This window comes from Podarcis tiliguerta, assembly GCF_965153285.1.
Source record: "Podarcis tiliguerta genome assembly, chromosome: 13".
In the NCBI taxonomy this organism is placed as follows: domain Eukaryota; kingdom Metazoa; phylum Chordata; class Lepidosauria; order Squamata; family Lacertidae; genus Podarcis; species Podarcis tiliguerta.
Genome location: NC_139546.1, coordinates 18,037,395 through 18,180,654, shown reverse-complemented (window position 1 = coordinate 18,180,654; position 143,260 = coordinate 18,037,395). Strand labels below are relative to the sequence as shown.

The window sequence follows — 143,260 nt, the reverse complement described above, 5'->3', positions numbered from 1 at the left end:
ATACCAGCAACAAAACCTTGAATTTGACTCAACAGCTAATAGGTACGCTGTTGTAAATATAGATTTGTGAATTGGGAGCCAGGGAGCACTGTCAAGGCCCTGCAGAGCTCTTTACCTCTTCCTATAGCAGTGCAGAAATTTGATCATAACAAGATGTGAAATCCTGGGTCAGAACACTGATCCACCTAGCAGGGTATTGTCTACACCAGGTATCTTCAAATGCCTTTTGACCCAGGATCCACTTTTATCCCAAACTGCATTCGGGACACATTTCTTAATCTTTTACCTTGGTGGCCATCTTCCTGTTGTGATCCACTAGTGGATGCTGACCCACCAGCTGAAGACCAATGGTTTACACTGAAGGAGAGAAGCTCTCCAGAGTCCCAAGTAAGTATCTTTTCCATCACTTGTGGTTCCTTTAATCGGAGCTTGTCAGGGACTAAACAGGAATCTCCTTTATGCAGAGCATGTTGCTCCAACACTATGGCTCTTCCACAAGGCTTTGGATTCCGATGGTGATATTTTGTTTGTGTAAATACAGAGTGACTAACATCCCCAGCTATAAAGGTTAGAAACTTTGGCATCTATGCAGAAAAGTGTACGAGGTTTAGGTGCATTTTTACCTCCAGAAACTCACACCCCCTGAGTTTGGGGATAGGCCTGCTGGGGAAGAACCGTGGCAGAAAAGCAGTGGGTGGAGAAAGGGTTAGGCACCATCTCCTCTGTTCTATTTCTTTACTACAAATTGGTCCCTCCTCCAAGCTGTTTTGCTCTAAGGCAGGAATAGGGAACCAATGGCCCTCCAGATGTTGTTGGACTCCCAACTCTGATCAGACATGGCTTATGGTCAGGGATGGCATGGGTTAGGAGCCCAACAACATCTATAAAGATGGAATCACTTAGCCACCCAAGTGCAGAAGCAACATTAATCAGGAGCAATAGATTGAGAGAAGGCCACAGGATCATTAGCTCTATATGCTGACTCAAGTGAATTCATTCTGCCCTTCTTGCTCTGGTTTGATCATTACATCTGACTGCTGTTGACTCTTAGTTAAAAAATGAACCAAGGGATTCTCCTAAACCAGAGTTAACACAGGCCACTTATCAATAACTCCAGTGCAAAAAAAAAAGACCCAAGGAAATTTGCATGCCAATCTGTCTCCCACTCTGAAATCTAACTATCATTCTATCTGCATCAGACACATTTAGAAATGTACTTAATTCTTAATTATTGCTAATATTATTTACCTGTTTCATAGAACCAAGAGTGCGTGTGGTGCTCTACAGAGCTTTGCAAACAAAATAAGAGGCTGGGCTATGGCTCAGTTGTGGAACATGCAGAAGGTCAGAGAATTTGAAGGGGCCTTGTACATCATCTGGTTCAATCCCTTGCCTGATGCTGGAAACACAAAGCCAGAGTATTCCCAGAAAATGACTGTCCGGTCAGTTAAGGGACAGAGTTGGAAGACACCCTGAAGGTCCTCTAGTCCAAACCCCTGCAATGCAGGAATCTCCGCTAAAGCATCCATGACAAATGGCCATTTAGGTAAAGGTAAAGGTACCCCTGCCCGTACGGGCCAGTCTTGCCAGACTCTAGGGTTGTGCGCTCATCTCACTCTAGAGGCCGGGGGCCAGCGCTGTCCGCAGACACTTCCGGGTCATGTGGCCAGCGTGACAAGCTGCATCTGGCGAGCCAGTGCAGCACACGGAACGCCGTTTACCTTCCCGCTGGTAAGCGGTCCCTATTTATCTACTTGCACCCGGAGGTGCTTTCGAACTGCTAGGTTGGCAGGCGCTGGGACCGAGCGACAGGAGCGCACCCCGCTGCGGGGATTTGAACCGCCGACCATGCGATTGGCAAGTCCTAGGCACTGAGGCTTTAACCCACAGCACCACCCGCGTCCCTAAATGGCCATTTAACCTATGTTAAAAAACCTCCAAGGAAGGATAGCACACTACCTCTGATAGGAGTCCGTTCCACTGTCAAACAGCTCTTACAAGTTCTTCCTGATGTTTAGCTGGAATCATATTTCTTGTAACTTGAAGCCATTGGTTCTGGTGCTAGCCTCCAGAGCAGGAGAAAACAAGGTAGCTCCATCCTCCATGTGACAGCCCTTTAGTGACTTGAAGATGGCTATCATATCTCCTTTTTTCCAGGCTAAATATACCCAATTCCCTCAACCGTTCTTCATAAGGCTTGGTTTCCAGACTCTTGGTCATCTACATCACCCTCCTCTGAGCATGTTCCAGCTTATCAATTTCCTTCTTAAATTGTGGTGCCCAGAACTAGACACAGGCCACTGATCCCTTTTTGTTATTGATCCAGAGTGGAGAGTACATGGGCAAATACCTCGAGTTACAAACGCCTCAGGTTACAAACGCTTCAGGTTACAAAGTCCGCTCACCTGAAGAGTTACCTCGAGTTGAGAACTTTGCCCCAGGATCAGAACGGAAATCGTGTGCCGGCGGCACAGTGGCAGCAAGAGGCCCCATTAGCGAAAGCATGCCTCTAGTTAAAAACAGTTTCAGGTTAAGAACAGACCTCTGGAATGAATTAAGCTCGTAACTAGAGGTACCACTGTAGCTTAACCTGGCATTATTCATTTATAAAATGCATATTCTGCCCTTCCGGACCAGCTGCAGGAGCTGGCATCACTGTGCACCTGCCAGGGCCAACACTCCAACTGGGGACCCACTATCAGTCTCGGGACTCCCCTTGCTCAGCTGCTTCTCCTGTTGCCCATTAATGCCTATTCACCTGCCCTCTCCAGGCCCCCTCACTGACAGTTTCTTACCCAACTTGCATGACCACCCTTCAATGGCCAATGGGCATTCCCAGGACAGTCTACAAGAAGAGCAAAAAAGACCCAACTGCAATATTTATAGAGTAATAAAGCAAAAGAATGGCACAGCTTTAAATAATAAAAAAACACCCTCTAATCAATAAAAGCTCACGGCAGCCTGAGATAATTAAAAGGTTTAAAAGTTAACGACGTTTTAAAAACAGAAAGGTTGAAATAATAGCCCAGTAGGCACCAGTGTAAGGCAGCTTTTTCCGCAGCCAGGGATGAATGAGATCAAATACAGATACACATGCTTAAGCTTGGTTACAGTTGGAATTAAGTCAAAGGACTTGTAGAGTCTTTTAAGGAGGGATCTGAAAGGGGAGAGGTGGCATCATGAACTCTGGCTGCTGACAGCAGCTGTCCGGAGGTTTCAGACAGGAATCTTCCCCAGTCCTACCTGGATATGCCAGGAACTGAACCTGTGACTTTGTGCACACAGTGTATGTACTGTTGTTGTACATTTATTTATACCCCACCTTTATCCCTGACAGGGACTCAAAGTGACTTACAGATAAAAATAAGGGCAGCTAAAAACATGGGGCGGGCGGAGAGAGAAACAATCATTTAAAACTATTGAACACTGATAGAAATAAAAACTCTCCTCCCGCCCCCCTCTGATTTTAAATGATCACTTGATCACTGAAAATTCAGGTGTAGAATATTCCGGGAGGACAAACCCTCACAGGTTCCCCTATATAGGTTAACCTGCTATAGAAGCAGTGTTCGAAATTAGCCAGGCGCATTTTGCTCCCGACTTTCAACCACTTGCGAGCAAGTGAAGATGCCTGTGTCAGGTGTGCGTGCAGGAGCCAGGCCCTGTGACCAATAGGACTTTGCAGGACTGGGGCCTTCCTAAATTTGTTCTGAAGAGGCAAGGCACGGCCTCACAGGTAAGGCCAATTGGTAACTCACAGCACCTGGTGGCAAGAGCTGGCAAGGGATATAAGGTCAGCATTTCCCTCCGGCTCTTTGCCACAGCAACACGCTTCCTGCCTTGCTGCGTTTGGCTTCTTGCTTCCTGATCCTTGAACCTCGGCTTCATGACTCCCTGCTCTCTGACCCTCAGACTCTTGGCTTCCTGACTCCTGGCTTCTGGACCCCCATTCCTGCTCCCACCCTGCCATCTTGCTCCCGGTCCTGACGACCCCTGCCAGGACTTCAATCACCCATGAACCAGGCCATGACACACTGGCTGGTAAACAGAGGAGGCGAGAGCAATATTGGATTCAGAGGTCCTGCTTCTGGGCCTCCCATAAGCATCTGGTTGGCCACTGTAAGGATACCTGATGAGATGGGCCATTGGCCTGATCCAGCAAGCTCTTCTTATGTTTTTACCTTCCATACCCAGCTTCTGAGATTTCAACAAGAACCTCGTGTTTCCATCCCTATCTATGTTGTCGTAAGATGGGGAGTCTTTTTCCGCTGCCCCAATAGCTTCTTGAAAATGCAGAACTGCACGGATCCAAACATCTTTTCAAAGTTTTGCTAGTGACTGAATAAATGACTACGCCAGCTGATTCTCGCTTTCCTGGTCCTACCCAAGCCATGCATAAAAAGTTGGCATCGCAGCAAGATGGAAGAATCACCAACGCAGCACACACAAGAGTTAGAATTCGGGCTGACAACAGTAAGCAGCTTAAACCTTTATTCTAAAAATACCCGCCCTGGTATTCTTAGACCGGCATGCTTTTTTACACAGATTCCACACACACATCCCCACCCGCCCATCATAAACTATTCACATTTGTTCAGAGTGCCAATGGATGACCACAATGGTCAGGAGCAGAGATGGGGAACCTGCAGGCTTTTAGTTGTTGCTAGACTACAACTCCCATGAACACTGACCAATACGGTTGATGGAGGTTGGAGTCCAAAGATGTCTGGAGGACCATGGGGTCTCCATCCCTGGTGTGGAGGAACCAGCATGGGCATGAGGCATGTGTAGAGATAGGAATGGGGTTGGGGGGGGGGTTAAAGGCATTTCACCTCTCCTAGAACACAGGTTTCAATTAATAAGCAACAGCAGGATACATAAATAGTGTGAAAACGGTTTCAACAGCTAATCAAAAGCAATTGCCAGCTAGCCGCCGAGAATCAATCTGTACAAGAATTAATTTATTTAATCACTAGCTAAACTTTCGCCTCTGCTGTTTAGATTTCTAACCAGAGGCTGAATATATTCTGTGTTTCCATGATGGCATTGCAAACACGTTCCGAGATACCGATCTGAGACTCCAGCGTCTAAGCATTCAGAAACAGGCCTCCTAAGAGTCTTCATGGCTTTAGAATGTTTCTTAGCTGGTATAAAAAAAGCAAGTTTCTGTACGTCATAACTGAAGGGGAAAAACACTGTGTCTCGGCAAAAGCTGAGAAAGCACAAGGGAGCAGAGTGAAAATGTCAGTGCTGTTTTGGCAATTGTGTGTACGTGTGAGTGTTGTGGGCACGCACAGACACACATGCGTTTCGGTGTCTGTTCGGCCCCTTTTCCTTCTTCCATTTGCCATTGTTCCCTGAAACCACCCTTCAAAACATGTAGTCTCAACCTTCAATCACGTCCCTCTTTCCAACAGTCGCTGGCAAATGAAATGTACTTTGAAAATTAGCCAGGATCTTGGAAGCAGAACAAATTAATGGAAATCAAGCAAACACAAAAAGTTACATAATTTGCCTAATTTATTCTGACCATGATTCTGGTTTTCCTTGGGTCAGAATCTCTACTGGGGAGGGGAGCAGAAGAATACCTAGCCTCCTAGCTGAATCACAGATCCAACGTAAAGCCTGAAGGTTAAGAGCAAACAGCTGTTCCTGCAGCACATTACACAGAACGTGAAAGTGACTCAGAGTGCAATCCTATACCGGCAAGTCCACTGGCCATACGATTTGCTAGAAGCCCTGCTACACAAGCAGAACCCCCTATATAACCGCTGCGAAATGTACGCCAGCAGAAGATGCCCAGGTGCATTGGCAGAACAATCAAAGCAGGGCAAGGGTAGGGGACAGCAGAAGAAAAGAGTGCACAACTTGTGTTGCATATCCTATCCTTTGATCCATAGCTAGGTTTCCAACAAAGGAGAAACTCTACACCAGCCCGAAAACTGGCACAATGATTTCCCTCCCTTTGACTTCAAAATGAGGGGGGTGGGATCAGAAAAAAAAAGCTGCCTCCATTAAGCACCCAAAATCAACACACTGCCACCAGGACCATAAACCACAAACAAGGAGACCATAAATCTTGATGGTAGGATGTGTGGCACGGGGCTATATATCTCTGGCAAATGTTGTCGAAGGATTCTATAGAGCAGGCATGTGCAACCTGTTGGTGGCGACCCAGAGGTGGATCATGATTGAAGCTCAACTGTGAGTAGATCTCAGTGTCTTGGAAGTTGGATGTGCCTGCTATAGAGGAACTCAATTCAGCAGTTCTGGGCACCACAATTTAAGAAGGAAATTATTCTTTATGTGCCCATGTCAGCTTTGCTCTCTCACTTGTTGCTGCTGCCTTGTTTTGTGCCCCTCTTGCACTGAGATAAAATGTTTTGTTCATAGAGGGATTCAAACCAGAGACCTCCTGAGGGTGCTTGTGACTGGTGTGAGAGACAGGGCCACAGGCCTCCCTTGGCTGTGCCTCTGTCTGCTGCTTAGTTCTTGCACACCTTGCGCATTGAAGGCATGGGAAGGGGACGGTGCAAGCCCTCATAATGGCATGTATTGCTTGGTTGCCTCCATGCCCATGTAGCGTGTTGGCATTGTCACCAGTGCAATCCCTGACTGAAGGCCTGTGGCTGTGTTTCCAGAGGCACCGCCTCTGTCGTTTTCACACCGCCTCTATCCTTTCTGGTGTTGTGCTTTCCTCTTTCCTTCCCAGGCTGAGCACAAACTGGAAACGGCATCTGTTCTGTTGGCGTGGCAGCAACGTACCCTGGCATAATGTGCGCACAGGATTGCTCTGCCCGGATAGTTGGACAGGCGTAATGACCTAGTTCAGACATCACAGCCAAATCCTCAGTGTTTCGCACTTGGTATTGAACAGAGGTAGAGAGGGATATTATTTAATTAAATAGCAAGGAGGCAGCTGGGGCAGTTTCAACAAGAGGAGGAGCAAGACTTGCAGATGGACAAAGGAGAAGCACACTGTAGATTTTGGTGGCAGCCAGTTTTCGCTAGTTACTTTACACATCCTGAAGACTGATTTCCGTGTGCTTGGTTTAGACCCCAATCTACATTAAAGACTCATCAGATGGCCTCTTTAGCTTTGTTATAATGGAAGAAGGATGAATGGAAATTCCTATTTGCAGACATCACCGCCCCTGACACACACACACACACACACACACACTCTCTCTCTCTCTCTCTCTCTTTCTCTTTCTCTCTCTCTCTCTTTATACAGTTAAATTCAGCCCAGCATTTTACAAAGCAAGGCAGGAAATTCTAGTTGTTCCTTACACTCTGTTGCATCATCATAATTGCTCTTTGCCACTAACAGGAGTTAAACACGACAGTTCCTTAGACTAAGGGGCCATCAAGTTTTTCTGACGTGAGATTGAGGGTAATGTGTAGTTCCATTCCCCCAAATAAGTTCCCCTCCCCCCCAAGAACATTTCATGTGCCTCCCTCCAGTTTAAAAGTCTCATGTAGTTTCTTCTCCTATCCTCATTTAATTACATGGCCTATCATTCTCTCAGGTCTTTCCATTATCCTTTTGAATGAAAACTATCAATATTTCTTATTTAGCCTTCCTTTGTCTAAGCCAGAGATTCCATAACTTTTCCTCCCACAGACCACTGGAAAATTGCAGAGGGTCTTGGTGGCTCACTTAATGATTTTTCTGCTTCTTGTAGCAACTGCAGTGCACTGGGCTAGATGCTGTATGATTTTTAATTGTATTTTTATTGCTTCTTTTATTGCTTATATGTTGTATTTCGTTGTATTACAATCTGAATCCATTTTAATTCAAACGGCAACACAGTACATACAATAAAAATATAATACATTCCAAGAAATAAAAGCAGCAGTAAAAATACAATTAAAGATCAATATGAGTATTTAATGCAAAGGGTGTATTGTCCCCCTTCCTCAACCACAAATCCACAGACACATTGTGGACTACCTAAATGAAGCTGGGGACCACCGTTGGAGAACATTTAGCATAGGTGCAGGGGTCCCCAATCTAGATTTCCTTTCTACATTTTTTATCTGGGAACATCCCCCTTGTTCCCAGATCAGCACAACCCAATGTTACAGAAATGGACACTTGGGTCTCCATAGCACTGCACAGAATAGATGCCTTAGCAATATCACACTCTCTGCAGATACACAGAGATGAAAGAGATCCCGTGGCAGAACATTATGTACTTAAAGCAGGAGTAGCCAAAACAGTGCCCTGCAGATGCAGCTGGACTGCAACTCCCATCAGCCCCAGCCAGCACGGCCAATAGTCAGGGATGATGGGAGTTACAGTGGTACCTTGGTTCCACTGGGAGTCTGTGGAACCAGACTCCCATCCTGGAGTCTGTTTGACTCCTGAAACGTTTCAAAAACCAAGGCACAGCTTCCTGAAAATCTCCATCCACAAAAGCTAAAGAAACATAAAAACAGATATTAGTGTGCAAGGTTTGGTTAAGGTTACACACACAAACTCCAAACATATGGTCAGCTGTGAGATTCGACAACTTTCTTCCAACCTTTGAAATAGCAAATTGTCCCAACAAAGTTGCTACCTCTGACTCAAACCTGGCTTATGTTTTACAAAACAACAAGGAAAGCAGACAAGTTCCCTTCTGTTCCAGCTTTTCCTATTTCTGTTATAGATTCCAAGACTTCAGCCTGGTCTACGCATGCAGCAGTATGAGGTGATATAATACTTAAGGGATAGAGAATGCTCTAACTGCAGGTAGGAGTTGCATTTTTTCATGCTCCCCTATGTGAAAAATAAACGAATTCCTGCAAATTAATTAAAAACATAACACCCTAATACACCGAGGGAAGTAGTGTAGTCTGGTATGCTTCCTGTTGCGCAGGGAGTAATTGAAGACTGTTGTTGTTTGTGCAGGGGTACACGACAAAAATGTGCTCTCCCACCTGTAGTCTAAAGTGGTACAGTCCATTCTACTACCTCATTCCCACCTCATTTTGCTGCATGTGTAGACCACAGCTAGAAATCTCCCAAGGCAGGAGATTACATAACTTCCCTAGGCAACTCATTTCTTTGCTGAGCTACTCAGCAGGCTACGATTACGGCACAGGTACCAGTGTTACCCTGATGTGTTCCAGAACAAGCACGTAAATTGCACAAGTCAACCAGGCACATATCTTTGAATACCTATTTCCCTAGATGCACGCGCACAGATGTTTAAATCTGTTTACACACTTCTTTGTGGTGAGCACACTGGAGTTTCTCAATATGCAGAACCAATAAATTGTTTTAACTCCAACAATATGCTAGGCATAGAAGGATTGTTAGCAGATGTCCATCCAGCTTTTTAAAAATAAAAGCTGCAAGAAATAATTTAGCTGCAACAGCCTCATTCAGACACAAGGCTCTCCACACCGTGACAACTTTCTGGGTTTGCAAATAAAGGCACAAAAAACCTCCATTCCTTCAGAAAGACTCTGTTTTTGCCTTTTTCCTTCAGGAACCCCTGTGCACAGTAACGTAAGGGTCATTATCCAAACCCCCATCCCAACGCCCAAAGGAGCATTTGAGCCTACCTGAAACCGAGACACCAATCCATCACTACTAGAAAGCATTTGTGCCATACTTGCAGAATAAATAGATCTGGATGCTTCAAATGACTGAGCCACGTATTACACAGAAAGGAGGAAGGAGGTATCTCGAAACCACAAACACACACAAATGAGGACCACTCCTTCCCACTGGCTAGGGACAAGCACTTGGCAATGCACATGTTATCATTGGAAGGCTCAGGAGCACATCCCACATGGAAACCTAGACATTTCTCCCCACACCATAGATGTGTATGCAAGTTACTTGTGCTCCAAGCAGGAGAAGCTTGAGCGTGTGGCCCTGGTTGCATCTATATATGGGAGAGGTCATCACCAGCCTCCCACGGCAGGTACTGCATTTTACAGTCAAGAGCTGGCAGGGAAGAGAAGGGAGAAGAAAGACTCCAAGAGCACACAGGGAAATGAATTATGCCCCATATTTTTATTGTATCAACCTGTTCTCACACTGGACTTTTACTGGGTAATCAACAATGAGATAAGGATCAAGGCCTATGAGTGTATGTCCTTTTACAACTCTGGGGAAATAGCTCGAATTCCTATGAGACCAGCTTCACATTTTGAGAAGTCTGAGGCACCTGGATGAAATGCCACATCACCCTCTAAGTTGTGCCAGTTCCTGAGGCCCAAGATTGGAGAACAATCCTGAATCTAATGGGCTGCAACTGAAACTCCAGATGTGGTATTGCAATATAGCCTTTTTGCACTGAAGTTGCGATGGGGAGATCCACCCCACCCCAGAATCCATTCACTTAGGAGACTAGCCCAGTTAATGTCCCAGCAAGCAGAAACACCCTTCATAACATTTGCAGACCAAAGACTATGGAAAAGAAGAAAGCAGTTCCTGGAATTAATATTCAGGTGTTGCTCTAATGGTGCTGAGCAATTTCAGAGGTCAGGACTTCCTTTTACATTCATGCGAGCCGCACAACATATAAAATAGGAACAAGCCAGGATTAACGGTGATGCTAAGTACTGCACAGAACAGGGCTCAGCTCAACTGTGATTTAATAACCCCAGATTTCCTAGTGTGAAATGCATTTCCATCTTTCCCACTTCAGCTGGATTTATTTACAAATGCACTTCAGCTCAGAAATGGGGCTGTTCCCTTGCTCTGAGACAGCTGGAACGTTTTTTGGAGTAAGACAGGCTCTCACTCCATTCCAGCAAATACAATCCATGTGCAGAAACATGCATGTTGGCTAACCCTAGTATGCCAGCAGATGACAGAATATGACTTATGGGCAAGAGATAAGTGAGAGAAAAGGTTCAGCGCAGGACCCCAATGTGTTCACTATGCATCAAGGTGCACTGCTGCTGCTAAAAGATGACAGGCTGGAAGCCCCATGTTGCTTCTTTTGCTATTTCTATTTTATGGGAATACAGAAGGAAAACAGACTAGACTCTCCCCAGCCTACAAATCAATTCCAACCAGAGGAACATACTGCAAACTTTAGCTACAAAGAGATGGCCAAATAACTTTCACTTTTAGTCAGAACCAACAAAAGAATCTATTTTACCACTTAATATCAAAATGGGCCCCTCCAATCCCAAACTGTTGATCAGGTTCTCAAATTCAAGCCTTCGCTATTTTGCATTCTGCAAAGGCTGATCCAGATTATTTAACAGAATAACAAAGCTGAGCCTGAACAAATGGAGATGCCCTCTGCACATGCTATGGAGCACTCTTATTGTTTAATGTGCTCCGGGATGAGCAGTAACTTTGAAAAACAATTCTGGGTCTTGTCAAGCTGCAGTTCAAGGGGTTAACTGCTTTAAAAATAAGTGCTGGACCTCAAGTGCTGGAAACCTGGCATCCTGATTTTCTCGTGTAGGGGAGAAACTGACTGTGGTTCTTCCGTGATGAGAGGAACACTCTTCCCATGATCAGAGGCACTCTACTTTGCCATGGTTGGACCCTAGTGTTTACAAACCAATTTAGAACTGAACCCTGGTTCAAATTAAGTACTCGCCACAAACCTAAAATTAATTTCACCTGGAAAATCCATAGCCAGGGGGTACAAACATATTGAGAAGTCCTAAGTGATAGCATCACATTTTTAAGAATGAACGTTCCTTATTTTAGGCTCAAGTGCTGGACAAATGTTACATTATCTCTCGATGGGGGCAATTCTAGGACTCTGTGATTTGTCCAGCTCTTTTCTCAGCCACACGTGGACCAGATTCTATACAAAACCAAGCCCCATTGCTCAGGCTCAGAGGGACACTCCCCCCCCCCCCCCCAATGCACTAAACATATCAGCCACTTCATTATGTCCCATTGTCCCAAGTTCCAGACCAAACCTCAAACACACTTGACTAACTGTACTTTAAAAATCGCCACCCTTAAAGCCCATCTCACAGACACTACATGGTACTCACCTGCCACAGGTATGGCGTGGATCTGTGCCCGTGACAGGAGTTCCAGCGATGGCTCGTGTCCAGAAACTCCATCTGAAGAAAAACACGATTCAGTTTCGTAAATTGTCTGCAACATCTCTGGCAGTCCCCACACCGAGGATACAAGAAGCATGCCAAGGAGTGATTGCAAACACTGCCGTTATTCCACTGCAGCTTCCCTTTACGACAATCCGCCGTTGCACAACCAAAGGCTTCAGGGAGGTGTCTCTTTTTAGGCTATATTGCCATCTCAAACCATCCAACATCCCCTCCCCTCTCAAGCCAGCCGCTAAGAACACACACACATCTGTCCTCCTTGTGGAAGCGTCGTCTTCTTCTTGGGGGAAAAAGTTAAATTGTTTTGCAGCAACAGCGGCAGTGGCGAGGAAAAACCCCCAAGAATAAATCAAAGCCACCAGGGAAGGAAAACAAAATAGTTGCAGATGAAAATCTCCTTGCAGGGGAAAGAAGTGGAAGGGACAGAACTATTTTCTCAACTCCAGAAGGAAAGGGGAGAAGAGTCGGAAGATGCAGAAGGAGGCAGAGACGAAAAAGATGCAAAGGGGGGGGGGGGGTAAAAAGGTTTACATCTCAGGTGTGGCTCAATTCACCAGGGAAGGAAAGGTTGAAGCAACGTCTCCTCAGGCATGAAAAAGAAAAACCCAGAACACCAGGACAATGAATCTAGTCTCTAGCAGAGGAGAGATCTAACAAAAAAAGGAGAGCCCACGGCTCTTTGGCACTCTCACAAAAGGCCCCTTTTCGTGAGACGCAAGGCTCCCTTCTTGCGATTGTTTCTCATCCCTGCCACCAAGCGAGATGGCTTCTGCCGGGGGTGACCTGAAATAGAACGTAGGGGAGGAGCCAGCTATAAATAAACCCAGCCAAGCTCTCTGGGAGCTGGGATGGTTCAGGCAAGAGGAGCTGCCTGCCTATCAGAAGCTGCATTTCAACCACAGGGGTCAGTGGAAGAGATTCCCCGGGGAGGAAAGGCTGTGCCAGCTGCCAAGACAAGAGAAGGGGAAGCAAGGCAAGAACAAAAGGGGGTGGGATGGCCGCTTCTGTGTTGTGGATGCCACAGTCTACCTACAGATGGAGCCTGGCCGGTTCATTAAAGCCCAGGGATTTCAAACGTGTATTCCTTGGGAGGGGGGCGTGATTGAAAAAGGAAAGCTAAGGGCCGCAATCCTACATCAACTGTTAAGAGGTATTAACGATATGTGTACGCTTCAAAACAAAACAAAACAAAGAAAAACATCAGAGTGACTAAAGCATTATGTCCAAATTAGTCATGTGTACAGTTATGGACAACTTATGTACAGTGGTACCTTGGGTTACAGACGCTTCAGGTTACAGACTCCGCTAACCCAGAAATAGTACCTTGGGTTAAGAACTTTGCTTCAGGATGAGAACAGAAATCATGCGGCGGCAGCGGGAGGCCCCATTAGCTAAAGTGGTACCTCAGGTTAAGAACAGTTTCAGGTTAAGAACAGCCCTCCAGAACGAATTAAATTCTTAACCTGAGGTACCACTGTATATCGGCATTTGCACTGAAGCTGCAACTTCCTGGCCACTGGAAACTCGCAAACTCCAAAATCTCTGGTTCCTGAGATTTCACAAAGCATTGCACTGCTTATATTCAACAGTTAGGAGCCTGATTATAAAAGCAAACAAAAAACCACAGAGAAAGAGACAGACAGGCAGAAGGTAAGACTATCAAGTGAGGTATAAATTGTTGTCAATGGAATTAATAAAGCATGCCTTTTTATTACATGGAGTATCTTGAATGAGTTAACTGATGCGGTACTGGCCCATCCTAGCCCCTCCCAGTAAATAACAAACAGTAGACTGGTGTGCTGCATCATAACCAGTGTGGTGTCCAAAGGGCATTCTGATTTTCAAAAGGTTTTTGAAACCCTTGGTATCCCTTCCACCAGCTCTTATTAACACAAGCCCTGTGCATGTACATCCCTTATGGCAGCAGTTCTCAACCTGTGGGTCCCCAGATGTTGTTGGACTACATCTCCCATCATCCCTGAGCTCTGGCCTTGCTAGCTACGGGTGATGGGAGTTGTAGTTCAACAACATCTGGGGACCCACAGGTTGAAAAAGGCTGCCTTACAGCATGGGTAGGCAAACTAAGGCCCGGGGACCAGATCCAGCCCAATTGCCTTCTAAATCTGGCCCACGGATGGTCCAGGAATCAGCATGAGTAGAATGTGTCCTTTTATTTAAAATGCATCTCTGGGTTATTTGTGGGGCCTGCCTGGTGTTTTTACATTAGAAGAATGTGTGCTTTTATTTAAAATGCATTTGTGGGGCATTTTCTTTTTTTCCCCTTCAAAATATAGTCCGCCACACACCCCCCCTACAAGGTCTGAGGGACAGTGGACCGGCCCCCTGCTGAAAAAGTTTGCTGAAACCTGCCTTATAGTGCAATCCTACACATTTAACTCAGAACATAAGTCCCCATTACGTTCAGTGGCGCTTATTCCCAGGCATGCATGAACTCCATACCATACATGGTAAGCTCGGGGGTGGGAGTGGGGGAATAGCTTAGTTGCAGGGCATATACTTTGCGTGAAGAAGTTTTCAGGTTCAAGCCTGGCATATCCAGGCAGGGTTTGAAAACCCCAGCAACCCTGGAGAGCCATGGCCAGTCAACGGATGTGGACAACACGAGCTGTGTTCGCATGTCACAGCTTACTGCACTCCTCTGATATCAGCAAGCCAAGATCCCTGACTTAGCATTATACCCATACTGTGGCTTGTTTTGCTCGAGACAAAAACACAGAAACCCCAAAACAACAGAAATGGTATCGAAAATTATTTAGAAGCAGACAAAACAAGACTGCAAGCAAAACAAACATATATTGTTTCTTATGCTCTTGCGGAGTATTCTCCTTTGTTTTGGTTGCTTTTACTCCAAACACATTATGATGTGAAGATTAAGGTTTGTTCTTGGCTCACCCATCATGGTTTGTTTGGAGAAAAACAAACCATGATCGCGGGTGAGTGGCAAACTAGGTGAGTGGCAAACTAGGTGCTCCTTGCTCATGGTAAACCATGGTTCACTGCAATTTGTTGACTAGGTTATGGAGTCAAACTTCTGACAAAGTACCTTAGTATGTGACAGGCACCATCTTCGAGGAGGCAGTCCTTATTGTATGAGAATCACAGAACTGCAGGGGTGGAAGGGAAGGATTCTAGAACCAACAGTTTTCCTGTGTACATGTAAAGGTAAAGGTAAAGGTACCCCTGCCCGTACAGGCCAGTCTTGCCAGACTCTAGGGTTGTGCGCTCATCTCACTCTATAGGCCGGGAGCCAACGCTGTCCGCAGACACTTCCGGGTCACGTGGCCAGCGTGACAAGCTGCATCTGGCGAGCCAGTGCAGCACACGGAACGCCGTTTACCTTCCCGCTAGTAAGCGGGCCCTATTTATCTACTTGCACCCGGGGGTGCTTTCAAACTGCTAGGTTGGCAGGCGCTGGGACCGAACGACGGGAGCGCACCCCGCTGCAGGGATTCGAACCGCCGACCATGCAATCAGCAAGTCCTAGGCGCTGAGGTTTTACCCACAGCGCCACCCGCGTCCCTGTGTACATGTACTGTACTTCTATTTTTTAAACAAAACAAAGCAGTGACCTCCTAGTCAACACGTTTTTTTTTTGCTTGCCATGATCAGTTTCCTTCTCCATCCTGGTGAGCTTGCAGATCATTAACCTGCCAATCACATTGCATTTCTGAGGTGCTTGGAGCATCCCAGCCTCCAAGTGTAGGACAACTGCAGAAATGATCTTCTGAGTCCTTCCCCACGCCACACCCCTTTTTAAAGAAACACCAACATATCTGACTTCTGACCCATAAGAGATTCAGCAATGCCCACTCAGTTTCTTCCAAACCATTATATCCCTCAAGCCTCAACAGTTGCGCTCAGTGGCTATTCACTATTAACATTTACTGTGGCAGCACCCTGCTTGCAGGAGGCATACCCCCTTAATGTTAACTGTGAGGGATAAGGAAACACAAATATAATCGAAGCTGTTCATGCATGTTTACCTTTAATTTTTAAAGCGTTTTCAAGTCTTTAGCCCTCTTAGTTGTGAAGATATAATTAAAAGCAGGCAGGCAGTGTCACAAACTAATACAAATTAATAACTTCAGATACCGTGCATAGCTACACAGTTATCCTCCTCCTCTTTAGGACCCTTCATCACAAAACCTCAGGCTGCAGGCCTACCGAAATCCTTTGCTATCAACAGCAAGATCTTAGATGACTCTGTGCTGAAGTCAGAGCAGGAGGATTGTCCAGAGGGAGGAGGTTAGCAATCTTACTTGCGCAATATCCTTATTGCATAAGATAGGGGGTTGTTAAATCATGCTCGCAACCCTGAGAGATAGATCACTGCTAATCCTGTTTTCACAGACAGGAAACAAAAGATGGAGAAAGGCCTCGCAATTAATTCGGGGCAGTGGAGGAGTCAAAATCCAACGCTCTTTCAGTTCCCAGGTGTATATATATATATATCTCTCTCTGCATCCAACTCAGCCAAGATAACAAGATGCACATGGAAAAACAGAATGTCAGTCCATGGCATCGCCAGGTGGAGTTGAGAAAGGCTTGTGGCTGAATCACTGAAAAGCCACAGCCCACTCAGATATAAGGGGACTGGTCCTATAAACTCAAGCTGGCTCTTCATATTCCCCACATGCTATAGCAATGGGTCACAGACTGCGTATCACTGCAGCCGTTTGGATATTTCGAGGCAGGTCAAGAGCAAGGCCTGTATTTACCAGCACGTTAATTTAAAACCTAGGCTTTTAAAATAGCCCTGTGTTATTTATAGCTCTCTGAGACCACTCTACCCCCTCCCTCTACCCCCTCCCTCATGTGCTTTTGGACTTTATTTTGGACTTGACGTCAAATAAGCTATTTATATAGGCATGATGGGACGAGAGAAGACAGGAGCCCTTTCGTCCCCACCCGCCTCTTTGCATGCTTGGCCTTTGGTTCACGTCAAGGGAGAGGGTCACTATACAAGGAAAGGCGATATTCCACATGGCTGCCCTCCTCACCTTGAGGCCTTGATTTTTACCTCAGGAGGGGCAGTCAACACACCACGGGGCTTCCTGTCTTAAACCACCCCTGCCTAGCCAAAAGCAGATGGACAAACATACAATTTTTTGCTTTACTGCCATGTAATCGTGCAAAAGGAAAATGATTTTTGAAAAGGCAGCTACCAAGGCTGCAAACAGCGATATCACCGCCCCCAAGCCCTGAAAAACTTTGAAATGACCTTTCAGGAGAATATATTTTCATGGGGCAAATGTTCTGTTGTTGCTGGATCCAGATATCTTCCCCCACAGAGGAAGGCTTTTGTTATGTGGGAATAACACCTCCTCAACAGTACGCCCGCAATATTTTGTCTATGTAACTCAAGGTTGAGGCATTTTTCCTTCAAGCTAATCCATCTGTTACATTTGCAAGTAACATGCAGTGTGCTGTTTCAGGAGTGCAGATAAAATATATTGCTATCAAACAGCAAGACATGTTTTTGTAAAGTTTTATGTTTAAAGAAGTTTTTAGAAGCGTAAGCATTTCTTCTGTCTCTTTTTTCCAAAGGAGAGACACACAAAAATATGTCTACCACAGGCAAAACTCCTCTCCATCACATGGGGACATGATAACGGTGATTCTAACATAGGATTTACTCAATAACAACTCCCCGCCCCCCCCCAAAAAGAAACCTCAAAAGATTTACAAGGAAAAATGATTGCAGCGGATGGAAAAGTAAATGCAACAGACATTTCAGATCCAGAGGTTTGTGGTTAGGAGCTCCTTTTCCGCTGTAAACTATAGAACAGTGTGGCTTTTACGTTCTTTGGAGAACAAGGAAAGGGAGATGAAATCTAGAACTGATTAATACCCAAAGATGAACCCTGCCTAAATAATCTAACCCTTAATCATCTTTATGCAGGGGTCGGCAACCTTTTTCAGCAGGGGGCCGGTCCATCGTCTCTCAGACCATGTGGTGGGCCGGACTATATTTTTTTGGGGGGGGAAGAATGAATTCCTATGTCCCACAAATAACCCAGAGATGCATTTTAAGTAAAAGCATACATTCTACTCATGTAAAAACAACAGGCAGGCCCCACAAATAACCCAGAGATGCAGTTTAAATAAAAGGACACATTCTACACATGTAAAAACACGCTGATTCCCGAACTGTCCGCGGGCCGGATTGAGAAGGCATTTGGGCCACATCCGGCCCACGGGCTTAGGTTGCCTACCCTTGCCTTAATGTGTCACCAGTTCCACAGAATTTTACAGCCTGATCCCAGGATCCAGCAAGTAAGGTAAAAGGTAAAGGACCCCTGGATGGTTAAGTCCAGTCAAAGGTGACTATGGGGTTGCATCGCTCATCTCACTTTCAGGCTGAGGGAGCTGGCGTTTGTCCACAGACAGCTTTCCGGGTCATGTGGCCAGCATGACTAAACTGCTTCTGGTGCAATGGAACACCGTGACAGAAACCAGAGCGCATGGAAATGCCGTTTACCTTCCCGCCACAGCAGTACCTATTTATCTACTTGCACTGGTGTGCTTTTGAAGTGCTAGGTTGGCAGGAGCTGGGACAGAGCAATGGGAGTTCACCTCATCGTGGGGATTCATACCGCCGACCCTCCAATCAGCAAGCCCAAGAGGCTCAGTGTTTTAGACCACAGCGCCACCCACGTCCCGATCCAGCAAGACAGTCACATGGATGGCAGTGAGGTCAGCATCCTACACTATGTAAGAATGCACGAAGAGGTGAATTGGATCGGGGCCAAGGCCTACCTTGTCCAGCATCCTGCTTCCCCCCAAGGGCCCACAAGACACCTCTGGGAAGCTGACAAACAATGTATGGCGACCCTTTTATGATGCTACTCCCCAACAGCTGATATTTAGTGGTATACTCCCGGGACCACACAAGTACCATTTAACTATCATGACAAATAGCTACTGACTGGATGATCTATCACCTGTGAATTTGTCTAATCCTCTTTTTAAGCTACATTAGCTAGTAGCCATAATCAGTGCTGGTGAGACCCCAGCCACCCACTTCTTAACTTTGCCCAGAGGCATTCTATGCATTTATGCAAATCTAAGTCCTGTGCCTATACCCAGATTTCTCAAAAGCACCTAGCAACACCCCTGATGCACTACATAAAAATAGATTTTCTCCTGAATCTACTACCCATCGGTTTCGCTAACTACACATAAGATTGCAACCTACAAGCATTTAACTTGTGCACATTCAGCTTTATGAGCATGGCAAAATAAATAAAATAAAAAGGGGGCAGAAAGGGGACGGGCATCCAGGGAAAGAGTCTTTTGCAATCCCACCCGCCATTGCACCCAACATGTTTTGACTATACGCAGTTTTGGCTTTAGGCACGATCCCTGGAATGTACTGCCTGCGTAAGATGTGGGCTTACTGTAACCACGAATTCTAGCACTATGAGAAAGGGAGAAATGTTTAATCTACGCCAAGTGTAATTTTATACAATGACCTAGTTTGCACATCACATTAAACCATAATTATTAGTGGCAATAATTATGGTTTAATGGACTATGCTGAATCAGAAAAGTTAACAGTTAAAATAAGAGAACTTCACAATGATTGCTTTATGGAAGAATGGAATCCTTTTTGGACTATTTAAAGATATATTATGATGAATTCGCGATTTGAACTATGAGCGACAGAAGATATTAGAGATTATTGTACCATTGTTATGATATAGGAGAGGGAAGATAGCAAGGGGGAGGGGAAAAAACACCATGGAAAATGGGATGGGAAGTCAACAAAACCAAACAAAAATCAATTATGTGTTGGAATGTTGGTGTGAAATTTCTGGAAATTTAATAAAACATATCTAAAACATAAACCATAATTATTAGTGGACACCACAATTGAAGTTGCAGATGCTTTGCCCCTCCCGGACTCCTGCTGCCCCAGACAAACAATTAATGGTCTAGCTTGTCATGTCTTCCAGGCCCACAAATCATGAACTTAAGATCAGAAAACATGGCAAGCCAGATCATGGTTTGCTTCCTAGCAGGAGCAGGGAAGGAGCAGAACACACACAATTTCAACGGTATTTTTAACTATGGTTTAATGTGATGTGCGAAGCAGGCCAGTGACTCAACTATACCTCGGTGCAAAGCAACAACTTGCATAGCCCATAGCAACATCACACAACAACACTAATCACAAGATTGTAAGTGAAGAACTCTCTTAGCAAATGCAAACACAAAGCACCTGTCAACTGGCAGCAACATTACTCAGCCTATTTTTCTCCCCAGAAATTTGACCAAAAGAGTTTGGAAACAGAGGGAACAGTAGTCCCTAGCCCTGATGCCCTAAACCAGTGGTTAGGAAGGCTATATGGGAAGAAACAGAGACAAGGTTCCAGCTCTGCTTTTATTAAACAGATCGAAAGCCCCACTTCAGCTATTCTTAATATTTTCATAATGCTGCTATATGCTGTAAGCTCCAAGTCCAAAGGCAATATATGTATTTGAATGCTAACTGCTGTAAAGCAAAACAACAATAGGAGGGGGCTACTTCCTTCAGAGGAATCACCTTGCCAACAAATGTCCGTATAGTGAAAGCTATGGTTTTCCCAGTAGTGATGTACAGAAGTGAGAGCTGGACCATAAAGAAGGCTGATCGCCGAAGAATGGATGCTTTTGAATCATGGTGCTGGAGGAGACTCTTGAGAGTCCCATGGACTGCAAGAAGAGCAAACCTCTCCATTCTGAAGGAAATCAGCCCTGAGTGCTCACTGGAAGAATAGATCCTGAAGCTGAGGCTCCAATACTTTGGCCACCTCATGAGAAGAGAAGACTCCCTGGAAAAGACCCTGATGTTGGGAAAGATGGAGGGCACAAGGAGAAGGGGACGACAGAGGACGAGATGGTTGGATAGTGTTCTCAAAGCTACCAGCATGAGCTTGACCAAACTGTGGGAGGCAATGGAAGACAGGAGTGCCTGGCGTGCTCTGATCCATGGGGTCACAAAGAGTCGGACACGACTAAACAACAACTTCCTTCATGTCCTGGTTGGACATTGTAGGAAACAGAATGCTAGGCTAGGTCATAGCTGTCAACGTTTCCCTTTTTTTAAGGGAAATTCCCTTATTCCGAATAGGATTCCTTGCAAGAAGAAGGGAAAGTTGACAGCTATGGGCTAGGTGGACCTTTGGTCTGATCCTGCATAGCTCTTCTTATGTTCTTAAGTTACATACAAGCATTTGCATCATGCAGATAACTATTTTGCAAGCAAAAGACCTTGTGCTTGTGTGGGGATAGCATATAGACTATACAATACTAAGGCCAAAGGAGTCTGCCATGGTGGATAGCATATAGACTATACAATACTAAGGCCAAAGGAGTCTGCCATGGTGCAGTAGCCCAGTAGGTTAAGAGGCTTACAATAAAAACCAGCAATATCAAGTTCCAGTTCCTGAGAGAGATTATCGTTACTTTTCCTCTGTTCTTACCCATATACAGGGGCTGAAGTGCTGCACAACGCCATCTTTTTCCTTTGCCTCAGGCCGCAAAATATATTGGGCCAGTCCGGACCACCAACTCACTTGCTAGAGGCAGCGAGTGGGCAACCAACCAGTTGCTGCTCCTCACAGCCACCATTGTTCAACTGCTCACCTCCTTTAGGCCAGAGGGAGAGGGAAAGCAGTGAGCAGGAAGAGATGCTGCAGGCCTATGGGACTCACAGAGGTCCCCTGCTAGGGTGTGGGGCTTAGCAGGTGACAGACTGCGCTCACCCTGGCTCCTGAGATGTTTGCACCCCCTGATCTTCTCTTTTCTGCCCTACCCAAGTCATCTCAGCCACCTTGATCTAGTGTCTCAGTTACCTTCTGCGGATGCTTTGCCACATTCCTATCCTCCTTCCATTGTCTTTGGGTGTCTTGCTAAAATATGCTGGTGACTGCTGTGAAGATGAATGAGGGGGGTGGGATAGCTAACAAACTACAGTTCCCATGATTCTTTGGGGGAAGCCAGGACTGCTTAAAGCGGTATCATACTACAGTCGTACGTTGGATCCTGAACGCCTTGCGAGTCAAATGTTTTGGCTCCCGAACGCCGCAAACCTGGAAGTGAGCGTTCCGGCTTGCAAACGTTCTTTGGAAACCGAACGTCCGACGTGACTTCCATGGCTTCCGATTGGCTACAGGAGCTTCCTGCAGCCAATCAGAAGCCACATTTGGGTTTCCGAACGTTTTGGAAGTCGAACGGACTTCCGGAACAGAATCTGTTCCACTTCCGAGGTACCGCTGTACTTTAAAGGTATAGTGCATATGTTTCCAAACTTGGGTCCCTCCTCTCCGCGCAACCCCTGCTGCTATAGCTATAAATTGCTTAAGTGTGGGGCTGACAAGGAAACACTGGCTCCAATAAAATAGATAGCATTAGTGGACAGACCGGTTTTACAGTTGCAATGGATTATTTGTGTCACAAGAAGTTCACCCAATTGATTTTGGATGCAGTCAGAGCACATTTCCCGTATGGGCATAATTAATTTCATTCAAACTGGGCCTTGAGGCTGCACATAAGCTTTTCAGGGTAGGAACAAGTACATCCTCTTTGTACGGAGGGCCAGCCAACATTGTGGTCAGCAAGACACATTTAATTTGGACGTCCACATTGCTCATCCTTTGAGGAGATCTCAAAGGACAGATGGGAAAAGTGATTACTAAAGACTTCTCTCATCCCAGAAGGAAAAATGGAGGAATTGTTTCCAAAATGAGTGGTGCCAGTACTTGAAGCCTGCCTAGAATTCAGATCCTCTGCCAGGATAGCCTGTACTGCCCCCTAGTTCCAGATCTGGGGGTGCTAGTTGTGGAAGAAAAGCACTTTGCACGGTTGCAGAGGCACATTTTAACATTATAGCAATTGTTGCTTTATGTGTTCTAGGGGTTGGTCCTGGCCCTTAAAAGCCAGTTTCAGCTCGGGATCACATATAATCCCGCAACTGGGGAGAAAGTTTGGTGACTCTCCATAAAAAGGGAACAGCCAACGTTCCAAGACTGTCTGAAAGATATATCCTTTGATCTAGAAACTCAGACTTCTATCCCTGACTTTGTAAGGGACGCTAATTGTTCTAATGAAACAGCTGCACTCTGAACATGCACAAAGGTATACTTCAGTAAAACCTCACGTAGAGAGACTTGAGCCCTGAGTATTAAAAACAAGTTCCAAAAATTATCCCGCGATTTCATTTAATCCCTACATCTGGGTTATAGAAGTATACAGAGTTTGAGAAACAGCCTGGCTTACCTAACACACTTTTTTTTCCTTAGCTGAATTTCTGTAGACAAAGCATGCAACTCTGCTACTGTGTTATGGCTTCCCCTCAGCAGAGAGGAATGTGCTCTGCGCATGCTCAGAGGCACTCTGCCAAAAACACAACATATACCTTAACATTTAAGAGCAAAAACTATTGAGCTGGAAATCCTCAGCTCAAACCACAGCTCAGCTAAGCACCTTCTCTTATCTTTCAGCACTCGCCTCCTTTCCCCCAGTCTGTAATACACGATAATAACACTGGTCTTCCTTATAGGAGCATTGCAAGGGTTATTAAGATGAATATATGCAAAATATTCTGAGCACTGAGACATGGGGGAAGCACTACAGAAATATTAGGCGCATTACTATCACTTGTTGTTGGAGAGCCTCCCTTAGTGTTAATTACCGTATTTTTCGCTCTATAAGACGCACCAGACCATAAGACACACCTAGCTTTTGGAGGAGGAAAACAAGAAAAAAATATTCTGAATCTCAGAAGCCAGAACAGCAAGAGGGATCGCTGCACAGCGAAAGCAGCAATCCCTCTTGCTGTTCTGGCTTCTGTGATAGCTGCGCAGCCTGCATTCGCTCCATAGGACGCACACACATTTCCCCTTACTTTTTAGGAGGGAAAAAGTGAGTTATAGAGCAAAAAATACGGTAGGTTGAGAGCCTGCATGCACCACCAGCAGAAAACTGTTCTATAACTATGAAAACAGGCAACTTCCAATTTCAGGCTGCTCCTAGTAGCCACTTTTCAACAGCAGAAACATACAGGCCTGGACAACCCGTTTTAACACCGGTGCTGAGCAACCCCCCTTGTTTGTTACATAAGAGAGCAAGCGAGTGTCAGGGGGACATGGTAGAGAAAGAAAGAAAGAAAGAAAGAAAGAAAGAAAGAAAGAAAATAATAGGGCTCCGTAGCAGCGACAAAAAAAGTGGCATTCCCGTTGATGCAGCTTTCACAAGGCAGGAAAGGGGCTTACTCTCAGCTAGGCCAGAAGCAGACATAAATGTGGCGTTGCTATGGAGACCGTCAAGACTGCCATCTTGCACCTCCCGGCATTTGTTGATAGCTTTTTAATATGGCCTTTACAAAGCTGATTCAAAGAGAAAGTCGGCGTGCAGCGCCTCTGCTACACGTCATGCCAAAGGAGTTGTACTTCGTTCATTTTTGTAACGTTCTTAAGCAGCACAGCGGACATAACTTATCCTTCCCCTCTCCCCCGTTTTGTTCTCCCGGGTTAGGATGAGAGAGGCAGGGACCGGCCCAACGTTTGCCCAGTGATGTTTGCCTCTCCTTGCTTCTAGTCCAACGTCTTAACCGCTACCCCACACTGGTCGAGCCACAACCCACCTCCTCACATTTGTGAGAAGACTGGCAGGAAGTATTTTGAGCTGCGCCTCCCTCTCTGGATATTAAGCTCATAACAGGGCCACTAAAGCGATTTGTTTAATAAAGGTAAAGGTAAAGGGACCCCTGACCATTAGGTCCAGTCATGACCGACTCTGGGGTTGCGGCGCTCATCTCGCTTTATTGGCCGAGGGAGCCGGCATTTGTCCGCAGACAGCTTCCGGGTCATGTGGCCAGCATGACTAAGCCACTTCTGGCAAACCAGAGCAGCACACAGAAACACCATTTACCTTCCCGCTGGAGCAGTACCTATTTATCTACTTGCACTGCTAGGTTGGCAGGAGCAGGGACCGAACAACGGGAGCTCACCCAGTCACGGGGATTCGAACTGCCGACCTTTTGATTGGCAAGTCCTAGGCTCTGTGGTTTAACCCACAGCGCCACCCGCATCCCTGATTTGTTTAATGGAAGACCCTTAATATGAAAAGGATGCATGGATTCTTCCACAAAATGCTTTTTTTATATATATAGGCATTTTTGCATAATATGGATCACACGTGTTGGAATTGTCTTGCGGTGTTAATGTAGAAATCAAAAGCAAGATAAGCAGGGAATATGCAAATCTGAGCTGAAAGCAGTCTTGACACATCAGCAGAATATGTGTGACCGGGGCTGAAATGACCCAGAAAGCATTATATAATGCTCCAGCCAATCAGACCAAGACAGGGAAGTTCTATCATTTCGGGGATTTTTCTCTGCTAGCTGAGCAGCCGAGACCTGGTCCCATAGGGCTCAGTAACGCATCTTTATATCTCTGAGGATGTCAAAGTTCCCCAACTATAAAATGGAATGTTGTTAACAAATCCAGACCGTTATCCCCACACTCACTAGCACCAAAGAAGCCAGTTTTTATATTGCAATTTTTAGCAGCAATTTCGTCATATTTTTTTTCAAATGTTTCCTCCACGTGAGTTTGGAACTTGCTTTGAAAAATATTTTTTCAGCAGGTTATTGTTATTAGGTATATATTATGTTTTATAATTGTACCCAGTATGAGCAGGTAATAACTTAGGTTATGAGGTTCTGTATTTTACAGGTGTCATCAAGTTCATTCCTGGGATGATACTGCATCTAATTTGACACTGCTGCTTAGTATATATATTAGGTACTATTACTTATTTATTGTATTTTGTAAGATTTATACATCACATGATTGTAGAAAAAAACCTGACTATTATTATGAAATACCCCTAGTGCAACCAAGGGGGCTGGAGGAGGTAGTTTAGATTCAAATGGCTTTTTTCAGCACTTTGAATCCAAATTGCTTCCTCTAAAGGGGAAAAATGCTCCGTTTAAAAACGTTCTTAAACACAGTGTTTCTTCGTCTCCAGAGCAAGCATCTTCGAAGGCACAATCAGCTGATTGGCGCTGAAAGCATGTATTCAAAGGAGGCTGATTTAACTGCCAATCAGCTGATCAGCCATTAGAGCAACCCCCTCTAAACTTTGGCAGGTATCATTCACCCGACGTCATTATTACATCATATGACCGACAGGTCCTGCCCACCTGTCCAAGCTGGCATGCAGGGGTGGTAGATTTCGGGATTCTGCCCACAATCTATATCAGGGTTTCCCAAACTTGCGTCTCAAGCTGGTTTGGCACTACAATTCCCATCATCCCTGACACTGGTCCTGCTAGTTAGGGACGATGGAAGTTATAGTCCAAAAACAGCTAGAGACCCAAGTTTGGAAAACCCTGATCTAGATCCAGTTCTCCATCCTTGATTTACAAGATCAGCTGGGATTAGACTATTGTAAAAGTAACTGCAAAGGCAATTCTGAGTCAGACTTCCTGGCTTTTCATGGTTTATCAGGAGCAAGCAAGTGTAGTAGTGTGTGCCAGCTGAGCACTCTTCCCCAGTGGCGTAGCGTGGGGGGTGCAGGGGGGCCGGCCGCACCGGGCGCAACATCTGGGGGGGGGTGCGCTCGCACTCGCAGCTCTCTGCCCCTACCTGGCTCACTCACTCTCTCACTGCAGTGCTGGTTGTGCGAATCCGATCCGAGCCACCAGGTCGCTGCCCACTGTGGAGGGGAGGGTGCCAGGTGTGCGGTGCGGTGCGGAGAGAGAGCGAGGGACTATCTGGGGGAGGGACAGTGCAGTGGGGGGGGCGCAAATTACTTGCCTTGCCCTGGGTGCTGACAACCCACGCTACGCCACTGCTCTTCCCATGGTGCACGTGAGATAAACTTGGAAGCCTTGGCTTCCCATTATGTCCAAACCAAGAATTATGGTTTGTTGCTCTCTAGCATGCTAACAACAAACCATGCCTTCAGTTTACTTTGAAGACTGCAGCTTATTGGGAAGCAACAGAACAACAAAATCCCTGGTTCAGAAGTTAACGGGAAGCCAAGGCTCCCTGGTTTGCTCATCTCATTTGTGTCAGGGGAGGGGAGAAGCGAGAACAGTTGCTCAGTGGCACAAGCATGTTGCTTGTTGCTCAAAACAGCATGATGAACCAGAAAATCTAGCTTATGAACATGTCCAATGATGCTGCGAATTTGACCAATGTATTGCCTTTTACTAAGAGTTCTCCTAACTTCCTACCATATTCACAATTGCTTTGATTGTTGAAATTGCTTCTGCATTTGGGTCTGGCAGCCTGTCTACATGGGTCCCTGAAGCTGGGCAGACCAGACAGACAGTTAGGCTCTATTCTCTGCTGGCTATAAATGCCTCTGCTCCATGATGGCTATAAATGCATTTGCTCCATGATGGGTGGACTCGTTGTTCAAGAGCTTAAGATCTGCCTTGTTGGATAAGACCATTTTGTTCCCAGTAAATGACTGGTCAGCTGTCTGTAGGAAGCTGAACAAAGCAGGCATGAGGAGGGAAAGAGCAGTCCCCCCCCCCCCAAGAGAAACTTTGTCAGAGGCAAGCACATCCCTCTGAATATGAAGGATCCGTTTAGCTATTATGACTACAGGACCTTGATGAATGAGCCAATCATGAATGTGCCACTCTAATCCTTTTCAAAATTAATTAGACCGGAACTGTATACAGTATTCTAAATACGGCTGCATTTTGATGCTTGCCGTTTCATTTTCAAACTCTTCTCTATTCATCCTCAGCACAGGGAAGTTCAACGGCACTGTCACAGCGCACAGATATTTCCAGCAAGTTTTCCGGCACAATCTTAAATGCTCCTTCATGACTAGTTGCAAGCAGTTCAGAGTCAACCAGCTAATGTGCGATCAGGAAATTTTATTTAATTTTTGTTGTTGTTGTTCAGACACCAAAACGCAAAACAGATGAACCTAAACGGGCTGACTCTGTATGGCTGGCTGGTGATTTAATTTAGCTGCTGCACTGTCTCTTACAATTTTGTTGTGGTGTTCGACTTGTTTTTAAGATGCTGTAAGTCACCTTGAGCGCTATGTTTTTAGCAGAAAGGCAAAATATCAGTGGTTCTAATAACAGAAGCTCCCAGGGAAAGGGACGCTTTTGCTCATCTCTGCAAGGAGCTGAGAGGCGAGGACAACTATGTGCATGATGTGTACAGTGGTACCTCGGGTTAAGAACTTAATTCATTCTGGAGGTCCGTTCTTAAGCTGAAACTGTTCTTAACCTGAGGTACCACTTTAGCTAATGGGGCCTCCTGCTGCCCCTGCCGCCGCATGATTTCTGTTCTCATTCTGAAGCAAAGTTCTTAACCCGAGGTACTATTTCTGGGTTAGCAGAGTCTGTAACCTAAAGCGTCTGTAACCTGAAGCATCTGTAACCCGAGGTACCACTGTACTGCATTATATTATGATGTGCATTGCATCACAGGTATAAAATTTGTTACTATAACATTATGCAAGTGTCCACTGTCAGGGGCTGCTCCAGATACATAGATAATGCATGCATTATACGTCGTACAGTTGTACCTTGGTTCTCAAATGCCTTGGTTCCCAAACACCGAAAACCCGGAAGCAAGTGTTCTGGTTTTCAAACGTTTTTCGGAAGCCGAATATCCGATGTGGCTGTCAGCTATTGTTTCTGGGGCGCCTCCACCAATCAGAAGCTGCTACTTGGTTTTTGAATATTTCGGAAGTCAAACAGACTTCTGGAACGGATTAAGTTTGGCACTTTTGTTTTTGCTATTTATTTTGCGTTTTTGTTTTTGACGCTTTTTCGGTTCATTTGTGTTTATGACCGTGTGGAACCCAGTTCAGATACTGATTGACTGGGTGACTGGGAAAATGGATAAAATGGATAAAAGCCCCCCATCCAAACAATGTGCAGGTAAGAAAAAATAATAATTTCAATTTTTATCATCTACAATACTGTCCTATTTATTTTATAGTACAGTACATTTATTATTGCTTTCAGTTTATGGATCAATGGTCTCGTTAGATAGTAAAACTCATGTTAAATTGCTGTTTTAGGGGTTGCTTTTAAAAGTCTGGAACGGATTAATCCGTTTTGCATTACTTTCTATGGGAAAGCGTGCCTTGGTTTTGGAACGCTTTGGTTTTGGAACAGACTTCCGGAACGGATTAAGTTTGAGAACCAAGGTACCACTGCAATAGTGTTTCCTCTGGGACAAGACAAGATTTTAGTCGGTTCATAGCATTCTTTCTCCAACATTCTCTCTTCCCAACATTCTAGAATCACTGAAGGAGCATTCACACAAGCAGCTTCCCAGTAGTTTATGGCCAGTTATGCCCCTACTGCTGTTTGATACACACTTGACCAGAAATTACTCCTAGAAGAGACGCACAAGCTAGTCACCAAGTAGAATATCGGTTGCACAACTTATTTTGCAGGAACAGGACATCCACCAGATTTGGCTGTTGCCTTATGCTAAGAATGAAGTTCGCAGTGGCAGAATGGCAGTTGCACCAGTGGGCTGCCACAACCAGATAGAACTCTGCAAGCGTAACTTTCTGTCCTCCGGATCAGAAATAGTTGAACAGAGTAGCCTTTCTGCCTTCCAAATCATTGCACCACCCCTGCTTATTGTGCAGGATTATTGGACAACCACTATTCAGAGCCTGGGGACAAAGCAGAGAGGAACTGCAGTAGCTACTCCTCACTGCAGTGGAAAGGCAGACAGCACAATGTCAGCGAAGCATGCTGCTGCTGAATACCACTGCATAAAAAGACGGGTGCAGAAGCCCTTCTTAAGAAACAGAACCAAGATTGAGGATATGCAGGTAGGGAGTTTGTAAAGTTCTCAGGAGTTAAAGTAGCACATACGGCTGAGGTTTTCTCCCATTTCCAGGAATGTTGGGTCACCAGATGATTTCTCAGCGGCCTGGGTCAACATCCATGTCTGAATTGTGGGAAGTCTGTTTCCACCTCATTTCAAACCTTGCAACATCAGGAATTTGGTGCCTGAGTTTGCTTTCTCTCCTCTTCTTGTAAGCTGCTGCAGGAGCATTTTTGGCAGAAGAGCAGGGTAAAAAAGGTAAAGGTAAAGGTACCCCTGCCCGTACGGGCCAGTCTTGACAGACTCTAGGGTTGTGCGCCCATCTCACTCAAGAGGCCGGGGGCCAGCGCTGTCCAGAGACACTTCCGGGTCACGTGGCCAGCGTGACATCGCTGCTCTGGCGAGCCGGAGCCGCACACGGAAACACCGTTTACCTTCCCGCTAGTAAGCGGTCCCTATTTATCTACTTGCACCCGGGAGTGCTTTCGAACTGCTAGGTTGGCAGGCGCTGGGACCGAACAACGGGAGCGCACCCCGCCGCAGGGATTCGAACCGCCGACCTTTCGATCGGCAAGCCCTAGGAGCTGAGGCTTTTACCCACAGCGCCACCCGCGTCCCACTAGAAGAGCAGTGTACAGTAGGCCAAAGTGTTCCATTTATTTCAAACGTGAGGGTGACATACAGCAAAGAAGCCCTAAATACTGGCACTGGAGGCACCCCATGTCTTTAACATTCACTCTAAGCACAGCTGCAAAATCCCACCAGGCAAATTCCATATTCCCCCCAAAAAGCTATGAAGGCAAGAGCAGCACCACCACTGCCCCACTCCTCCCATAACCCCTTGCCTTGCCTACCTGACTCATTCTTGGAGTTCATGTTGTCTGCGTTGGTAAGTGGCTCCTCGACGAAAGGTCAGGAAAGAGGAGGAAACAGCTGTTTTAGAGAGCTGAGCTAGGCCTACAGGAGAGCGCTCACGTAGGGGGTGGGGGCTGACGGCGGAGCTGGTCAGATGCCGTCCTGCCAACACTGCTGGGACATCTCTTGTGGCAAATGGGCAAATCCGTCTAGGGAACCCTGGGGCAAAAAGCAAAGCAAAGAACACCACACGTCAGTAAGAAGAGAAGGTGGCCAAGTAACAAGAGATGGCTGGCCAAGACCAAGCCGTTTTGCATTATGAGCAGCCTATAGAATCGGCCTACTATGACATAGCCAATTTCTGTTCCAATCAGCATTGTGTTTAGGCAGAGAAGCGATGGGAGAAGAAAGCTGGCGCTACCCCACTCCAAGCTGTTCTGCTGTGGACCCCCAATGCCACAGTCAGTGTCCCTCTTTTTACACCTGCCATGGGAACCACCATACAGTATGAGGAAACATCATACCTGAATTGTCCAAGAGACCATGAGTTCATTAACACTTTGATCACATGCTGCACTTGTGAACTTTGTAATCTCCAGGCTATCTGCTCCGCATACGCCTAAGCTCTATGTCATGAACTCACTAATCAGCTGAGACCACTCCCTAGGGCAATCGATGAATCCATCTGCAGCTTACAGCTCTACCATCAACCATTTTCCAGAACGTGGATAATTATTGTCGCCTTGCCTTGCCCAACAGGTCTGAAGCTTGGCAAGATTAAAGCTAGAGGGTGAGGATGCAGAAGTCAAGGTACAAGGGGAGGATTCTGCAATGCTGCATAGGGTTAGTCAGTGAAATGGCAACAGACTGAATATGGGGGCAGCAACCCCCCGCCCCAAAAAAGGAGAGAATTTAAAGACCAAACAAACTCCGAAAACTTTGCACCTTGACAAATGTACAGTAACTGAGGATGTACAGTAACTGAGAAGAGGGAGGGAAGATTAATAGTTCGTCAACACAGTAGTCAGTATGTAAAGACTATTTGTTGCCATAAATAAAACACATGGACATGTAAAGCCCAAGATCATGAGGAAGAAGAAATATCAGGAAGGCGGAGGTGCAGGACTGGGTGAAGGACAAAAAGTCAGGGATATGTGGCTTGCTATCATCAACATCTGTGTCAAGGATGGAGAACCTGTGGCCCTCTAGACCAGTGGTTCTCAACCTGTGGGCCCCCAGATGTTGTTGGACTACAACTCCCATCACCCCTGAGCTCTGGCCTTGCTAGCTAGGGGTGATGGGAGTTGTAGTCCAACAACATCTGGGGAACCACACGTTGAGAAAGGCTGCTCTAGGCAAGGGGTAGGCAAACTAAGGCCCGGGGGCCAGATCCAACCTAATCGCCTTCTAAATCCGGTCCAGGAATCAGCATGTTTTTACGTGAGTAGAATGTGTCCTTTTATTTAAAATGCATCTCTGGGTTATTTGTGGGGCATAGAAATTCGTTCTTTTTTTCCCCCTTCAAAATATAGTCCGGCCCGCCACAAGGTCTGAGGGGCAGTGGACCGGCCCCCTGCTGAAAAAGTTTGCTGACCCCTGCTCTAGACATTAAGGTAAAGGTAAAGGTACCCCTGCCCGTACGGGCCAGTCTTGACAGACTCTAGGGTTGTGCGCCCATCTCACTCAAAGAGGCCAGGGGCCAGCGCTGTCCGCAGACACTTCCGGGTCACGTGGCCAGCGTGACAAAGCTGCTCTGGCGAGCCAGCGCAGCACACGGAAACGCCGTTTACATTCCCGCCAGTAAGCGGTCCCTATTTATCTACTTGCACTTAGGGGTGCTTTCGAACTGCTAGGTTGGCAGGCGCTGGGACCAAGCAACAGGAGAGCACCCCGCCGCGGGGATTCGAACCACCGACCTTTCGATCGGCAAGCCCTAGGCGCTGAGGCTTTTACCCACAGCGCCATCCGCGTCCCTGCTCTAGACATTACTGAACTGCAATTCCTATCATCCCCATCCAGCCTGGCCAATTGTCAGGGATGATGGCGGGAGTTCTCCTGCATCATCTGGAGGGTCAGAGTTTCCTTATCCATGATGACGGAGGTACTGAAAGCCATATGATTGGATTTCACCTGCTCTCATTTCGTCTCATCGCTTATATCCTGCTTTTCCTTCCAAGGGAAACCCAAGGTAGTTAACAGAAGGCACAAAATATCAGAATGAAAACTAATGTAACAAAACATAGCATGTATATCAAAATATAAAACAAGCCAGAGCCAAATTCATGTCAAAGGCATGTCAACAAATACAATAAATGTACTAAATCTCCTTGGAAAAATAATTCAGTAAGAGTCTTCTTTCTAGCTTTAATGTCCTCACCCCCATATTCCCATACTTGGCGTCCTTGCGCAATAATAACTTCATCTCTGTGGTGTGATCCCATGTCACTGAAGAGTGCATTTGAATAGTCTACCAGTCATATGAGGGATTCCAATTATATGTGTCTTTCCCACCCAACCGTCATCCTACTCCTTGCTCTGCCAGCTGCCACACCTCCTTCAGGTAACGGAGAGTTGTCCTCCTAATGATTCCTCAAAGCTTCATTTCCAAGGATGTTGGTTAAAATTTACTTGAGAGGAGACTGATTTCTGGTGCCTTCACAACCCATGTAGAGAAAATAAATAGGGGCTAATAATTAAACCCTGAGCGACCCTGAAGGAGAGGAGGAAGACCCAAGTCCAGTTCTCCCTTGAAGATGACAAGTCCAACTCTGGGCTTCACTAATTCAGAACGCAGAAAGTCTCTTGCCTGATTAAATACTCCTCAGCACAGAAAACTAGCATGTCAAGGAGTGCTATTCTAGCTATCTTCCTCTCCAACATGCTACTAGTTGTTTTCCAGGTCCACAGAAAGTTTTTTAAACAGAGAAGCCTTCCAGCATATGAGCCCACAACTGCACTCCAAAGCTGAGCAGCCCTGGCATCGATCACCTTAGCATGGAGACCTTCAGCAAAAAAATGCTAAACAAAAATGGACAGGAGGCTCAACGGCGGGCTTTGGCTTCTTGTTAAGAATGAGGGAGATGGCAGCGTGTATGAATATGGGAATGGAAACAGAACAGGGAGGGACAAACTGTTGATCTGGTAGGTCAATACCCTGCCTGAGGGAAGCCTGCAAGCCCGACATGAGCAATAGCCCTCAGCCCACCTGCAATTCCCAGCAACTGGAGGTAGATCAGTGAAAGTAGAATGTAGTCACTGTGGCTAGTAATCATTGGTGGCCTTGTCCTCTATGACAGCATTTCCCAACCTTGGGCCTCCAGCTGTTTTTGGACTACAACTCCCATAATCCTCAGCTAGCAAGACCAGTGGTCAGGGATGATGGGAATTGTAGTTCAAAAACAGCTGGAGGCCCAAGGTTGGGAAACACTGCTCTATGAATATGTCTAAAGCTCTTTTAAAGCCATCTAAGTTGTTGACCAGGGACGCGGGTAGCGCTGTGGTTTAAACCACAGAACCTAGGACTTGCTGATCAGAAGGTCGGCGGTTTGAATCCCCATGACGGGGTGAGCTCCTGTTGCTCAGTCCCTGCTCCTGCCAACCTAGCAGTTCGAAAGCACGTCAAAGTGCAAGTAGATAAATAGGTACCACTCGGGCGGGAAGGTAAACAGTGTTTCCGTGCACTGCTCTGGTTCGCCAGAAGCAGCTTAGTCATGCTGGCCACATGAACCGGAAGCTGTACGCCGGCTCCCTCGGCCAATAAAGCGAGATGAGCGCCGCAACCCCAGAGTCGGCCACAACTGGACCTAATGTTTAGGGGTCCTTTTACTTTTAAGTTGTTAACCAGTTCTGCCTCTGAGATTCAGCTTTACTGGATTTCCACAAGTTTTAGTGATGTAAGAGAACAAGAAAAACTTTTCTCATAAACTGATGTCACCGCTTCCTTGCCTTCTCACTAAACTATAAAGTCCCAAACACTGCAATCTTTCCTCTTAAAGAGAGTCACCCCATCCCATGATAATTTGGTTTCCCTTTTCTGAACTTCTCCAGCTCTACAATGTCCTTTTTGAGAGGTGGCCAAGGCCTGCAAAAGGCAACATTGGTTTCTCACAGTGATGGGAGTCTAGTGGATTCCCTCTTGGACATAGAAGCTGGGGAAATTCCACATCATGCCAAGACCAAATTATACTGAAAATCCAAAGTGACCCGGAGTTCCATTGATCCTTGCATGTGTGAAAATGCAACCCAGGGCATTTTGTAAACAAAAAGGCTTTAAGAAATATTGCAGTATGGGGAAGCAGCTCTTTACATCCCTGAAACCTCTACACCCAAGCAAACCTCATACATTTCCAACAGAATATATGTTAAGCCATTACTACAAATTTGGCACGATACGCACCTTCTGGGCTAAACAGTGGCGAAGTAAAGGGGTGAGAGATGGATAACTCTCCCCACTCTTGAATGCCGTTTCCCTCTCTACAACACAAATGCATGCAGCAGAAGACAGATGGTCGTTCTGTTTTCCTTTAATGAAAAACCACTTTAGGAGAGAGTGATTGAGGGCCAAATCAGATGTGACATGAGAGATCTTCCATGTGCTGAATGGTTTGGCCCTGAGAGCAGAGAAGCAGGAGGGTCTATTCAGTGGGGGAAAGGATAGGCGAGGAAGAAGGCGAGTCTCTTCCTCCCTCAAATGTTTCATGGTCTTCTCAATCAGCCCTTTCCAAATCAGGGAGGGCCAACTACTCAGAGAGCACCTGGCTTGAATGCAGAAGGTCCACAGGTTCAATCCCTGGCATCTCCAAGTAGCAAGTGCCCAAGATCCTGGAGAGCAAGCGCGAGAAGACCAGTGTTTTCCAAACTTGGGTCTCCAACTGTTTTTGGACTACAGTTCCCATCATCCCTGACCACAGGTCCTGCTAGCTAGGAATGGTGAGAGTTGTAGTCCCAAAACAGCTGGCGACCCAAGTTTGGGAAACCCTGTACTAGACAATACTGAGCTACATGGGAAAACAGCCTGACTTGATATAAGTCAGCTTCCTCTGCTCCACAAAACTTTTCATTGGGAAAAAAAGAACTGCCAGGCCACCATTATGTAGGGAACATGTAGCTCATCCCTGAGGTCCTCTTTAGCAGCAGCCTAATGACATTAATTTAGCCGAAGAGAATACAGCAGTTGCTTCTTCTGCCATAGGGAATTAAGAGTTTCACAATTCAGCTCTGACCCATGCTCGCCCAGGTGAGAGAAGTGGAGATTTATGCCTCAGTTGTCTCTTGACTTATCTGAATGAAGTTGGGACCAAGGGCTCGGAATCTGATCTGAGCTTTCTCTCTGCTGGGAGTAGCAGAAATTGCATCCTATGATCCCTATTCAATCAGGGCTGGCAGGTTGTTGGGAACTGTTTAAACTATAAGGAAAAAGCATTGAGATGGTGCCAGGTTTCCTTGGTGAGGGTATTCCTGGTTACTATTGCTCTGTATTTGTGTTGCAGTAACCGGCTTCAGAAGCAATGCTATTGGTCCGATCTGCCAATACGTGCTTGGCAGAACACACACCAAGCAACATGGGCCACAAATGCTTGCCAGTGACCACAACACTGATTGAGCAGGCAAAGGCAGGGCAGGGAAAAGGCAGGAGACCACTCCCATGGTGGCACTTGGCTTTGGTGGTCCTAAGAAAGCAACAACATTCTTGCCACTGTCAAGCGTCTCTGGAAGTTCAGCCCAATGTCAAAGACACAAACCTAATCCTTTCATGACTCCATTTATCTGTATATTTAAAAATATTTCTACACCACTTATTACAGCAGTGTTATATATAAGCTAGGTGCCAAATAGCTCCTTAAACCAGGGTTATAGTCGCCAAAACAGAATGTCTAGTTGCCATTTTGGCACTAGACGGCTCAAATGTCATATTTTTTCAATATGACTTTCTTGGTTCCTGAAATTCATTCTGATTGTGCAGATAAAATATAACTGATATAATTCTAAAGGATGTGTTGTTAAGTGTGCGAAAACAGATCCAATGATCCCCAGGCATGCACACCTCCAGAGATGATGGAGACGTCAGGCACTATCCTGGCACTCTGGCATCTTCACTTGGTCACAAGTGGCCAATAGCCAGGTGCAAAATTAATTCTATTTCGATTTTCTGTCTTTTCAAGCTTGTTATATATATCTATATATCTATATTTGTAATTGTTTGATCTTTTTGTCATGGATTGTGTTTAATTCTTTCATTACTGCGGTTTTTTCTGTTAAAGAGTCAAACCTCATTTTACGTTCCATCAGTTTAGTTTCCATTGGAAGCATTGGTTCTTTCCAATTATTTTTAATCAGCTCCTTTATGGCTTCTTGCTCTGCTGCCAACACTTCTCTTAAGATATTGTTACCATTTTCTTTCTCCGAGGAAGGTGCCCCTTTTGAGGGTGGTCCATCTTGAATGCAGCCCGCATTACTGTCCTTGTTGAAGTGAGCCTTCAGTCTTGGGGCAGGAAGAATTGAGTGAGGCCTTTTATTTTCAGCTTTTCTGAATCCTTGTGCATTCCCCTCACCTTTCTTCAAACGGCTTTTGCTCCAAGCAGTTTCTCTGGGCCTTGGAGTACAGGGGTTCTTGAACAATGCACTGAGTGAACTAAGAACAGGAAGTTTGAGTCTAGGCAGCAAGTAGATCGAAAAAGCCTCACCAGCTTGGATGGCAAAACTGGATGGATTTAACATTTATTTACAGTTAGTAGTGTGGTACGAGTTATACAAAAGTATTTACCTCACTCTTCACCCAAGTATGAGAATAAAAGAAATGGAGGAGGGAGACCCTGGCAAAGCAGATAATTTGGGAAATGCTCATAGCTCAGAGATGGACCATGCAGGAGCAGTGTTAGAAACTCACGATATATAAGCTAGGTGCCAAACGGCTCCTTACGCCGAGGTGACAGCTGCAAAAACAGAATGTTTTAACCTTTAAAGCCTATACAGCCTAGGACCCTCGTACCTATGGGACCGCCTCTCCTGGTATGTCCCACAGAGGACCTTACGGTCTTCAAACAAAAACATCTTGGAGGTCCCGGGCAACAGAGAGGTTAGGCTTGCCTCGACCAGAGCCAGGGCTTTTTCAGCTGTGGCTCCGATCTGGTGGAACGCTCTGTCACAAGAGACTAGGGCCCTGCGGGACTTGACATCTTTCCGCAGGGCCTGCAAGACAGAGCTGTTCCACCAGGCCTTTGGCCAGGGCACAGCCTGACCCCCTCCTCTGGCAATCCTCACAGAACTCTAGCCCAGTGGTTGCCATTAATCTGATTTGAATTGATTTTATAATGAAATGATTTTAGAATGTTGTATCATTTTAATGTTGTTAGCCACTCTGAGCCTGGCTTCGGCTGGGGAGGGCAGGATATAAATAAAAATTTATTATTATTATTATTAATGTCTAGTTGCCGTTTTGGGGCAAGACAGCTCCAATGTCTTATTTTCCAAATGTTGGACTGACTGTGATTGATTCTCAGTTTAACATCCAGCTAGTTCAGATGACAACCTTGAGCTAGGTTAAGAGCTCTGAGAACTTCAAAGAAGAAAAGTCACTTGATCCAGGAACAGCCCACATATATATTGGCCTGTTCCAAATTCTTCTTCTTAATGGCGACTGCTCCTGCTCAGGCTGCACAGAAAAAGCATTTTGGTTCCAGATATTCATCCCGATTATGCAGATAAAATACAATTGACAGAATTCTAGAGGATGTGGGTTCCAGATATTCATCCCGATTATGCAGATAAAATACAACTGACAGAATTCTAGAGGATGTGGTATTAGTGTGTGAAAACAGTGCAGATCCAATGATCTCCAGGCATGCACCTCCAGATGGTGGAGATGTTTCTGCGGTTAGGTGCCAAGATTGTGGGAATCACCCTTCACTAGGGTATAGGAAGGGCAGCAGGAACATCTCCTGCCTACCAACTGAGCCTGTCAAGTCATATACCAAATCCAGATTGTGGAAGGCAGGTAAGGAAATATCTTGGTCAGAGCTCACATCTCTCTCTGAGAAATGTACACAGCTCTGGAGGCAAAAAGGTATTTCACCCAGAGTTTTAGTTTGGGGCAATTTTCATCCTAATCTCTGCAAGTAAAAGAGTTGAGCATTTGTTCTTCTGGAGTGTTGAGAAGGCAATTAAAAGCAAGATTTTGATATTTGAACAGGCAGCTAGAACCAAAGGGCTACTGGATCACAGGCATGGAAAATAACAAGTACACATCTTGTTGAAGGCTCAAAGCACTTCACACATTATCTTAGTAATCCTGTTCAACAGCTTTGTAACAGTCAGTATTGTTTTCCACCATATTACAGATGGTCAGGCTGGGGGGGGGGGGAGAGCCACTGAGATTGAAAAATATTGATTTGCCTAAGGTTACCCAGAGAGTTCAGGGTGAACCAGGTATTTCCTGCCCAACTGCTTACTCTCTTCACAACTGCACAACACACAGAATGCAGGGCAAACTAGACACACCAATTCGCAGCAGAGGCACTCATATAGCCAAAACCACTGAATGCCACAGAGAGAACAAGGTGCCTGCAAAACAAGGAACTCCAGATGGCTCATACGAGAAGGCCCAAAGGACCCAAGAGGATCTCTCATCAGTTTGAACGGGGTGAAAATTTTGACGAGGCACATTTTGCAAGGCAGGGTCTATAACTCAACCACTAAAACCAGATTCCAGGCAAGTGTTCCAGACGCAAAGAGCTACGCGGAGCTGAGGCGAGTCACATGCATCCCTCTATTACATTCTGCAGGCAACTCATGTCTGTCAGCTCCAGTCCAAACAAAACAGCCCTATACCTGAAAGAATAACATGGCAAAAGGCTAAGCAGGAGTTTGGCCTCAGGGATCAAGTTCCTGCTTGTTCCTTCTCAGCATAAATTCTCCCATGCTCCGCTCCCCCCCCCCCCCCAAGAATCTTAAGTTAAGTGTTAGAAAGCAGCTGAACAGGCACAGTGGGAAACTATAACTGGAGCAAGGCATGGCATTAAATAGAGTTCAGAAAGCAGTGTGCAAAGTGGTTTGTAGAACTTTTTCGTCACATGGACGCAAAGACCATGTGATTGAAAGCTAGCAAATGTCACTTTTTAAAGGTTAAGGGAAGTCCAGTTGCACAGTGGACTAAGGACAAGTCATGCATGCAGCTTGTCCATTACAGTAATCTAATATCCAGCCTGCAAATACCTCTTTTTACCCTTATTATGCTAGAAAGGCATAATAACATTTTTTGGAAAAGAAACTAATTGCAGAGCCCTACACTCTTTTAGCTCCCCCAGATCTACGGATGCTGCTTCAGGCTGAGGTACTCCTCTGCCACCCCACAATTCTGCTTGCACCCCCAGTACCAGAGTCTCCCTGTCAGATATATTATTTCCATTTCACTTAGGAGGCAGGCAGAACTTCTGGAAACTAGCTTCACTATCTGCACTCTGAATCCGTTATCACCAATTATTGCTGCTAAAAACACTTATCTTAAGCTGTGCATGGCATTTTCACAGACCAAACTTTTTGCGTTTCACTGCCATTTGGGCCCATTCGTCCTCTCCCTTCTCATGCACTGCACACATAAATGTACACACGCCTGCTAAGTGAGTTTAACACTTCCCACTTCTGATCAAATGCACTCTAGTCCATCAAATTCTAATAGGTCTGTTTGGCGCCACAAGACACTACTGCTTTTTGCTGCAACCAACAAAACACAGCACCCCTTCTGGAAGTTATCTGCTCCCCATTCATCAAGTCTCGCTGACTGACAATGTACAAGCACGCTGCAGCTGCAACCAGAGCCCGTATCCCATGCTCTATAGAAGCTTTGGCAAGATGATGTCAAGTAAGGATCCATTGTTAAAACAGCAAATACTACGATGGAGGAGTTTTTTATTTGTTCTTTAACAAAATCTCACACATGTTCTCTCTCTCTCTCTCTCTCTCACACACACACACACAAAACCAAGTTTAATAATTCTAGGTTATTCACAAGCAGAACCGCATCAATAAAAAAAAATTCTTTGCACACTCGATCTCCACATCACCAAGTCCTTGCTACTGCCACAAATGTCAGAGACCTGGCCCCGCCAGAGAACCCACCCCATCCTCAAACAGAGCAAGGGATGGTTATCTAACTAAATTTGTATATCAAGCCAAAATATGGGTCGGTGGGTTGATTTTATTTAATTTTAAAATCTTGATTGCTGTTGCTTTGGCAACCAAACTTAAGCTTCATAAGGCAGTTTAGGGCACAGAATAACACACACACTTCTACAGGAGGAAAAGGGCTCTGAATACAGGAAAAGAAACCCACCAAGAAGAATAGGAGCCAACTCCTAGGGGCCAATAAAAATATTTGAGGGGACCCCCCCCCTGAAAAAAAAGTTGGTGGGCATTGTCATTCAAATGATGTGTGTAATCAATTAGGTAGGATGGGGCTTACCTGAGCCCCCCAATATATTATTCAACTCAGCACTCCTGGCACCAAGACACTGGGAAAATGCACCATTTGATTTATTTTTGGCACATGTGTGTATGTGTGTTTGTGTGTGAATACTGACACACACGATTAATCTGCACCCTGCATCCTCAGACTTCACCCTCTTGTCTCCCAGATCCTCCATCTGAAAGGCCACCCTCCAACATTAAAAACAAAAAAGGAGATTGCTGAAAGATCTCACACAGGGTTGAAAAGTCTGCGATCGTTGCAGGCTTATAACTGTACTCCCCACGTAGATACAAAGACACACACACACACATTCATACTTTTCAATGACAGAGCAAGAGGGAACGGGAGTGGCTTGCCGAGAAAACACCCCAACTCCACCCTGGACCGGGTGCCACACACATTTCTCATGGCTCCCTTGCCCAAGATCCGCTAGCCACCCGCAACTCCCCCCCCCCCACGCACACACATCAGCCCCCGTCTGGCTGAGGCACTTTCCTCTCAGTCCCAACTTCAGCGGGGCGGGAAGAAGACCCTCAGCCGCAGCCCCACACAGTCCCCTCGCTCAGCCAGGCTTGCAGCGCCCCACAGCTTCTCCCGCCTGGCTCCCCACTGCAGCTCCCCAGACCTTGCAAAACCTGCAGGGCGCCCCCCCCCCGAGCGGGAGGAGGGAGGAAAGGCGCCGGGAGGAGCCCCTCCAAGCTCATACCGCTTGCTGGTCCTTCCCTTTTACCTGCAAGAAGATCGGGAAAATGGCGCGCTGCTGCTGCTGCTACTGCTGCTGCTTTTCCTTGCAGATGTTCCTGCAGGATGGAAAGCTGCAATTACCGGGCCCAGCCTGCCCTGGGATGGATGTCTCTTTTCTCTTTCCCACCCCGCCACCCCTCCAAGGGAAACTAGAACCGGCTGTCCCGGCCACTGCAGCCCTTCATAACCACAGCCACCTCCTCCTTTTCCTCTTCTCCTCCATCTTTGCAGCTGGCTTCGCTCGCCCTGTGCGCCGCCGCCGCCGCCGCCGCCAAACACTAACAACAACATTCGGTGACGTCATTCGCCGTCACGTGACGGGCCCACCGCTCTATAAATAGCCTTTGCTCTCCCTCGCTTGCTTAAGTCCGCGAGGGGCAAGGCCCAGCGGAGGGAGGGGAGGGAGGGCGGAGCGGCTCAGTCCTGCTTGGTGTTAAAGGGCCCGCAGGAACAAGGCAGGGAAAAGAAGAGCTGCTTTTCCCTCCCTCAGCAGCCTCCTGCTGCTGCTGCGTGGGGACCATAATAAGCGTGCCTTCCGGCAGTTTCAACACATGAAACGAAGGACATGCTGCAGGACCGGCCCAAGACATTTTGCCGCCTGAGGCGCCGCAGCTGGTGGAGCCGCTCTGCAGTATTTGAGAGCAGGCGGATTATATTGGGCACCTGAGGCAGTGCCGGATTTAGGGCGCCAAGCCAAGAGGGCACAAAATATAATTAATAATAATAGTACCACCATATATTTTCCGTATACAGAGGAACCTCAGTTAATAATAATAATAATAATAATAATAATAATTTATTTATACCCCGCCCATCTGGCTGGGCTTCCCCAACCACTCTGGGCGCCTTCCAAAAAAAAATTAAAATACTGTAATACATCAAGCATTAAAAGCTTCCCTAAACAGGGCTGTCTTCAGATGTCTTCTAAAAGTGTGGTAGTTGTTGTTCTCTTTGATGTCTGGTGGGAGGGCGTTCCACAGGGTGGGCGCCACTACCAAGAAGGCCCTCTGCCTGGTTCCCTGTAACTTGGCTTCTCGCAGTGAGGGAAAGGCCAGAAGACCCTCGGCGCTGGACCCCAGTGTCCAGGTAGAACGGTGGGGGTGGAGATGCTCCTTCAGATATACTGGACCAAGGCCGTTTTTGAATTTAATCCATTCCAGAAGACCATTTGGCTTCTGAAAGGTTAGAAAACCGAGGATCAATGGGCTGGCTGCAAAGTCAGTGGGGGGGGGAATGAAAAATGCAGTTTGGAAGCTGTTCAGCTTCTGAAAATCGTTTGAAAACCGGGGCAGTTAGTTCCAGGTTTTCAGTGTTTGGGAGCTGAAACGTTCCAAAATGGAGGTGTTTGGGAACCAAGGTTTGACTGTATAAGACACCCCCTATTTTTTTGAACCCAAAATTAATAAATCAATATTTTAAACATCAAACAGAACAACTTTGAGATTCTGTTGTGGGTGTCAGTTTGGGTTGCCATATTTCAAGAGCCAGAGCCCAAACCAGAGCCTAGGCCACCCACAACAGAGCCTGAACCCCTGTCTGTGTATAAGACAACCCCAAATTTTTGACTAAATTTTAAAAGCAAAAAACATCGTCCTATACACAGAAAAATAAGGTAATAATGATGACAGTGGTGCTTTTCTTCCAGTAAAAAAAAGGCACCAGTACTTGGTACCCTTGAGTATCCCCTGGAAAAAAAGCACTGATAATACTAATGTATGAGGTACTATGGGAGAGGTAGTACCTCTGGTGGGGACACATTGTGCTATTTCCGGAGTAGTTAGGCTCTCCCCTGTGACTCCTAGAAGCTGTCAACATGCGACAGCCGCTATACCCCAAGAACGGCTTCAACCCTCGGTTGAAGCGAAGGACTTCCCCTGCATGTGAAGGCAGGTTCTGGCAGATTTAGCCATCAAGACCAATAGTGGGTCCAACAATCAAGAAGGTGGTTTCTGCACATAGTGTAAAGGGGAGTGAGGGGCAAGTGGGACTCATCAACCTGGGAAGGGAGCCCATATAGGAGAAGGAAAACTCTGGTTCTAAACCTTTGCTGCCTTGCGGGATTAACATGCTAAGGAGTTGTTGGCATCCGTCTGTCTCAAGAGACAATGGAGTGCACCTCTGTGTTAGTAGCACCAAAGTGACTTCCATGGGGTGCAAGCCTAGGTGGTGTGTATGGAGGTCCTGGGCTGCCCAGAAAACAATACCCCCCTCCCTTTTGGCTTGCTGATGCGGTCCAAAGGAAAGCAGAGCAAGACGTTTGCCGGAAGGAGGCATACAAGACTCCTCCAACCATATTAGGGTCTCCACACTGAATTTGTGTAGGGTCTACTCCTTAGTCTTATCTTCTTCCGAAGACGTCCCACAAGGCAGCAGAGGTCTGGGTTAGAGATGAGCCACCTTCTCAGGTCGACAAGCCCTATCTGCCCCTCACTTCCCTCTACTACACTTATTTTACTGTTCTTAGAACATGTGTTCTGTTTTTACTGTGTATACCGCTTCAATGCACCTTATGCCATGAAACAGTCTATAAATTTGAAGGAGGAAGAATACCAGTATGTCAACACTATAGCATTTCTGGAATTTTAAAATGCCAGGCAGTTCCCAGGCCCATGGCTGGTATAATTTTATTTTTTTTTATAGCCTTTGCACAAGGATGGCAAATGCCAACACCAGCCTGCCATTATCACACATAGCTTGACTTCCACCGCAAAGAGTGTGTTTGTTCTTTAAAGTTAAAAATACAATAGGGGAAAAAACAGTGGTTGTTTAATGTTGGACCACCCATTCAAAATACACCCACCAACTAGTTCGCGAGATGAAAGGTGCTACAGGGCCTTAGTCACAATGCACAAATTTAAGACCAGAAGTCCTAAGGAGGGAGACAAGTTATGAAGAATGGCAACTTGACCACCGACAGCTTAACGTAATTTTACCAAGACGTTCTCAAAAGGCAAAATGGAGAGACAGTGATTTATCAGGAACAGGTACCAGAAAGTAGGAACAATGGAAGCTGCCGTATACTGAATCAGATAATTGGACCATCTACCTCAGCATTGTCTAGCAGCAATCTAGGGTTTGAGGCAGGGGACATTCATAACCTTACTTGGACGCTCAAGAGCAGGGGTAGGCAACCTAAGGTCCATGTGCCAGATGCGGCCCAATCACCACCTCAATCTGGCCCGTGGACGGTCCGGGAATCAACGTGTTTTCACATGAGTAGAATGTGTCCTTTTATTGAAAATGCATCTCTGGGTTATTTGTGAGGCCTGCCTGGTGATTTTACATGAGTAGAATGTGTGCTTTTATTTAAAATGCATCTCTGGGTTATTTGTGGGGCATAGGAATTCGTTCATTTCCCCCCAAAAAATATAGTCCGGCCCACCACATGGTCTGAGGGATGGTGGACCGGCCCACGGCTGAAAAAGGTTGCTGACCCCTGCTCAAGAGCATAAAATATACCTGCAGTTATACTGTATTGTGTATTAATGCAACACTGGAGTCATAGGCTGGAACAGCCAAGGGAAAGAGAGTTGTGGAATCAATTGTTGCTGGATTGTGTGTGTGTATGGCTGTGATCACACACACGTAATTTATGCTCAGTCAGAAGAACATGAGACTCTTAATCTCAGGGTCATGGATTTGAGTCCCACATTGGGCAAGAGATTCCTGCAATGCAGGGGGTTGGACTAGATGACCCTTGTGGTCCTTTCCAACTCTACAATTCTGTGATTCTGTTAGCGGGAAGCACATTGCACTGCCTGAGAAGTCCATGAAACCCTCCCACCGCCCACCCCCCAAAAATGTGGTTTTAAAATTGATACTCCAATTTTTTGAATTTGGGGGCTTCACATCCCTACCCAAGGCTCCCACTTGACCTGACCCCAAAGCAGTTGAGGGAGTGGGGAGCAAATCTATCAGTGGTATGCCAGTTTCTCACATATAACTTTTCATAGCTCTCAGAGGCTTTAAAAGATTACCTTACAAGAAACTGGCAGGGGTGTGTTAAAACTTGAAGGCTACTGCCCTATACTGTTCAACAGGACTTTACCAAAGTGGGGCACTTTTGAGTTAACTAACGTAGGAACAAGTTGTAAAGCAGCCTGGGCCAGAAGATTATCTAAATTTTCAAAAACAGCTACTGAGCCAAGGCACCCCCCTGCAAATCATAATCTTTAGAACATACTGTGCTTCAGATAAACCAGTAAAGGTATTTCCTTGTCAAATGAATGATTGGAAACACATTCAAAAATCACTGAATACATACAGTGACCAAATGTTAGGCCCCCATCTGCACTGTACCTTTAAAGCAGAATAATTCCACTTTAAAAAGCCATGGCTTACCCCCAAAGAATCCTGGGAACTGTAGTTGTTTGCTGAGAACTGTTTGGAGACCACCCCTAATTCCCCTCAGAGAGCTACAATTCCCCATTTTCTGGGAAGAGGGGTTGATTATTAAACAACCCTGGAAATTTTAGCTGTGCAAAGGGGATAGAGGGTCTTATAATAACCTAACAACAAACGACAGAAAGCCATGGCTGTTTACAGCGGTGTGATACCGCTTTAAATGCACAGTGCCTAAGACTTCTATTTTCAGGCACAAATTTTGAATTACATAGGCACACCCCTGTGTTAATGCTATCCCAAAGCAAGCAGTCATCATCATAGGGGCTTGCCTATGGGTGTGTTTTACAGGTAGCAAATTTCCATGTAGTTAAGACTTACTGTGAAGTGTGGGAATTAAACACCTAGTTACTCATCAGACAGAGTTCAGAACTAGGGAGACGAATTGCAGATTATAAAGCCCTCTGCAGGCACTTACATAATAGCTGAATTATGTTGCCCTCCTCCTCCTCCTCTACCCCAATCCAACGCAGAGGTCAACACACCCAAGGCCCATGAAAACCAGTGGACTAGCACTCTTCAACTCTGCATCAGACCAGGCCATTTAAAAAGTCATCTATTACTTTCATGCTCGTGAGCGTGCTCTGCGTCAACCAAGTTTGGTATAAGAATGGCAAAATGGATTGTGTTAAAGAAGAAATACAGAGGTCAGCCACTTAAAAGAAAAAAAGAGTGTACAGCATAGCAGAAGCAGTGCAAGATGAACTAAGAATTGTACCAAAGGTGACGGAAGGAAAATACGAGCTCATAATTTTAAAGGTGTGTAGAAAAGATGCCTGCCTTTGCATATATGTCTTGTTCTGCATGGAGAAACAGTTAAAATGTACAAGGAGAAAACCATAAATGGTGCACATACACATTTTAAAGGGCCAGGTCTTCTGTTTCAGGCTATACAGATGTAGGCCTAATTCTGTCCCAATGTTTCTCCCATACACATTGCAGAGAAAGCCGGCAATTCAAGCGCACAGGAACCATTCACATTATATTGACATTTGAAGTGCTCTTTTTGCCTCCAAATTCGATATGAATTGGTCTGGAGTAGAGATTCAAAACTTGCAATTCCCACAACTGCTCTAAGTCAAGACCTGTTTCTTATTCTTTTACAGTAGAATTGGGTTTGGGTAGATCCTGTCTTCAATGCCTGAATGTATTAAGGAAAGGAATATATGGATAAACAGTTCAAAAAAGAATATGCTGATATGCTTAGACTGAAGGAGTAAAGTGGAAATGAAAGCATTAATAAGTGATGTTATAAAGAGATTAAAATTTAAAACCTAAAAGATTGCAATGTTTTTACCAAATTTAAAATATATGGAAGTCGAGGTGTGGTGGAGGGAAGCCGTGGGGTATGGTGAGGGGAAGTCATGAGCGTGGGAAGGATTTTTGTTTGTGTAAATAGCAGTTTATTTTTGTGTGTCTATATATTTTCTTTTTTCTTTCTGTACCATCAAAACTTTAATTAAAATAATTTAAAAAGAAGAAAAAAGAAGGCAGAACGAAGATAAAATGGACGACAACAAAACACTAATAATAAAATGTTAGGACACATTGTTGTTTCTGTTCATCTCCTTTGTGGAAGCCCCTTCAAATTTCTGATCACATTCCTGTCAAATACAAAATCCTTTTCAATTCCTGTATTTTTATTTCAGAAAACAAGAGAGAGAAAGCGCAGAATGTACAATTATGTACAGAGAGCATCCTTTCACCACTGAGTGACAGCAGTTGGACACACCACTATCATCTTTTGTATTTGGTTTTGCAGGGCATTTTACATCCCAACCTTTCATTAATCACTTTCCAATAATTATATTCTGCACCTGCACCTGCTGCAGACTGTGTGAGTGTGTCTCACATTTTTTAATGTTTCCCATGGTGAATAATTCCTTGCAAATAAAAGTAACGTTCCAGTAGTGATGTATGGAAGTGAGAGCTGGACCATAAAGAAGGCTGATCGCCAAAGAATTTATGCTTTTGAATTACGGTGGTGGAGGAGACTCTGGAGAGTCCCATGGACTGCAAGAAGATCAAACCTATCCATTCTGAAGGAAATCAGCCCTGAGTGCTCACTAGAAGGACAGATCCTGAAGCTGAGGCTCCAATACTTTGGCCACCTCATGAGAAGAGAAGACTCCCTGGAAAAGACCCTGATGTTGGGAAAGATGGAGGGCACAAGGAGAAGGGGACAGCAGAGGACGAGATAGTTGGACAGTATTATCGAAGCTACACATATGAGTTTGACCAAGTTGTGGGAGGCAGTGGAAGACAGGAGTGCCTTGTGTGCTCTGGTCCATGGGGTCACGAAGAGTCGGACACGACTAAACGAATAAACAACAGCAATCAGGAAAAGGGCTGGCCACAATCCTCCTTACATTTTCTTATAAAGGGACCACTGCATAGAAAAGGTGATACCCACCCCAACCTGCAGATCATTCTGCACACACCATTCTGCTGCATGTGTAGATCAGGCATAAGAGTTGGAAGAGAGGTACAACCTGGCTTCTTCCTCTTACCCGAAGGTGTTTGCCATTTCCTTAGGACCACTGGAAGAGGAGCAGCAAGAATACTCATCGCGCAATACTGGAAGACGCAAGATCTACCCACGCTGGAAGAATGGCAAATGAAGCTCATCGACTATATGGAACTTGCAGAAATGACTGGCAGAATCAGAGACCAGGGAGAAGAGATGGTGAAGGAAGATTGGAGGAAATTTAAAGACTATTTACAGAAGCATTATAAAATTACGAACGTTTGAGGTTATCAGATTGAATGTAAAAGAATGTTATTATAAAAATGACAATGTTAAAGAAAGTATATTTAATAAGACATAGGGAAATGTAAGGATAAATAAGACAATAATATTAATCTGAACCAAAGATACGCCAGAGGGAAAGAGTTTACTACCAGAATATAAGACCTAGAATACAGAGTGGGAAGGCATGGGGAAGTCGCAGACCTAAGTTAATGCTGAAGAATGCAATGATACAATATTTGTTTTTAATTCTCTTATTCTTACCGTTTTCATTTTTCTTTTTGTCTTTGTACAATGTATGTATTGTTTTTCTTTTGCTTTTTTCCTTTTGATGTGTTTGTCGATTTGTTCTTTTTTTGTTTATTGAATGTGGAAAATAAAATATTATTTAAAAAAAAAAAAGGACCACTGGAAGAGGGGAAGATAACAGAGCTGGTTGCAATAAGCATGGGAAGACTGTTCAATACAGATTAAAAGTGCTGTTGACCAGGATCACCTTGCTTCAGATAAGCAGCTACTACATGGCAGCTCTTCCTGATGGCAGGAAAAAATATTGGAGGGAGGACTGTTAAGGGCTCAGAGGTACATTCCAGAGGAATCTTACCTTAGATTCAGGGGCAGCTGGGGACCATTGGAACTGGTAGGGCAGCAAGCAGAGAGGTCAACAACTTGTGAAGCTAGAATCAATGATAGGCAAAGCTAAATAATTCTGGTTTTGTCCCCATGCTCCTCTCTTGCTGAGATCTTCAAGGGCAACACAGAGACTGGCAGGCAGTGGCAGCCCCTGGTTGTAAGGAAGAGGGCAGGCAGGTTGGGAGCCGCTGGATGAGAGCAGTGAGGTTGGTAGGGCAGTGCCCCATTTGCCCTTATGAACCAGTCTCCACTGTCTAAAAGGGGGTGAAAATGATGTGAGGAGCTACTTACCTTGTGGCTGGGTGTGTTTCTCTGGTGCCACGTATGGCTCTTTAAGCTTACTATCATCCTCGACTCATCATTGTGCTCAGTACAGTGTGGGACTCTCAATCTCAGGGTTGTAGGTTTGAGCCCCAGGTTGGGCAAAGGAGATTCTTGCATTCCAGAGAGTTGGACTAGATGACCCTCGTGGTCCCTTCCAACTCTATGATTCTCTGACTCCAAAAATGACTAAAGAAACCTACCCAGAAACCAAGCCTCCCCAGTTCTACTCCCAACACCCTTAACCACAAAGCCACATCGTTATTTCCCAAATGTTTCTAAATTCCTAGGTTTGGTGGGCCACAATTCATTTTCACAAAAGCCCCAACCTCCCTTTACTCCATTTGAAATACTTAACATGAATGCGTATATGAAAGTTGGATGGTTTTCTTCTTCTCGGTTTGACTTGTATTATTGGCCGTGTTTTACTTTTTTTTTTGCAGATTTTTAATTTCTGCGTATTCTGCCCCAAACTCCATAGTTGAATGAGGCTGAGGCAGTTTATAAAAAAATGTATGTACACATACACCCAGTTAGAGGAGGGACCTTCTAAGGAAGCTGTACAAGTTCCATTCTCCCAAAAGGTAGGTAGAATATGTGTACAATACATGATGCCCTGAATAATCCCCACCTCATCCCATTTTGGCACAGTAAGAAAGTACATATACCTGCCAACTTCACTCCTGCTCTCCCAAATTTGCTGGCCACCTCACCGCAATACAAGTACCCTTCTTCAAAGAGGAAAAGGCAATCCAGGAACAAACTCTGGAAGGAAACAACCAAAAAACTCAATACAGTGGTGCCCCGCAAGACGAATGCCTCGCAAGACGGAAAACCCGCAAGACGAAAGAGTTTTCCGTTTTCAGAGGCGCTTCGCAAGACAAATTTCCCTATGGGCTTGCTTCGCAAGACGAAAAATGACGAAAATTTTTGAGTTTTTTCCCCGCTCCAAAACCCCTTTTTCTGAAGCGCTAAGCTGCTAAAAGCCTTTTAGCAGCAAAACCGCTAATCCCTTAAGCTTTTAATAGCCGTTAATAGCCCTTAAACTGTCAATAGCGCTAATAGTGCTAATCCGCTAATAGGCTTGCTTCGCAAGACGAAAAAACCGCAAGACGAAAAGACTCGCGGAACGGATTCTTTTCGTCTTGCGAGGCACCACTGTAATACAGCCTCTCCACTCAAAAAACGAGTTGGAACTGTGTTTAAATTTTTGCCTTTTCTTTTTTCTTATGTACTACACACACACACACACACACACACACACACTGCATCCACTGCCCCATTTTATGTGAGTTCAATAATACACCCCCTTTATTCCAGAACACAAAGCAAGCCGCTTAAAAATTTCCTTTAAAAGAGGACCTCTGTGAAACAATACTTTATTCAATTTTACTTTCTACATCTAGTGACAAAATACTTTGAATCCCACATAGGATTGCTATTTCTGCTGTAAAGTACTATAAGTGGTAGTTATAAAAATTACTAAATTCAAATGCCTTTTTTTCCAGGTTGCAGGGGTTTTTTTTGTTTTTTGCATTCAGAAAGAACCTGTGCATTTCCATGCTCTGACAAATGTATTTTTAGCACATGCCTGTTTAAAGGAGCAGCTCAATGTTATTGCATCAAAGATATTTGCAGGTAAAAGCATCGTCAAGAAAATACATTAAGAAACAAGTTCCTTCCCATTCAACCCACCACAGAAAGTGTATCCGTTACGTACAAATGATTAAATGCCAGCTAGTCAAGCATTTATAAAATGCAGCAATTCCACAAGACTGCAAAGTGTTGAGAAACTCCAGTTTCCCCAGCATACACCAACTCCTCAGTAAATAACCTTTAACAGAAACAAAAGGTACACTCCTCTAAAAATAAAATAAAATTATTCTACCTTGCTGGGGAATAATTGCACAGTTATTTTAGTCCCTAGCTCCTTGCCAAACTGTTATATAGCCAGCGGCCACAGAAACATAAAAAGAAGAAATTTCCAGGGAAGGTGAGACACAATTAGAACACACTGAAATCCAGAAAAAGCTGCTAAACAAACACACATAGGCATCTGTCTAGAGAAGGAAAGGAACCCAACATGTGAACTCAGCCAGAACCAGCAAGCACCATCCACATGGGGAAATGGGCACAGCAAATCCATGTGCAGATACACACTAGTTTGCTGTGTTGGGATGGCTTTCAGTAACGGGCCGATGCATGAGGAACCATGTTTGATTCCATGGATAACTTTATGCAGCAGCAGGGAGCTCACCAACTGTTATACCCCCCCCCCCAATTTCTGTGCAATTTAACAGATAGGGTGCACATTGTTTTAAACCAGATACATATCTATATATATGTTTAGAAAAATCAAATATCACTGGGCAAATTCTTTTGCACCTGTCGTTTCCAAATTGCCGACTTACACACCAACAATAGCACGCACGAATCTTCAGGCCCAGATCCTATGAAGCTTGAACAGCAATGCTTATCCGCACACAGGCTTTTCAATATGTAGTCCACAGATTGATTTCCAATATGCTTGCCCCAAACTACGCTCAGCAGCTCCCCGCCCCCTGGAATAATTCCAGATTAATGATTTGAAAAACTGGAAGTATTTAAATAATACCCATTTAGCACCTTCCTATTATGAGAGCTGTGAAAGAAGGAAATCTCCCCTTCTCTCATGCGCTACAATTGGTTTTAAAACCTGAATTATTGAAAGCATTTGTGTTTTGTGCTTAATGGCTTGATATCTAACTGTGCTGGCTGTGCCAATTACAGGAGTGGTGTTCCACCCCATCGTGAAGGTTGGTTGGTTGTTTTTTAATTTTGGCCATTTTAAGTCTTTATTTTGCCCCATTCCCAAAAATAGTATCAAAGTGCATATGCATTGCTGGCACATTCTAGGAAACTTCCCATATATATATATATACTTTTAAAGAAACAAGGAGTCAAAGAATTCCAAGGAATATTGCAATTTTCTCCAATACCAAAGCAAGTAGGGTAAAATGAACAATCCAACAACATGGAAGACAATTGCAAAGCTCTCTATATACACATCTGCATGTACATAAAACCAGAGCAGTGGCTGCAACCCTGAAAATATTTATTAGCAGTCCAGTCCCACACACCAAGGAGGACTGAAGTGGGCTTCAGGGTTGTATCCTACCTGCTGGGAGTGCCAATGCAAAGAACACCTCACTTGCTGCCGACTGAAATGTAACTTTGGTGTTTATGGGATCACTTTTTGAAGCAACCCAGTGCACGCAGGCACACGTAGAAGTTAAATCAGAACTGATGACCCATGCAACGTTTCCAGGAAAAATCCTGCGATTCACCCAGGAAAAGCTCCTGGGCGTTCTAACAAACCTCACCACATGTACACATTCACAGAAACGCTTTGAACATAATCCCATGAGCAACAAAGGCTAGTGTCAGAAGTGGTTCTTAATGGGCAATGATTAAGGTCAGGAATATAATTAGTTCATTGTAGGAAGCAAATTGCAATTCTAGGGTTGGCACCAAGAAAGAGGTTTCTCGCAGCTTTGTTCTTCACATGGCTTTCACTTTGATCTGCTTCATTTTCATTTGCTTCTTCTCAAGTTTCTTCTGCTCACGCCGCAAAGCAGCCTCCTGTTGGAAAGGTGACAAACTGCGTGAGTCCATGTGTGTTTTGCTTGTAAAAACAAAAGCACGAAATCAAAGTCATCAAGGAAATAAAGTTGGGAGGATAGGCTAACGGTTTTTCCAGGTGATCAACTTTGTTGTGCCACAAATGCAACTGCACATGACTCGGTTGTTGCGGGTGATCCAAACATCTCTCCCACATCTTGCTGTGGGGTGGGGAAATAGACTGTTGCCTGGTGAATTTCTGCAGGAGAGCAGAATGATATGAGTTCTGGGCACCACAGTTCAAGAAGGACACTGACAAACTGGAACATGTCCAGAGGAGGGCAACCAAAATGGTCAAAGGCCTGGAAACGATGCCTTATGAGGAACGGCTAAGGGAGCTGGGCATGTTTAGCCTGGAGAAGAGGAGGTTAAGGGGTGATATGATAGCCATGTTCAAATATATAAAAGGATGTCACATAGAGGAGGGAGAAAGGTTGTTTTCTGCTGCTCCAGAGAAGCGGACACGGAGCAATGGATCCAAACTACTAGAAAGAAGATTCCACCTAAACATTAGGAAGAACTTCCTGACAGTAAGAGCTGTTCGACAGTGGAATTTGCTGCCAAGGAGTGTGGTGGAGTCTCCTTCTTTGGAGGTCTTTAAGCAGAGGCTTGACAACCATATGTCAGGAGTGCTCTGATGGTGTTTCCTGCTTGACAGGGGGTTGGACTCGATGGCCCTTGTGGTCTCTTCCAACTCTATGATTCTATGATTCTATTCTATGATTCTATGATTCTATGACTTTCTAAGGAGGTGGAACTTCCCATCAAATACCCAGGCTGGCTGGAAGCCAAAACACTGCAGTAATCAATCACTAAGAAAATGTGGCCAGGTAATCCACTCTACAGGTGGACATGCAAGAGTCCCAAGTAGCCCAACTTCCCACAAAACCCGAACAGAGAACCGACTGTTTTGACATTGGCAGGAACCCAATGCTCTCCTGTCTACAAGAACAGAAATGTGCCTGGTAAGATTTTCCTTCCCTCTCTTCACAGGCAAGAGGACATCCAACGGAGGAAATTGCTACCTCCTAAGCCAATCCTGGTAGTTACCAATTTCTACTGCTGGAGGTCTCTGCAGAATAATTCACCCAAAAGGCCGCCTTGGCCAAGGCAAAGATTTCTATCTTTATAATGTCTTGTGACTGTGCAAAACTCTACTAAGGGGGTTCTCTCTCAAAGGACTACTAAGGCTGCTGCACCCCTAAATAAAATTGACTAAAATTACCATTTGGCATTGCTGGGGCATAAGCCAGAGCAAAGGACTCAAACCATCTAGGTAAGACTTGCCAAGAAAGGACTAAAAGGAACAACAGTATAAAGTATATTTAAATAAAACTGAGAGAAGATGGAATACAGTGGTACCTCAGGTTAAGTACTTAATTCGTTCCAGAGGTCTGTTCTTAACCTGAAACTGTTCTTAACCTGAAGCACCACTTTAGCTAATGGGGCCTCCCGCTGCCGCCATGCCGCCAGAGCACGATTTCTGTTCTCATCCTGAAGCAAAGTTCTTAACCCGAGGTACTATTTCTGGGTTAGCGGAGTCTGTAACCTGAAGCATATGTAACCTGAAGCGTATGTAACCCAAGGTACCACCGTAATTAGAATATGCAGCGGTAAAGGGTTAATAAAATGAACCATGGAAGGGGGGGAGGAAGTCGATGATGAATGTATGGTTTGTATTTTGGTAAAATGTCAATGTGGAAATTTTGTAAAAATGAAAATGAGAATTCTTCTCTTTCTTTTTTAGGCGCAAACAAGTCTCTGCTAACATATTGTTGGATATTGATGTTTCCTCCATGGGGTTGGAAAGTCACAGGGGGGAAAGGCACTAGTACTTGTTGAGCTACTTGGAAGGCCAAACCTCTATTGGGGGATCGTACAACCACATTGTTCTGAAAAATACAAAGCTCCGTCTGGAGAGATCTTAAGGATACAGCGCCTAGAGCCTTAAAGCATGTAGCACTAAGGGGCTAGAATGAGGAAGCATAGGTGAAATGCTAAGACCCCACATAGGAACCTAATGGGCCAACAGAGGAGAAAACAGCAAAACAATTTTGAAAAAAATCTAGATCAGATTGCCTGAAAAAGCGGACATCTTTCATTCTGGGATATTGGGACAGACACCCAAGCTCAGCTCAATCTGGAGGAAAAGCAGGATGCCTACAAACTTAATGTAAAAAGCAGGATGTACAGATGGCTATAGCAGGAGCTATGGAATCTTTCCAAACAGCTTCATGGGGAGCACAACTTATTACTTTGAGAATGACTCACTTAAAAAGCTTATCTCTACAGATTGCTTTCCATGGATTAATCTCCATTGTATATCCACCGTACCTGCTATTTCTGCGTGCAAACAGAAGCAGAAAGTGATGCATTCTTCCCATTACCAGGTATAAACTAGACAAGCAGAAGTGGGGGGACGATGACACATGGGTCACCACTGAATTTTACAAGTAAGTGAGCACTCCAAACTTATAATGCTCATTTTAAACACACCAGAGATCTCAGAAAGGGTGTGCTCTTAACCTCACGAGCTCCAGCAAGCCCAGCATCTGTGGCAAGAGCTTGATTTTCCACTATGCTCAAGTGCAGGGTTTCCCAAACTTGGGATCGCCAGCTGGTTTTTTTGGACTACAATTCCCATCATCCCTGACTACTGGTCTTGCTAGCTAGGGATGATGGGATTTGTAGTCCAACAACAGCTGGAGACCCAAGTTTGGGAAACCCTGCCCTAGTACAATGAGGCTTGCACCTAAAGCTCATTTTACCTCCAAGCGGCGCTGCTTCTCTGGATCTTCCTCGTTCATGATTCTCTCTTTCTCGGCCCGTTTCTTCTCCTCCCGGCGGGACTGAGCGGCCTCTTGTCTTTGCACATGAGTCAGTTTCAGAAAGTTCTCTTCTACACGTGCCCTATTCTTATCCGCTTTTTGTTTGCCCTTTGCCCCGAAGCAAGGGAGAGACACAAACAAGTCACAGTATGAGCAAACCTTTGGTGCATCAGGCAGTGTTGCAATGAGCTCAGCACGGCAGATAAAAATCTCTCGATACTCATATCTGACAAAGCTTAAGTCCCGAACTGGTCAAAACTGGCTGGATTACAACATTACAACACACTACTCTGACACGTTTACGCGAGCTGCCCTTGATGACTCTCTGAGAGTGTCGGCAGGTATGGTGCACAGTTGCTCTCCCCTTTCTAAAAAGAGTACCGTACAACAATTATCCAGCACGGAAACTGGTTTTCTGTGTTCTTCCAAGCACATGTCAATGTGCTGGTTTAACATTTACAGCTTTGCGTTACCTGAACCCTGAACATCTAAAGCTAGCCCGCAGGCCAAATCAGATCCAACAGGGCCTAATTTGGCTGTGAGGTTGTTTTCCACAACCAACACTCACCTGCTATTCTGTATAAAAGGTAAAGGGACCCCTGACTATTAGGTCCAGTCGTGACCAACTCTGGGGTTGCGGCGCTCATCTCGCTTTATTGGCCGAGGGAGCCGGCGTACAGCTTCCGGGTCATGTGGCCAGCATGACTAAGCCGCTTCTGGCGAACCAGAGCAGCGCACAGAAACGCTGTTTACCTTCCTGCTGGAGTGGTACCTATTTATCTATTTGCACTTTGCTGTGCTTTCAAACTGCTAGGTTGGCAGGAGCAGGGACTGAGCAACGGGAGCTCACCCCGTCGCGGGGATTTGAACCGCCGACCTTTTGATCGGCAAGTCCTAGGCTCTGTGATTTAACCCACAGCGTCACCCGCGTCCCTTGCTAGTACGTATATTTGGCTGCAAAAAAATAAATCAATCAGTAACGTTTTAGCTGATCATCACAAACTATCAGCTGATTGGTGCTGATAATAAGCCCTGCTGAAATTGGTAAGACTATTGAGCTCCCAACTGGGAACTCTGTAGTACAGCTGATCCCTGACCAAAGCAGCGCCTGCTATGAGCTGATTGCCACTTACAACAAGCCATGCAGAGAAACACCATCTTTGCCTTCCTGGTTTGACCAGCTGCTGCTGCTGCAAATCCCACTTTCTTTGCCTGAAAGGCTTGAAATATAACTGTGTGGGCCAAGGGAAATGCTTGCCATAGTCGTGGCAGTTGCACCCACTGGTCAAAGTGGGCCACAATGTTTCGAGGAGGTCAGGATCCAGTCCACTGACTGAACCCATTCCCCACTCCCCAATCTAAATGACCTCTATATACCTTCTCAGCTATATCATGTCCCACTGCAACTAATGCTAGTCAGCCGAGAGAACTCTCTCAGGTATGTATTTGTGAGAAAGAGCGACAGTTATGGAATTATCAATTAGCACATGACTTACCTCTCTGTTCAGACGGAATTTTTTTGCTTTGTCAATGGAATAAATAACCATGTTCATCAGAGGCAGCAGAGCTTCCATATCTTTTGGGGAGGTGTTGCCTGATCCAGGCACTAGAAAAAGCAAAAGAAAACTTTCCTAAGCTTAAAGGCATTGAAGAAAAGGGAAAGTATTCAGAAACAACAGTTGGAACAGAAGTGTTTCTGCATTACTCCACTTTTGGGACAGAAGTTTTAATGATCGCTTCATTGATTAGCTGATTAAATTAGTTTCTTACGCAACCGTTTATCAAATTTCTATACAAGGGAAAAGGTACTTCTAAAGCAAAAAGCATATGGTTTTTAAATCAGGGGTGGCTAATCTGTGACCCTCTAAGCTGTCATGTCTTCCCTGACCTTTGGGCTGATGGGAGTGTAATCCAACAACGCAGAGATTACAATCCCTCTTTTAAACACTGTCTCTTAAACAGAATTACTGCATCATTCCAAATTCAGGTAGATAGCCATGTTGGTCTGACGCAGGCAAACTAAAAAATTTAAAAAATTGCCCATTGTGTTCCATTGTGCAAGAAAATCTGAAGTAGTATCTGAAGAAGTGTGCATGCACATGAAAGCTTTATACCCAGAACAAACTTAGTTGGTCTCTAAGGTGCTACTGGACAATTTTTTAGTTTGACTGCATCATTCCAACTCACCCAAACTTTTAGAATTGTTGATTGTCATAACCTTTGCACACAGCTGATTTTCCTGCACAATTCATTGACAGAGGACAACTATAGACTTTCCAGTATTTAGAAATGCTCCTGCCAAAAGATTTTCTAGGACTCCCATTATCTTTCCTACTTCACCTGCATTGGTATGCAAAAACTGGTATGCAACTGTGGTTCTGGGACACTGCCCTATTGTGACCTCCCTCTTATAACAAGGGGGGGGGGGAAACTACTACTGAAAATAAATAAACTCTTACCCACAATACATTACAAGTTATATTTTTACTGTGAAATGTGCTCCCAATTGTAACGTTTTACATCCTCAAGAAAAGTAGTTTGAAAACAGGCATGGCTGCTTACCATTAAAAGTAAACAATAGTGTCTTTTTAGTTTCAGGCAGTTTCAAAGGCTGACCTTCCCTAGTAGAGAACAACAACAAAAAAGCATTTGTGGAAGGATACAAACAAAGGAAACATGGCAGTAACTAAAATCACCATAAGCGAACACATGATGGGCTCCTGTTTTGGGTGTGTTTACATGCATTCTTCATTATGGGCCAAGTCTGGAAGATTTTAAGCTACCGCAGCAATTTCCTGCAAAGAATTTTTTGAGTGCTCTGGGAGTCGTTTTGTGGTGGAAAAAAAGCAACAAATAAATTAAACAACCACCACTTTCTTGCAGGGCGTTTGTGAATACATTTCCCACAATAAACCCCGCTGGAAACACTGGTGAGAAAAAAATCTGATTAAACAATAGTCTCCCTTGGCTCCGGGACGCGGGTGGCACTGTGGGTTAAACCAGAGCCCACAGAGCCTAGGGCTTGCCGATCAAAAGGTCGGCGGTTCGAATCCCCATGATGGGGTGAGCTCCTGTTGCTCGGTCCCTGCTCCTGCCAAAGTAGCAGTTCAAAAGCACATCAAAGTGCAAGTAGATAAATAGGTACCACTCCAGCGGGAAGGTAAACGGCGTTTCCATGCGCTGCTCTGGTTCACCAGAAGCGGCTTAGTCATGCTGGCCACATGACCCGGAAGTTATACGCCTGCTCCCTCGGCTAGTAAAGCGAGATGAGCGCCGCAACCCCAGAGTCGGCCACGACTGGACCTAATGGTCAGGGGTCCCTTTACCTTTACCTCCCTTGCTTCCACTGCAAAGTGTTAAGACACTCAAGAAAAAGCATCCTACAAGGAGAAGCCTAATTGCATCCAGGTGTCCTTTACTAGCAGTGGAGAATCTGTCTTGGGAATCTGCTCCTTCCACAGAGGAGGCTGACCTATGACAGATCCTTACCCTCTAACTTGCTGCAAACAGACCACTTAGCAGACTGCTGTGAGAGCCAGTGTGGTGTAGTGGTTAAGAGCGGTAGTCATGTAATCTGGGTAACCGGGTTCGCGTCTCCGTTCCTCCACATGCAGCTGCTGGGTGACCTTGGGCCAGTCACAGTCTCTCAGCCCCACTCACCTCACAGAGTGTTTGTTGTGGGGGAGGAAGGGCAAGGAGAATGTTAGCCGCTTTGAGACTCCTTAAAGGGAGTGAAAGGCGGGATATCAAATCCAAACTCTTCTTCTTCTTCTAATGCGCAGTGACTGCGACACAACCTATAATTCCTTCTGCATATCCTTCTTCAAGCAGCTGTGGATTAGCCAACAGCTGGATCAGGTATCCCCAAACTCGGCCCTCCAGATCTTTTGGGACTACAACTCCCACCATCCCTAGCTAATAGGACCAGTGGTCAGGGATGATGGGAGTTGTAGTCCCAAAACACCTGGAGAGCCGAGTTTGGGGATGCCTGAGCTGGATCATATAGCTGCTCTAAAGAAACAGTGCTTTGTTACTGACTGCCCATTTTTAAAGCACTCCCACTTCGCATACTGTAGAACTGACCTCTGGTGCTGAAGAAAAGCCAAAGCCTACTGTAAACTAAATAAATTACGTGACCAGGCCAGTTTGGAATCCCCAACTCATGGTCATCATGACCAGAGGAACAGCACTATATAGGCACCCTTCTCTGCTCTCTGGATAATAAAGGAGATTGCCTACGGTGGTGGTTGTTTTACAAAGTTCCGTGCAACATTAATTTGAAGGCATGCTATTTATTGTGTCATACTTACTCTTGCATAAGTTTTGGACCGGAAAACTGGTCCGAAAAATGGACGGACTCAATCTTGTCAGCATAATGTGTGAGGTAATGGATCATCTAGAAGAAGAAGAAAAAAAGAAGATCTGGAATGCAGTCGTAGCTTGGAAGTCAAAGAGCTTAGTTCCCGAACATTTTGGCTCCCGAATGCCGCAGACCCGGAAGTGACTGTTCTGGTTTGCGAACTATTTTTGAAAGCTGAATGTCCGACGGGGCTTCCGCGGCTTCCGATTGGCTGAAAGAGCTTCCTGCAGCCAATCTTGCAGCCAATCAGAAGCTGTGCTCTGGCTTTCGAACGTTTTGGAAGTCGAACGGACTTCTGGAATGGATTCCGTTCGACTTCCAAGGTACGACTGTACTGTAACGTAGGTAGCTGCCTTAGGCCATTGGTTCATCTGGCCCTGTATTGTCTGCAGTGACTGTCGGTGGTCCTCCAGGGTTCAGGTAGCGGGCTCTCTCTCTCTGCCCTACCTGGAGACGCCGGGGATTAAACCTGGGCCCTTCTGCAGATAAAACAGATGCGTTTACCACTGAGCTATGGCCCTCCCCTGCTTTGTCCTAAACGAAATGTTCCTAGAAAGCACACACAGGAGTTCTTCATTGCTTATGAAATAGTATACACTACCTGAATAAACTACATTTCCCCCCCCCCCCCCGTTGCATCCATTACGATGCAATCAGCACCACAAGATGAGCCACGCTGGGTCCGATCAATGGTCCAGGATTTTATTACCAAGAATGGCCCGTCAGATGTCTCTGGGCTGACAGTGAATAGAAAGCCAGGAAAACATTTTAGGGTACTGATAAAAATCTCAAAAGATCCTAGCAAAGTACCCGGGTACAAAATCAACTTGAGTAAATCAGAATGGTTTGGTTTTATCCTACTGAAAAGGAATTAAGATGAAATGGTAAACAAATGTAATGCGCCCTGAAGATCTCTTCGGATCTGCCTAATCAAAATGGAGACCAGCTGACTGAATTCAAACACAGTCAGCTGCTGCAAGAAACAGAAAACATTTAAAAGAATGTGGGAAATGAAAAAAAAAAATCTGGGCTGAGTAGATTTTCAATGATTAAAATGAAAATGTATTGCCCCAAATCCTATTTTTCTTCATGAATATGCCACTAAAGAGAAATAACACATGACTCACAAGATGACAGAAGGTACAGCTAAATTTTCTTTGGTCAGAAAAGAAGCCCAGAGTCAATGTAATACCATATCAGCTAACATCACAAGGAGGGCTTTCTTTCCCCGTATAAACCACTATTACCATGTGGCTATGCTGCTGTATTAGGAAGAATAGTTGCAGAATCCAGGAACAATAATAAAACAATGAGATGTATTAGTTGCTGCTATGGCATTGTAACCCCAGAGAGCTATCAATCAGGAAAAACCCTGAGCCCTGCATGAAAATATCTTCACTATATAAAGGGGGGAAATAATAAAGGAGAAGGCATCTGTTGGCAGCCCTTAAGTTGTGGAATGCCCACCCCACAGCTTTTGGCAAATACTGAAAATGTTTTCATTTTGCACCCAATTCCTGTTGACTGTCATTTGTTCTAACCTTTTTTTAAAATACTGGGTTTCAAATTGTTGCAATCTGCCCTGTGACTTGCTGGTGAAAGACGGGAAGTAAATGTAAAAATCATCATCATCATCATCCTGGTCTTGCATGAACTAATGGTTGTATGTTATAACAAAGAATTGGAAAATAAGGAACAATTAGGGAATATGCAAATATGGGAGAAGTGTGGTCAAACTTGGAAAAAATAGTGGGAGATGGTACAATAATCTAAGACTCTTTCCCATGACACCGGAGCAACCCTCAAATTATCAACAACAGCAAGGTATCTTTCTTACTGCAATTTGGGAGCCCTGAGTGCTCACTGGAAGGACAGATCGTGAAGCTGAGTCTCCAATACTTTGGCCACCTCATGAGAAGAGAAGACTCCCTGGAAAAGACCCTGATGTTGGGAAAGATGGAGGGCACAAGGAGAAGGGGACGACAGAGGACGAGATGGTTGGATAGTGTTCTCGAAGCTACCAGCATGAGTTTGACCAAAATGCGGGAAGCAGTGGAAGACAGGAGTGCCTGGCGTGTTCTGGTCCATGGGGTCACGAAGAGTCGGACACGACTAAACGACTAAACAACAACAACAACCCCACAAAGCTGAATGTTCCATTTTTCATAGCTGTCCAAGACAGAAGGATTCTTGGGGGGGGATGAGTAAGGTGATTCCAAAGTGCAGTTTTGTAGATGGCGACCTCAGAAGACAAAGTTCAAGCATTTGAGTGCCCTGTTATAGCTCTCATGAGAGTTCACACCAACCACAGCCTGAAAGATTTTATCTTTTTTAAAAAAAACCAAACCACATTACCTTGGTATCCATCATTCCTTCTGTGACCTCACCCATCTCAGACAGGATAGCCAATGACTCTGGCAGCCCATACTTCACTGCGGTCTTGGGTTTGTCACTGCAGAACTCACTCTGCCAAGAAGAAATTGCCACGTTATGACTAGCATGGTCTGGACTGCGTCTACCTCCCCTTAAGTAAACAGGTGTTCGCACAATTTACTTAAACCTTAGGAACTGGTTTAAGTTCCCAAGAGCTAGAACTGAAGCCCTGGTCAATTCATAGACTGCCGCGTGCCTCTGAAGACTCAAGAGACCCAAAAGAAAAAGCATGCATATGCATACACAACAATTTGTTTTTTATTACATTTGTGGGGTGTGTTTTTTAATGGCCTCCGTGAAGCCTCAGGGCACGTTAGGGCATTTTAATGGCATGTCTAGGTAAACTATAAAGACAAAAATGCTCCAAATCAACAAACTTTATCTCTTTTTTATAACTGGCATAGAGGCTGAATCTTGAAATTCTATAGGCACTAAAGGAAGTTTTTGAATTAGTTCTTATGAATGATAGACTAAGGTGAGCACGTATGCTCATCACTCAGGTGTATCACCTGCACTTTAATAAACAGTGAGTATAAAAAACTCATTTCCATCATAAAGGAAATTGGGTGTACCACCAATGCTTTTCCTCTATCCTCTCTTCACATGCTGAAATTCCTTCCCTTCCTGGCTTAAGGCAGAAAATAGAACCATGCTGTGGTTTTTTATTTTGGTTTGCTGAGCAACCACAAACCACTGTCTGTTAGTTCAAATGGCACAAAAGAAACTATGGATTGTGACAAACCAGGGAGGGAATTGCAGAGAATGAAGGGACGACAAAACATGAGGCAGAGGGTCCTGCCAGACTTTCTTCACATAGCACTAAACCATTGCTTAGCAGTACATTTGTACCACTCCACTGTACTGAATTATGTTCAGCAAATGCAACGACTGCACCCAAGTCAGGGTTCTTAGCAGCAGACTACATCAGGTGGTTTAAAGAAGCATACCATTAAGGCAATTTGGGGCCAAATGCAGTTTTTATGCATTTTCAAGTACATTATATATATTCTGGTTTCCTCCCAACATACCAGGTCCTGCATTTCCTTCTGAAGCCGCACCAAAGCTTTTCTTGTCCCAACAGCAAACACGTAGGTATCCATGTCGTCGTCGTTCATGGTAACTTTTATTTGCTGAGCAACAGAAAGAACGATTGTCACATCCAGGCTTGCACACACAAAAAAGGACATAAATACAAGAAAAAGGAAAGCAGTGGCCAGGACTCCATGCCATTGCCAAAAGCAAAAATAGATTCAGACTTTACAAAGGGCTATCAGCAAAGATCCGGGTCAGGTTGGATAGGAGCCCCAAGGTAATTACAAAGGTCCTCTAAAATATAATTACAAGAGGGCATAACATAAACAACTACTTCTCCTTCATAACACAACACCAGGTGAGCAAATAATAGGTCCCTTCTAGCAGCAAGGTGTTACCACTGCTAGAACAACTTACTGCATACTTTTATCACCTTAAGCAGTGTCAATGGTTTTGTTCGAACCACATTAAACTGAACTGCAGTCTTTTTAACCCACCCAGTAAGTGAAGCATTGCTTCGCTTAATTCTACTGCAAAGGCTATTCCCAGTAAAAGAAATCACAGTCCTATGTTCAAGCCCCTTATGATGGCAAGGAAATGGAAGGAATTGGCAGGACAACCTCTCATTGCATGCCTACACAGCTATTCCCGTTTTGGACAGTAATTCCTAACTTTGGGTTAGGAATGAATGACAGAGAGTATTATTAGCGGCTGGCATTGCTGCACGATTTCAGTTGCAGCATGCAGCAAGAGCAACTCTTGGTAGTTCTAGACAAAGAAGCACAGAATTCTGCAGCCAGAATAAATTACAAAATGTGTGTATAATTATTTTTGCATCACGTAATTCTGATGAACATGGGAGCCAGGCAAGTTCTTATGCAGAGCAATACGACCCCATGCTTCCTATTCCAACATTCTGCTGAGACTCCCTCGGGCTTCTGAGAATTTCAGCAGACACCACATGTTAAGAAGTCTGCCTTCTCAGGCTCAAGTGCTAGAAACTTGGGGGAGTTGCTTTTATTAACTAACAACATTCTCAGCACGACTGTGGCAGCATGGAATTCACTCATTTCTGTGTGTAACATGCACCTCAAATAAAGTTTCATGAACTTAAAAGCCCCCTTAGGCCACAGAACTAAACACTTACCACTTGGTCACAGGATGGCCTCATCATGCGAGCGAGAACGTTCAGCAAGTCTTGTCTCTTGAGAAACTGAAAGACAGCATTTTGACCGTGGTGAAACCCTGCTCCAGGCTTGCAGCATAGAATGGCATGTTCTTGCAAGGCCCATTAAAATCAACATATGTGAGATGTACCATGTACCAAAGTTACTTTGCCTTACAAATGTAAATACTGGTGCGTCCTGCTAGTGCAAGGAAGATCTACTGCAGCTCCCAATAATCATCTGAGCTTGGTATTTATTGCTTCTTTCGTTTTATTACATTTAAACCCTGCTCTTCTTCCACCACATAATTCAAAATGGCCTGGCTTGGAGAAGTTAGCAATCTCTTCTTCCACCTGGAAACTTAACGTGTGCCAAGGATAACAGCAGGAGGACTCAAAGAAGGAACTTTTGGAAACTCAAGGCAGTAGAAACATAAGATGATTGGACCCCACTGAATTTGAAGCATGGGAATCCCCAACAAAAAATTTATAATTTGGCAAAATATTTGGACTTTATGATATGTATTTGTATAATTTGGAATATTTAATGTGATTTGATTGGATTGTTAAAATGGAAAACTTAATAAAAATTATTATTTTAAAAAAAGGAAACTTAACGTGTGCCATGACCAGACCAAGGCATGATTATCTTCAGCAAAGCTGCTGCATTGTGCAATTTCAAGACCACCTTCTGGGATCATTTGTGTTCTCCACACATTTATTTTTATTTAAATGCATTTGCAACCCCAGGAGCAGCTAGCCTAGTGGGGTGGAGCATCGCTGTTGCTTACCAGGAGGAGGAAGAGGAAGAGGAGGAAGATAGTGGTGAGATTTGAGCTATGCAGGCATGCTGCAGAACAAACACTGCCCTCTCACTGGTGCACCTGTGCAGCCCCAACCTAGTTACTGTCTTACCGCTCCTAGCAAGCAGCACTACGCTCCTGCTGAGAAGCTGCTCCAGCAGGTCTAGCCCCGTCGTGTGTCTAGTCCGCCCTTCACCATGTGATCCTAGGGCAAGTTACACACAGCTTAACCTAACAAGTAAACCATGTAATGCTTAAACATTTCAAGATTGTTAATTAAATCAAATAAGCAGCAGTCAGCAACAGCAACACTGCAATGGGAGGAATATTCTGTCCTCATCCTCCATTTCCCCCCATGCAAAATGGTGTGCACTGACCCAAAATGTGTACAATGATGAGATCAGATGCACCTCAGAAAGGAGGACACTGACCAATCTAAACAAGAGCCAGAATGCAAGCCTGGGCCCTGTCATAGCGGGAGATCAGGCTGGGGAGGCATGTCTGCTGAGGCAGGAAGGCAGATGAACTGCGTTCCTCCTGCAAGCGGCCAAGCAGAATGGAGCCTTGCCTTTCCACATGTCCGGTTTTGTGCCAGGGTGAAAAGTGGGGCTGAGCTCTTGGTTCCCTGGTTTGCTTCAGAACTTTCTCTCTCTTCTGCTCAGCTGTAGTTCCTATCTGGAAACAAGTGTTTTTAATCTTGTTTTTAAGTTGTATTCATTCAACTTGTTTTTATTATTGCTTGTTAGCTGCCCTGAGCCTGGCCTTGGCTGGGGAGGGCAGAGTATAAATAAATTATTATTATTATTATTATTATTATTATTATTATTATTATTATTATTATGTGTTCTGTTCCTGCTCTCTTCACAGAGTTATTAAAAATAACAATAATACAGTGAACACCACTGCCATTTCATATGGATTGTTTGTGTGGGTGTGTTAATTCTATGTTGTCCCAAAGGCGCTTATTTATATAATGAAATACTACCTGGGTAGTCGATTCCAAAAAGAGGTGCTGCATAATTCACTGGCATTTACGCTATAGGGTCTTGCAATGTCTGCGTCCCGTCCCACCCGCCAACCTTCATCCTCCTGTGCTTTTTAACAGAGTGAAGTCATTTGGAGTCTGCTGCCTAAATACTCAACTTGCAGACATGTAATGCAAACAACGCTTTGAGATGCTTTCTCTCATACCTTGAGCTGTATAAGCATGCCCTCGCAGCACACCCTCCCGGAGCACCACAGGTTATAAATATGTTCGTTCTCTTGGTTCAGCTTGCCCGTGCTTGTGGCTTCTTTATTTGTGCCGTCATCCCCTTAAAAGAAAGCATAAGCTGATCAGCAAAAGTTTATTACTGTATACTTAAGACAACGCTGCAGTGTGCCAGATGGCAGGCTGCTTTTGACAACTCAGAGGCTTTGGTCGGTTTGAAATACTGCGGCCTGCCTTCCAATGGGGATGGGATAGCTGCAACATGCTGCACCAATACTCCAGTGACTGCTCTGCCTCCCTGTTGCCTTTCAGGCTCTTCAGCGTGAAGATGGGGATCTGAAAAGCCTTAAATGACCTGCAGCGGTATACCCAAAAGATCACCTCCACCCCTACTTTCTGTTAGGATATTTCCGTTCCACCTTAAAAGGGAGCAGGATGTTTGTGTCACAGCCTGCGTATTTCCTGTTCACAAGATGTTTCTGTTGTGTCTTTGCTTTCGTTTCTCTCTCTGTGCCGGAGACACTGAAGCAGGCAGTCATGTTTTCTCTTTGTTCTGACCTACGCTGAATAAAGTTGTAAATATGCTCTCCTGCGTGCATCTTTCGCTGTGCATTATCTGCTGATAGAGCGTGCATCGGCTCTGGAATGTGGCAAGCTATTTCTGGAGCTCGTGTCGCTAATTGCTGATACTGCGTGTCTACGGGAGATCGATGGACGTCCAGAGACGACGTGGAGTCATGATGGACTTTGTCTCCCTGGCAGTATCCCAACACTTTCCACCTTAAAAATGGGATGTGATCAGATCTTACATATACCATTTGTGTGTCACATCAAGTCTGCTCAAGCATGCAAAAAGGTGTGTTTCAAAAAGCCTGAAACCTTGCTCTACACTGATATTCCACTTTCTCTCCCCCAGCAGCCTCCTGTCGCATCCCCTTTTGGAACGATCCCCAGCTCACTGAATTTGTGCGCTCTTGCAAACTTATCTTCTGTAAGTATGTCTCTGATTTCTTTGTGAACTCTTCACAATCTCTTAAGTTTTGCAATCTCTAAGCAGACTGTCACTTCTCTCTCTTTCAGCAATGCACTCTTCCCAATTTTACCTCGCTCTTTTTCTTGCTCCTTCCAACACTGCAATGGATTTCCTGGGAGTACTGTTCCGTCTTCGCTCAGTGCTGGCCTCTCCCTAAGATTCTGCGCTTTCCGCGTTCAGTTTTTACCTCTTCAACCCCAGACTTGATTCCCTTAGCATCAGCCTTCAGCCCTCTAATGCAAGATATGTCTCACTCCTCCATTTGACATCTCAGCTCACACAACTGAAAACTGAAAAACTCGGGAGGAGGTTTGAAGAACTTGGCTGATTTTGCACACACTTTAAATTCATTCTCTCCTCCCCTTTATAGGCCACCTTCTTGGGCCAAACTACGCTTTGATCCACACCAACTTTACAAATCCTCAGCACCTCTCCTGTAACTCTGGTCATGTGTTGGGGAAGGAGTAAGAAGCTACTAGGCAGGCTTTAGGATGCAACTTACCAACAAGGGCAAAGTTACTTTCAAGCAGCTCCCGGTGACTATTGAACCAGGCCTGAGCCAGGCGGTTGTTCTTATTCTTCCCAATGATGTAGTTCATGATGTAAGCAAGCAGCCCCGTCACCATTAAGATTTCCATGTAGTAACTCTCCCAGCTATTTTGGAGGTGGGCAGGGACCTGTGGTTGAATTTGGACATTGTTAAAACTACTTCATTTTGGGAGGAAATCAGTTGCTCAGCATCATCAACAACAACAACAGCAAAATCTGGTTGCGAGTTACAAGACACCTTGTTTTTTTTATTCTTTTAGGAACTACCAATTACTAATTTCGAGACATAATATATCGAATCAAAACAATCCTGAGTTGGGCAGTGGCTCGGTGCTTTGCATGCCTCTCCCCATATGGCCCAACCTGCACCCTGCGCTCATCATCTGAGATCCTGTCTTTGTGTGCCCTTTCCATAAGAGGCCCAGAGGGCAGCAACTTGAGAATGGGCCTTTTCTACAGTGGCTCCCTGCCTGTGAAATGCTCTCCCCAAGGAAGCTTGCCTGGCACCTTCATTGCATATCTTTAGGCACAAGGCAAAAACACTTCTCTATGAGCAATCTTAGCTGACCAAACATTTTGCGGCCTTTTAAATTTGTAAGAGGGGAGGGAGTATTGGTTTGTTTTTGTTTTGTCCTGTATTATGTGTTCTCATTTTGTATGTTCATGTTGTGAACCACCTTGTGATCTTCGGATGAAAGGCGGTATACAAATTTAATTTAATTTAATAATAATACAGTGATACCTTGGTTGTCGAACTTAATCCGTTCCAGGAGTCTGTTCGACTCCCAAAACCATTCAAAAACCAAGGCGCAGCTTCTGATTGGCTTCAGGAGCTTCCTGCACTCAATCGGAAGCCACATCGGACGTTTGGCTTCTAAAAAATGTTCGCAAACCTGAACACTTTGGGGCATTCAGGAGCCGATTTGTTCGGGAGCCGTTCAACAACCAAGGTACTACTGCAATATTAATTAATTAATAATACATACTTCAGTGATTACCCCGGCCCATTCAACCCTACAACTTAATGAAATTTAATTACCTTTTCTACAGCCTAAAACCTGGGCACTGCCAGTGTGCTTCTGCAATGTCAGGCAATGTACAAAATATCAGTTACTAGAAAAGAATGATAGGATACTGAGCAACTGCACAGTGTCTTTGAAAGAACAGAAGATTGCTTTGGGCAGGCAACTAACTTCACATGGGGCCTAGCACCAGAAAAATCTGTCTGCTTTCTGTGGAAATGGGGGGGGGGGGTAGTAGTGGAAAACAGCAAATGCAAGGAAGCTCAACACATGAAAAATTACATCCAACTAAGTCATACTCAAGAGCAAACCCACTGAAATCAACCCACTTAAGCTAGCCGAGTCTGCTGATTTCAACAGGATCTACTTGTATTATTTGGTTTGAAACAACCCAATGAAGCTTCATGATGTTGAATTAGGTTAGGGCCACTATGAGCTACTGTTAATTAGGGGCTACATGTAAAACTAGTACATGGGCTTACATCAACAATTGTTATAGGATCTTTACTCTTGCCGGGAGATGCATCAGGTTTCTCCTCGTAGCCTTCAAACTCTTCATCGTCGTAAGGCTCACTCTCTGTATCACCTTCCTACAATAAGAAAGCAAAAGATACAGAAAATGTCATATGTTTCAATGAAGTAGACTTCTACTGTATCTATATTTACTGTTGGAACAGCCACTGGATACAGCTTTAAACTGAAGGAGCCACCCTGAGTTGTGATATTTAATCCTTATAGTTCAATCTTCCTTTGGAAAACTCAGAGCAGCTCACACAGGGCTCCAAAATAATATCCACTGGGCCCCTGAGCAAACCGAGATTTTGGATTAAACATAACAGAAGCATGTGCCTTCAGCCAATTCAGAGTAGCTCGGTATATGACATTAAACTTGCTTCTAGGAAACCCGGTAATTGTCTGCAATGGTTTCTCTGCTATGTTTGATAGCATCTGGGTGGCTGTGGAGTGCAGCACATCTATGTCTGCCTAGCTAGCAAAAGGAAGGCTGCATCTTTCATACCTGCTTCTGCAACAAGATTGAATGGGATTGCCAGCTACGTTTCTTCCTAGCGCAGGCACAACGCAAAGAGGTGACAATGTTAATCCACGCTCAGAGGCTGTGCAAACAACAAAGGGACAATGTGCCCTACTGTAAACGTTAAAAAGAAGTTAATGCAAGAGCGCTCTCATGGCTTGAAAAGGTAGGTGCCATTGACACCAAGTCTCCAGGTGTCTGAATTTAATAGAATCCTATCTACAGATGCTCCTCAGGTTCAGGGGCTGGGTGCTGCCCTCCATCTGGCCTTCATGATTCTCCCCAGGCCTCAGTCACGACTGGCTCTGTTCCATGCACTTTGTAAGTGCAGTTTTGCCTGACTGAAACATATCCCCGATTGGTGATAAGGCTGCCTGTTTGCCTGGAAAGAGGATGGAGAGATATGTCTGGGTGTATGCAGAAAACTTTTGACTTTTGCAGGCCTGGAATGTAGCCTTCTGAAGAAAGCAAGAGCACTCTCATCAACTGTGCCAGCCACCGTGTCTAACTAGCCCATGGAAGGTTGCCTGTGATGAAATATGACCCTCAAGCTGAATTACCTTCCTCATCCCTGCCCTACTGCCTTTGCAATCCTAAAGATGATCCGTAGGTCTGTGGTAACTGGAAGACAGAGCACAGTAACACCCCACAATTAAGCAGTCAAATTGTGGCATGAGCTTTCGTAAGCAACAGCCTATTCCATCAGGTGGATGAAACGGGAGGTGGCAGACACAAACATGTGAGTTGAGGTACAGTGCAAGATCAATCAAGTTAGCAAGGATGCGACTTCAAAAGAACGAGGATGCCAAGAAGACATCTGATTGCAATGCTGGGTTACTTCAATACAGCCTACATGATTGTCCGACCTGGCACTCAATCCACGTGCAGAAAGATGGTGCAGATTTGAAGTATTTAGACTGCCAGCCTACATCTATTTACCTACCATATTTTTCGCCCCATAGGATGCACCGCCCCATAGGACGCACCTAGTTTTTTGGGGGGGGGAATAAAGGGGGGGGATTTATTCCCCCCCCAGGCGTGGGGGCTGGCGCAGGGGAAGCCTGAGCTTCCCCCAACCCCAGCCCCCAGAACAGGCTGCCGCCCCAAGCTTTGCGCGCCCGGTGGGACCTCCCACCGGGCGCGCAAGGCTTGCAGACATCTGCCCGAAGCAGGGGGCAGGCTCCGCAGCTAGCCCACCGCTTCGGGCGGCAGGCCCCGCGGGAGGTCCCGCCGGGCACACGAGGCTTGCGGATAGCTTCCTGAAGCCTGGAGAGCAAGAGGGGTCGGTGCGCACCGACGCCTCTCGCTCTCCAGGCTTCAGCGAAAGCCTGCATTTGCCCCATAGGACGCACACACATTTCCCCATCATTTTTGGAGGGGAAAAAGTGCGTCCCATAGGGCAAAAAATATGGTACCTGAACTGAGTGGGACTTACTTCCAAGTTTACGTGCTCATGATTGCTTTCCAAGGCATGGGAAAGCTCACTGTAAAGACCACATCCAGCCATGAGGGAATGCTTGCCCAATCTCATGCCACAAGCAATGCTGCATTCTGCTTCTCCACAGCAGGGGTGTTACCATTAATGCCCCTGTGTTATGAGATGCCCCTTCTCAAGAAGTTCCTATGCCTCCCCATGCCTGCTAATTTTTTTAATTAAAAAAACTCAATTATTTTGTTTTTCACGGAGCCCCTGTGTTAACTGTTTGCTTAATGTCGCTGCTGCTTTCTGTAGTGATTATTTTCCTTCAACTTAATTGGTCTTTTGAATTTAGGATTGCCATGTGTCCTCTTTTTCCAGGGCACGTCCTCGTTTTCATGGGTATATAGTCATCACAGCGATCCATAGTTAAAAGCAGAAGTCAGCAAAAGTGTCCTCTTTTTTGCTCATCAAAACATGGCAACCCTAATGTTAAGCTTTGCATCTTTGTACCCCGCTTTGGAAGCATTTGTGAAAAACAGTACAGCAATGTAATCGTTAATTAAATACAACATAAAACCTAATTAATATATAAAATCTTGCTTTGCCAGTGGAATAGACTGGCCGACCTCGTAACTCCACCATCAGCAACCCTCCGTCAAAACAAAAATGACAAAGAACAGGCCAGGCCCTTCCCCCGGCTTTATCACCTGTGCATCAGCATCCTCAAAGTCAAGGTTTTCGTCTTGACCTTCAAGCTCAACAGTGGCCTCCTCCTCGTCATCTTCGGTCGTGACGACCCGCTGGGGAGATTCAGTCGCAGGATCTTCTATCACATCTTCAAACTCAGCGAAGTCATTATCATCATATTCCACAATGTCATCGCCGTCGTCAAACTCATCAAACTTTGCCCAAACGAGGCCCCACGGGATGAAGAGAACGGCCACCACAAAGCACACGCTTCTCATTGTTGCTGGGAAAAGGAAAAAAGGCGGTAAATACCGAAATCTTCAGACCTGGGAATACAGAAACATCCAGCGTGTGCCCCTTCCTAAAATAGCAACTCAAGAGGCTGGCAACTCCCTGTTGGCTGCAAGCAACACGCTGGGAAATTTATCAATCTGCAGTTTAGCTGCATGCCATTTATGTATCACGTGCACAAATAAAGATGTGGTGGTCATGTTACAACACTTTTACACTATGCTTCTCTAGGAAATGTAAGACATGTCCGTGGGCCAGAGAAACAGTTGTGGGCAGACACATGGTTCTAAGAGCAAAAGGCCACCTCCTGCATGTTACCGGCAAGACCTAAAAGGGGCAAATTTGGACTGTTAGTATGCCTAATTATGAAAAATTGCATTGACAGAGCTCACTTAGAAGCTTGAGGTACTGAAAGAAGCATATAGCCACTTTCACTACAGACTGGTACTAACAGCTGCATATACACAAATCTGGACTGTTTTAAGAGCAAATGTAGACACTTCTTCAACTAATTGACGTGAAAGTAAAAGAAATTACAGTGGTACCTCGGGATGCGAATGGGATCCATTCCGGAGCCCCATACGGATCCTGAATAAAACGTAAGACATGATGGCGCGTGGGCGGGTTGCATTTTGCCACTTCCGCGCATGTGTGTGACACCATTTTGAGTGTCTCCGTATGCGGCAAAACCTGGAAGTAACGCACTCCGTTACTTCTGGGTTGCCGCAGAGCGCAACCCGAAAGCGCTCAACCTGAAGCACATTCAACCCGAGGTATGACTGTATAGGTACATGGCCAAAGTCACCCTCTGTTTTTGAATAGGTATACAGTGGTACCTCGGGTTAAGTACTTAATTCGTTCCGGAGGTCCGTTCTTAACCTGAAACTGTTCTTAACCTGAAGCATCACTTTAGCTAATAGGGCCTCCCGCTGCTGTCGCGTGATTTCTGTTCTCATCCTGAAGCTAAGTTCTTTACTCGAGCTACTATTTCTGGGTTAGCAGAGTCTGTAACCTGAAGCGTATGTAACCTGAAGCGTATGTAACCCGAGGTGCCACTGTACTACTAAATCTGTTGTTGATTTGTTACTCTCTCTTTTTGAATAGGTGTACTAAATTTATTGATGTTTTGTTATAACAAAAAATGAACAGTAAATTACAGGGCGTGGGGAGCCACACCCTAAGTTTCATTTTAGCTACACAGAAGTAGCATTGCACAACACTTGTCAATTACTCAGATGTAAAGAGGAAAGAGACTACTAAGAGGGTAGAGGGACAAAGCCTCTTCCTGAACACACTAGAATTTGAGCTTGTTCTCCTTTCTGTCACCATAGGGTGACAGGTCTGCCAATCATTGGTTTGGACTACCCACCTTTTGTGCACTGATAGTGCAATCCAATGCCTGTCTGCACAGAAGTAAGTCCCCCTAAGTTCAGTGGGGCTTACTGTCAGGTAAATGGGTATAGGATTGCAACCTATCTAATTTAAGAGCTGGATTATCAAAGTACAGTGGTACCTCGGGTTAAGTACTTAATTCGTTCCGGAGGTCCGTACTTAACCTGAAACTGTTCTTAACTTGAAGCACCAATTTAGCTAATGGGGCCTCCTGCTGCTGCCGCGCAGCCGGAGCACAATTTCTGTTCTCATCCTGAAGCAAAGCTCTTAACCTGAAGCACTATTTCTGGGTTAGCGGAGTCTGTAACCTGAAGCGTATGTAACCCGAGGTACTACTGTATCCATATAGTTCAGCCCCTCTTTTCCAAAAGTGATTAGCAAAATGACTCTGGGAGCCGGCAATCAAAGCATGAAGTAAAAAATCATCCCGTTACTTATCCCAAACGTCTAGTATTCAGAAGTAGAGAGTCTGGAGACTCCATCCTGTTTAGCAGTCACAGCTAAGAAGTGCAACCTCCAACAGAAGGTTATATATAGGATGACAGTCACCAATCAACCCACACAGATACATGTGCATGCAAATGGGGAAAATGTTTACTTAAGGAAATGAAGGACTTTGTCAAAAGTTTGAGACTCTCAAGCTGAAAATGTCCAACAGACAATTGCTTGATCTGCACATAATGATAAGCTGTAATTTATTTAACAAACCTTGAGTTAACAAGTTGTGATCAAACAAAGCATGGCTTGTTTCTCCAAAATTTGGTTCATTTTGCAGCTGCTCTCGTTTGCTGTAGCTTGGCAAGTGTGGGGTGGGATGCCAAATAAACCATAATTAGTTAAGGAAGACTGCTTGGTTCAAGCCATGGATAAAAGAAACCAATGTTTCTAAGTCAACAAAAAACCATGGCTTCAGATTGTGGTTTGCAGGCAATAAATAAGCCTCTGGACACAGTTAGCTCACAATACTAAGCCATGGCTTAACTATAGTTTAAAAAGCACTATGTTTGAACCAGACCAATGTTGAACTTCACTTTATAGAACTCATGCCTATGTTACAATCAGGGTGGATAAAAATCAATTATTTAAAAATAAATAAATAAATAATCACATTTTTTGATTTTAAAATGAAATGCTTTTGGAGGAAAAATCTTTCTAAAGATAGTTTTCTAAAGATAGTTCTCTATTTAAGTTACATTATAGTCCAAAGGCTATTCATCAGGAAATAAGGATGTGTTTTAAGTTTTTCATGTGTGCTAAAACTCAGTCTAAGGGTTTTTTTAAAAAAATTGTTTAACCACATCAGTTAACAAACATGGATGCATATGCTATAATGTTATTGTTTCAGTTAAATGTTATTAAGGAGATTATTATTTTTCTCCTTCCAATAAAGTACAGCAGAAAAGTTGTCCAAATATACAGCTAACTTATTAAACCTCACAATAATTTCATAATTATCTGTCAGTGTATTTATAATAGTACAACCAAACCAGTATGGTAATTTTTGATATAGCTATAAAAACTACTCTGAAAATTTATTATTCCAAAAATGAAAGCTTCATCTGGTTGTAAATATTAAGATTATACCAGCAAAAAATGAGTCTTTCTGTAAAAAAAGAAAGATTTAAATCAAGCCTTACTGACTAGTGATTTAAATCAAATCCACCCTGGTTACAATACAGCTCACCTGCTGTACAAGCAACTGTCATCGTTCATAACTCATATAACACTTCTCAGTATAGTTAGTAAATTACTGTGTAGCACTGGGAAGTTTCCATTTGCTGCTGGAAGAAGACTGCTGTTTTGGACAGCAATCAATAAAAAATGAATTGCACCCATCTGCAAATCTCATATCGTTGGGAGCTGAGGTCCCTGTTAGGGTTATGTTACAGACTGACACTGTCAATGCCTGTTGTCAGTACCTGCCGCTTGCAACACCGCAGCTTTCCGTATTCCACAGTTACAAGGAGTAGCTCCTTAAAAGGAACTCAATCTAGGTTAGGTTAGGCAATCTAAAATTAGCAAGAGCAGCCAGAGCGCTCCCATCCATCAGCTACGTTTTATAAGCAGGCAGGCTTGGGAAATAAAAAAGGATGCGTGAAGGAGAAATAGGCTGCTGTAGTGCTTTTGGCATACACTCTCTGAATGCCAAATTGACTCAAGTGTGCAAAGCAACAGCTGCCTTCAAACTAAAAACGTAGCTGACTCCCAGTCTCTCTACTTGCCTGGCCGTTATCAGGGACTGGGCTGGACACTAAGGAGTGGTGGCTGAATACCGATGGGTGGGCAACTGAGAGAAGGGGAGTTGCAGAGAATGACTAAGAAGGAGGGATCAGTGAGTCTATAGCAGCCAGAAGGCAAGAGGCAGAGGCAGGAGAAGCTACAGGATAGGAGAATGAAGAGCAGTGCCAGGATAGAGAGGTCAGGCTGGCATAGTGTCAAGGACTTCCACACCTCCCTCTCCTGTTCAACCATTTCCCCACGACCAGAAGATGATTGAAGAGGGAGGAGTAGGAACAGGATACATGCAGGAGGAGGCTTTGCTTGCTTGCTTGTAGGGAAGGTTAAAGGTAAAGGGACCCCTGACCATTAGGTCCAGTCGTGACCGACTCAGGGGTTGCGGCGCTCATCTCGCTTTATTGGCCGAGGGAGCCGGCGTACAGCTTCCGGGTCATGTGGCCAGCATGACTAAGCCGCTTCTGGCAAATCAGAGCAGCACACAGAAACGCCGTTTACCTTCCCGCTGGAGCAGTACCTATTTATCTACTTGCACTTTGACGTGCTTTCGAACTGCTAGGTTGGCAGGAGCAGGGACCAAGCAACAGGAGCTCACCCCGTTGCAGGGATTCGAACCGCCGACCTTCTGATCGGCAAGTCCTAGGCTCTGTGGTTTAACCCACAGCGCCACCTGCGTAGGGAGGTTAGGGAGAAAAATAAGCTGGGGCTGACGGCGGAGTGTTGGGCTTTTATGACAAAATGGGTGTACAAATTTTGTGAAATAAATAAATAACAAAATAAAATCACCCTACCCTTAATATGCCTGGTACTTCTGGTCTTCCTGCTAATAAACCTATCTATTTAGAGCAGGCACAGGTGGAAGGTAAGACTGAGCTCTTCAGATAGATTACCTGAGGATCACAGTAGGAGTTTCTGACCTGCAACTGTTTAACATAGTAACATCAAAAAGGCTTCCACCAAACTAGGCTGTCAGAAACCATGATACATAGTTTAGCTGTAGATTTCCCACCAATTCTGTCTGCTCTCACAACAACCCTGAAAGGTTTGAAAGAGAGGGAGAGACCAGCTCAAGGTCAACAAGCTTTGGGAATATCTGAAAAAAATATCATAACCAGATGAAATTGCGAGCAGCATTCAAAATATGAGCGGCTGAAGAAAAACGATAGTATTTGAAAGAGAAGAATATGTATGTGTTAGGTGAAATGTCTAATTGAATGAATGGGATGGGATTAAGAACATCACGGAAGGAAAGGCAGAAAGTTTAAGAAATGTATAAGCAATTTAAAAGCTGGAATTTATAAAGACTTTCAAGTTTTGTTTTTTTTAAAAAAGGTCAACCAGTGAGCTTCATGGGCAAGCGGCAATTTGAGTCCAGTGTTCCCCAACCTGGTGCCCTCCAAATGTTTGGGACCCCTGCCATCAACACCAGGCAGCATGGTGAAATTAGTGAATTTCACCGTGAGGTCACCAGTTAGAGAAGGCTCCTCTAGTTATAACAGCGGCCTGGCTCACTGGCTTGTACATACATACATCCTAGGAGCAGCAAGTAATGAGATATCTCTGTATCTGGCTCTTCTATCCTGCCTATCATTTCACCTCAAACTCAAGCTGGTGAACCACTGGATTGTAGGAAAAAACAAAATAGGTTTATCCAAGCCTGATTTAGAACTGTACCCTTTCAGAACTATACTCAATTCTGCTGAAAAAGTCTCCCCACTCCACCTCAACCACCTGGTTCCATACTCAGATTTACAGAGTAGTCTCCCCATTCCCAAGCATGACCAGGAAATTATCTGTCCCTTTTAAGAGCAGAATAAAAGCCTGCCAAGATCAGGCCATCTTGTCCAACATGCTGTTCTCACAGTGGCCAACCAGGAGCACAAATGTGCTCTTCCCTTCAGTGGTTTTTAATTCCAAATCTGAGTATGGCAGGTAGTTACAGAGCTTTAGCAGGTAAAACTAAGCCACATTAAGTGATTTTGGACAAACACTGTATACTGTCAGGTGAAAAGAAAACGGAGGCTGGAAAAAAGAAAAAATTATGCTGTCGAATTCCAGGAAGCCAGCATCCATTTTCTAAGCGTATGAGAGATTATGTACTTTGGATTTTTCCACCATGTTTTACCAGACAGGCCACACAATTCCCACACAGCAAGCTGCAGGAACTCCAAGAGTTCCTATAAGAGAGCCATCTGAGCTATGTGACATAAAACAGCATTCCCCCTATCTTTATACCGTACTGTTAAGATATTTTGTCTTCTCCCAATGCACAGACACGTGTGTTACATACACACACACTCCCTTCCCCCATCAGGATAAACAACCCATACCACAACCTTAGAAGCCAATCTCTGCTTCTATAACCCCCTCTTTTTATTATTTATATAGCTACCCAGCAACAAAAACAAAAGCAACCTTGGGCAGCTTGCAAGCAACACTAAATTGAAAAGCACTGTAAATAATAATTAAGAACAATAAAAGAGAGCGGGGGGAGGAAACAAAAAAAAAAACACCTTTCCTTGTAACAGCGGCAGCAGAAGCAGTTTACAAAACAGTTATTATCTCAACACCGTTCCCACGACCGGGATGGGGTCGGCTACACACGTGTCGTACGTACACACGTGCCCTGGAGACCGACCTACAAATTCCAAAGGAGAGCGAAAGGCAGAGAGACTTTCGTCCCAGGCCTGGAAAGGGGGCAGCCAACTGTCTACCCCTATGGAGCCGCTTTTGACTCGCTTAGGAACCAGCCAGAGGCCTGGGAGGGCGAGAGAAGGGCCCAGCGGACTCCCTTTAGATCTCGCCCCTCTCCCCGTACCCTTCAGACTGACCCACCCGGCGCAACCCCGGGGTACCTGAGGCCGGCGGTGCCGCTACAACGACGTTCCCGAGGCCCTGCTCGCCTGCCTGCCTGCCGGACTTTACGCTCGCGGTTTCCTTCCTCCTCCTCCCGTAAGGTACGCGAGTTGCGTAAGTCTGCGCAGGCGCCTCTCGCCTGAAGGCCAAAGAAAGGTGAGAGGCGGAGGGAGGAGGAGGAGGAGGAGTGGCTGGGAGCGGGGCGGGCTTGGAGGCCTTTGCCCGCTTTCCTTCGGAGTTAGGAAAAGGGGCAGTGCCGGGTTTACTTATAAGCTATAGTTTATGGCCCCACCCTCTTGGGGGCCCCCCAAAAAATTAAAGGGGGAAAAATTGGATGTACGTTTCCAAAATATAAGATAAAAATCAAATCAAATAAAACCTACATGCAGCAACAGTGTTTTGTGTTGTGTAGGCTCCTATGATGTAAGTCATGGGCCCCACCTGCTAGCCTGCTCCCTAAAATATCACTGGTTTGCTCATATATAGGATGCCTACATTTATAATTATTAGTAGTTTGCATCATATATTTACACCTATTATTATTTCATGTTTTAGCAAGTTCCTAGGGACTAGATTATGAGTCTTTATAAATTGTGTTTCTAAAAGAACTTTTGTTATTGCCAAATGCCATTATTTAGTTATGAATAAAAAATCATTTTAAGTTAAAGCTTAATTAATGCACTATTAATATACTTCTTAATTGTATTTTACTATTTATATACTACTTAATTGTATTTCAGTTCAACTTCGATAAAATACATGTTTTGTTACTATTAGGTCCATAAATTACCATACAGCATATATTCAACACGAAAAACAGCGACAATTTGTTGTTGACAAAGGACAGCTGGACATAGAAAGGGCCCCATTACCTTCAGTAGCTTACGGCCTCATCAAACCTAAATCCGGCCCTGCATCTGTCCCCCGAAGCGGCTCCAGAGGCTGATAAAATTTCTTGGACTTTGATGAGGGTTTGTTGTTGTTTTTTACTCTGTTTGCAATGGTGAAAGGAAGGCACGAGGGTTTTTAAATTATTGTTGTTATTATTTCCTCCAGAAACATGTGAGAAGCTGGTTGAGACACTTCCAGAAAGGGACTGGTGAGGTGGGGTGGCGGGGAGAGAATACTTCGTACATGCTCTGGTGTGGGCTGGGGTTGCCAAATCTCCCCAAAATAAATAAATAAACAAAAAAACACATGTCCGGGAAATTCCACAAGGAGACTTGAGGCACCGACACATGTATTATTATGGCATAAACTTTGAGCTGATGGAGTGGACTGCAGTACACAAAAGCTTATGCCATAATCATTAAGGTGCCGGGAAATAGAAAAAAAGGAAAAAAGCTTCATAGCCCTACTATTAATTAATATGACGGGTCTACACCTTTAAAAAACGACCACACACTACACCCTTTCAAATATATCCAGAGGCCTGGCGTAGTTCTTATTCCCATTTTATTGGGACGAGCGGATATGTGTGCCAACGGTGAGAAACATGTCTTACAGCAGGCCTAGAATTCAATCCACTGTTACTAACCCCAAGCTGTAGTAAAACACATGCCTAGCATGCAGAAGGTCCTTGACTTTATCTCTGGCATCTCCACCTGGAACATGGGCATAGCCAGGATTTTTTTTTTGGGGGGGGGAGGCCTTTTGTTGGTGGGGGCAGAAGCTCAGCTATGTATTTTTATTGACTGGGGGCAGCTGCCCCTCCCTGTCCCCCTGGCTATGCCCATGAGCTGGAATACTGCTGCTAGTCAGTGTATGTAATGCTAAACTAGATGGGCTAGATGGGAGACAGTAACATGATACTGATTCATTATTTCATTCATAAGGTAAAGGTAAAGGGACCCCTGACCATGAGGTCCAGTCGTGGCCGACTCAGGGGTTGCGGCGCTCATCTCGCTTTACTGGCTGAGGGAGCCGGTGTACAGCTTCCGGTCATGTGGCCAGCATGACTAAGCCGCTTCTGGCGAACAAGAGCAGCGCACGGAAACGCCGTTTACCTTCCCGCCGGAGCGGTACCTATTTATCCACCTGCACTTTGACGTGCTTTCGAACTGCTAGGTTGGCAGGAGCAGGGACCGAACAACGGGAGCTCACCCCGTCATCACGGGGATTCGAACCGCCGACCTTCTGATCGGCAAGTCCTAGGCTCTGTGGTTTAACCTACAGCGCCACCCGCGTCCCATTTCATCCATATATATATATATATATATTATATATATATATATAATTTATTTTCCATTTAATATTATACATTCACATCATCATTATCCACTTTACCACTTTGGCTCTTTAGAGCCTATCGACTTCCTTCCCTCCTGCCGCATGGCTTTCAAAATTAACCTTTACATCATTGCATTTTATACGTTTTCCAATTCTAATTACACTCATTACAAAATAGCTCAAAATTTAAATGAAAATAGAGAGAAAAATTCTCATTACAAGTCTTCAGACTACCCTGCTGGTTATGCTAATTGCTTACAATAATCTTTCAAATATCGTATAAATTTACTCCAGTCAGTTTGGAATACTTGATCATCATTATTTCTATCCCATCTCTCCTCCTAATAATTGTGTATGTGTATGTGAGTTTATTACAGTAATAACTTTATTGGGGGGGGGGACTAGGCTCGCGTGTCACTCTAGAACTTTTCCTCTCTAGGATCCGCGCCCGCCACGGGCTTCTTCCAACGGTTTCCCGCCCTTCGCGACGTCACCGGGGCGCGCGCGGAGGAGCGAAAGGCCCCTTCGCAAAGGCGCGGAGAGAGGGGCCGTCGCCTGCCGCGCTGTGCGCGATGGCGTCATCGCGTCGCGGCCGCCGACGTCGCGCACCGTTTTCTTTCTCCGTAGTAACCGGGTAGAGAGGGGAGGAAGGCAGGCGAGGAGAAGGGGAAGGCGGGGAAGAAAGCCGCGCGAGGGTCTGACGAGGCGGCGGGTAAGCAGAGAGGAGACCGTGGGGGAGAAGAGGGGCTGGAAAGAGGCCCCCGGGCCGCCCCTCCTCCTGCTGGGTTGCCTGGATATGAAGGAAGAGGAGGAGGGGGCGGGGCTGAGGCCTAGCGGGGCTATGGAGGCCTCGGCGACCTGATGTCTCTCTCTCTCTCTCTCTCTTCCCATTCCTAGGCGACGTGCCCTCCTGTCTCCAGCCACACCCGTCGCCCCTTACCGAGGGTAAGTAGGCAGGTGGTATTATCGGAATATCTTCGGACGTACACTTGGGATTCCGAGCCTGAAGGCCGCCTTTTTGCTGCTGCTGCTCCTCCTCCACCACACTTGCAGCCTCCAGTCCTCTGTTGACATAGCAAAAGTCCTCGCCCGTTGAAAGGGCAAGGGGGGGGACGGCAACAGGATCAGAGCCGCTTTTTGTTACAGTGGTACCTCGGGTTACATACGCTTCAGGTTTCAGACTCTGCTAACCCAGAAATAGTACCTTGGGTTAAGAACTTTACTTCAGGATGAGAACAGAAATCGTGTGATGGCGGTGCGGCAGCAGCGGGAGGCCCCATTAGCTAAAGTGGTGCTTCAGGTTAACAGTTTCAGTTTCAGGTTAAGAACAGACCTCTGGAACGAATTACTGTATTTTTTTCTATATAAGACTCACTTTTCCCCTCCTAAAAAGTAAGGAGAAATGTGTGTGCATCTTATGGAGCGAATGTAGGCTGCGCAGCTATCCCAGAAGCCAGAACAGCAAGAGGGATTGCTGCTTTCACTGTGCAGCGATCCCTCTTGCTATTCTGGCTTCTGAGATTCAGAATTATTATTTTTTTCTTGTTTTCCTCCTCCAAAAACTAGGTGCGTCTTGTGGTGTGGTGCGTCTTATAGAGCGAAAAATACGGTAAGTACTTAACCTGAGGTACCACTGTATTTGCGTGCCTGACTCTAGGGAGCGAGCGTGTTCATGTGCACGCTTTTCTCAGAAGTCAGCCCACTGAGCACAGTGGAAAGTCCCCTGCCGAGTGGGTATGGCATGCAAGTGGGGCCTGAACCCCAAATAATAGCTGCCGTGCTTTTGTTTTCGCTTCCTTTCCACAACGGCGCTGGCTGTATTTGTAAAACTGAAGGTAACATTTATAGAAGAATAGAACTGGAAGGGGACAAGGAAGACACGTAATCCACAGGTGTGTGGATTATGTACCCTACAAACCACCTACGGCTTCCAGCGCTGGTCACCATTATAGTAGATGCATTGTGGCAATGGCTTCAAACGCTCAAGCCAATGCACAGCTATGAACCAATATATGATTGCTGGTGGACCGGATGCAGCAGACTGAGTCTGAGTTCTGGTTAGGCTAAGAAACTTACTGGCTGGCCTTGAAAGTCAGTCTGCCCCATGTATGCTGCATTGATGTCGGGGGAAAAGGTCAGAATGTTTTGAATTGAAAGACAAATTTGAAAAAGGAAGTGTCAAGTGCTTTTAAATGGAAGTGGCTAAGTAAACAATAATAGTGCATATTTACAAAGTACAGTATCCAGCTGCCTCAGTTCTCTATTTTAGTCTCGTATCTCCCAGTACGGCTGCTCCCTGTTTTTATACCTGCAAACACAGGATGTATCTGTTTTCCTCTTCCAAGGCTGTCCTCTCTTAACCTAACTTTTTCAGGTGGACTGTATGACCGTGGCACTTAGACACAAATAGTTTTCAAAGCAGCAGATATCCTTGTGATAAAAATCCCCAATGAAAATATGTATATTAGACACGTATGTGCATTCACTGTAGAGTTTGTAAGAGCTGAACCAAATCTCTTCCACAGATTTAAGACAAAATCCTTCCAGGGCTGCACTTTTCATTGCATTCATTTTATACACAGAAGTAAACCTACAGTGTACTCCTAGGACAGCACCTGCGCAGCATTAAACAATGTCCTCAAATTCCAGCAAGTGAGTCATTAACTGCCTTAGAAAATCAACTGGTTTTTGCATTTGGGGTGCTTTTTCATCAGCCAGTGTAACAAATCCATCTTTAAAAACAGAAGTTCCAACTAACTGATCCAGTGAAGCAGTTGCTCTCATTTTGACAACGAAAAAAAGTATGGGTCATAAAATATTAAAGCAGTCTGCTGATTTTTGCCATTTGGATGGGTGGGTTGGTGTTTTTCAGCCAATGTAAAAAAAAAAGTCCCATGGTTCCCCCCCCCCAACAAAAATGATCCAGGGTGTTCATCCAAACTCCTGGCAGTCGGTGGTGAGGTTTGATGGAGTGATAAGCCACTTCCACAACCCTGCCATTCTCACAATTCGGGGGCAGGGAAGTGTACCTGTTCCTTGTGCCTTTGCTCAGGCTGCCGTAGCAAAAAGGCCCAGATTGGACACATTACTGTCACATGATGTCAGCAGGTCAGCCCCTTTCCCTGAAATTCCCCATTTTAGGAATTACCGTATTTTTCGCCCTATATGGCGCACCGGCCCATAGGACGCACCTCATTTTGGGGGGGGGGGAATGAATAAAAAAGAATTATTTCCCCCCAGGCGCGGGGCTGGGGCGGGGGAAGCTCGAGCTTCCCCCGACCCCAGCACCCAGAACAGGCTGCTATCCGCAAGCTTTGCGCGCCCGGGGGAACTCCCGCTGGGCGTGCAAGGCTTGTGGATAGCTTCCTGAAGCCTGGAGAGCAAGAGGGGTCCGTGCGCACCGACGCCTCTCACTCTCCAGGTTTCAGCGAAAGCCTGCATTCGCCCCGTAGGAGGCACACACATTTCCCCTTCATTTTTGGAGGGGAAAAAGTGTGTCCTGTAGGGCGAAAAATACGGTACTGTGGGCAGGAATACTACCACCAAAAGGTTCTGCCTGCCTGCCTACTCTTTGGGCGGGTGCATTGGGGCACTCCTTAACAGTGGAGCTCCTCCAACAGCAGTGACCTGCAGAACTAAGCCAAGGAGCACCTCTGTCCATTCATACCCCCTCCAGTAGGTGGGTTTGGATTGCTCTGTTAAGTGTCTTCGTTTAAATGCTACGCAGATGGATTTGCTTTGGGACATTTTACTGCCTTGAGATACACTGGAATTTTTCTTGGGTAGTAAAAAGCATTTATATAACATTATTTATGATTTGGTTTAAGATGAACAGCAGTGAATGTTCTTGTTAGTAAGTTCAGGGGCTAACAAAGCAGGGGTTCTTTTTCGCACTTCAATTGCCTACTGTCCTTTAAGGGACAAACAGCTTGCAGACATTTTAAATAAAAATATTTATTCCAGAAGATAGCCTGAATTCATTGTTAAAAACAAAACCTCTAATGCATAAAGTTGCCACATTTTATTAGTGTCATCCACACAGATATTAAGTAGGATGCAGTTGATTGTATTACATATATTTAAATGTATTTAGGACTCTTTGCCATCTGAATGCAGATTATATCTTTTATTGGTAAACAGAAATGACTAAACAATAGAATTGAACTGAACTGGATATTAAGCCTTTAAAAGGTAGTCTGCTTCTATCAGTAAACAGAATATCTGCATTGGAGTAAACTTGAGTTTTACTCATGTACTAGAAATACCCATTTTCATCTTTTAAAAGTAGCTGCTGCTGGTCAGTGCAATCAACTGCTATGATTGATATTTAGGGGGAGCATTTCTTACCAAAATAAATAAATAAATGGTGCTTTGTTCATCTTTCTAAGTCAGACTTTCCTATTTAATTCTATGCTAGTTGCCTAAGGGGTTTTGTTCATATGAGGACTGTTTGGAAATGGGAAGAGGCTTTATATTTAGTACGTCATTTCATCTTTTTCAGACGCATTGCTGACACCATGAATTGGAACAAAGGTGGCCCTGGCACCAAGAGGGGCTTTGGTTTCGGTGGCTTCTCCATATCCACTGGGAAGAAGGAAGAGCCAAAACTCCCTCAACAGTCCCACAGTGCTTTCGGAGCACCTGGTTCAGCTGGGTTTGGAAAGACACCACCACCACAGCTGCCTTCTTTTTACAAGATTGGATCAAAGCGAGCAAACTTTGATGAGGAGAATGCGTAAGTTGCCCCCTTTTGCACTTGTATCCCCATTAAATGAGTTGCCCAAAGTTTTGCGATTTGTTTTAATAGGGCAGACGTGGTTGTATTACCTGATAATATGTGAAAAGAAGTGTCACAGTGGATGGCATAAGGCCCAGGGGCCAGCAAACTTTTTCAGCAGGGGGCCAGTCCACTGTCCCTCAGACCTTGTGGGGGGCCGGACTGTATTTTGAAAAGAAAAAAAAGAATGAATTCCTATGCCCCACAAATAACCCAGAGATGCATTTTAAATAAAAGCACACATTCTACTCATGTAAAAACACCAGGCAGGCCCCACAAATAACCCAGAGATGCAGTTTTTTAAAAAGGACACATTCTACTCATGTAAAAACACGCTGATTCCCGGACTGTCTGCAGGCTGGATTTAGAAGGCTATTGGCCCGGATCTGGCCCCTGGGCCTTAGTTTGCCTACCTATGGCTTAAGCCATTTTACAGCTGACATCTCAATCGTAAGACTAGTCCAGATAAAAGTTGCATGACAACAGCTAAATTAGGCTGCCAGACAACTTGGAGTGGATATTTGAGAGATAGAGTTTGTTCTTTAGTTCTGTGCCCGCCCGCCCCAAAAAATTCTAAAATATTGTCCAGTGTTAGGCTCTGTGTGATAGCAAATGGTTTCCCCTTCTTATAAGCCTGCTTATGTGTTGACTTGATTCTTCCCAGTGTCATTTCCTCTCTCTGTGAATTTTCAGGTACTTTGAGGATGAGGAGGAAGATTCTAATAACGTTGACTTGCCATACATTCCCGCTGAGAACTCCCCCACTCGGCAGCAGTTCCATTCCAAACCACCTGACTCAGACAGCGAAGATGACCCATTGGAGGCATTCATGGCAGAGGTGGAGGTAAGTTACCTTCTCCTTATGCATCGCCGATATTTCGTGGCTTTGAGATGCACCAAAAATGACTGTCAAGGAGAATAACAGTCAGCACCTCTGAAGACGGGACAAAAATGTTACCAGTTGTATTTATTTCAATTTAAAATATTTAAAATCTGTCTTCCGTTGTAAGGTATCAGAGGTAGTTTATAGCAAACCAGTGAAAATACCCATAATAGCCAGCTGTTCCCCTATAAGCAAGCTTGAAAGTAAAGACAAGGACAGACAGGACAGAACAAGGGAAGCTGTTTAGGGAAGCTTTTAATGTTTAATAGGTTATTGTATTTTAGTGTTCTGTTGGAAGCCGCCCAGAGTGGCTGGGGAAACCCAGCCAGATGGGCGGGGTATAAATAATAAGTTGTTGTTGTTGTTACAAAAGCAGCAACAGCAATTAGCACCTTAGGGGCCTTAAAAGTCAGAGAAGTGAAACCAAGCAGGTGCCTCTCAGGAGGGAATTCAGCAGTGGTGATGTCGCCACTTCAAACATTCATAATTTAGTCTGAGAAGTAGAAGTCAAACTCCTCCTCATAACAATTGGGGAGGATTTCAAACTACTACTGCTACCATTTAATTACTTGTTTCATTTACAAATTGCTTCCCGTGAGGTATTTCAAAGCAGTTTACAATATAATGGCATATATGAAAGAGTAACGTGTTTGAAAACAGTTGTATACAAAAACATTTTTTGAAAATAACTATAAAAATAGAAACAGTTTAAAACAACAACACGTAAATAAAATCAGAAAATCAGTTGAGATTTAGGTCAGATAGCAACTGAGATAAAGATTTTAGAAGTCTTTTGGAAAGGAGAATGTCTTTAGCAAGTGCTGAAAAGCCAGTAGAGATGCAAGGTGGAAGGGAATTCCAAAGGGCAGGTGCCACTACACTAAAGGCCCAGTTCTGACATTAATGCAGAACAGATCTTCTGATAGGATGGTATCTGCAGGATGGCCTATCCTGCAGCACACTGATAGGAGGGTATGTAGGGGGTGAGGTGATGTTTTAGGTATCCCAGTATATAGGACTTTGTGCAACAATACCATCACCTTGAACCTATGGTTTTGTATTGAGATACAGTGATATGCACTGAAAAACCCTTTTAATAATATGATAGGAAGAATAAGGAGGGGAGCCAGCTGTCAGAATTCTTCTCTCTCCTGGCAGATGGTATCCCTCACCTAGTTGCTGTATTCCATTGCATATAGCGCTATGAGCTCCAGCGTCATAGGAATTTTATAGGGGAATGTGCTGCATTGCAATGTTACATTTCTTTTGTGACCCATTAGGATCAAGCTGCTCGAGACATGAAGAGATTGGAAGACAAAGACAAGGAAAGAAAAAATACAAAGTAAGTTTTTTTTTATATCACAGCCCCATTGAAACAAGTGAGAGATGGACAAGAAGCATGGGATCATCTTGCATTATTTCTGTTGGGATATTTGAAGATTTTGCCATGCTAAGATCTTTAAGCCTTTCTGAACCTCCCTGAAGGCTGTGGTCTGAATTTATGAGGGTTGATTTCTGAGGGGCTGGTGTTTTCCTTGGAGCAGGGTGTTGAGGTTACCTCCCTCATTGTCTTCAACTATATAGTTCTGTGAAACAGCTTTTCTGTCACACTTCATAGATCTGAAATTCAGTCAATTTTACTCTTCATAATTTGGCAGGTCCTGGTGGGTTGGAACATAAGATGTTCGTGTTCTTTTGTTTGTTTGTTTTTTGTTTGGTTGCTCCTGAATGTTGTCAATGTTGCATTATATTGGCACTAATCAGATTGAATGTATGGAGCTGGGTATGTGGAACATTTGCAGGGAAGTTTTGTTTCTCTGCTTATTTTTCCAGGGGTATACGCGATGATATTGAAGAGGAAGATGATCAAGTGAGTTTTCTACGCAACCTTTCTATCTATTAAAAAACAGTAATCAATGAGTGCAGACACACATTTCTGATATCCTTTGAAATAAAGCAGATCTATTTTTGTTTGCTGAGAAGATTGGTGGGGACGGGGGGGGGGGGGGGAGTCTGCTCTTTCTAAATACATCAGACCATTAGCCCAGCTGATAAAAAAGTTAGGACCCCAAACTGGTTTGCAGGTCAACTTTAGGTGAGTCACATCAGCGCACGACCAATGCTTTTTACGCTTTTGTTTTGTTTTTTTAAAGGGGGGTGTGGAGTGAAAAAAGGGAGAAGGAAGCAGAAAGACAGACATAAAAATAAAATAAAAGTAGGTCCTGTGCAGGTTTAATGATAAAAGTGGGTCCTGGTCTAAAAAAGTTGACAGCTGTTGCTGTGGACCATATAAGCAACAGCTGAAAATATTTAAGTACTGTATAAGGCAGTGATGGCCAAACTCAGCCCTCCAGCTGTTTTGGGACTACAGTTCCTATCATCCCTGACCACTGGTCCTGTTAGCTAGGGATGATGGGAGTTGTAGTCCAGAAACAGCTGGAGGGCCAAGTTTGGCCATCACTGGTATAAGGTATTGTAGAGCTCACCATGCCACTTTGCATACTTTTTTTTAACTTGTCACGGACTTGTGCTTCTTTGAGTCTCCTATTGGTGCAGTCAAAAAGTTTTATTATGCTTTTGTATACTATCCAAAATCTGGAACTTCCAGCCCAGTAATTCCTGAACTGTATATTCTAGTATGCCATGACAGAATGGCTAATTGATGTCTCCTGAGCAGTCTAAAGTATCTGCCCACTACATGTCTGCATGAGTTACTGCTCTGAACTTGCCTCCTAATCAGCCTCCATAGCAAGTAGTTCTGCCTGTTTCTTCATCAGCCACGATTGAAGCCCAGGGATGGTTAAGCTCTGGCGCTCCAGGTGTTGCTGAACTACAACTCTCATCATTCCTGACCATTGTCTTCGGTGGTGGGGGCTACTGGGAATTGTAGTTTAGCAATATCCGGAGGGCCACAGGTTAGCTGCACTGATTTTAACACCTCGTGGTGCAGTGATACATAATCACCAACCCCTGTGGAGTCTGGCTTTTGCAACTTTTCATGAGTCAGTGCTCTAGACTTGTCCCTATTGCGGGTTCCTATATGTTGTTGAACTACAACTCCCATCACCCCTAGGTAGCAAGGCCAGAGCTCAGGGATGATGGGAGCTGTAGTGTAACAACATCTGGAGACCCACAGGTTGAGAACCACTGATGAGCCATAGAGTTAGAGAAACTTATTTTATGGCTTAATGTAACATTATTGCAGCTACCATTTTTCACTGTTGCTTTGGTAGGCATTCATCTTAACTCTGAAGGAAGATCTAAGGTGCTTCTTAATGTGCATGGTAGGATTGAGACATAGCTAAGAAACAGTGTGTAGCCCACTCGATGGGGGAGAGGGATTGCTTAAATTTACAGTGCAGCAAAAATAAATGAAAATAGAAATCTTGTTCATTTGTAAATGAAGTCATGTCTTCTTTCCTTTCTTTTCTTTCCCTTCCTGTCTTCTTTTGTTCCTTTATTTATTTATTTATTTATTTCCACTCCTACCTCACCCCAGTTATTGCAGGATATCCTGAATTTTCCCAATGAATACCCCTCTTTAACCCTTTTTGGCTGGGTTTCCAGATAGCCACAATGTTCTAATACTGCACAGGGATGCCAACCAATTGCACCAATAACTATTGTGGTTGATTTGGGTTCAAATCCCTGCTCGACCATGAAGCTCTCAGGATTGGCTGGTCTTTTTCTCAACCCAATGCTATTTATTTAGGCTTTTTCTTAAGCCTTCAATCATCTGTGTCCTCTTGACAAAGTTGTAATGAGGATAAAATGGAGGGGAGAGCCATGTACACTCCCCTGAGCTCCTTGGAGGAAGGACAGCTTGAAAATGTCGCAGCAATGTATTGATCAGACTTAATATTAGTGTGACTTTTTAACCAGTTAAATTTGCATTTTGGGGGAAATGCTGAAGGTGCCTTTTTTGATAGAGTCTCTCTTGAATGTGAATTTGGCTTTTTAAAACAAGGAAGAGCTTCTTACTTTCTGTATCTTCAAATTGGAGAGCATAGGCTATTCCCTGTTATAGTAAAATATCAAAATGGTTTCAGAAACCCTATCCTGCCCTGAAAGGGAGCACGTAATTGTTAGGAGAACTCTTTGGGGGAATTCCTGTTCATGAAAGTAGATATCTGCAGTGTCAATCATGTACGCCTGCTAGATCAGGGTGGAAAACCTTTTTGTTGTTGTTTTTGTTGTTTGCGCTGCAGGACAGATCCTTGTCAGATCTGAGCCTCGTGGACCAAATTTGACGGGTGAGCAGGGCTGCCCCCTTGTCAATCACTGACATCACAGTGATTTCAAGTTATTCAGCATGTTTCATTCCCAAAGATAGGACTTCAGAAAGAGCCCTGCGTGGTGCTTTAAAGCACCACAGGCATCACATTTTTGCAGGCATCAGTTGCGTAAGCAAGTTCTCCATAGGGAGCTTGCTAGGACAGCCATTCCAGCACATTTTGGCTCTGTTGCCCATCAACTGATGGGAGGTAGAACCAAAGCCTGTTTTCCCTTGCCAGTGTACAGTCAAGATTGTGCATTGGCATCCATGTCTTTACCTGCTCTACATCTGTTCAATGCACTGTAAGTGACTAACCAACCTAAAAGAAAACCCTTCCAGTTTTCAGATTTCCCCCCCCCCCCCTTGTTTGGTTGCCTGGAGACTTTTAACTTGCTGCAGACATCTAGCCAAGAAGTCAGCAGAAGTAATTGCAAAGTAAAAAAAGACAAAAGAGAGAATTTAAGCATGTGCAGAGTATTTTTCTGTCACTTCTAAGTAACCGCAGTCATTCCTATTCACAAATACGGCGTTAGAGAAAAAGATTTTGAGGTCAGTGGTTGTAATGTCCAGGCAGATGTGACACATACGCACACACCACCCGTCTTGGAAATTAAGCGTTGAAGGCCAGACATTTTGACATAGCAGAAAACACTTTTGTGGCTTTAACTGAACATTTGAGATGGTCAGCTCAGGTCTTCTGACTGTTTCCTGGAAAAGTGAAATATACCAGCCAATTTGTTCGTTCTTTACTGTGGTTTCACCAAATAATTAACTGTGATAAAAAGAGAACTATTAAAATAGACAAAGTTATTTGTTCTTTATGGGTAAGTGACCGTCTCTAAATGTAGCTAGTAATTAACTGAAAACAACAATAGCATTTCATCCTCTTTGGCACTTGTATGCAGTTACATTTCTCTGTTTTGCTGCAGGAAGCATATTTCCGTTACATGGCAGAAAATCCCACTGCTGGTGTGGTTCCAGAAGAGGAGGAGGACAACCTGGAGTATGACAGTGATGGCAATCCAATAGCACCATCCAAAAAAATCATTGACCCTCTTCCTCCTATTGATCATTCAGAGGTGAGGGAATTTCTGCAACCAGTAGCATAGCACCAGTGCTAAGTTCATCCAAAAATCAATAGTAATACATTGACTAAAGCAAAGAGAGGAAGAGACCCTCACCATATGTGCTCCAGTGCATAGAAGCCCAGACAATCAAATTTTTATGATTTTTATGTTTTCCCCTTACCAAAGTGCTTGTTTGAATGTCTCACAGGAGCTGCACATTTGCTGGATGTTATGCTTACAACTAGAGACGCGGGTGGCGCTGTGGGTTAAACCACAGAGCCCAGGACTTGCCGATCAGAAGGTCGGCGGTTTGAATCCCCGCAACGGGGTGAGCTCCCGTTGCTCGGTCCCTGCTCCTGCCAACCTAGCAGTTCAAAAGCACGTCAAAGTGCAAATAGATAAATAGGTACTGCTCCGGCAGGAAGGTAAACGGCGTTTCCGTGCGCTGCTCTGGTTCGCCAGAAGCGGCTTAGTCCTGCTGGCCACATGACCTGGAAGCTGTACACCGGTTCCCTCGGCCAATAAAGCGAGATGAGCGCCGCAACCCCAGAGTTGGTCACGACTGGACCTAATGGTCAGGGGTCCTTTTACCTTTACCTTTATGCTTACAACTGTTAACATTGCAAGAATGTTCATGAACATTCCATGGCAGCCCGCTACTTGGGCCGAGGCAGCAACCAATTTTTCATTGATAAGGTGGTATCCCTGACTAACCATGAACTATTTGGCCTGCAGATTGAATACCCACCGTTTGAGAAAAATTTCCACGACGAGCATGAAGAAATCACCAGCCTCACCCCACAGCAAGTGGTGGAGCTGCGCCACAAGCTGAATCTCCGGGTAAGACGAGTCCTGCTTTGAGGATTGTCTCTTGTTCAGACATGATCATAACAGCTGTGTGGTGAACAATAAACAGACACAGAACCTTTACAAAGATGTGCCATGGCTCCTCCTGAGTGAGGTTATGACCCAAGTAAGATAAAGAGAGCAGAAAGGATGTAAGAGAGCCAGTATGTTAAGTTTCAAGGATAGTGGTGCAGAGGAGAGTTAATTTGTAGTGGGGATGGCTACAATTCAGTGGCTGCTTTGTAAAAGTGCACCTTGAGGAGGGTTTGCAAGAATAATGCGGCTTGACAGAGGGAAAAGTTTGATTCAGTGTAGGGAAAAACTTGAAAACTTGCAGCAGGCACTCTTAAAAGGCAATTGTTAAGCCTGTAAGGACAAAAGAAATAATTATAATTTAACAGTTTTCATGTTGTTCTATTTTATTAAAGCAACTAGAAAAAAATATTATGATGGGAAGATCTCATACAGGTGAAGGAAAGCAGTGGGGAGGAGGGGAGGGTTAGGTTGAATCTGGGAAATAAAATAATATCTGGGACAGCAAAGGATATAATAGATTCTTAGAGAATAGTAGTATATTGTAACCAGAAGAGAAGTTCAAAAGGGGAAGTAAATGTATCTTTAGTATTTTCATTATTGTAATAGTTGTTATTATTTCTTATCGGTAGAAGGCAATGTTAATTTGGGCTTCCTCATTTTGCTGTCTGTATAATTTTCTTAAGTCAATAAAAAGAAGAGGAAAAAAGAAAACTTGCAGCAGGCATAAAAGGCATTAGCAGACATAAACTGTTAACCAGGTTTTGACAGTTGGTCATCTTCAGGCTTTCTTGAGTACTTCAGTACTTGTTAGCTGTTCGGACACCTTCCCCCCTCAGCTTATTCTGTTGGGGATTGGTATTAGGGAAGGCTTCTGGTTGTCAATCAGGCTTTCAGCCCCCTTCTTGGGATTCTCTTCACTCCACTGGCCTCTTTGATTGATCAAGCTTCTAGCTAGATATTGCTGGTCATTTGTTCCATTTAGCCTCTGATTTGCATACGAAAATACCTAACGTTGGTCTATTTGTAGAGGCCCAATTTCTGGATTTTATAAGATGTGCATGCTCTCAATCCTCCCATATGGGCTTCTGATAACATGGGACATTCCCCACTTCTTTTTTTAATGCTTTATTGGTTTTAAGAACAAAACAAATAGAGAATAAAACAATACAAAACAACCAACAAAAAGCAATTCAAAACCAACACTCATTTTTAAAAAAGATTTAAATTCACATGTAATGAATTCAAACATGACTTCAAATCCCCCCCAATTGTGATTCCTAATTGTGATTTATTTTTTTTAACTGCGCACTTAACTTTATCTCTCCTAGGCTGTTCGGTTGTGTTAATTTTGTAAAGTTCTCTTATTTCATGCAGAGGTCAATCCAGACCTGCCAAAGAATTTAGATTTTTACAATGTTCTTTTAGGTATTCTCTGTAAATATTCCACTCTCTATTGAATATTTGATCTGTATGGTCTCGGAATTTTGTTGTCAATCTTGCTAGCTCTGCATATTCTAAGATTTTATTCTGCCAATCTAATTTAATTTAAATTAGATTGGGACATTTCCTTCATCATTGTGCTTTTCAGGTGTGTTTACCACAGCTGAATGTTGAATTCAGTTCAACACAAGAAAGGCTAATCATTTGAGGTGGGTGGCATACCCCTATAAGGTGGATTTAGCACAATAAGCATTGTTGGAGATTGGAACTGAGCAAACTTCCTTTTCCTATAGACTCTACATCAGCATGTGCATTGATTAATCTCTCTCAAAAGTGTAAGGCATGGTTTTAATGAAAAACTTTTCCCCTAGGTTTCTGGAGCAGCTCCTCCAAGACCAGGAAGCAGTTTTGCTCATTTTGGTTTTGATGAGCAACTTATGCATCAAATTAGGAAATCAGAATATACTCAACCCACACCTATCCAATGCCAGGTGAGTCCTGCATAACAGTGTTCACATTAATCTAACAAAGTATAGTTTTGTTATTTCTCTCATGTCTGTTTTTCTTGGGCGGGGGAGATGTTGTAACGTTATCAGTTTGTAACTTGATTAGCAGGCTAATTAATTTAGAAGTAAAGGCAGTAATTATTTGCCATAAAATTGATTTGATTATTTAAAATTACCATGTGTAAAAAAAGCCTAAAGAATTTCCTTCCAATAGAATCACTACCAGATGAACTTTTTTTTTTAAAAAAAAAACCAGATAAAGATGCCATGAAATTTCAGAGGGATGTCCTTTTTGTCTTAACAAGTGTAAAAAGTTTTCTCTATCCAGAAGGGCTCTTGGTCCATGGTTTATCCTTTGATATCTTGTTATTTCTCCTCTAGAGCTACAGTTAGTCCTTGAGAAAATGGAAGAGAGCAAAGTAGATAACAGTTGTACCTCTAGTTATGTGTCCCTTTGGATACGGAATCTTCGGGTTAAGGACCTCAAACCCGGAAGTGCATAGAAGGGCTTAAGTTGCGCTGTGTACAGAAGCGTGCCTCTATTTATGTAATTTTCAGGGTGCGAATGGACCCTTGGAACAAATTAAGTTCGGGGTCCACTGTACTTAAAATGCCTAGGGGAAAATACTGGGTCCGTAATAAACAGTGGAAGGAGTCCTGTGAATAGCAGTAGCCCAGGGGTAGTCAACCTGGTCCCCACCGCCCATTAGTGGGCATTTCAGGATTCTAGGTGGGCGGTAGAGGGTTCAAGTTATGGCACAAGCTGAATCCTCCTTCCATCGAGCACTGGTGGGTGTTAAAGAAATTCTACCATCAAGAAAGATGCATTAGTGGGTGGTAGGTTGACTACCCTTGCTGTAGCCTAATTGGGCATCTCAGCTTCTCCAAAAAAAGATAAAGGGAAATTACATATAATAATGCTGTGTTGCAAGTTTGCATCAAAAGAATGTTAACTTCTATGTCAAGATAAAGTCAGCTTGGAACAGAATTAACTTCATAGGGTATAATTAACCCTAGGGTTCCAGCAAACCGTCTAGAATACTTTATAATGGTGATGATGGTATACTGATTATTTACACATAAAGGTAAAGGTAAAGGTACCCCTGCCCGTACGGGCCAGTCTTGACAGACTCTAGGGTTGTGCGCCCATCTCACTCAAAGAGGCCAAGGGCCAGCGTTGTCCGAAGACACTTCCGGGTCACGTGGCCAGCGTGACATCGCTGCTCTGGCGAGCCAGAGCCACACACGGAAACGCCGTTTACCTTCCCGCTAGTAAGCGGTCCCTATTTATCTACTTGCACCCGGGAGTGCTTTCGAACTGCTAGGTTGGCAGGCGCTGGGACCGAACAGCGGGAGCGCACCCCGCCGCGGGGATTCGAACCGCCCACCTTTCGATCGGCAAGCCCTAGGCACTGAGGCTTTAACCCACAGCGCCACCCGCGTCCCCCTTATTTACACATAGGGAGTACATAAATATTTATACTACTACTACAAAATCTACTCCGGGTCTTTTCAAGTGGGGTTTTGATTTAAAAAATGGAATTTATGCAACGAGCAAAATGCTATGTTGTTTTCCCTATCCTGTTTGGAGATTATGCTGGGGTTACAATGGGCTTAGATATTTGCTTCTTATATTGGTTTATTTAGTTAACAACATTGTCAGTTAAACACAAGCTCTTAAAAGTGGAGATGTGATGAAGTGACTAGGGTATAACTGACCGTATAATAATTGAGGAGCACGTGGAGTATGAAATGATTCGGGGATGCTAAAAAAAAAAAAACTTTCACAGCTGCTGGGGTCCACATCCTCATGGCTTTACGAAGGTTAATATTTTCAAAACCATACCCTGAGCTGAGTCTCACAGCTCTGCTTGATTTAAAATGTGGGTGGGTTTTTTTCCCCCCCTTCAGGGTGTTCCAGTGGCCCTGAGTGGGAGAGACATGATCGGTATTGCAAAGACTGGCAGTGGGAAAACTGCAGCCTTCATTTGGCCCATGTTGGTTCACATCATGGATCAGAAGGAGCTGGAGCCAGGAGATGGTCCCATCGCAGTGATTGTATGTCCAACCAGAGAGCTGTGCCAGCAGGTAAAGAAATGTTTGGAGCATCATGGAAAGAAATGGGGGGAAGTAAATCCTGGAACAGATTATCCATCTGAGGAGGTTATGCTGGTTTTGTTGTTGTTTTAATTTGGGTTGAGGGGGGGGTAATGGTATGTGAAGATTTACCAAAAACGGGGGGACCAGTTAAAATTAAGGGTTTTTTATGGGGGAATGAGTTGGTAATGGATTTTTTACTTTTGGGGAGGGGAGACCCATCTTGCATACCTTGGTCACTAAAGAGCAGCTCGGGTAGAAAGCTTCTGAAATTTATTTGGTAACTTTACAGTGGTACCTCTAGTTACATACACTTCAGGTTACATACGCTTCAGGTTACACACTTTGCTAACCCAGAAATAGTGCTTCAGGTTAAGAACTTTGCTTCAGGATAAGAACAGAAATCGGGCTGCGGCGGCAGCAGGAGACCCCATTAGCTAAAGTGGTGCTTCAGGTTAAGAACAGTTTCAGGTTAAGAACGGACCTCCGGAACGAATTAAGTACTTAACCCGAGGTACCACTGTACAAGGAAAGGGAGGTTCAGAACTATGATGCAATTCCAGAAAAATTGCCATGCTTTAGCAGAAAGTCATTCTAGCTTGCCACACTAATGAGGGCACCCTCACTTTGATCTGAGGAGTTGTAATGAGATATTGTGGTGCAGGACTTGATGCATGCAGGACTTCAAATACCTTGCTCTTTTGTAAGTCCCAGAGACCCATTTTGAAGCCTTTATGGGTCAAAAGAGGGCTTCTTACATAGGTGGTACTCTGCATTCACCGCTTCTGTTCACCCCTCAGTGTTGAGATCAAGATTTTAAAGGGGGCTGGTTGTAACTAAACTAGTCAAGCCACCACCAGCTTCACCTTCTTGTTGCAAGTGGGTATGGGAGTAAGGCTTGTCTGTCTGTGCTTCAGTTGTTTCATCATTAAGATTTTCATTATTAAAAGTGCGATGTTACTTTTATGCTGCCTAGTGGCAAGTGGCTCAATTTCCAGTCACAATAGTACTTCCTCTGGTTGCTTTCATAGGATATACTCAACATAAAAAACAGGGATGCTAGAAATCTGCCCTGAAATTCTGCCTCTTCTGTCTCGTAATTGTTTTATTAAAACTTTTTGATACAACAAGGTAAAAGGAGTGTGGAGAAGAAAGAGAGAAAAGAAAAGAGAAAGTAAAAAAGAAATGATGTGATGTATAGAGATTATTCTAGCAAATTCGTTTGGGGTGGATACAAAAGAAGAGAGAGGGAGTAGATACAGAAAAAGTGAGGTGTGAGGCCAGCAAAGAGGGATCCTGTTAAGCTCTAGGGGTGAGTCACAGGTACAAAGATGGCCAGACTGATGTGCAAAAGGCAGAAGAAAATTCAGCCACTGGAAAGGAGAGTTTAGAATAACAAACAAGAAATCCACTTGGTATTCTTGTAGCCCCATTGCACAGGAAAGTGTCAATTTTGCAGTCCCTTTGTTTCTTTGATGTAATGGAAATGTCTTTCTAGTTTTTGAAGTAGTGTTCTCAATATTCTGTGAACTGCTGTGCCTTCAGATCCACGCCGAATGCAAACGCTTTGGGAAGGCCTACAATCTACGCTCCGTAGCAGTGTATGGTGGAGGAAGCATGTGGGAGCAGGCCAAGGCTCTGCAGGAAGGAGCAGAAATTGTTGTCTGCACTCCAGTGAGTATTTCTTCCAGGTACTTGGGTTGCTGTAAGGCATCTTTCCCCAACCTAGTGCCCTCCAGTTGTTGCTGGCTGGGGCTGTAGTCCAAAACATTCCTAGATTGTGGAAGGCTGCCTTAAGGGATATGGGATCCTGAGAATGGCTTGCAATATGTTTCCTTTTCATTCTAAATAAAAAGAAATATCTTGTGATTCGTTCTTTGGTTTGCGGCTTATGTGAACCTACCTCATTTTTCCCCCTTACTGGATTCAGAAAATGTGGATCCAAACGAGTAGAATTCCTAAGGGCAAGAGAAACTGCTTTGGCAGTTAGCAGCTTCTGAGGGATTTGTCTGTTGTTGACACAACCAAACTATTTCCCTCTCACTGGACTCTTGTTGAGAGTCTTCCTTTAAAGGTGGCCTTCAGAGCTTTCCTTGGCCCTTGGCCAGCTACTATTGACCGTCACAGACCATCACTAAGGACCCTGTTGTTCAAAAAGGACCACAAACAACATCAGGGAAAGTTGGAGCAGTATAATAATAATAATAATTTTTATTTATACCCCGCCCTCCCCAGCCAAGGCCGGGCTCAGGGCGGCTAACAAGCAAGTTGAATGAATACAACTTAAAAACAAGATTAAAATACAACAATTATAACAGTATAACCACTGTGACCAAGGAATTACTGTGACATAGTTTGAATGATGCATTGATACTGGCTTTTCTGACTAGCTTGCTGCTGTTAAATATTTCCAATCAGGGCCGTTTGATTGACCACGTGAAGAAGAAAGCAACCAACCTCCAGAGGGTCACTTACCTTGTGTTTGATGAAGCTGACAGAATGTTTGACATGGGTTTCGGTATGTACCCAGTAATACTGGCTGCAGCGGTGGCCTACGTTCCCCACAACTTCATATCATCCTCTATGTCTTAGGAATCCATTAGTGAAAGAGTGCAAAGGCTGAAGCATTTCTTGGGCTACGCACTCAGCAGCAACTAAATAACAGTGTTACAGAAAAGTACAGGACGTTCTGGATAATAGATGAGGGTGGTGGTGCAAAATGAAGGCTTTCACATGAAGGAATATGAGAAAGACAAGTGGTTTGACCCAGTGAAGAATAGTGCGAATTTGGGAAGTAAAAATAAAACGCAAACGTGCTTGTTATGACTTTTTAACTTTGGTACCAAGCTGTGTTACGTGTCCTGTCCTGAACTTTGTGGTTAGCTAAGAATGAATTCTTAGTGGCGCTCTTGTGCTCCAGATGGCCCTGTGAAAGCACACACAACGATAGGTTTCAGTGACCACTCCCAGCCTTTGGAACTTCCTTTCTTCAGAAGTCTTTCAAAGCATGGGCAGTATTATCTTCCATAATACCCTTTCGTTCAAGCAAGCATTTTGTGGCCAAAGGAATTTGTGTGTGTGTGTGTCTACCTCTTTCATTTGCTCAATCTTCATTGTACAAAGTAGGGCACAGGTCGTGGTAGAAGTGGCATGGAGCACCCAGTTCTGCAGCCATATCATTGCACCCATAGTATATGAAGGGCAGGCTGGGCATTGCTGGAGAAACTGTTTTCTTTCTTTCTCTTGTTTAAGCTAGGAGTGCCTAAGAGAAAGTGTCTTGTGGTTGTTCGGTTTTTGTGTGTGCGTGTGTATGGAACAGAGGCTATGTATATCAGCTGCAAAGCAACTCTATTATTTTGAGTGCAATAATCATTGGCCTCTTGAAGATTTGTTCAAATATAAATATATTTGCTTATTTCCCAAACCTCAGTTTTAGTTGACTTTGAAAGAAACACAGATTTCTTCCTTAATTTTTTTCCCCTGGGGCATAGAATATTTCTAATTTCAATAATTTCTAATTTCAATAAATAAAAATGCACTTTGCTGAAAAATAAATTCAAGCCCACAGAATAATATTTGCTCGTTGTCAAATTTGTCACTTAGTTGCATAATATAATTATTTTAAAGGCCTTTTAAAAATAAATGTTTTTTTAAAGGGGCATGCTTTTTTGTAAACAAAAAACTCTGAGCCTGATGTTCAAATGTATCAACATCTCATTCAAGACCTACTGGAAGTTGAGCTTGTGGATGATTCTGCATTTTATGAAATAAAAAGGTGTTGCCTTAGAATGCAGAGATTGAGCACTTTTCATCATGAACTATATGTCATGCTCTCTTCATCCAGCTGGCTGTTTATAATGCAGCTGCTTTTCAGCATCTGAAAACTGTGCATTGACTGGAACTTTGTTCTTCTTTTCATCCAGAATACCAAGTCAGATCGATTGCCAGTCACGTGCGCCCTGAAAGGCAGAGTGAGTGACTTCCTGAATATAAAATATATTGAAATATGTATTGTGTGAGACAGAACTGTTTTATTCTTGTAAATATAGCCCTTCGGGGCGGCATTAATTTGTGTCCCAAAACTGTTTCCAATTCCCATACTTAAACCAGAAAGAAATTAAGTTATATTAATGGATTTGCAAACATTTTGTTCTTGTTAAGCAAGGGCAGCCTGCTGTCTTCCCACCCACCCACTCACCGATTTTTCACCTTTCCCAGACATTTGGAGTGTTCTAAAATCTTGTTCATATATAGGTAGCTTTCGGGCATACAGAACCACCGCCTCCTTGTCATCCCCCCCCCCCCCATTGCCTCCGTGCTTCTCTGCTGTTTGGATAGCATCTTTCACCTTACTCCTAACCACAATGTGTGCTTCTGGTACTGCTGTACACAGTAAGGAAGGATGCATGGCAAATGTGATGCTATCCAGGGGTGCCCAAACTTTTTTCAAAGAGGGCTAGATTTGATGAAGTGAACATGCGTTGGGGCCGACCAAAGTTGTTGAGCTTTTTTTAGGGTTCTATCCCAGGACATATACTGCCACAGGGGCTGGATTAAATCGACCAGCAGGCTGGATTAGGCCCCCAAGATGGAATTTGGACATACCTGCAATAGTCCCTCACCTCTGAATCATCACAGGCAATTCCTATGTATCTAGCTTCTCATACAATTCTGGTGGATGGGGTGGTTTCCTTGTGAGCTTGCACTCCTTTGCACCTTTGTGTATATAACATTAGTACTATTTTCCTGACTTAACAGCTCTACTGTTCAGTGCAACTTTCCGGAAGAAGATTGAGAAGCTGGCCAGAGACATTCTAATTGATCCAATTCGAGTGGTGCAAGGAGATATCGGAGAGGTAATAGACCTTTTGAAAAAACACTGTTTGAAATAGACTAGAGCAAAGAGAGAACCACGGGTGTGCATAGTATAGTGCTTCTTTCCTTCTTCCTCCATCTCTGCTCTCGTGTTCAATATATATCGATATTCTCATTTTGCCTCTATTTACTCCTCTTCCTCCTCCTCCTCACACAACAGGCCAATGAAGATATCACTCAGATTGTGGAGATCTTCTCCTCTGGCCCCAACAAGTGGAACTGGCTGACCAGCCGCCTAGTGGAGTTCACCTCTTCGGGGAGTGTCCTCCTCTTTGTTACCAAGAAGGCAAATGCAGAGGAGCTGGCCAACAACCTTAAGCAGGAGGGGCACAGCCTGGGTCTGCTGCACGGTGACATGGACCAGAGTGAAAGGAACAAGGTCATCTCGGATTTCAAGAAGGGCACCTTCCCAGTTCTGGTTGCTACGGATGTGGCAGGTAGGGGTGCAAGTTGGAAGTTTTAAAAACCTGGGAGCAATTTCCAAACCACGTTCTTGACCCCCTTTCCCTCTTCACGTTGTGTTATCTCTTAAGCCAGTTTTCATCCACCTACCCTGATGTTCTTTACATCTACCGTGGTTCAGAGAGTGTTGTGCTCAGCCTGCTGGGTAGATGTGGACTATGTATTTAAGATACTCAATAAACCTTAGAGAGCCAGTGTGGTGTAGTGGTTAAGAGTGGTAGACTTGTAATCTGGTGAACTGGGTTCGTGTCTCCGCTCCTCCACATGCAGCTGCTGGGTGACCTTGGGCTAGTCACACTTCTTTGAAGTCCCTCAGCTCCACTCAGTCCACAGAGTGTTTGTTGTGGGGAAGGAAGGGAAAGAAGAATATTAGCCGCTTAGAGACTCCTTTGGGTAGTGAGAAAGCGGGATATCAAATCCAAACTACTACTACTCTTCTTCGGACTTTTAGTTGATCAATGTTTTGAAAAAGATAGCCCTCCTTCACTATCTCATTAATTTGTTCTAAATCCCCACTAAATATTTCGCTCCTATTTTGTTTTCCTTAGGAGGAGCTAAAATTCTTTATAGTATAATCAGAGTTCAGTGCAACCAAACCTATTTTCAGTCAGGGAAGAATACAGTTGTCTCTTTTGGAATTGCAATACAGTCTTAAGAATGCAGGCCAGCATTGACAGAAAGGGTCTAGGATAACTTGATTGCTTTCAACTGTGTACTGAAGCTTTCCTAGAACTGAAGTTGGTGCAGTGGGGAAGGGTTTTGAGCAGAGTAAGCTCAGCCTTTGCTGACAAGATGTGATATAAGCAGAACGCATGTGAGAATTGCTGTGAAACTGTCTTGACCTCCGACATCTCCTGTGCCCAGCTCGTGGTCTGGATATTCCTTCCATTAAGACTGTGATCAATTATGACGTGGCCCGTGATATTGACACCCACACCCACCGAATTGGTCGCACGGGGAGAGCGGGAGAGAAGGGCGTGGCCTACACCCTGCTGACTCACAAGGATAGCAACTTCGCAGGAGATCTTGTTCGGAATTTGGAAGGGGCCAATCAGCACGTCACAAAAGAGCTCTTGGACTTGGCCATGCAGGTAACTTTGTCAGAACCTGAAGAAGCACTGTAATCTTTCCTTAACGTGAAACTTAACGTTTCTGTGTGTAATTATGAGCCACACCAAATAATATAACACAGTATGTGGTATATTTAAAAAGAAAAAGGGGTTTTACCTTGAAATAGATTTTGCTGCATTTCCACTGCTTGAGCTAGATTGGCACCTAGGAAAAAAACAACACTGGGCATTAGCAGTATACAGAGAGCTGTCTTTAAATCTAAGGAATGAGTCGTGGCAGATTTTATCTCTATCTTGTGCAAATTGCTCTCATGCAATTTGGAAGCATCTGCAAAGAAGCTACTTAAAACAGGGAACTATGTTTTTCTACAAATAAGTGATATTTTGTTTACCCCAGTATGTAGTTCAAGTGGCTTTCTCTGGGTTCCTCCCCCCACCCTCCAAAACACAAAAACTAACTCTCCTTTATTTGGCAAATAGCGTACAACAAATTGACTGTAATGTGCTTGTGTACTTTTAATTTTTGGTATTGCTTTTGCGCTTCCAGCCAGAATTCTGTAGTCTAAAGTAGTTGAACCAATCCATAGCCTGTTAGTCGCATATTTCATCTCCTATTAATGTTACTATCCTTTTTCTCCAGAATGCTTGGTTCCGGAAATCACGTTTCAAGGGAGGGAAGGGCAAGAAGTTAAATATTGGCGGTGGTGGACTGGGGTACCGTGAGCGGCCTGGCCTTGGATCAGAGAGCGTGGTAAGCGTTGAGATTCAGTATACTAATGTAGACTAACAGTGCTGTCTGTATATGTCTGCTTGGAAGTAAGTTCCGTTTATTTCATTGAGACATACTCCCCAGTAAGTATGTATAGCACTGCAGCCCGAGTTTCACAGCGCTAACTGCCAACATCTTTGTGTCGCAGGACCGTGGGAGTAACAGTGTCATGGTTAACTATGAGGCATACAAACCATCCTCAGGAGCAATGGGGGACCGGTTGTCTGCAATGAAGGCAGCATTCCAGGTTGGTATGGCTAACTCTCCTGCTACGTATTCTCTCCCCTTTCTGTCTGGCACATGTGGTGCTACTGCTTTCTTGGCTTCTAGCCAAGTGTGGCCATTGTGCCTGTGAACTCCTTAAACCACCTCAGAAGGGAAACGAGCTGTTGGTTGCCAGCAGCTTTGCCTGCTTCAGTATAGTCGTTGCCCAGCCTGTAAACTGAATTTCCCTTGTGTCTATCACAAGTTCTTCGGCAAGCAAGGTTTTCATTGACCCGAGGTGGAACCATCAACATTTGCCCAGCATTTAGCTCCAGCTTGCTCCTGTTGGCACTGTAGGTCAGCCCTCCTCCATACCAGTGAATGGGCAGAGTGGAAGGAAGGACAGTATGTAGTCTAGTGCCAGAGATACTGAAGGCAAAGATAAGTTTGGTAAAATCGGCGTGAATACTCCAGCAACTAAACCAAGCCATACATTGCAGCAGATGTCCTAACATTAGAAAGCATTACTCGATGAAATTCCATTCTCACATAAAAAATATAGCTGGGTTTTCCCCTTAACGGGAAGAAATCTCTGAGCAGTAAGGTGCACCCACTTTCCAAAAGAAAACACAGGCTTAAGAATCCTCGTACAGTGGTACCTTGGGTTACATACGCTTCAGGTTACAGACTCAGCTAACCCAGAAATATTACCTCGGGTTAAGAACTTTGCTTCAGGATGAGAACAGAAATTGTGCTCCGGCGACAGCAGCAGGAGGCGCCATTAGCTAAAGCGGTGCTTCAGGTTAAGAACAGTTTCAGGTTAAGAACGGACCTCCGGAATGAATTAAGTATTTAACCCGAGGTACCACTGTATAAGGGATGTGGGTGGCGCTGTGGGTTAAACCACAGAGCCTAGGACCTGCTGATCAGAAGGTCGGCGATTCGAATCCCCATAACGGGGTGAGCTCCCGTTGCTCAGTCCCTGCTCCTGCCAACCTAGCAGTTCGAAAGCAGGTCAACGTACAAGTAGATAAATAGGTACCACTCGAGCGGGAAGGTAAACGGCGTTTCCATGCACTGCTCTGGTTCGCCAGAAGCGGCTTAGTCATGCTGGCCACAAGACCCGGAAGCTGCACGCCGGCTCCCTCGGCCAATAAAGCGAGATGAGCACCGCAACCCCAAAGTCGGCCATGACTGGACCTAATGGTCAGGGGGTCCCTTTACCTTTACCACTGTATTGGTTATGGTTTTTGGTTTTCTTTCCTGTAGTCCCAGTATAAGAGCCATTTCGTTGCTGCCAGCTTTAGCAACCAGAAGACGGGCAGCTCTTCAGCAGGTGCCAGTGGGTGGACCAGTGCTGGCAGCTTGAACTCCGTGCCAAGCAACTCAGCACAGCAGAACTCGGCAAGACCCGACAGTCCTATGGGCATGGCAGGCATGCCAAAGGGCATGACAGGCTTCACAAGCGCCGGAAACTTAAACAGCGTCCCCGCCTTCCCGACTCCTGGCGTTCAGGGGTTCAACAGTCCGAACGCTGGCAACAGCAACAGAGAGGGCAACAGCGGAGGTAGAGAAAGGTACGGCGACAACCGGGGCAGTGGTCGCCACAGTGGCGATGGCCAGCGCCACGGCGACGGGAGCAGTCGCCATGGTGAAGGCCAGCGCCACGGGGAAGGCTATCGCCACGGGGACAACCGCCACGGGGACAGCCATCGCCACGGGGAAAGCCGACATGCCGGCGGCGGGAGCAGCAGCAGTCGCCACGGGGAAAGCCGGAACAATGGGGACAGCAGCCGGAACAGCGGCGAAAGCAGAAGCAGTGAGAATAGGAACACTGAGAGCAGGAAAGATGGCAACAGCAGGGAGAACAACAAGGCAGATGGAGGCAGTAGTAGGGACAACAGCAAGACAGATGGCTTTGTCGTTCCGGAGCCCCCAAAGCGCAAGAAGAGTCGGTGGGACAGCTAAGAGCCCAGCAAAGTGGCAAGGTGCCCCTCTCGGTCACTCTCAAGAGGGCGTTTCTGTGTGGCTACTCAGAAGCATAGCAATGGACAGCAACGATCCCCCAACCAAGCCTCGGCTGGTGCGTCTGCAGACAGCTTCACTTCAGTGGCGCGTCAGTGTTGTGCTTTGATCAAAAGGAAAGTGTTCCCTGTCTTGGAATTCCTCAGCGCTCTGACTTTTAAAAATCCGTCCGTCTCGAGGGACTTCAAAAGATTGATTTCACCCTCCAAGAACAAAAGATCTTTGAGAGTGTTTCTTTTTTAACTGAATGTTTCCAGAAAGAGGCTTTGAACTGGGTAGGTTTGTTTTATTCAGATCAATGTGAGCTTGTACACTAACCCATCTCCCAGTAAGTGGCACGCCTGCTACATCAGCCCTATTCAATAGCCCTCTTTTCATCCCCATTGTCATTATGCTTTTACACCTTCGTTCGCCGCTCGCAATGGCCAGCTGTGCCCAGACACGACCACCAAGTTCCTGTTTATATGATTTTGCATGTATCCAGCAGTACAATGAGACGTGTAAAGTATCACAGGAAAACAGTAGTTTCGACTGGGTCACTGTTGGCCATTGCAAGCAACAGATTCATGAGAAATAATGGTCTCTTGGGAAGAAGTGGGGGGGGGGGGGCTCACAATTGATCTTGCCCATCTACACACAACCCTGCATGGAAATCATAATGTTTCATTATGACTTGTGTCATTTCTGCAAGTAATCTTTTTTTACCCTTATCATTTGATGCATCACTGCTGAGTAGCTTAAATCCTCCTTATTTGGGGATTGGTGAGCAGGTTCTCAGGCTTGACTCCTGCCTGTCTTTTTTGTCAAGTTGTCCGCAGTTCAGGTAGAGAGAGGACAGGCCAAAGGTTAAATCATTTCATCCCTCCTCCTCCCTTGATAGTATCAGCATGCTAATAGCCAATAGAGAGAGCTTGAGATTCTGTCCCTAAGAGTAGTGGGGAGATGGCTGTAAATATGCAGGTGATGCAGCCTGCAAATTTGTCTCATTCTTCTCCATACCTAAGCCAGGTATGATGAGTTTGGCTGGAGCTAAAGGATTCCTTCTGCCCAGTAGAACAGCATACATGAGTACTGTGGTACACACAGACACACATATGGAGACAGAATGAATGCTAACCTTCCCCATGCCAGTCTCCATTTTTACACAATTCACCATCTTCTGTGTTCTGAATGTGTCCTTGTGGGAACAAAGACCGCTTGGCAAAGACTAGCAGAATCTCAGGTTGCCTAGACTGGAGCTCTTCTGCCTCCAAGGATGATCCTAGTGTCTACTCATTTTGGTCCCTGAACATGTGTACTGTATGGGCAACAGGAGCCACATTAAGCCTGAAGAGGATACACAAAGATGGGCCATGGAGCCGCAAGGATATAGCTTGCCCACCAGCTGGCAAGATGAAAAGTGTCCATTTGGGTGGGATCTTGTGTAGATAGCTTTGTGAATGTTCCAGAAGTTATTTCCCCTCCCCCCCCCCCTCACCACCCAAGGGTGAAACAGGCTTGGGGAGGGAGATCTTTCTTATATAGCATCAAGTTAATTGTGATTGGGGGCTGAACCAGGAAGATTTCAAACTTTGTAAGTTTGAGACTGGCTGCTGAAGAAGCATTTTTGTGCAGCAATGTTAGAAACGGGACTTGTCTGAAACAATGTGCTGCTTTCCCCCGAAATGATTGTTGCGCGCACACATCTGGAAAGAAGCAAATGTAAAAATATTTGGTTTTGGGGTTTTTTTAACAGTGTGTTCTTGGGCTCTTTAATCAGATTCTTTTTTCTTTTTCTTTTTTGCCAGAGTGGTAGAAAAATCTTGTTTGCTGAAAATAGTTCACTTCTTGCTTCTCATTTTTATGAAGAAGTATCTTGAAACTGTCAGGATTCTGTGACATGCTGTTCCCTTTACTTTCCGCTTTCTCTTCTAGTAAATGTTTTATTACAAGGACAATTGCCTGGGATGTGCCTGTTTATTTTGGCCTATATTCTTTTACTCATAAGTTGGTTTTGTGGGCAAAAAGTACTACTCATCGTTAGAAGGAAACACCAGCTTTAATAATTTTATTTCTCATGTTTGCACTACATCAAAATAGCCTTTAAAAACCACATCACCTTTGTCTGCTCTAATTGGGGAGGGGGGAATCAGAAAGGGATTTTTTTCCTTGCCCACATCAAATTGGCCCGGGGACCCTGAGAGTTTTTTTTTGCCACCTTCTGCAACATACTCCTTGCCACGTTTGCTCAAGTCTGTTACCCCACAAGGTTAAGCACGCCTCTTGCTACCAACTGCTTTTCCTTGTAAATTGTCTCTCTCAGCATCATTTTGTTATATTCCAAAGCAACAACTGTGTGTTTCAAAATGCAAGTTGGATGGTAAAGAAAAAGTGATCCCATAGTTACCTTGGACAGGTATTCTGCAAGGTGCTGAACCAAAGCATGCCTATGTTTGAGAATTTCTCACGTCTCATTTAATCCTGCACAGTTGTTCACTGCAAGAGCAGTTGCTTTGGTTCTGAGACAGCAAAGTAGTAAGCTGTTAAAGGTAAAGGTACCCCTGCCCATACGGGCCAGTCGTGTCCGACTCTAGGGTTATGCGCTCATCTCACTTAAGAGGCCGGGGGCCAGCGCTGTCCGGAGACACTTCCGGGTCACGTGGCCAGCGTGACGAAGCGGCATCTGGCGAGCCAGCACCAGCGCCGCACATGGAAATGCCGTTTACCTTCCCGCTATAAAGCGGTTCCTATTTATCTATTTGCACTTAGGGGTGCTTTCAAACTGCTAGGTGGGCAGGAGCTGGGACCGAAAGACGGGAGCTCACCCCGCCGCGGCGATTCGAACCGCTGACCATACGATCGGCAAGTCCTAGGCACTGAGGTTTTACCCACAGCGCCATCCGCGTCCCTCAGCGCCACTTCCTCTCACATTGCGGGGGGTGATTTGCAGAAAAATGGCAAGCTTGTTTGAACACTTTTTTTAAAAAAATATCCATTCTGTAAAACAGAATCAGGGCTATCACCTAATTACAGGAATTGGTGGTTGAGTAAACTTGCCTTTGTCAGTCTTGATAGTGATGCCTTTCAGAGCTATTGAGAGAATTTGGACTAAGCAAAAAGTACTACTCGTTAGAAGGAAACACCAGCTTTAATATTTTATTTCTCATGTTAGCACTACATCAAAATAGCCTTAAAAAACAACAACACCTTTGCTCTTAACACTCAGTGCCTACTTACTGAAATTGGGGTTGCAATCAACTAACAAAAGCCTTATTTTAACACAGATGAAACACACAACACAGCAGAAAATGGGAATAGGAATGGTTCCTTTGCTTGCTTATTGCTGCTGAGGAGGCTGAAAGTGAGGTGGGGAGATGGATATATTTTGGACGATTGGAATTTCTGAAAAGGCGTGTCATGTGCTTTGCAGATCGAACTAACCAGAACAATTCAATCCACCTAACCGCTACCTCCCTCAGTACCTTTCAGCATCCAGAACCAAGCTTAAACCAATCTGAAATGGCAAATACTTGGAACCCTTTTTCCACACTGACGTAAGTAGTAGAATAAAGACTTCCTAATCGCTATAGTGGTACCTGGCTCAAGATTGAAACTTAGACAGTTCACTCGCCTAGTTACTCTGATCCTAGAAAATTACATTTTCTCTGTTCCCTTTCATAGCATGGTCTCCAGCTCTTTTTTCAAGCAGGAGTGCTTCCCCTCCAAGGCTGTAGCACCGATGTTCTCCTCAAGGACCTTCTGCATCATCTCCTGACTTGGAGAATTATCCGAGGTGGAGGAAGCCGGGGTGTACTCTGGGGCAGCGGCAGTGGGGGCAAGGTGGATCAGCCAGTTTTTGGCACCAAGAGGCATGGCAACGACTGCTGCAGAAGTCACCCCCCAGCTGGCCATACTCAAGCTGACGCTGTTGGTGGCGTGGGACACAAGCCCGCCGTAGGAGTAGCTCCCACCTGCGCTGGCAGCTCGGGTCTTCTGCTTTATGTCCAGCACCAGGTTTCTCCGGAAACGGTCTTTTTTAATTTCTGCTTGCACCTGGCGGTAGAGGCAGACTGTTAAGGGAATGCAACTTAGAAAAAGACCATCGCCCGCCTGCACATTCTCAGTACAGTCATACCTTGAGTTACAGACTCTTCGGGTTGCGTTTTTTCAGGTTACGGACCACCGAAACCCAGAAGTACTGGAACGGGTTACTTCTGGGTTTCGGCGGATGCGCAGAAGCGCCAAATTGCAACCTGCGCGTGCACAGACGTGCCGCTGTGGGTTGCGAACGTGCATCCCGCACGGATCACGTTCACAACCCGAGCACCCACTGTACTTCGACAGCTGGTAAAAGCAGAACAATGGCTTATTAACTGCCCATCCCTGCTACAGTCCAATTTCTTTCCCTCTCTTCTCCAGTATGAAAAAGTTTCAGTTTTGCACCAGCTAAGAGCATATGGGTGGGATGCTACCCCCGTTCCCGAACTGTTCTATGAAAGGGGAGGTGCCTAATTCCATTAAGGCCCAGGCTGTGTATCTGACGACTCAGAGAGTGCTCTTAGTCATTGAGTAACTCCAATGCCCCCTGTACATAATCAGATCAGGAGGATACCATATCAAAGGGCATAGGTGTTGGGAAATATTTTCCATTTTGGAAACGAAATAATCGCAACCATATTCTCCAGGCAGAAGAAATACCGGGCATGGGGAAGGAGGTTGACCCCTCCCCGTGCACTAGGTGCAGAATACACCCAATGAAGAGAGGATCCGTGCATCTCAGAAGAAATGTTCCTTACCTCGCCATTGCAGAAACAGTAAATGAAAGCCACAAAGAAACCCTGTCGATAGGAAAAAAGAGACAACCATAGATGGAAATAGCTGTGACTGAATGGATCAAACACAAAAGGCTTCACCCGCCATGAAGACCCACCTGTAAAGAATTGAAGAGCATCTCGTAGTGCATCTGTATTTGCCAGAGGACACTGGACACAGCTGTGTAAGGAATGGCCATGAACACCACGTAATGGACACCAAAGAGGGGCATCAGAACAAGGGTGGATTTTAGTAACTTCCTGGAAGGAAAGGGATTTTGTGCAGTCATTCCATTTTTGAATCGTCCAAGAGGAGAGCTGAAGGGCCCGTGATGGGGAATAAGGGAGGCCACAATGGGTGGAGACCTTAAAAGGGTAGAAGCTTGAAGAAGACGGCACATAAGAGGAAACCACCATAATAACACAGATAAATGATCTGATAAACAGCAAGAACCAGCTTTAAGTCAAATGAAGATGAAGAACATAGCAGGACAGAAATCCAGCATGGAAGAAGTTTCAGTATTCTAGGCAATCAGAAATTAACAGAGCATTAATAAAGGGGGACATATTTCAGTAAGAAAGTATTTATTCATTGTACTGCTAACACTGGGAGGTCTGTTTCAGCTGCTCCAAGCTACATACCTGTACTGTTGGCGGGGATCTAATTTCCCTGCATTTGTCTCCCACAACTTCGATGCAAGAACTCTCACAATGTTGAGGAAGAGGAAAAAGTTCACCTGCCGGCAATAAAAAGACACTTCATGTTGCGCCAGGCATTTTCCATGCCAGTGAAATGCCATTCCTCAATTCCCTTTTATTTGCTGTGTTATAGAGAATGCATTTCTGCTATTGGCCCATATGGGTTGTAGCCAAACTATTTTTACTCAGAGTAGACCTGTTGAAATTAATGGGCCTAAGTGACTCGTGGTCATTAATTCTAATGGGTCTAACTCTGGATAAAAGTTAATTGAACACAACTCAATAAAGTCACGTGGCGATGATCAGCAATCATTAAAAAACCAAACAACAACCAATACAATCAGTAATAAACCAAACAAAACCAACTCAAACGCATCCGCAGCTTCTGAACCACTGCCTCTGCTATTGAGGGCACAATTTGCAGAATGCCAGTATAATAAGAATGGGGTCATCGTCCCCCACCTTTGAAAAGAGGAGGGACGAAGTGATGTTTCTGGGGGGAGGAATTCCATAACACAAAGGCAGCAACTGCAAATACTCTGCATCTAATGGGTGCTAAACTACCATCCACAAAAGATGCTACCCTTTGCAAGACCACGTGGGCTGATCTTAAAACTCAAGTGCAGGATTTATATGGGAGAAGACATTTTAATTTTTTTTTTATTTTCAACTGATTTTCATCAGTTACGAAGTGGTTTGGCAACTGGCCCAAAGGACACCTTGACTGCCTACTTCCCAGCCCACCCTAATTTGCATTTTTAAAATTCCTTTTCCAAATCCTTCCATCACAGAGCCCAGGGCAGGAAACGTGGTTCTCAGGTGGTCGCCCATCCAGCTGCTGATCAGTCCCACAGGCCTGCTTAGCTTCAGCAAGCTGGTGGTCTCGTACTCTCTTTGTGCCCTTCTTATCTTACCACAACTGCTGCCAAGATAGGAACTTGGTAGATCCATTTCATGTTTCCAGCGCTGAGGTCCCAGCACCTGATGAGGAGAGGCTGAAGTTAAGCACCAAAGGGGTATATCCATATTGGGTCTCTCACCTGACACCTTTGAGCCTCAAGTCCTTTTTGCGTGATTATTATTCATTTTTTCATTACCTGTCCTTCACGCTAAGGTCCCGGGGTTGTTCACAGCATTAAAAACATGGCATAGCACATAGCTTATGCTAGGTAAAGGTAAAGGGACCCCTGACCATTAGGTCCAGTCATGGCCAACTCTGCGGTTGTGGCCAGCATGACTAAGCCGCTTCTGGCGAACCAGAGCAGCACACGGAAACGCCATTTACCTTCCTGCAGGAGCAGTACCTATTGATCTACCTGCACTTTGAAGTGCTTTTGAACTGCTAGGTTGGCAGGAGCAGGGACCAAGCAACAGGAGCTCACCCCGTCACGGGGATTCGAACCGCCGACCTTCTGATCGGCAAGTCCTAGTCTCTGTGGTTTAACCCACAGCGCCACCCGCGTCCCTATAGCTTATGCTACTGAAGAGAATAGGAATCGGTCAGCTTTTGAGTTTCTGAGCTTCAGGACATTTTGGCTTCTTTCAGCCTTAAGAAATTCAAATCATTTACAAGACATTTTAAACAGGTAAATACTGTGATCGTTATCACCAACCCTGCAAGGTAGGTCCAAGTATGCTTGTCCCAATATGACAGTTTTGATATTTGAGGCCAAGAGAGTGGCTTACCAAATAGCACCTAATGAACCCGTGACAGAAGTAAGATTCAAAATAGAGAGGTTCAGATTCAGGCATTACTCCTGTAAAACCACCGGCCTGAATTACCGTATTTTTTGCTCTATAAGACTCACTTTTTCCCTCCTAAAAAGTAAGGGGAAATGTGTGTGCGTCTTATGGAGTGAATGCAGGCTGCTCAGCTATCCCAGAAGCCAGAACAGCAAGAGGGATTGCTGCTTTCACTGCACAACGGTCCCTCTTGCTGTTCTGGCTTCTGAGATTCAAAATATTTTTTTTCTTGTTTCCCTCCTCCAAAAACTAGGTGCGTCTTGTGGCCTGGTGCGTCTTATAGAGCGAAAAATACGGTACATACACTAGACTACGGCATTCCTAAGTTGGACATGAGGTTTGTGTTACTACAATTTGTTTTGTTGTTGCAAAACTCGGCCTTCTATGAACTCTAGCACGTATTTTGCTAGTACCTGTATAAAAGATGGACCGGGTATAGGGGTGGGGTTGTTTTTTTCGGGGGGGGGGGTTGTGAAGATTATATTCTTTAATGCAGGGGGAGAAGCAGCTCTCCGTATCAGGCCCACACATAACTATTGGGATACAAAAAAGCAAATTAGATCTAAAAATCTGTTCCTATACGGTAGTGGCTAAAGCAATTAATTTACCCTCTCCTCACTAACTCATCCTGCCCAATATCCCTGAATAGTGTTTTAGGAGAAGCAGAAGGTACATACTGCGTATCAGCCAGGGATGCTCTGACGCTGGCCCAGACAGAGACAATGACAGCAGGTACCCCTCGAAGGAAAAAGAAAAAGGAAAGCAAGCAGAAAGAGATCTGGGTTTCCAGTGAGCTCTTAAAAGGACAGCAGGAGAAAATGTGAGGCTAATAGTATACACCAGGAGGCGGCTAAATAGTACTTTGCTGGTGTTGTTGGACCACAACTCCCATCGTCAAGACAGGAGCCAGCCAGCAGTAAATCACACTGAGCAAGTTGGAGTTAACTCTTCATGAGCAAAAACAGGAGTATCAGGCCTAATGAGAGCAGCTACTCCTCTCTGGCAGGTCTTGCCCCCATGAAGCAGTCGGTGAGACTCCCCACAGCTGCCCAAATCCCCTCCACTCCAGGGTTTCCCCCCAGCAATCTGAGACTGTGCCTGCTGAAGCTAACCTCTCCTCCCCCCTCTTCATGCTTCTCCTGGGTCTGAGAGACTGAGGGAGAGAGGAGTTTGTTGCAGCAGGAGGGGAGGACACCCCTGCCTCTTCACCAGACAGACCCATCTCCATTTCTTGGCCTCCCTCCTCTACTGCTTCAGCTTCTGCCTCTCAGTCTGAACTTCTCTCTGCCACAGATTCTCCCCACTCACTAAACCCTGTGACCTCTTGAGCTTCCGACACCTCCTCTTCCCAGTATTCTCCCTGTGACTACCCATCATCGTCCCACCACCACTCCGCTGGCACTGAGCCTTCTTCCCTTCTTCCCCAGCCAGATCCTCCCACCATTCCTTTGCATCAAACCAGTCTTGTGATGTCATCCCTGACCAATGCCCTTGCTGGCTGGCAAGGCTGAGGGGAACTGGAGTTCAACAACATCAGGAGGGCTCCATGCTTGCTACTCTAGTATTCACTGACTTTGTATGTGCCATACAAGTTCCCACTTCTACACAACTATGAATGGTGCAGGGGCCCTATCCATTGGGCCACCGTACCTCACCCTCTGTGCTAAAGGACCCCTGGACTGTTAAGTCCAGTCAAAGGCGACAATGAGGTTGCAGCGCTCATCTCACTTTCCGGCCGAGGGAGGCCGGCGTTTGTCCACAGACAGCTTTCCGGGTCACGTGGCCAGCATGACTAAACCGCTTCTGGCACAACGGGAGATCGTGACGGAAACCAGAGCACACAGAAACGCCGTTTACCTTCCCGCCGCAGCAGTACCTATTTATCTACTTGCACTGGCATGCTTTCGAACTGCTAGGTTTGCCGGAGCAGGGACAGAGCAACGGGAGCTCACTCTGTCACAGGGATTTGAACCGCCGACCTTCTGATCGGCAAGCCCAAGAGGCTCAGTGGTTTAGACCACAGCGCCACCCGCGTCCTCTGCGCCACATGATGGGTGGTGGGAAGGGAAGCGCATCGTCAAAGAGAGCTGTGGTTACAGGAGGTGAGAGAGACCTTTCAAATAATAATAATTTATTATTTATACCCTGCCCATCTGGCTGGGTTTCTCCAGCCACTCTGGGGAATACAGGGGCAGCCTCTTGTGACCTTCACTTGCCCTGTTTGAGCTTCCCTGCGTAGGTTCATAGTCAGAGCAGGAGCCGAGAGACTGAACTGGACTGTGCTTACCCCACCCGATGAGTGTAAGAGCCCACAAGTAGCTTTTGTTTGAGAGGAAAGCCATGAAGATCAAGCTGTGGAGATAGAGACCTTCCACCAAGATCCAGTAGTGATTTGTAGCCAAGAAATAGAGGAAGATGGTCACAGCTACCTTGCAGCCTGCCTGAAAGAACGGAGAAGCAAACATCCTTTTTGGTGGTGGTAGTTGTTAGGACCAATAAAAAGTATTTTGCGTTTCTTTGGTGTATTTTATTGAAATAATTTCAATCGTAAAGAAATAAAGCAATACAGAACAAAACGGAAGAAAAAATGAATAAAAAAATGAAGGTGATTATAAGAAAGGAAAACCCATATACAAAAATGCAATCTAAGATACTTCCGTACATTCTTATATAAATCAATACAGTGTTATTATCCTAATACTTATGTCGTTAATAGCCTGCAACATTCTGTAGAAACTCATTCCAAATGTTATCGTAGTTATCCAAGCAAAGTCTGCGCATGTAAGCCGTCCGTTCATTAGTTGTGAATGTTTGTCATATTGTCAATCCATTGATAAAAAGGTATCATATCTTTTTTCTTCTTAGGACCAAGTTTTGGACAACCCCCACTGGTCACACTCAAATCTTTTGCAAGGTTTTTTTGTTAATAGTTGTTGTTCCTGCTGCTTAACTAGAGGTTAATGTGAGGAACAGGCAGATTAACAGCATTCAAGTCCAAGAGATCACCATCTCACTTTTTCTTTCTTTCAGAACTGGAATGCTGATTAATTTAAAATGCTGGGTTTTTAAATTATTATTTTTGATTAGGAAACCATTAGATAATATGACAGGAAGGATTCGAAACCTGCAGGACCAGAGATTCTCAGAGGACTGGAGTAAATATTTGAACTATTTGAAAATCAATTGTAATAAACAGATTACGCTAGCAGGATTGCAAGAAGTTTTGCAAGGAGGATTATGTGAAATATTGCAGAGAAGATTGAGAAGAGAATTATCGGTTAAGGATTATTAAAAGTAATAAGGAAATTAATGAAATGTAGATAAAGTGATAAAGATTGAAAAATCTCCAGCTGTGGTTGATGGAAGTCCAAAACATTGTATAAGATAAGAAATATATATATATATATATATATATATATATATATATAAAGGTAAAGGGACCCCTGACCATTAGGTCCAGTCGTGGCTGACTCTGGGGTTGCGGCGCTCATCTCGCTTTATTGGCCGAGGGAGCCGGCGTACAGCTTCCGGGTCATCTGGCCAGCATGACTAAGCCACTTCTGGCGAACCAGAGCAGCACACGGAAACGCCGTTTACCTTCCCGCCGGAGTGGTACCTATTTATCTACTTACACTTTGCTGTGCTTTCAAACTGCTAGGTTGGCAGGAGATATATATATATGGAAACCATCTTGAGCTGACTGTTCTGAAATCTGTATCCTTGTTCCCTAAAACATCCAGGAAGATTTTAAGCCAAGGCACACATCGCACTTCTTAATAGACACTGAGAAGAGGGAAACAAAACCTAAACACTAGGGACTTACTAGCTGGGTCCTGGATCCCAAGGCGAGGCTCAGATCTTCAGCATCCCAGTCACTGTCCTGCGTCTTTTGCAGCCCCTCAAGTCGCAAGGTCGAGTACAGCACGAGATCCTTCACAAAGATGCTCACAGCTCGGCAGACGAAGGAGGCAAAGAGATGGAGGTGGATGTAATTTCGGGTGCAGTGAAGCCGCCTTAAACACACATTAATAAGCGGAGTATTTCAATTTATTTATATGTTATGTCTTCATCCTGCCCGCTCTTCCAAGGTACTATGCGTATTTTCCACACCATCCTTTTATCCCAGCAATGACTGTGAGGTAGGCTAGGCTGAGAAAGAGGGTGTGATTGGCCCCCATCACACACACACCCCAATCTATGGCTGAGAAGGGTTTTGAACCTGGGTCTCTCCCCCATTCTTAGTCTGGAACTCTAAACACCAAACAACACTGCCAGGAGAAAATAGTATGAGGTAACCAAAATAATGAGCAGCTGTGCTCCTTATTATTACATGATTCCACCTTCTATTGTGGGGCTGGAGGAGACTCTTGAGAGTCCCATGGACTGCAAGAAGAGCAAACCTATCCATTCTGAAGGAAATCAGCCCTGAGTGCTCACTGGAAGGACAGATCCTGAAGCTGAGGCTCCAGTACTTTGGCCACCTCATGATAAGAGAAGACTCCCTGGAAAAGACCCTGATGTTGGGAAAGATGGAGGGCACAAGGAGAAGGGGACGACAGAGGACGAGATGGTTGGACAGTGTTCTCAAAGCTACCAGCATGAGTTTGACCAAACTGCGGGAGGCAGTGGAAGACAGGAGTGCCTGGCGTGCTCTGGTCCATGGGGTCACGAAGAATCGGACACGACTAAACGACTAAACAACAACAGCAACCTTCTATTGAGAAGGCACTAGGCAATAACATTCCTCTTCAATCAGGCCTTTGGTGGATTAATATTCTACAGGCTTTTAAATGTACCTGTGGGAAGGGAGGGTTATTGTTTTGCTGTTTTTACTTGTGTTTTTATCTTCTATTTTATTCTGTGACCACCCTGAGATCTTATGATGAAGGGTGGTATATAAATTAACAAATGATAATGATAATAAGTGGTTTTTTTCAAAAAATATATATTTAGGGATACTCTCATTTTGACTCAAGAAAATGACCATTTTATAGTTCAAATCGGGGGAAATAAATACAGCACATGTACAAAAGTACAAAGATTCACAAAACGTTTAGGGGTATGCATACCCCTGCTTCCCCCCAGAAAAAGCTATTATTTATTATTATTATTATTATTATTATTATTATTATTATATGTGCCTTGGGAGAACAGAACTATCTTGCCACCACCTGTACTTACCTGAGGTTCTGTAAGCAAAGTCATCATCATTATCATTTTATTTGTACACCGCCTTCCCATAGTTAAAACAATGCTCAAGGCAGCTTACAGCATGACAAGATTTACATAATTACCAACATAACAAAAGTCATAAGCAATAAATAAAGCACATCAGAAAGTACACAACCAAATGGAAAACAATTTCCACATAAATCATAAAATCTGAAACTAAGAATACAATATCAATCACAATTTAAAATTACATAGATAAAAAATAAAAGCAATTTAAGAAACAAAAACGGAGCCCTCTCAGCCCAGCAGCAGTCCTTTATGGAGCCTGTCCGGCCCCACCCCAAGCCAAGTCTACCCCACCACACAAAGGAAACCAAACCAAGATAGTTTTTCTCTTAGTTTTGCTGGCCATGATTAGTACAGTGGTACCTCAGGTTACAGACGCTTCAGGTTACAGACTCTGCTAACCAAGAAATAGTACCTCGGGTTAAGAACTTTGCTTCAGGATGAGAACAGAAATCGCACGGCAGTGGGGGTGACAGTGAGAGGCCCCATTAGCTAAAGTGGCACCTCAGGTTAAGAACAGTTTCAGGTTAAGAACGGACCTCTGGAACGAATTAAGTTCTTAACCCGAGGTACCACTGTAGAATAAGGCCATGGGTTAGAGTTCAGGGGGTAGGATGGGGCAATGAATCAATAAGAACTGCCCTCCTTACTTGAAGTAGCAAAGGATGCACATGGCGACCACAAGGGAGGCAAGGGAGATGGAGTAGCCAACGGTGTAGATGATGCGCAGCCGGTCAAACACTTCCTGTGTGAGGAAAAGAAGAAGAGTTTGGATTTGATATCCCGCCTTTCACTCCCCTTCAGGAGTCTCAAAGCGGCTAACATTCTCCTTTCCCTTCCTCCCCCACAACAAACACTCTGTGAGGTGAGTGAGGCTGAGAGACTTCAGAGAAGTGTGACTAGTCCAAGGTCACCCAGCAGCTGCATGTGGAGGAGCGGAGACGCGAACCCGGTTCCCCAGATTACAAGACTACCACTCTTAACCACTACACCACACTGGCTCTCCAGCACAGAAGTACTGCAGAGCCATTGTCACAACTTGCTACACCACGTCAAGAACCCCCACCTAAAGCACTTTCCCTTTTCCAAAATAGAATATCCTCCAGCTGTTGCAATTTTCTTGTGCAACTTTCTGAAGAAGACAATTCTGCCACCTAATTATGTTCCCCAGTTGCTGGTACCTTGTTGAAGGTAAGCTCTTAAAGCAGTGGCAAATTTGCATGGGGTTGCCGTTGAAGACCGTTCAAAAACTGCAACTCGCCCCTGGCTTTGTGGCCAGATTGCAAAGAGGGACTGGGCAAGGGGCGACAGCTTCGCTGGCTCCCAGTAAGTTTCAAAGTGCTAGCCTGAACCTTTAATGCATGGGTAGGCAAACTAAGGCCCGGGGGCCAGACGCGGCCCAATCACCTTCTCAATCCGACCTGCAGACGGTCCTGGAATCAGCGTGTTTTTACATGAGTAGAATGTGTCCTTCTATTTAAAATGCATTTCTGGGTTATTTGTGGGGCCTGCCTAGTGTTTTTACATTAGTAGAATGTGTGCTATTATTTAAAATGCATCTCTGGGTTATTTGTGGGGCATAGGAATTCGATCATTTCCCCCCAAAAAATATAGTCCGGCCCCCCACAAGGTCTGAGGGACAGTGGACCGGCCCCCTGCTGAAAAAGTTTGCTGACACCTGCTTTAATGGCTTAGGAACCAAACAACAGTCTGGCCACTCTGTCTCTCCCTTTCTCCAATATTTGTTTCATTACGTTGACTACAATTATGGTGAGCAACACTGATTTGCTTTGTTGATTGATATTTCAAAGTACACACGCTACTTCTCTGCTTGTGGTAGATAATTATAACATTTCAGATGTGTAATTATCAGATAATATAGCAAATGGGGTGAGCAATTGCATCCCACCCCTACCACCTTTGGGGAGGTTATTTTTAAATCTTTGGAAATGATTAGATTATCTTCCCTTGGTCCGTTCCGCCCCCCCCCCCCCCAAGCAGGCCAAATATCCTCATTTCCTTCTGCAATTTGATTTCCATATGCTCATCCGTTGTCAGCCTTTACGGAAAGGATGAAGAACCTGTGGCTGTCCGGATGTTAAAATTACAGAGCTGTAAGGCTTTTGAATTATGTTGCTGGAGGAGACTCTTGAGAGTCCCATGGACTGTAAGAAGAGCAAACCTATCCATTCTGAAGGAAATCAGCCCTGAGTGCTCACTGGAAGGACAGATCCTGAAGCTGAGGCTCCCAATACTTTGGCCACCTCATGAGAAGAGAAGACTCCCTGGAAAAGACCCTGATGTTGGGAAAGATGGAAGGCACAAGGAGAAGGGGACGACAGAGGACGAGATGGTTGGACAGTGTTCTCGAAGCTACTAACATGAGTTTGACGAAACTGTGGGAGGCAGTGGAAGACAGGAGTGCCTGGCGTGCTCTGGTCCATGGGGTCACGAAGAGTCGGACACGACTAAACAACAACAGAGCTGGAAAGGATCCCATCAAGTTCAGAAATCAGTGTTGTTGGACCTCAACTCCCATCATTGCCAGCCAGCGTAGCTATTGGTCAGGAATAATGGGAGTTCAACACCTGCCGGGCCACAGATTCATCACCCCTGTTTTATGGCACAATTTTTATGAGAAATTCCAATCTCAATAGATTCCTCCCTTCCCTTTCCTGTCCTTTAAATCCTGCCTGTGGTACCCAATTCCACAAGACTCTGTGTCCTCCCAATACCCTTTCCCCCTGCTTAGGAATTAAACCTTTTCTTGATTCTGCCGTTCCGGAGCAAAGAATATGGCGCATTCTGTGTAATTGGCCCAAGTCTTGTTCATGTTGGGCACCAGTTCCCAGTTCCCGTGAACATCACAGCGCCTGTAGGCGTGACCTGAAATAAAGGACAGGCAGAGCGTCCAATGAGATGGAGCGGAACGTGTGAAGGGGAAGATGCCAGCAAGGCTGAACAGTTGCACATTTTTTAAAAGGCCAGAGGCCCCAGAGGAAATAAACCGCCTAGGGGCTTTTGTTTACAGTGGTACCTCGGGTTACATACGCTTCAGGTTACAGACTCTGCTAACCCAGAAATATTGCCTCGGGTTGAGAACTTTGCTTCAGGATGAGAACAGAAATTGTGCTCCAGTGGCGCGGCAGCAGCAGGAGGCCCCATTAGCTAAAGCGGTGCTTCAGGTTAAGAACAGTTTCAGGTTAAGAACGGACCTCCGGAACGAATTAAGTACTTAACCCGAGGTACCACTGTATTTGCATTGCAGGGATTTGAACTAGATGACCTTCAGTGTCCCTTCCAATTCTACAATTCTATGATTATGTGGTTTAGAAATTATTATAAATTAAACAAAACAAAAAACAGTGCTTCTGAGCAAGTGTAGAGTGTACTGTTCTATTCCGAACTTAAAAATGAAAAGCGTAATGCTGGTGATCAACAAAAAGAGGTTTAAAGACTCTCTCAAGGCAAATCTTTAAAAATGTAGTACAGTGGTACCTCGGGTTACATACGCTTCAGGTTACAGACTCCGCTAACCCAGAAATATTACCTCGGGTTAAGAACTTTGCTTCAGGATGAGAACAGAAATTGTGCTCTGGCGGCGCAGCAGGAAACCCCATTAGCTAAAGTGGTGCTTCAGGTTAAGAACAATTTCAGGTTAAGAACGGACCTCCGGCACGAATTAAGTACTTAATCCGAGGTACCACTGTATAAACACCGGCAATTGGCAAACACTGGCCTGCAAGCGCTCCAGTTGGAGAACAGCCTTTACCAAAGGTGTCGTGGGCTTTGAAGACGCTCAAACTCAGGACGAAATGGAGAAACGTGCAAAGAGGAAGGCACGCTTGGCAAACCCTCACCGGGATCAACTCCCGCATGAGAACCTATGTCCCCACTGAGGAAGGACGTGTGGATCCAGAATTGGCCTCCACAGTCACTTACGGACCCACTGTCAAAACCATGTTCATGGAAGACAGAGTGCAAGGCCTCCAAGCAACGACTTTCTTGCAAGGTATCTCCTTTTTTAAAAAAAGAAGGAACGGTCATCCTGACTTCTCAACAAGCAAGACGAACCTCCACACACTCCAAAACATCATCTCCTAAAACCAGTTAAATTGTTATTATTTCCTAATGGTTCTGTCCTGTTTACCAGCCTCCTGCTGCTATGGGCCAAACTTGACCTGATGTGTTGTTTTTAAATAATGCAAATAACATCAGCTGGAGATGGGCTGATTCTTATCAAGATTGCAGCAGGCGGGGAGAGGGGATATAACCTTTTGTTCCCCTGCTGAGGTCCTGAGGAAAGATGGCATTTGCTGGGAGCTGAATCCTTCACTGGCACCTGATGGGAGGGCGAGAAGATTTTCTCCCAAAGCAAACAACACCTTCTTGAGGAGGGATTTGCCTCAGTATTAAATGCTCCTCCACCCTTCCTGCAATCACAGTCATTAAGAGACACCCTCCCTGCCAAAAAGCTGGTTCTGTTTGCATTAAAAACACACACACACACACACACACACACACACACACACACATTATTCTCTGCATGTTATAAAATTATACATCTCCTTCTCTATCATGTAATCAACCAATAAATTTGTGCATGTTTATTCAAAACCTGCCAAGGAGACCAGTTCATTTTGTTGTCTTTTTAGAGATTTTTTAGACCATTTCCTTAAGAAATCAGAGAGAGGAGATGAGGGAAGTCCTGGGGGGAAGATTAAAGGGGAGTGGGGAAAAGGGGGGTGGGAATAATGTATGTGATTATATGGATTGACAATTTGTTATGTTGTAATTGTTTAATAAAAAATATTTAAACACACACAACAACAACAACAACAACAACAACAACCAGCATGTTAAATGGCAAAGAGGCATTTTAGCATCTTGCTTCAGCCCTAAACAACCAAAAGACCTGAAGCTTTCTGTGAAGGCCGAGAAAACGTACATACCTTGATGGTTGAAGTCATAGACGTAGTCAGGGCATCGGACGGCCACCTTTTTGCTGGGGAGGCTTTCGGGCCAGCAAATAATCCCATCCCACTCAGGCAAACAGTTGCCATCTAAGGAGGAAATGGCACATTAATCACAACTTTGCATGATAGCATTGAGGGGGGCTGAGGAGAGCAACCTTCATCCTTGGGTTAAGTCAGTGGATCTCAAAGGGTGTGGCAGGAGAGGACGGCAAGCGTGGCAGGAAGACTCAAGCAAAATCAAAGAAGCACGTAAACATTTCAGTGTAGTATAGCATAGTACAGAGGCGTAGCGTGGGTTGTCAGCACCCGGGGCAAGGCAAGTAATTTGCGCCCTCTAACCCATGGATTTGTGCCCCCTAACCCTAACCCCCAGATGTTGCGCCCGGTGCGGCCGACCCCCCCTGCACCCCCCACGCTACGCCACTGGCATAGTTTCTAAATATATTTATTTATTTATTTATTTATTTATTTGCAGAAGATGGATAGATATTCAAGAGCATTGGCTATTCTTCTACAGCTCTCCACAACAAATTGTTGTGAACAGGGATTTTCTTTTTATTATTATTATTATTATTATTTCTATTAAATTTCTGTTTTACATTTTAGAATATTCACTTCAACAACCTTAAAATATCAGTGACTTCCCTTCCTCTCTTTCCACGGTTCATTTTGCACAACATAAATCCCTGCATATTTTAGATAAACTAAACCAATCAGTATTCCATTATAACATCCATCAAAACTTATTTACACTGTTGAATTTTTCTTAACGGTGCCCATGTTTTCAGATATACACAATTTTCCTCCACATATTCAATAAACATTTTCCAATCTTCTTTAAATGTATGTTCTTCTTGTTCTCTTATCTATATATGTTAGGTCCGCAAGCTGCGCATATTCCATCAGTTTAAGTTGCCTCTCATTTTCCATTTTTGGGCTAACAAAACACGGGCTGCAGTGGTGGCATACATAAATAGCCTTTTTGACATCTGGGAATTTCCGCTTGCGTTATCCCCAACAAAAAGGACTCTGGTTTTTGGGGGAGAAAAGTATTTTTAAACATTTTTTTTCAGTTTATTATAAAGTATTTCCCAATACTCTTTTGCACTTTTACAGGTCTACTACATATGATAGAACATACCCTCAGTCTCATTACATCTCCATGTAGCGAACAGAGATTTTCAACTCTGACAAATATGAATAGATAAAGCAATAATAAGTTAAATAAATAACCACCGCTCCTCTTTCATGACACACCAAATCAGCTAACTATTGCGGCCCTTTCACGGCACCCAAAACCAGTCATCTCACTCTCCCCAACGATAGGGCCGGCCCTGTGATCAGGCTCTGAGTGCCACACTTTTGAAGGGGACACAGGTCAACGCAAACAGCGTTTCTGCTGTCAATAGAAGGCTGATCGGAAGGAAGCAAAGACCAGCCACCCAGTGACTCGCTTGAAGATGCGATGGGTAATTTTCTATTCTGCTAAGAGGTCATTTGGGTTGACAACAGCTTTTACATTATTTTATTTATTATGTTGTGTTTCTTCTCCACCTTTCTTCCAGAGTTTAGGAAGGACGGCAGCTTAGGAGAAGGGCCTTTGCAGTCAGCAGGTTCCATGTATCAATCGTCGGTTTCTCCAGTCTAGTCTGAGAAAGACTCTTTATGAAGCTCTGTGTCTAAGGCTAGCCAGTATGGACAATAATAAACTAGACAGGCCAATATGTTCCATTATGAAATATAAAGTGGTGCACGTGAGATTCACAAGATGTCTCCAATCCACACCTAGATCTGCTTCATTCCAGCAAGGTTGCTGACCCATGCATCTTGCAACCAAATTCTAAAACCTCATTTTTTTTATTTACTATGGCACACAGTTTGTGGGTCTGGACATAATATCATAGTAAGCTAAGGTTACATCATGCAAAAGGCTGGGCTGGATGAATCCCAAGCCGGAATTAAGATCGCCGGAAGAAATATCAACAACCTCAGATATGCAGATGACACAACCTTGATGGCAGAAAGTGAGGAGGAATTAAAAAACCTTTTAATGAGGGTGAAAGAGGAGAGCACAAAATATAGTCTGAAGCTCAACATCAAAAAAAACTAGGATCATGGCCACTGGGCCCATCACCTCCTGGCAAATAGAAGGGGAAGAAATGGAGGCAGTGAGAGATTTTACTTTCTTGGGCTCCATGATCACTGCAGATAGTGACAGCAGTCACGAAATTAAAAGACGCCTGCTCCTTGGGAGAAAGGCGATGGCAAACCTAAACAGCATCTTAAAAAGCAGAGACATCACCTTGCCAACAAAGGTCCGTATAGTTAAAGCTATGGTTTTCCCAGTAGTGATGTATGCAAGTGAGAGCTGGACCATAAAGAAGGCTGAAGAAATGATGCTTTTGAATTATGGTGCTGGAGGAGACTCTTGAGAGTCCCATGGACTGCAAGAAGATCAAAGGCATCCGTTCTTAGGGAAATTAGCCCTGAGTGCTCACTGGAAGGACAGATCGTGAAGCTGAGGCTCCAATACTTTGGGCACCTCATGAGAAAAGAAGACTTCCTGGAAAAGACCCTGATGTTGGGAAAGATGGAGGGCACAAGGAGAAGGGGACGACAGAGGATGAGATGGTTGGACAGTGTTCTCGAAGCTACAAACATGAGTCTGACCAAACTGCGGGAGACAGTGGAAGACAGAAGTGCCTGGCGTGCTCCGGTCCATGGGGTCACGAAGAGTTGGACACGACTAAACGACTAAACAACAACAACAAAGCTAAGGTTATTGGTATGATAAGGAGTAATTAAAAAAACCAAAGAAAACAGGCATCCCCAGTGATCCAGTCTGACTTTCTTCCTCCTTTAGGAGGCAACATTTAACAAGTGCCATGCTTTCCTTTGATGTCTGATGCCAATAATATGACTCAACCATTTTTAAAAATGTTTTTATGCACTTGGGGCCCCAGCACCAAAAGTTAGAAATGCAGAAAAGCAGGTACCTTGGACTGTTTCCTTCTGGGTATTTATCTGCTGGTGACACTTTTCTTTAGCTTCGTTCAGCAAGTAAATCTGTTCTTCTTTGGTTAGAACATCATCAGTGTCCACCTGCCAAACAAATGAAGAAGGGAGAGATGAGGCTGTGAGGTCCATTGGCTCATCTGGGACCACGTGCCGTTTGGATCCTCCTTCACCTGGCAACATCAGAGACAGGAATGTGGCAGCAAAGCCTCTCCCACTGACTTGGCTGGGGCTAGGGATGACCAGATCTGACATTATTGGTTTCTTTTAGTTTCCTATTCTTACTCAACTTAAATCCACCTTACCCCCTTTCCAAACTTTTTTTTTTAAATGCATGTTCATTTTTATGCAGATTTATGCAAATATATATATATATATATATATATGCATTTTTGTACACAATTTGGTCTAATATATGCATTTCTGCAAGGGAATTCCACAAATGTAATACGGTTTTGTATGTTATTCCCATCAATATATGCGTTTTTATATTGGGTGTGCAAAATTTGGAGAAAGGCGCATTTCGAAGGATAAAATATGTAAATATTTTATGTATTCGGATTTGAACCACCAACCTGATCGGCAAGCCAAAGGGGCTCAGTGGTTTAGACCACAGCACCACCCGCGTCCCATTTACACATATATACAACCTGAAACGGGTGGCGCTGTGGGTTAAACCACAGAGCCTAAGACTTGTCAATCAGAAGGTCGGCAGTTCGAATCCCCACGGCGGGGTGAGCTCTCGTTGCTCTGTCCCAGCTCCTGCCAACCTAGCAGTTCGAAAGCATGTCAAGTGCAAGTAGATAAATAGGTACCTCTTCGGCGGGAAGGTAAACAGCGTTCTGTGCGCTGCTCTGGTTCGCCAGAAGCGGCTTAGTCATGCTGGCCACATGACCCGGAAGCTGTACGCTAGCTCTCTCAGCCAGTAAAGCGAGATGAGCGCCGCAACCCCAGAGTCATCCGCGACTAGACCCAACGGTCAGGGGTCCCTTTACCTTTACAACCTGAGCCTACGGGGGCACTCAGGGGGGCACTCCAGGAGGGTCTCGTCTCTCCCATGGCTGCCATGTTAGATTCAAACTATCAGCCCATGTTGAGCTATGACCGCTTTTTCTCCAGCTTGCAAACTGCTTTCCCCTAACACATCTATTTCTCCTCTTGCTTAGAATCATAGAATCATAGAGTTGGAAGAGACCACAAGGGCCATCGAGTCCAACCCCCTGCCAAGCAGGAAACACCATCAGAGCACTCCTGACATATGGTTGTCAAGCCTCTGCTTAAAGACCTCCAAAGAAGGAGACTCTACCACACTCCTTGGCAGCAAATTCCACTTACGCCAGCCCACTGCGATTCTGACTCTCCTCAATTCTAGCTCTGTATTGTCTTTTGCCCAGGGCTGGGTTGCCACCCCTCTGTGGTCTGGCAGAGAGTGTTTTCCTTGTTGATGGCTTCCAGGATGGGCCATCGCCCTGCCTTTTTGCTCTCTTAATGGTCCAACTCTTCAAGCGATTACTTCATCAGGAAGCCAGCCTTCTGGCTTTTTTTTTTTTTTTAATGACTTGAACATTTTAGCATGCTAAATTCACTGTCTTGCACCCCAGAATTAGGATGGGAGTCCAGGTGTCCCATCAACTTAGAAGAATATAAAAAAAATAAACTTTCTAAAAATTAAGAAAATACAGGGAGAAATGTGTTGGAAGAAACAGGTATGCAATGGGAGACGGAAGCGAGAGGAAATGTCAAAGCAGAGCTGGACCATTAGTGGCAAACCCTTAATGGATCATCCTGGGATACATGGATGTATTAAAAGCTATGACGAGGGGCTATGAGATTGTTTCATATTTGCCACGGACCGGTTCATTTCCTTTGCAATATTGTCAGGAAATGGAGAAGCCGTGCCACATAAAAAGTGGGCGGCGAGAGACAATGAAAGCAGGCCCAAATGTGACTGCTACAATTAAATCACTCATCTGCCCAGGACATTTTGAGAAGGCCGATAAGGACCTTATCAATAATGAAATTTCCAGAGCTGCTACAAACACAGGGAGAGACGGCAGCAGCAGCAACAACAAGGACCTGCTATAGCCCCAGGTGTTAAAAGAGGAGATGGAATCAAGGCGACACAGCCAAACCTTTAGAATCAGAAAACGATTAAAAAAACCCATAAATGAATATATGCTGGGCTTTCCGCATCTGAACTGATCAAAATCTGTGTCATAAAATAAGAGGCCGGGCCTTTTCAACATCTTGTAATTGATCAAAATGTCGCCCTGGGACAAAAAACACAAGCGTGATGGCAAGGTGGGGATAAAACAGCTGCCTTCTTTAAAGTCACACCTTCCTCTTTGAGCTCTCATTTATATTAAATCGTCTTTCTTTTTTCTCAAAAAAGTAGCATTTTATTTAAGGTATTTACAAAAAAAGCAAGTTAAATATTAACAATTAAAAAAAGAAAAGGAGTGGAAAGTTGCCTACAACTTGTTGACTGACAACTGTCTTTTCATCCTAACAGGTCTTTTCAGAGTTCACTGTGTGTCTGGGGTGTCCTCATTGTCGTCTTCAAGTCTCGTGTCCATCTTGCAAGACCGTATCATCGGATGGCAAAATCATTGTCTTTGTGGACCTATATCAGCACTGGTCCACAAATTTCCCATCATTTCTCAGCTCTACCAGAATGACTGAGAGCATCCTCCCATCCACAGAATTAAGCAACTTTCTTGAACCTTCCCCCCCACCAATCCAGATGTTTTAGACCACAACTCCCATCAGCACAGCTGGGCCCCAAGTTGAGGAAGGCTGTCTTGCAGCAAAGGCACATGTGCAGTCCAGGTGTTCATTCCCATTCGAGGCTCTGCAAAGTCTGAGCTAGAGCCCATTTTGAGATCGCTGACAACTTTTCATCTCCAAAGTCCGGCTTCAACTGGAGGTGTGGAGAGTACACATATGGTATTTTTGGGAATTTGTAATCTTAGAGTTTGGTTTTGTTATTTGGGAAGCGGGTGTTGAAATGGCTGTGAGAGTTTGTGATGCAGCATCGCAGAATTGTTAAAACTAACAGCAGCCACGAAATTAAAAGACGCCTGCTTCTTGGGAGAAAAGCAATGACAAACCTAGACAGCATCTTAAAAAGCAGAGACATCACCTTGCCAACAAAGGTCCGTATAGTTAAAGCTATGGTTTTCCCAGTAGTGATGTATGGAAGTTAGAGCTGGACCATAAAGAAGGCTGATCGCCGAAGGATTGATGTTTTGAATTATGGTGCTGGAGGAGACTCTTGAGAGTCCCATGGACTGCAAGAAGATCAAACCTCTCCATTCTGAAGGAAACCAGCCCTGAGTGCTCACTGGAAGGACAGATCCTGAAGCTGAGACTCCAATACTTTGGCCACCTCATGAGAAGAGAAGACTCCCTGGAAAAGACCTTGAAAGATTGAGGGCACAAGGAGAAGGGGAGAACAGAGGACGAGATGGTTGGATAGTGTTCTCAAAGCTACCAGCATGAATTTGATTAAACTGCGGGAGGCAGTGGAAGACAGGAGTGCCGGGCGTGCTCTGGTCCATGGGGTCACGAAGAGTCGGACACGACTAAACGACTAAACAACAACAAAACAGTTGCAGAGAGGTATAATTGTGCTGCCTGGAAAAGCTGGGCTGGAAGAAGGCATATGAGAGAGTTCTGCATTGCTTCATAAGGTTGAAAGAGAGATCCCCTTTGAACCTCTGAAATATTTTTTGTGCAGACCTTGAGGATTCCTTCACCATCCTGTTACACCTGTCACCCTGTTAACAAGCCGTCATTCGTCTTCTCTGATTTGGGCTGCAGTGCCACACACTGCAGCCTAACCCAGCCAAGAACAAGGCGTCTTTTGTCTCCTTCAGCTTTTGACAGCACCGTGCTAAAGTTAGCAAGGAGCAGCTCTGCAGACCAGAAACATGGAATCGGTTGGGAACTGATGGAACCAAACATAGTTTGTTTTGTGTTCAAGTCTGACAGCATAGCCTGCAGATGATACCTTTCCCGCTCTGTTGCTATCAGGGTGGAAGTTTGGGGCAGAAGCCCAGAGCCACCCTCAGCAGAATGTGCAGGAGCCCACCTTCCCAAATGCAAAAGGGACGGCTTACAACATTTAGAAGTAACGTACACCATCATCTAAAGACCATTAAATTAGGAAGGTATATTTAAATACCTTTTCCATTTCATTATATATCATTTCCCAGAAGGTCTTAATCCTTGGGCACGTCCACCAAAGGTGAAAGAAGGTACCTTCCATCTCTTTACATTTCCAACATTTGTTATCGGGCAAATGATAGATTTTTGCCAGCTTGACTGGTGTTATGTACCACCTATAAATCATTTTCATTAAATTCTCCTTCAAGGCATTACATGCCATAAATTTCATACCAGTGGTCCATAACTGTTCCCAGTCAGCCATCATAATGTTATGTCCAACATCTTGTGCCCATTTAATCATAGCAGATTTCACCGTTTCATCTTGAGTATTCCATTTCAACAGCAAGTTATACATTCTTGACAAGTTCTTAACTTTGGGATCTAATAATTCTGTTTCTAGTTTTGATTTTTCCACCTGGAAGCCTAATTTTTTGTCCAATTTATATGCCTCCATTATTTGATAATAATGGAGCCAATCTCTCACTCTATTTTTTAATTTTTCAAAACTCTGCAGTTTTAGCCTGTCTCCCTCTTGCTCCAAAATTTCCCAATACTTCGGCCATTTGGCCTCCATATTGAGTTTTTTCAATGCTTTCGCTTGCATTGGTGACAGCCATCTTGGGGTTTTGTTTTCTAGCAAGTCCTTATACCTTATACCTTATCCAAACATTAAACAGTTACAACCAGTGCTTTCACCCCCCTATATAAATATATATAAATGTTTAGGGGTACTCTCATTTTGACTCAAGAAAACCACCATTTTATAGTTCAAATTGGGAAAAATAAATACAGTAAATGAACAAAAGCACAAAGATTCACAAAAATTTTAGGGGTATGTGTACTCCTGCGTCCCTCCGGGGAAAAAAGCACTGGTTAGAAGTAATATACATCATTATATAAAGATTACTAAATCCGGACCCTAACGAAGCCTGAATACACACAATGAATTTAAAGCACATTCCGGCCCCCCCAAAAAGAATATTGGGAAGTGTAGTTTGTTAAATGTTCTGGGAATGATAGCTCTGCTAATGGTAAACTACGGTTCCCAAGATTCTCGGGGCATATGCTTTAATGAATGGTGAGCGCACAGCCTCACTGCATCTCTGTTCCCCTCCAACTTCCTTTCTCGTATATATATTTGTAAGTCGTTCTGATTTCGGAGAGAGAGCAGGACTGAGCAATGATTAGAACCTGGTCTTATTGTGACACCACTTTGCCACACCAAAAGACCTCGTTGACTAACTCTTACCGTCTGAGTCTGGGGGGAAAGAAGTCGCCACATTTCAGTTGCTGGGAGGGGAGGGTTGCAATAAAAGTTCCTAGCCATTGGTCCAAATGTTTGCCATAAGGCCATGAGAGGAGGAGCACAGGAGGCTCTCCCCCTTCAGATTTTATTTTTTGTCGTGCATTCATGTACTGTATATTTGTGATTATGGCACAGGAGTGGTCCCTTTTTCTTTCTTTCTTTCTTTTTGGTTTTTTAAAATAATATAAATTTTATTAGTATTTTCCACGCAACAACAGCAACACAAAAAATATCGAAACATAACAATACACAAAACACAAAAACCAACATTCAAAAAACCAAAAAAACCTAATCCATATCTTACAAGTTAATAATATAAACACGAAAAAGAAAAACAAACATTGACTTTCACCAATCCCACAGCACTTCTTTTATCTCTCATTGCGTCTTCTGCTTTCCTGTTTTCCTGATCATCTCTATCCTAACATCTAGATATAAATCCCTCTTTCTTATCCTTTAACTTCACATGGTTATTCCAGACTCAGCCAGATTTCTTTCCTTGAACCTTGACTTTTAAGATATTCATCTAGGCACTCCCATTCTTTTTTTACTTCACTTTTTGGTTTTTGTCTTATTATGTCTGTCAATTTGGCTAATTCTAAGTATTCTGAAAGCTTACATCAGCACTCGGGGTGGACCCTCTTTCAATGCTGTTGGCATATGCAAAAGTTTTGGAGTTGTCACATTGCTTCACTTCCAGTCAGTGCCTACTTTGTAGCTTCCTACTGAAATCCTATAACTTTTCACACCGCAACTGTTCTGTTTTGTTGTTGTCCTACTTTCGTTGTGCTATATCCCCTCCGGGCAGTGATCATGTGGTAGCATAGGGGAAGCACCCACAAAACAAACTAAAACAGAATAAATCCGCCATGGGTGCACTAATGATAAGGTAAAGGTAAAGGGACCCCTGACCATTAGGTCCAGTCGTGATCGACTCTGGGGTAGCGGCGCTCATCTCACTTTATTGGCCAAGGGAGCTGGTGTACAGCTTCCGGGTCATGTGGCCAGCATGACTAAGCCGCTTCTGGCGAACCAGAGCAGCGCACAGAAACACCGTTTACCTTCACGCCGGAGCAGTACCTATTTATCTACTTGCACTTTGACGTGCTTTCAAACTGCTAGGTGGGCAGGAGCAGGGACCGAGCAACGGGAGCTCACCCCGACGCGGGGATTCGAACCTCTGACCTTCTGATCGGCAAAGATCGGCAAGTCCTAGGCTCTGTGGTTTAACCCACAGCGCCACCCGCGTCCCTTGCACTAATGATACTAATGCAATAAAACACGCACCCGGAAGGGCTCTGTGTCAGATCATGGCGTCCATGTAGCTCCATAGTGTCAACACTGACAGGCAGGGTTACAGACAGGGAATCTCCTCCAGCCCTACCTAGGGATGCCAGGGATTAAACGAGGCACCTGCCTGCCTGCAAGGCAAGCCCTCTACCATTTTGTGACTTCCCTTAAAAGAAGTATGAGCTGTGATCAAGGAAGACAAGCTGGAATGGACTTACCAAAGCGCAGACCAAATTCAGAAGGGAAAAACAAAGCGCAGCTGCTGTGAAGCTCCAGATGTGGACCGACTCCTCCATGGCTCCTCCTCAGAACATCGATGCCACAACGAGAGCAGAAGAAAGTTGCAGTTTGGCTGCGTCAAGTCCTTCCCCTAAGAGGAAATCATTCAAAGCTCATCTGTCCAAAGTGAAGATGCGTATATGCTGGAGAATATGGTATAGCCAAGCTAATCTCTCCAGCCCCAGACTAAGGCTTCTGGCCAGTTTCCTCCAAGAGCCTGGACTTAAAACAGCCAGCAGAAATAACCTCAAATACTCACCGACGACGTCAGACACTGGCGTTCATTTAGCTAGATGGTTCCTGAGATTGACGCTTAATGATGTTCAGCTCAGCATCCTGACCGCTTGGTCCTTTTGTCTCTATGCCTTGCCTCTTTGGGGACGGTCTGTTTTTTCTCCTGCCACTCCTTGTTCCCCTCCATAGCCGAAGGGCAGAATTTTGTTAGCTGACTCCTAGTTGCTACATTTCCCACCTTCCCATATTATCCATTTTTATTTGCAAGATCTTCTTGCGATTGTTTTCCCTCGCTTTCTAGGTCTTCAGTCTTTTGACTTCCAAAGTCAAAAAACACACACACATTCATTCATTCATTCCACAGTCAAGGTCCCAGGGCTAATCTTCTTAAAGCACAAGGCTTTATAACCTGTTAAGAAATTAAATATGAAGACATTAGACATAACTGTGCAATCGTGATAAGCCCATCGTCACACCTGCTCTCTTGATAAGGGTTATAACACTCTATGCTTGTGCATTATACGTTTAAAGCAAGTGACTTCGCTCAAAGAACCCTGGGAACTTTCGCTTGTTAAGGGTGCTGTGAATTGTAGCTCTTTTGGGGTAAACTATGATTCTCGGCATTCTTTAGGGGAAGTCATTTGCTTTAAATGTGCAGTAGGTATGCAACTAGCAGTTCGAAAGCACCCCCAGGTGCAAGTAGATAAATAGGGACCGCTTACCAGCGGGAAGGTAAACGGCGTTCCGTGTGCTGCGCTGGCTCACCAGATGCAGCTTGTCACGCTGGCCACGTGACCCGGAAGTGTCTGCGGACAGCGCTGGCTCCCGGCCTATAGAGTGAGATGAGCGCACAACCCTAGAGTCTGGCAAGACTGGCCCGTACGGGCAGGGGTACCTTTACCTTTACCTTTAGGTATGCAACAGGTGTTGGATTGCCCAGCCTCTTATAGATCTGATGCCAGACAATGGGAAGTTAATATATATTATTCCCATTTGTGGCATAGAGCTAATCAACCTGTTCCCTATAACTATAATCTCTGGTTCTAAGTTCCACCTCAGTTCATGTCCTCTGCTCTTCACCTACCTCTTTGTCTTCTCATCAGGGTGATATCCTGAGTTCCCTTTCCTGCGTCTCTGTAGTCCTGCAGAAAGTGAGTGCTGAAGATCCGAAAGGAATCTAGTTAGAGGTTGGTTAGGATGCTAGGGAAAATAAACTGCTTTGAGTTTTTATTACAATCAAGCTGTAAATATAAATCTTGCTATGTAAATAATATTGTGAAAACTCTGTTCCACACAGGATGCTGGAAGGCACATTTTGCTAGGGCTATTTAATTGAAAAACAAAAGCCCTGGACATGTTTTTTTTTTAAAAAAAATCAAGACTTTATTATGGATTTAAAATAACGATCCAGAAGAGAATTTGAAATAAAGTGGGAAAAGTACCAACCCCCCCCCCAAAGCAGACCCCCACCACAAATGCACTATTAATGGTATCAAGACGTTGTGGCAGAATACATCAGCTATAAAATGTCAGTCAAGAGGGGCCCTCAGTTTTATCTAATAAAGCTGATTTTTACTCCTCCTAGGGCAAATAGCAACTTGGATGGTGGTGGGAGAATTTTGGAACTATGGCGCCACTGCCATTTAGCTAATCACAAAAAAGCATGCATTGAACTGAAGCCTTTGTAGTATTTGGTCCTGAGTTTTTAAAGTCTTTGCAGATGCAACTACATCTGCATCCCCCTAATAAAGTTCAGTTTTCTACTTATGGTCCGCTTATAGAGATGATGATGATGATGATGATGATTCCTGCCTGTTTTTTTGCTCCAAATCTCTCCCGCTCCCGTCTGAAGGCGAACTATTGCCTCCTCTGGGCGGCCGCGAGAATTACAACTTTAAAGCAACGCAATATCTTGCAACCTTTGACTTGACATCCGAATCGATCCATTCAATCTCCGCTTTGAAATTAAACAGCCCTCTCTCTGATTATTCGTGCATTATTATTATTTTTTGAACACAAAACGCACACACTTTAAGCATGCTCACAAAAGAGCAATACACCCCCCAGGATGTAAAAAAAAAAGTCACATGACTACGATCTGGAATTACCATTTTATACACAGCCTATAAAAAGTGCAGAGTAGCCAGTGCGCAGCATATCTTCTTGTCATCCACACGAGACAAATGTTAAAACTGTGGTAGGGTTTGCAAAAGTCATTGCAGTTAAAGCCAGGCGTATATACGTCCCACATTGTTTGCTAAAAGAAAGAGCACCGTTTCCTTTTTTAATTAATTTTGCAGAAGATTTCATTAAAACCAGTTATGCCTTTTAAGTATGATGATGGTTTTTTAAAAAGAAAAAAAAAAGCTAGTTGAGGGGGCACCCGGATTTGAACCAGGGACCTCTTGATCTGCAGTCAAATGCTCTACCACTGAGCTATACCCCCTCTGCTGGTTTGCACGGTTAACAAACCGTCATTTGTGGCTGCGACGGCGCAATCCCTGCGCGGAGGCGGGACCTTCCAGCCGGAATAATGTAATTGGAGAAGGAAGATCTTTTTAACCAATGGCGGTGAACAACAAAAGCTGCAAGCAGCAACAGATGATGGGACTTCAGTACTGGGCTGGTTAAAGAGAGCAAGAAAAACGGGTTCAGGCAAGCCAGTTTTCTGTATTCGTCTGCTGGTATTAGTGCAAAGCATCTTGAGTTTTCTTTCCTTTTGCCTTTTTTAAGTGGGGGCTGGACTAGATGACTCAAGGGTTCCCTTGCAATTCTATAATTCTAGGAAAATGTGTAAAATGTAGTTTTTTTAAAAAAATATAGGCATTTCAAAGATATTCCGCCTGCAAGTGGGTTTTCAAATGGGACGCAAAATCAATCCGCAATGGATTTTTATTTTCAGAATGAATAGCGTTTCTCAAAATGTGCTTTACAGGGGTAAAAAATAAAAAATGTAAAATATATCTAGATTATATGCAGACGTCAGAAGCAAAAGCAAAGAATCAAAAGCCAGGGGCTCTAAATAATATGCATTGAGTGCAAAATCTATGTTAATATTGTGCTTTAAGCTTCCACGTGTTTTAACACAGCAGGAAAAACATCCACGCGGGGGGGGGGGGATTAAATCAAAATAGGGAATCTAACCAATGTTTTATACGCACAGCAGTAAGCCGATCGTATCTATTTTCAAATATCTACCATTGCACAATTCGGGGACGGTTTTCCGCTACTGCAGAAAACCTGCTAGACAAATACAAAAAGAGCTGAAATCACTGAAAAATAGTTGCCCGCGACGTCAGCCCACAAACAGCACGATGCACTTGTAGGTAACAGTGAGCAAAATCCCATCGCGTGTTCTGTCTCATTTGGGGCAGCAAAACGCGAAGCATTGTTTTTTTAATTTTAAAATGCAACCTTTTAAGCCGGGATTTATTTATTTACCCTTCAAAAACGAGGTTTTGAACCCCTTAGGGCTCATATGCTAAATAGGTGGCTTGTCATTGGTCACAGCGAGTCTGCGCCTCCCTCCCTGCTGCCAGTGACGAAATCCCAGGAGTCGGGGCTTGAGAAGAAAGGAAGAAAGAATTGGGAAACTTCAAAACGGAAAAGAGAAGGAAGGGGCGGCTCTTAAAGCTGCAGGGCTCCTTTCTTTCCCAGTTTGGAGCTTTTTCTTGGTGGAGTTATTGTAAGGGTTGAAAGAGGATCAATTTCTGTGCAAAATTATAATTTGCTGATATTTTGAGAGTTAATTCTTATGGTGTAATGTTGTATTATAGATGTATTATTGTGGATAACTGAAACTTCTTCTTTGGCAATCACTCGTAGCTGATTAAGATTATCTTTCATGAATATGGTGTGTCCTTAAGTGACTGTGGAGGCCAATTCTGGATCCATACTTCCATCCACAGTGGGGACATAGGTTTTGGGGTGGGAGTTTTTTTGTTTTGTTTTGTTTTTCAATTACATGATCAGGAAACACTGCCGTCACCCTGATTGTACTCATTGAAGCCTGATTGCACACTTCTATAAATTATAATACAAGAAAAAGTACATATGTTAAGAACCATCCATGATCAAACTCCTCTGGCTGACGAGAAGGGTTTTTTGAAGCTGTTACAATATAATGCATGTAAAAATAGAAAGTTAAAAAACCAGTCTCATCAGAGAGTCGTTTCCATTTGTATGGTGAAATAAATAAGGCTGCAGAAGCCATTACTGTAGTTAGAAGTGGACTCATATGTGGTGGACTTGTAAAAGGATAAGAGTATTGGGAAATAATTTATAATGAATTGAAAAAAATGTTTAGATGTACTTTTCCAAAAAACAACAACTCCCCCAAACCCTTTTTGTTGGGGAAAGTTCAGGTAGAAATTCCTAGATGTAAAAAAAAAAGGCTATTTATGTATGCCACCATTGCAACCCGTGTTTTGTTAGCCCCAAAATGGAAAACGAGCGAGGTCCCAACTAAAGAAGAATGGCAACTCATGGAATTATGTGCAGCTTGCGGACCTAACATATAGAATAAGAGAACAAGAAGAACCTACGTTTAAAGAAGACTGGGAAATGTTTATTGAATATATGGGGGGGGGGAATTGTGTACACTTGAAAATGTTGGCAGCATTAAGATAAATTCAACAGTGTAAACAAGTTTTGACGGATATGTTAGTGGAATACTGAACGGTTTAGTTTATGGAAAATATGCAGGGATTTATGATATGCAAAATGAACCATGGAAAGAGAAGGAGGGAAGTCATTGACATTTTAAGGTTGTTCAATGAATATTTTAAATTGTAAAAGAGAAAACTTAATAAATATTACACACACACAGAGATGATTCTTGGAGAGTAGAGTGAGGAAGTGCAGCCCAACCAGCTAAATCATAGCATTGGAAGGGACCATGGGTGTCATCTAGACTAACCCCCTGCAATGCAGGAATCTTTTTGTCCATTGTGGGGCTTGAACCCACAACCCTTAGATTAAGAGCCGCATGCTGTACCAACTGAGCTATTGTGGCCTAGTGCACAAAGCTAGCTGCTTTTTAATAAAGGCAATACGTTAAGCCGTTTCTTGAGGTATTGAGCCCAAACTTACTGCAATAACAAACTCCTCTTTTTATGTTGAGGTGTGTGCTTGCAAACGCTCATCTAAATTAATTGCACCTCATTAATCAGTAGAGTCTGCAGGTCTAACGCCAGCTGATTTTTCCGCTGAGGAAAACATGGGGCTTAACACCAAAACTGCCTCCCCGAAAGCTGAACAAGCTGCTTACAGAAGCTCTGCTTTCACTGAGCAAATAAATAAATAAATTTGCTTTTGTAACTCTGTGTGTACATCCTGGGATTTTCTCTGGCTTTCTGTTGGTTAATGTGTTGGGGAATTTGAGTGCATGCCTGCGCCCTGATTAACGTTGAGTATTGGTTGCTCAGAATTACATGTGTGGAAAAGTGCTTTTGCACTCATGTCTTGCTTGCAGACCTCCCACAATATTTGGTTGGCCATTGGATGCCGGTTAGAATGGACCTCTGGTCTGGCCTGATCCTGCAGAACTTAGCTTTTAGTTTCTCAAAAATCTTGGTGGAAACAAGCAAGAGGTCACTGAGGAATCCACTCAGGAGTACCCCCAAAGCCTCTGGAAGCTGATGTTTATCCAAATAACTTCTAATTCCCTTCCCTGCTGGGCCAATCTGTCCAGGGAAGAAGGTGATAAAGATAGCAGGAAAGTAAACATGTCATTTGCAACCCCATTAAGAAAAGTGCTAAAACCATCACTGGGAGGAGATGAGCTGAGGGTGGTGATGAGATGTGTGGGGAGATCATTTTAGATAAACATACACACAACAACAACAACATGCACATACCCCATAAAAACAGCTACTGACAGATACCTGGCATAATAAGCACCACATAGCTGAATTAACAAAAAGGCAATACAGCACTTATAAGTCCTGGAGATGCAAAGAGGTGGAGGGAACGTTCCTTCATATGTGGTGGATTTGTTAAAGGGTAAAAGATTATCGGGAAATGGTCCATAATGAATTGAAATAAATGTTAAAAAGTACTCCCCCCCCAAAAAAAAAAAACCCAGAGTCCTTTCTGTTGGGGATAATTCAGACTGAAATTCCCAGGTGTCAAAAAAGGTTATGTATGCTACAACTGCGGCCCATATTTTGTTAGCCCCAAAATGGAAAATGAGCGAGGTCCCAACCAAAGAAGAATGGCAACTTAAGTTGACAGAATATGCACAACTCACAGACTTAACATATAGAATAACAAGAAGAACATAGGTTTAAAGCAGATTGGAAAACGTTTATTGCATATATGGGAAATAATTTGTGTACAGCTGAAAACGCCGGCAGCATGAAGATCAATTCAACGGTGGAAACAAGTTTTAACGGATGCAGTAATGGAATACTGAATGGTATAGTTTTTGTAAAATATGCAGGGATTTATGATACCTGAAATGAACCATGGAAACAGGAGAAGGGACGTCATTGATAACTTAAGGATGTAAAATGAGTATTTTAAATTGTAAAACAGAAAACTTAATAAAAATTATATAGAAAAACAATAAGGCACTACAGATTGGAAACATGTCATTTACCGCAGCAAGATGGCAGCATATGAAGATCACAGAAGGAATCAATAGGATAAGGCAATAAGGAGACGACTTGGTTGATAACACGACATGCATGGTAAAAGCAGGCAATGAGGGAAGCATTTTGACCGATGAAGTCTCCTTTGCAACTTGACAGCTTGCATACATACTTGTCTTGGGTATCCTGGGGGAAAAAACCTTGAAACTCCTAGACTCTAGAACAAACACTGAAGGGCCCCTAGCGGATAATGTTTATGATCAGTAAAGGTAAAGGTAAAGGGACAACTGACCATTAGGTCCAGTCGCGGACAACTCTGGGGTTGTGGCGCTCATCTTGCTTTACTGGCCGAGGGAGCCGGCGTGCATCTTCCGGGTCATGTGGCCAGCAGGACTAAACCACTTCTGGTGAACCAGAGCAGCGCACGGAAACGCCGTTTACCTTCCCGCCCTGAGTGGTACCTATTTATCTACTTGCACTTTGACGTGCTTTCAAACTCCTAGGTTGGCAGGAGCAGGGACCGAGCAACGGGAACTTACCCCGTTGTGGGGATTCGAACCACCAACCTTCATTCGGAAAGCCCTAGGCTATGTGGTTTAACCCACAGCGCCCAGTAGCGCAGCTTAAAAGTGTCTCCTTCTTCTGCGTTACACAATTCGTTTCCTGAAAGGATGGGTGCCTGTCCACACAGGGAGGCCCTGTGCAACATTTTAAAACATTTCCAGACTTCTTGCATTTGCTGGGTGCTTGCCATCTCCAGTGTCTGCCTCACGTCCCCTGTGTGCTGCAAAGGATTCTGGGGCATTCTGCCTGGCACATCCATGGCATAGATTTAAAGCACTCTTATGCCACTTTTAACAGTCATGGCTTCCCCCTTCCCTCAATGAATTGTAGAAACTGTAATTTTCTGAGGGTGCTGACTTCACAGAGCTGCCATTTCCAGCTCCCTTATCAAAGTTCAGTTCCCAGGATTCTCCATGACTGTTGAAAAGGAGTAAGAATGTTTTAAAAGTATGGTGCGTCAGTTCATGTGGGACATTGGCTAAACCGCTTGGGCCTTGTGTTTCCTCACATAAATAGTAAATTTGGCTTACTTTGACTACGGGGTTGTGGCACTCATCTCGTTTTCAGGCCGAGGGAGCCGGCGTTTGACCCCAGACAGCTTTCCAGGTCATGTGGCCAGCATGACTAAACTGCTTCTGGTGTAACAGGATACCATGACGGAAACCAGAGCGCACGGATACGCTGTTTTTATATACATTTTGATCGGTGAGCAGTAGAGAAGATAAGAAGAAAACAAAACACA

The 143,260-nt window shown here is 44.5% G+C and overlaps 5 protein-coding genes across 20 annotated transcripts in view; 2 read left to right on the top strand and 3 right to left on the bottom strand.

The window, feature by feature from the left end:
- The window catches only part of HDAC5 (histone deacetylase 5), a 122,937-nt gene extending 80,682 nt beyond the window's left edge, over positions 1–42,255 (bottom strand). For 3 of the 11 annotated variants that reach the window (XM_083408294.1, XM_083408297.1, XM_083408299.1), the window contains exons 1-3: positions 41,933–42,252; positions 30,740–30,959; positions 11,971–12,042 (exon numbers count right to left, since the gene is read on the bottom strand). In XM_083408294.1, the coding sequence (XP_083264420.1) occupies positions 11,971–12,042; positions 30,740–30,761 (94 nt within the window). In that variant the 5' untranslated portion in view covers positions 30,762–30,959; positions 41,933–42,252. Of the gene's footprint in view, positions 1–11,970; positions 12,812–24,323; positions 24,364–30,739; positions 31,062–41,932 lie in introns of those variants that run through there. The other 8 variants (XM_083408292.1, XM_083408302.1, XM_083408301.1 and 5 more) reach the window with 7 other exon arrangements.
- Positions 42,256–51,413: 9,158 nt separating this feature from the next.
- On the bottom strand, positions 51,414–80,212 carry CCDC47 (coiled-coil domain containing 47). The gene is made up of 13 exons (XM_083408330.1): positions 80,059–80,212; positions 73,306–73,568; positions 70,628–70,735; positions 69,077–69,251; positions 67,523–67,644; positions 65,511–65,576; positions 64,360–64,461; positions 63,254–63,364; positions 60,849–60,934; positions 59,101–59,159; positions 58,035–58,144; positions 56,479–56,646; positions 51,414–53,671 (listed from the first exon to the last, which is right to left on the bottom strand). The coding sequence occupies exons 2-13, from the start codon at positions 73,561–73,563 to the stop codon at positions 53,591–53,593; spliced, it is 1,446 nt and encodes a 481-aa protein (XP_083264456.1). The 5' UTR covers positions 73,564–73,568; positions 80,059–80,212; the 3' UTR covers positions 51,414–53,590.
- Positions 80,213–82,785: 2,573 nt separating this feature from the next.
- Positions 82,786–109,558, top strand: DDX42 (DEAD-box helicase 42). 5 transcript variants are annotated; one of them, XM_083408303.1, is made up of 20 exons: positions 82,787–83,000; positions 83,186–83,233; positions 84,814–84,940; positions 86,790–87,023; positions 87,759–87,909; positions 89,229–89,290; positions 89,782–89,818; positions 93,154–93,303; positions 94,027–94,131; positions 95,985–96,104; positions 98,031–98,207; positions 99,762–99,890; positions 100,635–100,734; positions 102,140–102,187; positions 102,975–103,072; positions 103,252–103,528; positions 104,418–104,644; positions 105,264–105,374; positions 105,541–105,639; positions 106,866–109,558. In XM_083408303.1, exons 3-20 carry the CDS (start codon positions 84,921–84,923, stop codon positions 107,562–107,564), a joined length of 2,844 nt encoding a protein of 947 aa, XP_083264429.1. In that variant the 5' UTR covers positions 82,787–83,000; positions 83,186–83,233; positions 84,814–84,920; the 3' UTR covers positions 107,565–109,558. The 5 variants fall into 5 exon arrangements, with proteins under 5 accessions (XP_083264432.1, XP_083264429.1, XP_083264431.1 ...); XM_083408304.1 differs by having other exon boundaries at positions 82,856–83,000; positions 84,871–84,940; XM_083408305.1 differs by lacking the exon at positions 84,814–84,940 and having other exon boundaries at positions 82,800–83,000.
- A 1,174-nt stretch (positions 109,559–110,732) lies between these two features.
- Positions 110,733–137,900, bottom strand: LOC310661830 (parathyroid hormone/parathyroid hormone-related peptide receptor-like). 2 transcript variants are annotated; one of them, XM_083408322.1, is made up of 15 exons: positions 137,834–137,900; positions 135,387–135,770; positions 135,067–135,218; positions 128,064–128,169; positions 125,044–125,154; positions 122,853–122,977; positions 120,742–120,836; positions 118,677–118,866; positions 117,141–117,294; positions 115,531–115,591; positions 114,025–114,091; positions 113,054–113,148; positions 112,531–112,672; positions 112,397–112,438; positions 110,733–111,653 (listed from the first exon to the last, which is right to left on the bottom strand). In XM_083408322.1, exons 3-15 carry the CDS (start codon positions 135,142–135,144, stop codon positions 111,276–111,278), a joined length of 1,644 nt encoding a protein of 547 aa, XP_083264448.1. In that variant the 5' UTR covers positions 135,145–135,218; positions 135,387–135,770; positions 137,834–137,900; the 3' UTR covers positions 110,733–111,275. The 2 variants fall into 2 exon arrangements, with proteins under 2 accessions (XP_083264448.1, XP_083264447.1); XM_083408321.1 differs by lacking the exon at positions 137,834–137,900 and adding an exon at positions 137,470–137,791.
- A 4,634-nt stretch (positions 137,901–142,534) lies between these two features.
- Positions 142,535–143,260, top strand: part of LOC310661843 (uncharacterized protein) — a 9,503-nt gene continuing 8,777 nt past the window's right edge. The window contains exon 1 of the mRNA XM_083408365.1: positions 142,535–142,970. The gene's annotated coding sequence lies outside the window, so the exon portion shown is untranslated. The remainder of the gene's footprint in view (positions 142,971–143,260) is intronic.

What these genes read in the sequence shown, in the direction of transcription:
- LOC310661830 (XM_083408322.1), bottom strand. Translation starts at nt 135,144, where the DNA reads ATGGAGGAGTCGGTCCACATCTGGAGCTTCACAGCAGCTGCGCTTTGT. An exon ending in TGCATCCTTTGCTACTTCAA is followed by an intron (nt 118,867 to 120,741) that starts GTAAGGAGGGCA and finishes TGTGTGTTTAAG; the next exon opens with GCGGCTTCACTGCACCCGAA. An exon ending in CTATCTTGGCAGCAGTTGTG is followed by an intron (nt 113,149 to 114,024) that starts GTAAGATAAGAA and finishes TATTGCCGGCAG; the next exon opens with GTGAACTTTTTCCTCTTCCT.
- DDX42 (XM_083408303.1), top strand. Translation starts at nt 84,921, where the DNA reads ATGTCCTCAAATTCCAGCAA. An exon ending in ATGTCCTCAAATTCCAGCAA is followed by an intron (nt 84,941 to 86,789) that starts GTGAGTCATTAA and finishes CATCTTTTTCAG; the next exon opens with ACGCATTGCTGACACCATGA. An exon ending in TCTTGGACTTGGCCATGCAG is followed by an intron (nt 104,645 to 105,263) that starts GTAACTTTGTCA and finishes CTTTTTCTCCAG; the next exon opens with AATGCTTGGTTCCGGAAATC.
- CCDC47 (XM_083408330.1), bottom strand. Translation starts at nt 73,563, where the DNA reads ATGAGAAGCGTGTGCTTTGTGGTGGCCGTTCTCTTCATCCCGTGGGGC. An exon ending in TTGAGGATGCTGATGCACAG is followed by an intron (nt 70,736 to 73,305) that starts GTGATAAAGCCG and finishes TTCTTATTGTAG; the next exon opens with GAAGGTGATACAGAGAGTGA. An exon ending in GCATGCTTATACAGCTCAAG is followed by an intron (nt 65,577 to 67,522) that starts GTATGAGAGAAA and finishes GCTGTCTTTCAG; the next exon opens with TTTCTCAAGAGACAAGACTT.